The sequence below is a fragment of the Canis aureus genome, chromosome 19, assembly GCF_053574225.1.
Source record: "Canis aureus isolate CA01 chromosome 19, VMU_Caureus_v.1.0, whole genome shotgun sequence".
NCBI lineage: Eukaryota > Metazoa > Chordata > Mammalia > Carnivora > Canidae > Canis > Canis aureus.
In genome coordinates, this window is record NC_135629.1 from 3,593,396 (window position 1) to 3,715,291 (window position 121,896).

General features: G+C 45.3%; 1 protein-coding gene, 3 long non-coding RNA genes and 2 pseudogenes across 4 annotated transcripts; 5 read left to right on the top strand and 1 right to left on the bottom strand.

Annotated features, from left to right (window-relative positions):
- The first annotated feature begins 49,552 nt into the window (after positions 1-49,552).
- LOC144289465 (uncharacterized) lies at positions 49,553-51,577 on the top strand. The gene is made up of 2 exons (XR_013357348.1): positions 49,553-50,738; positions 51,180-51,577. It is a non-coding gene; the product is annotated as an uncharacterized LOC144289465 (long non-coding RNA).
- On the bottom strand, positions 49,802-78,656 carry RPN1 (ribophorin I). Its single transcript, XM_077857615.1, has 10 exons — positions 78,336-78,656; positions 74,752-74,816; positions 69,832-70,138; positions 62,744-62,953; positions 61,192-61,384; positions 56,712-56,811; positions 55,261-55,399; positions 54,899-55,018; positions 51,332-51,577; positions 49,802-50,221 (listed from the first exon to the last, which is right to left on the bottom strand). Exons 1-10 carry the CDS (start codon positions 78,594-78,596, stop codon positions 50,039-50,041), a joined length of 1,824 nt encoding a protein of 607 aa, XP_077713741.1. The 5' UTR covers positions 78,597-78,656; the 3' UTR covers positions 49,802-50,038.
- On the top strand, positions 78,271-79,239 carry LOC144289463 (uncharacterized). The gene is made up of 2 exons (XR_013357347.1): positions 78,271-78,876; positions 79,103-79,239. It is a non-coding gene; the product is annotated as an uncharacterized LOC144289463 (long non-coding RNA).
- A 12,594-nt stretch (positions 79,240-91,833) lies between these two features.
- Positions 91,834-113,956, top strand: LOC144289462 (uncharacterized). Its single transcript, XR_013357346.1, has 3 exons — positions 91,834-91,991; positions 96,191-96,337; positions 111,131-113,956. It is a non-coding gene; the product is annotated as an uncharacterized LOC144289462 (long non-coding RNA).
- LOC144289397 (26S proteasome regulatory subunit 4 pseudogene) lies at positions 98,867-102,334 on the top strand (annotated as a pseudogene).
- A 644-nt stretch (positions 113,957-114,600) lies between the features above and the next one.
- Positions 114,601-120,065, top strand: LOC144289459 (small nuclear ribonucleoprotein G pseudogene; annotated as a pseudogene).
- Positions 120,066-121,896: the final 1,831 nt, after the last annotated feature.

The window sequence follows — 121,896 nt, forward strand, 5'->3', positions numbered from 1 at the left end:
AGTTTTTATTTAATGTCTTTTTTCTGTCCCAGGACCCCATCCAGGGTGCCATGTGGCATTTAATCATCTCCTTAGGCTCCTTTTCCTGTGACCGTTTCTCACTTTCCTTGCTAATAATAAAGGAAACTGGGGAGAGGCTTAATTTTCCATCAATCTAAAACTGTCTTAAAATATAAAGTCTATTAATTTTTTAAATATTTTCTTAATTTATTCATGAGAGACACACAGAGAGAGGCAGAGACACAAGCAGAGGGAAAAGCAGGCTCCCTGTGGGAAACTCAATGCAGGACTCGATCCCAGGACCCCAGAATCTCAACCTGAGCCGAAGACGATGCTCAACCATTGAGCCACCCAGGTGCCACTGAAATCTATTAATTTTTTTAAAAGACTAGTAGCACAAGGCTTATAATGAAAATCAATGATCCCTGATTGACCTTGGACTCCCCTGAGCAAACAGTGGTAATTCATTAATTTTAGTTTCTTATTATGCTCGACCCCATACGCCTAAATCCTAAGTCTGGAACTGCCATCCCTTCATTTGTCAGCTTGGAGCGTCATTGCCTGGCTTCCTGGGACAGCAAGGTTTCAGCTGGCTTCCACCATCCCACCTCCTCCCTATTTTGATATGTTTGAGTTCTCAGACCCTCTGTTCTCACACCACCTTCATAATTGTTGCTTTATTTGTCTAACACCTGTATTATCATTTACTTACTATTAATCCTTTTGATGGGCTTGCTTTTTAAAATGAAAGTATTTTAGTATTTCAATCTGTTTTACTCATTTCCCTATACCTAGTCCTTGAATAGCACCTGGCATATGGTATGTGTTCAGCCAACACTTACTGAAAAAAAGAATACACTACGTAATATGTACCTGGGTACTTACATGGTGGTGGTCAAGGATGTCTTACCGGGAGGTGGCAACAATAGGTGCTAACTCTTTGGTGCTTCAAATGTCTCCTTGCCCTGTATACCTTCCAGCCTTAAATATACTTAATCTCTGGGGCACCTGGGTGGCTCAGTCAGTTAAGCATCTGCCTTTAGCTCAAGTCATGATCCGGAGGTCCTGGGATCAAGACCCTCATTTGGCAACCTGTTCAGCTGGGAGCCTGCTTCTGCCTCTGCCTCTGCACCTCCCCCTGCTCCTGCTCTCTCTCTCTCTCTCTCTCTCTCTGTCTCTCAAATAAATGAATAAAATCTTTTTTAAAACTATGCTTAATCCCTCTACACAAAAAAAATAAGTAAAAATAAAACAATAAAACGAAAATATTTTAAAAGAAAGCTTTTATGTCACTATCACTTACACTAAGATACATTTAAATAAATATCCATGCCCATTGGCACATTACCTAAAACCCTCTACTATACCCCCAGAGGAACTCTTCCCAGGTGTTCAACTTTACTTAATAATGTCCTTAAATCTCAACTCTCCCTCGGTGTATTTTAAGAGCTCTGGGTGGCAGCCACTTCTCTTCCCTACCTTACCATGCCGCCTCTCCCTCAGATTTCCTAGCCCAAATGACCATCCATCTTTACAATTGTTCAGGGAATCCATTACTCAGGGGAGTCGCACCACATCCCCCTGGATAGCTAATGGGCACTGCAAATCTAAACCACCCAAAAGTGCAGAGTCAGCAGGAGATTTAATGTGTGTGGAGTCAGGGGGTGGTCAGAGCCCCTGGAGACCAATTCAGAGCAGCCAGTAAACTCTGTTCCAGAGCTTGTAAACCTGCTTGCTGAAAACAGGTACACAACTGTATAGATGATAGATAGATAGATGATAGATAGATAGATAGATAGATAGATAGATAGATAGATAATAGATGCACTGATTTGTAGTGCTTTCTAATTTCCATGGTGTAAACACTCCCACCAGGGCCCGTTTCAAGCTACCAATGAGATGTGACTGAACAGGTCGTTGGCACACAATCAACTCTTGCAAGCTGATAGGACCTGCCCTAGCACCAAGTGAAGAAAGAGCTCCAAGAAAGAATTACAAGAATGAAAGAATGATCAACCATATTAAATGCTGATGACATGTCAAATTAGATGAGGCTTCTGCAGTGATGTGTATAATACTATTTTCTTTTTTTAGTGATCTCTACCCTCAATGTGGAGCTAGAACTCACAACCCTGAGATCAAGAGTCACACGCTCCACCAGCTGTCAGCCAGGCGCCCCTGATATGTAGAATATTTTGCCACACAAAAATGTTAAACTTCATTCAGGCAAGATGCGAAAATAACATGATTCACATGCCCTGTTTGTGAAGTCAAGTTCTCCCAGTGCAACTTAAAAACTAGAGAGCCGGGGATCCCTGGGCGGCCAGCGGTTTGGCGCCTGCCTTTGGCCCAGGGCGCGATCCTGGAGACCCAGGATCGAGTCCCATGTCGGGCTCCCGGTGCATGGAGCCTCCTTCTCCCTCTGCCTGTGTCTCTGCCTCTCTCTCTCCCATTTTGTGACTATCATAAAAAAAAAAAAAAAAACTATAGAGCCAAATACAATCAACTCTCTAGCTCATTTATTTTCAACCTTTACTCTTTTTTTTTATTTTTATTTATTTATGATAGAGAGAGAGAGAGAGAGAGGCAGAGACATAGGCAGAAGGAGAAGCAGGCTCCATGCACCAGGAGCCCAATGTGGGATTTGATCCCGGGTCTCCAGGATGGCGCCCTGGGCCAAAGGCAGGCGCTAAACCACTGAGCCACCCAGGGATCCCCCTTTACTCTTTTCTAATATATGCATTCAGGCTGATTTTCCCTCCAAGCATGACTTTTAACTGCATTCCACATATTTTAACATGTGATATTTTAATCACCATTCATTCAAAACATATTTTTAATTCCCATCGTGTTTTTTCTTTTGGCCTTCAGAGTTTTTGTATTTTTTAAGTACTGCTTAATTTCCAAATGTGAGAATTTTTTTAGATATCTTTTTAAGATTTTTTTTAGATATCTTTATTTTTAACTAATCATCTTGTGGTCAGAAAACATATTCTGTATTATTTCAATTCTTTGAAGCTTCCCAAGATTTGCCTTCCAGTACAAGTACACTTTTGGTAAATTTCCAATGTGTGCTTGAAAAGAATGTGTATTCTAAAGTAGCTGTGTTCCATGTTCTACATGTGCCCAGTAGGTCAAATTTGCTGATCGCGTTATTTGAATCTTCTATATCCTTACTGATTTTCTTTCTTCTTGTTCTATAAGTTACTGAGAGAGGGTAAGGGGCATATTAACATCTCCCACTAAAATTGTGGATTTGTCCATTTCTCCTTATCTGTTTTCCACTGACTGTTGTTTCTTCTGGTTTTCATTCCTGTGGTCTTATCCGTGCCTGTGCCTAACTACTTTTATTGTTACTTGATATTAAAAGTTTTTAAGATCTTTTTTAAGATTTTTATTTATTCATTCATGAGAGACACAGAAAGAGAGAGGCAGAGACACAGGCAGAGGGAGAAGCAGGCTCCACGTAAGAAGCCTGATGCAGGACTCAATCCTGGGTCCCTGGGATCACACCTTGAGCCAAAGGCAAATGCTCAACCGCTGAGCTGCCCAGGTGTCCCAAGATTTATTTATCTTGGGATAAATAGAGAGAGAGTGTGTAGGGGAGAGGGGCAGAAAGAAAGAGTGTCTCGAGCAGACTCTGCAATAAGCGTAGAGCTCCACACGGGGCTTGATCTCAAGACCCTGGGATCACGATCTGAGCCAAAATCAAGAGTTGGACATTTAACCTACTGTACCACCCAGGACCCCCTTGATATTAAAATTTTAAACATTGTTTGTAGAAATAATTTAGGTGTAGAATGCTATTATGTTCCTCTGGAAAGATATTAATTTTTTTCTCCCAAAAAGCATGTAAAGGTATTAAACATTTCCGGAAAGGCACTACTAGTTCTTTAGGCACTAAATCCTGAGTCTAGTTTTAGAGTTTGAGATTCTTTGACACTGAGCAGCAGCTTCCACCAGGAACAGTCTAGGTCCACCTCCATTTCACCCTTACTCCCAGGGCATAGTGCTTCAGGATCTGGACTTAGAGCACAAGCAGTACATCAGCTCTCACAACTTTTCTCTTCCTAGCCCCACCAACTGTCAAGAGCAGTGGCTCAGGTCTCAATCACCTCTTCTGAAATTGGCAAACACTCTCATGGAAAAAGTAGTCCCAAATGCTGAACTCATCTTTCTGATTTTTTTTTTGCTGTATTTTGGGTGCTGGCCCAGTAATGCTTCACAGTGTTGTTAGCTCTCCAATGCTTTCAAGCAGGCATTTTGTTCTGTTTTGGTTGGTCCAGTTTTTCTAATTGTCCCCTGTGGAAAGGTTGGGACAAATTGCTTACTCATCTTTATAAAAGTCAAAAAAACTCTTACCTCATTTTTCAAAGGAAAGAAGACTGACTTTCTATTCCACAGATGTACCCTATCCTAATTCCTAAAGAATTCTCTTACATGATGTAATATCTTCATTGATGAGAATTTGAGAGAAAGGCTTTGCTATTAAGGACTCTTAATAGGGGATCCCTGGGTGGCGCAGCGGTTTGGCGCCTGCCTTTGGCCCAGGGCACGATCCTGGAGACCCGGGATCGAATCCCACGTCGGGCTCCCGGTGCATGGAGCCTGCTTCTCCCTCTGCCTATGTCTCTGCCTCTCTCTCTGTGTGTGACTATCATAAATAAATAAATTAAAAAAAAAAAGAAATTATAAAAAAGGACTCTTAATGGTATCTAGAACAGAGTTGGTAACTACCAAAATGCTGATGCATAATTCTGTTTACACACACACATACAAACACACACACACTTTAAACCAGTATAATCTTCAATTCTGACAAACCACAGCCACCATTAAACCTCCCAAGCATGTAGGCAAGATGGAAACAGCCTTGCCACTTGGTGACAGCATGTCTTATTTGTAGCAAAGTAGCTAAATTGGAAACAAAAGTTCCAAAAGCAGGTCACTGGGAAGGACAGTGTCCCCATAGGTTTGAGAGCCACACCTCTGCCTCAAAATACGATAGGGAAAGAATGATATAGAAGATGGATTCTGGAAATCTGCTGATGAAGAAAGACTCAGCACTGCACCCACCCCCGCCAGCAACTCTTCTTTACACCCTAAGCCCCAGCTCAGTCCATTTGGCCACTATCTCCACCCTATAGGGAGGAAACAGTTTGTAACAGAAACTCTAGGATCTCAGGAGAAATCCTGGTCAATATTTTAGCGACTTCCTTACATTCAGGCTCATTCAAGGTCCCTCTTCTGGACTGTATTGTCCTAACTCACTTTCCCACTGATGTAAATCCTATTCCTAGTTCTCGTCCTAACAATCAGAGAAATTTTGTGTTGGAATTGCTATTGGGAAATCTCTAGTGACCCTTCATGTTAAAAAAGGAGGAAGGGAAAATTCAGAGAGTTTGACCGGCTTGCCCAAAGTCCCAGCCATTGACTTGGTCAGAGCCAGGGTTGAGCTGCCGCCTCTCGACTTCCTGCCACTCTCTACGTTACCTCTTGCTCACACCCCTTTGTACAGTCTGGGGCTCTGGGACCCTGAGCTGTGGGGGCTGAGGCTGGGAACTGACTTCCCAGAGGCTGTTAAGAAGAATCTGCAGAGGTTCAGAGCACCGGGCTGGTGAAAACAGAAGGGACGTTTCAGACTCTTCCGGAGCCGATGCATGCCTTGCCCTTGCAGCCAGCCCACGGTCCGGCATCCTGGTGCCGCCTGCCAACGCTGCAAAGGGGATGCAGCTGGACATCGGGCGCCTGGCCAGCCAAGCAACCTGCAGGCCTACAGATGGATTCCCTCTTGAGCAAGACCTTTGCAGACAGACAGACCCAGATCCAAACACTGGCTCTGCCATTTAACTAGGTGTGTGACTCTGGGAAAGCTATTTCACTCCTCCGCCTCTCCTCTTCTGTGGAGACCATATACTGCCCATCCACAGGGCCATGGTGAGAATAACGAGGTATTCTATGGAACTCATCTAGAACTATGCCTGGCATGTAGTCGTAAGTGCTCAGTAAATGTTAGCTGTGGTAGCATAAAAGGAAAATTGAGAAAGGTTTAATGGCAATGGCACAGGGGAAGGATTTGGCTAAGCCTGAAATAACCATTTCTCAAGGGCCTAGCCCATGCCAGGTTATTTTGCAGTGACTGTCAATGTCACTAGGACCATGACCTTGTGCTAAGGCAGGGGTCATGGCCCCATCACGGAGTTGAAGATACTGACATGCAGAGAGACTCTGTGACTTTCCCAGCTGGCAAGGGAGGCAACCGGAGTCTTATTCCAGATGACACATTACATATTTTCTCTCCTTTAATCCTCTCAACAGCCTCGGCTGCTTTATACTGTTAGTTCCACTGACAGGCACAGAAAACCCAAGTGCTTTGCCTAGGGTCAAACTCCTGAGCAGTGGCTGAGTCAGGATTCAAACTCAGAATCCGCTGGTTCCAAAGTCCTTGCTCCACTGCCTGGACAAGTCCTCCGAAGGTGCCACGAGGCATTCCACAGGACACAACAGAGATATATGCTGGTGTGCTGGAGACTCGGCCTGACTCAAGCCAAGGGTTGGCCAAGGGAGGGAGAGAAGCTAGAACCTGACATTAGATAGATCCTCAAAGGCTCTTTGGCCCCAGCCTCCCTCCACCACACATGTTCCCCATCTCAACGGCTCCTCTCTGCTCCGTAATGGGGGACTCACTGCCAGCCCATTCCATTTTTGGACAGCCTTAATGGGTCAGGAAACCTTTACTTGAAGACAAATAAATATACCAGTCACAGCTCATTGGTCCCAATCAGCCACCCTGAGCCATGCAGATTTTGCTTTTATGTGAAATAATGATAACAATAATAAAAATATGATGGCAACTAGTTATTTGAGTAGGTACAATGCACCATGCTGTGGGTGGGTTTTTTTTTTTTAAGGATTTTTTTTTTAATTTTTATTTATTTATGATAGTCACACAGAGAGAGCGAGAGAGGCAGAGACACAGGCAGAGGGAAAAACAGGCTCCATGCACCGGGAGCCCGATGTGGGATTCGATCCTGGGTCTCCAGGATCGCGCCCTGGGCCAAAGGCAGGCGCTAAACCGCTGCGCCACCCAGGGATCCCTTTTTTAAGGATTTTATTTACTTATTTGAGAGAGAGATCATGAGCAGGGTCGGGGAGAGGGAAGAGCAGCAGAGGGAGAAGCAGACTCCCCGCTGAGCAGGGAGCCCAACGTGGGGCTCGATCCCAGGACCCTGAGATCATGTCCTGAACCAAAGTCAGATGCATGGGCAGCCTGGATGGCTCAGCAGTTTAGCGTCGCCTTCAGCCCAGGGCCTGATCCTGGAGACCGGGGATCAAGTCCCACATTGGGCTCCCTGCATGGAGCCTGCTTCTCCCTCTGCCTGTGTCTCTGCCTCTCTCTCTCTCTCTCTCTCTCTCTCTCTGTGTCATGAATAAATGAATAAAATCTTTTTAAAAAAAATTCAGGGATCCCTGGGTGGCGCAGCGGTTTGGCGCCTGCCTTTGGCCCAGGGCGCGATCCTGGAGACCCAGGATCGAATCCCACGTCGGGCTCCCGGTGCATGGAGCCTGCTTCTCCCTCTGCCTGTGTCTCTGCCTCTCTCTCTCTCTCTCTCTGTGACTATCATAAATAAATTTAAAAAAAAATTAAAAAAAAAATAATAAAAATAAAAAAAAAATTCAAAGTCAGATGCATAAGGGGCTGAGCCACCCAGGCGCCCCCATGCTGTGGGGTTTTTGATGTATTATCTCATTTAGTGTTCAAAACTTCCTACTGTGCCCATCCCCCCTCCCCCCCCCCCCCCCCCCCCCCCCCCGCTCCAACAAAGACAGGAAGTTCCCAATTTATGAACTAATTGTGTTCCTAAGACTCTTTTGTGAGGCTGTTGTTTGGATGATGGAACAGCTTTCCCACGTAAACAATGTTGGAGACAGCAGTGGGCACCCCAAGGAGCCCCAAGGAGCCTGGCTTGCCCATCGCACCCCAATGGACCATCAGGCATCTGCAGTGAAAGAGAACTGAGTAAGTTCAGTGACTGTGGCAGTCATTATTTAACACAGGGAAAAACTGATGTTGGAGAAAAAGATGTTTGTTCATCTTCCATGCCAGCTGCTTGAGGAAGCGCCGGCCTGGAAGCCGACAGCCAACTTTCCATGCTGGGCGGGCCTGGCCTGGGAACTGGCTTCAGAGCCAGTTCACCTCCTACGAATGGTGCCAGACATCGATGGCCCAAGAATTGCCCCTGGTGGTAGAAAAGGTGTGGAGCCCCGAGGAGTCAGCCAGGCTTGGCTTTGCCACTTCCTGCATGTGTGTTCCTGGACAAACTACCTGACATCTCTGAGGGTCCCAGGTGGAAAGTGGGGACACCACAGACCTTCCTGACAGGAAGTGATGCTTCGAAAAAATAATGTGTGGCATGTAGTAGGTGCTCAATAAATGCTCACTTGGACTGTTAAAAATCATCAAAGTTCTCCAAGATACCATGCCAGGAGGAGAAAAGAAGAAAGAAATCAGGCAAAGAGAAGGCCCACATATCCTGGGCCCTGGGCAGAGCCCATAATCTGAGGAGGCGGGTTTCTCTGATCTCAGAGCTTGCCCAGCAATGAGGTGAAAACGAGACGAGACGTGGGTAAACCAGAACTGAAACAGAAGTCTCAGAGGGACTTGGGATTTTGGAGTAGGACAAGAGGTGCTCTTTGGTCAGCCAGGATGGTCTGAAAGCCTGCTGGTAGCCTGAGAGACTAGCTGGTAACTTCAGACAGCCGCTGACATCACAGGCAGGCAGAAGCCTAACAGGAGCTTAGCCCAGTGTGTCTCAAACTGGGGCCAGCGGGCACAGGGTTCAGACTCTGCTAGTGCACCAAGAGCTTTTAGCTTCGGAAAGTCATTTCCATAATCATTTGCATGGCTGCCTTCTAATAAAGGGCAGCCACGTACCAGCGATGGGGTTTGTCATCTGCTGATAGTCATTGAGTACAACTTTATGGCCGTAGGATGCTAAGAACCAAGGCAGGCATGGGATGTAAAGGACTCATCTATGACAAGAGAAGGGCAAGCAGCATTTATGCGTGTCATAAAAAAACTAAGGCTTTGCAATAGTACAAGTGAGAAAAGTGTAGGAAAATTGAGTCATCACAAGTGGCTAACGAACGTGCCAGATTTCACAGTCTGCACCGAGGGAGCCGACACCCTTTTCCTGTTCCAGCCAGGTTGCCCTGAGACAACATCATCCACAGCTGGAAGGTAACGTTGTCCATTTGAATTTCATCAGTCTTGTCATGTTGACTGTATTTAATGTATTTAAATACATACATTTATTTTGGTTTTATTGTTGTAGCGGTACACAGTACAGATGTTTAGTTTCAGGTGTGCACAATTTGATAATGCTAAAGTAAAGCTGAAGTCACAATGGCCAAAGGTGGAAGGAACCCAATGGACCAACGCACTGGTCCATTATTCTGTCAGTGACTGAATGGATGAAGTGTGGTCTATCCATACAATGGAATACTATTTGACCTTTAAAAAAAGAAGGAGGGACACCTGGGTGCTCAGCGGTTTAGCGCCTGCCTTTGGCACCAGGACGTGGTCCTGGTATCCCAGGATCGAGTCCCACATCAGGCTCCCTGCATGGAGCCTGCTTCTCTCTCTGCCTATGTCTCTGCCTCTCTCTCTCTCTCTCTCTGTGTCTCATGAATAAATACATAAAATCTTTTAAATAAATAAATAAATAAATAAATAAATAAATAAATAAATAAATAAAATAAAATAAAATAAAATAAAAAAGGAAGGAAATTCTGACGCATGTTACGACATGGTGGAACCGTGAAGGCATTACGCCTAGTGAAAGAAGCCAGACGCAAAAGGACAAATCTTGCAGGATTCACTTACATGAGGTCCCTAGAGGAGTCAAATACACACATATAGAAAGTAGGGTGGTAGGTGCCAGGGCCTGGGGGAGGGGGTGGGGAGTTTGTGTTTAATGGGGACAGAATCTCAGTTTGGGGAGATAAAAAGGTTCTGGAGATGGATGGTGGGGGTGGCTGCACAAAAATGTAAATGTACTTAATGGCACTGAGCTTCACTCTTAAATATGGTTAAGACAGCAAATTCTCCATTGGGTGTATTTCAGCACGTTAAGGATACATAAATAAAATAAAGCTAAAGTCAGCACTGGGAAAGGGTGAGATTTTCTTCTATGGCTGTTAAAAGATGGCCTCATACATAAGATTTCTGGGGTTATCTCAGGGTAAGATAACCTGGGGCCCAGGGCTCATCCTTCCAGGGAGGATTTTGGGGACTAAAAAATAGATAAGTCTCCTACCACCATCTCTATCTCAGCCAGACCACACAAGAAAAGCAACTCTCCATGCCTATACCAGGGGAGCTAGTGGGGCAATGAATCACCCACCAGCAATTTACAGACCTGCATGAAGATTCTTGGACCCTGCCTGGGGGCCTGCTGAATCTGACTCTCCATAAGGCCTGGAATCTGTGTTTTCCACTAGCTCCCCAATGCCCCGTGAACACTCAGCCTGCTGGGGTGTCAGGTGGGGGCACAGAGAGGCCTAGAAGAATCCAGGTCTGAAGTCACCAAATCCGTGTGAGTTTGAGCAGGCCATCTAGCCTTCTGGGTCTCAGTGTCCCCCTCTGAGCTAGGCACAGCAATGCTTGTTGTGGAGGGCTCAGTCGGAGGGTTGGTGATAACATCGACAAGGTACCTGGCACATAAGGGAAGTTCAACAAATGGTAGCTACAGTTAGAACTCAAGAGCCAGGAGACGCCGACCCAGTTGGCACCAGCAGAGAGGTGAGAGCTGAGAATAGCCGAGCGGTTCAGCATTTTCCTCCAGGGCAGCTCCCTCACAGATGGCTCCATCCAAAACGCACATGTGTTTCCTGGAGAGGAGGGAGCACCTTTAACCGGGGATGTGGACATGGGTTGTCACTTTAGCTCTGAAAAAGGGACAGAAGTTGTCAAGGGGAAATTCCCTGTTAGAAATCAGAATAGTGCTGTGGGAAACCCCTCCACTCTTTCTCTCCCACCACCCTCATCCCCGTTCCCAGAACTGGCTTGGCCTGAGCCTTACCTCCCAACTGCAGCCTCTCTCAGGAAAAGAAGAGCCACTCATCTGGCGTGCAAATCCTGCTGTGTGTTTTGAGAAAATCACTTGCCCTCTCTGAGCCTGAGATCCTCATCTCTAACTATAGGGGGAGGAGGGTGACAACCATTCATCCATTCTGGAGATTTTTATTGAGCACCTACTAGGTTGGGCTTTTGACCAGGGGCAAGGAGACCACACTGAACATGAGACATGGCCCTGATCCTCACAGCTGAGAGTCCAGTGGGAGAGCCAGACTTTACTCAAACCACCCACAAATATCTAATTGCAAAATAAAATCTCTGCCCTAGAAAGCCATGGTTAGGCAACCTTTCTTCAGGTAACTTTTTAGTGGCGGCACCTTTTGTTTAAATAAAGGCTCACACAAAAAGCAAGCAGGGAAAGTAGATCAAAGGGAAGCTTTCAGAGGTCTCTGAGAGTATCCCCAGGACCCTGGGGCATCAAGGAGCACAGCTAGAAAGCAGCATTTGGGAGGGATAGGGGAGGAAATGTCTGCAGGTGGCCGAGCAGAGTCCCAGCCCACCGCGGGCACCGGAGAAATGGCAATTCCCATCCCTGATATTGTCATCACCCTCTCTCTCTCTCTCTCTCTCTCTCTCTCTAGGAGACAAGAAGGCACCAATTCACATGGTGGTAGGGGTGGAGGCAGTTGGGGCTGGGGCCAGGCTCCCGTGTCCTGTAGCCGCAGAGCCCCTGGCTTCACGGATCTCCTGTCTGTCCTGACTGAGGGTGCCCCAGGGCCTGTGAGTCCGGGGGTCACTGGGAGGTGGGGACACAGTGATGCTGGGAGCGCTGACTCTGGAAACCAGCTCGCGGCAACGGCCGATTATCTGATGGAACGCTTCCTTCATCAGTGCTAATATCCATGTACTGAAACAATGAAAGGGTTTCCTATCAGTTCCAAATAGGACGTGAAAAACTCTCAGTGCTAAGAGTAGAGGATGCTAGAATAGGGCAATGGGAAACGCCTGAGTCACCGGAGGGCCGCTTTGATTCCAACGGCCCAATCGTTGAAAAGGAAAAGAGAGAGAGAGAGAGTGGTTCATTAATGGTCAGAAGGAGGGGACAGGAAGGACCGGCCCTTCACACGGGACCTCCCCAGAGGGCTCTTGGCCTGGAGCAAGCTGGCTGTGAGGAGGACACCCAGAGAAAGAAATGAGCTCACGGCTTCATCCACCCCTATCCAGCCTCAGAGAACCTTCAGAAGCCTCACTCCATGGGCAGGTCTGATTTCCACAAATAGAAGCTTTTAAGGAAGAATTTTCGGGACGTATTTTTCTCCAAGTACCTGCTTACCGAGGAGCTGGACGGCCACAGAGCTGGCCCAGGACAAGGAAGCCTTCACCCCCTGCCTTGTCCTGGAGCTCCCAACAGATGTCCCACTCTCCCCTGAGACTCAGATTTTCTACAGGGAAAAACAGGAGAGACACATTGAGAGAGCTCCTCGCCTGACCTCTGCCCAAAGGCTTTGGGACTGGCTCTCCAGCTCCCCTCAGGTTGGACGTGAGACCTTCCCTTTTCCCCTAAGAACGCACTGGTCCATTATTCTGTAAAAGAATCTGCACACACCCCGGGCAAAGCAGAATGGCCACTAACTTCACGGTAGCTGTGTGCGCTCATGCCCAGACTCCGAAAGTAAACTGTCCCTTACGGTCAAACCACAGCCCTGGCTACAGGCTTAGTAGGTAAGAAGGAGCCTTCTGTCCCTGGGCCTAGGGGAATCTCCCGGCCTTGCCCTTCACTCCAAGGACCCTACCTCCCCCGGAGCCTCTGTCAGCCCAGGGAATAATTCAGACCGAGTCTCACTGACATGATGATTATCTTTGGGGTCAGAAATTATTGTAATTAATCACTTTCCTCATTGTCTTCACTCGCTGGCGATATTACACTGTGCCCATCTTTTTTTTTTTCAAAGATTTTATTTGTATTCATGAGAAACACAGAGAGAGAGAGGCAGAGACACAGGCAGAGGGAGAAGCAGGCTACATGCAGGGAGCCCGATGTGAGACTCGATCTCAGGACTCCGGAGTCACGCCCTGAGCCGATGGCAGACGCTCAACCGCTGAGCCACCCAGGCGTCCCCATTGTGCCCACCTTTAAGCTTCCCAAGCGACACCGGATGTTCGAACCTCTGTGTGAGTATCACTCGGGTGCCTTTCCAGGCTCACAACCTGGAGCCACACGGGGAGGAGCACGATCGTGCTGTACTTTTGCTTAGTGTTAGACAACAGCTTTTAGGAAAAACCTTTTGATGATGTGCTGGTAATCGTATGGGTCTCTTGCATAGTAGGGGCTTTATAAATATGCATCAGATGAAACTGAACCTCAGGAAGCTTATTCAGCATGTGTCATCTGGGGGTCTCCTTCCCCAGGAAATGCATGTCTTGGGGATGGTTCCTGGGGCTCAGTTCCAGAAAGAGCTGGAGGCTCCTGAGAGAAAGGGGCCCAGCTCAGCCCCAAGCTTAGAACAGTGCCAAGAGCTCAACACATCGCAGGTGTGTGTGTGCTGGGAACTTCTTCCTGGAGCCTCTGAGGTCAGGGGCTGGGGCCCAGAGGGCTAGCTGCATTTATTGTCCATTGTCCCGGGCTGGGACAGGAAGCACTTTCTGTTCCCAATTGCTTGGGTGGATTAATTTACAGTGGGGAGCTCAGGGTTGGCGTGCCAGCACCTGTTTTCCCCTCCAAGAGGCCAGCTTCCGGCCGCAGAGGGTTTTCAGGAGGGGTCCCCTCTGCACAGACACAGCCTCCTCCAGAGGCCCTCGGGCTGCTGCTCCTGCCACGTTCCCCCATTGCCTTGTGGGGCACCAAACAGGGGCTGGGCTGCAGCTGAGGCCCTGGGAACCCAGAGGCCTGCCTGACTGGTGCCCTGCCCGCTGAGCCGCCACCCACTCTCAGGGGATGGGGAGATGTTTAGTCCCAGGGGGAACACACCACACTGGTCTGATAAGGAACAATGACAACCAAACCTCAGCAACAGTGTCTTCCCTTTTATTGAGGATCCGCTCTCTCCCCCCAGTTCAGTTAGGTGACGTACGCAATGCTCCTCTCATTTTCATTTTGCTGGGGCTTGTGAGTCCCATTTACAGATAAAGAGACTGAGACTCAGAGAGGCTAGCTATATAGATCACAAACAGCAGGGAGGGGTTCAAACTCAAGTGTGTTCCAGGTCCCAGAGGTGTCTCTCAAACACCAATGCCTGCAGGAGCCAGGCAAAGCACACAACTGGGAGATGCTGCTCTGCTCCAGCCTGCTCCAGCCTGCTCCAGCCTGCTCCAGCCTTGAAGGAAGGTGGGCTCTGTGAGGCCAGGTTTCTACGTGGAATCTCCACATTTTTCCACATTAGAATTTGTACAAATTTATAAACACTGGATAAGTGAGTGGAAGCCTGTCAGCAGGTAACACATCCCTGCAGGCCCTACTTGGCACTTCTGCTCTGTGTCATGATAGCAATAACAACAGGGAGCACCTTCTGCATACAGGCACTGCCAGGCCCTTCCCCCACAGTGGTCCATTCATTCTCTCTGTGTCCTCCCTCTGCAGCAGACACGACAAGGAGACTGGGGCCTTAAAGGGAAACCAGTAGGACAGCAGCACCCAGCCACTCCCGGTTTGCTCACTGCATTCCTGCCTCTCCTTACATCAGATTCTTTTATTCTTTTTTTTTTTATGATTTTATTTATTTATTCATGAGAGACACACAGAGAGGGAGGCAGAGACACAGGCAGAGGGAGAAGCAGGCTCCCTGCGGGGAGCCCGACGTGAGACTCGATCCCGGGTCTCCAGGATCAGGCCCTGGGCCCAAGGTGGTGCTAAACCGCTGAGTCCCCCGGGCTGCCCTACATCAGATTCTCATCACTGTCCAACTAGGAGGCAGAGAAAGAGTTTTGGAGTCTGGTGGAGCATGGGGATGCTGGCTGGATTTCTGTAGGTCATTTTCATTCTCCTACGATGGCCCTGAAAGCATCACCCAGACACACACACACACACACCCCCGCCCCGTCCCATGCACACCAACTGCTAGCTAGCACTGCTTGGATTGCCCAGCTTGCTCCATTTCGCTCTGAGCATGATGCCATCACATTTTCCCAACGTAAACTTGGCTCCCTGACCCTGGTGGCCCCAAATGGTTCCACATCCCCTCTCTCTGCCCCTCTGCCCTGCTGCCATTTGGAGGGCTGCAGCCACTCCACTTGGCCTGCTTCCTCCTACCCCAGGCGGGGTGGACACATTACTGCATGGCCCCAGATCCAGGTTTGCCTGCCGTCTCCCTGAGTGACAGGGCTGCCCTTTGTGGAGGGGGAGATTAGAGGCAGGCTGGGGGCCGCGCAGCCCTCGCCAGGATGACAGGAGACGTCAGCCCCGCACGCATGCAGCACAGCGCAGAGCGAGGAAAGCCTTGACAGGCCTGGAGGGGATCCAAGGGGGAGCGTGAAGGAGGGGGACACACTCCTCACACACAAAGGCCGGGCCTGTCTTCACACCTGCGGGATGAACAGAACCCAGGAGCTGAGGGAGAGGTGGGGGCCACAGGGGCATGAATAATTCGCTCTGAAAGAAGCATGTCACAGGGAGATAGCTCAGCCAGACACTTCAAATAAAGGCAAGCAGCCGCTGTGACAGGGGACATTCTTTGCCACCAATGCGCTGCTGGGACCTAAGTGCTGAGATGTCGTGAAAGAAAAGCGCCTTGAACCCTTCATAGTTATTTTTATTAAAAAAGAGAAGGGGGGGAGTACCACCACCGAAGCAGGGATGAGCCTGTGAGCCCTGAGAAAGTCCAGATAATGAATTCTGGCACCTTAATTTTACCTTTGTTAGGAAGACCAGTGCTTGCTGGACACCCTGAGGAGCGCCCAGGAACCAGGTCGGCCCGTTTTTCCTGCCTCTGCACCTTCAGCCACCTGGCTCCCCTGGCCTGGGTGCAAACCTCCAGAACCAGCTCTGATGACTTCCTCAGGTGCGGACCACCCCGGCCAGCACCCCAAGTTCTAGCCCCCTCGTCCCCAAATTCCTGATTTGGTACTCAGCGAGTGACCTTACCTTTTGACATATTGACCCCATCCACCCAGCCAAACCTGCAGAGCAAGGGCCCTGTCCAGGTCTGGTCTATGTCCCCCAGTGGAGCACAGCGTCCTACATACAGTGGCAACGCGCTCAATGTCAATGATGAGGACAATGACAGTAGGGTTTCCTCTTGGGAAGATGAAGCAATGAGGCTGCAAAAATATTCTAGTGAAAAACTCACACACATACACACCCCCAACAGCCATCCATTCAAAAAGGAATAACTAAATAAGCTAGGATAGAGGCCAATCTGGGACTCCTCTGGGGCCACTGGAAAGAGTGTGGCTGACCCTGAGTGCTCAGGCAAATGCAGAGCCCAGAATTAGGAGGGAGAAGCTCCAGGATGGCAGAGAGAGCTCAGGAAAATGTGCAGAGCTTCTCCCCAACTGTGACCTGGGCCTACCTCCTCAGACTCTGGATAGAGATGGAAGAAGGAGGGCGGAAGGACTTTCACTTTTTTCAGTGTATATACTTGGGTTTATCTTCATTTTCTACATTGATTACGTCTTACTTTTGTGACTTAAGAGAATTCTCAATCCACAGGGTTTAGCCAGCGCTGAACCTCTCCCGGCGGGACTCCAGGGCGGGTCTTTGCTCAGGGAAGAGAGCAGAGGGGTCGGAGAGGCCACCGGGGCTCCAGGACTCCGGGAGGACCGGAGGACAGCAGGGTGGGCCAGAACCCTGGGGAAGCGGGCTCCCTGCTCCATCGTCAGAACAGGTGACGTGGTCCTGCGAGCTGCAGGGCAGGCTGGGAAGCTCATTTTGTAGCACAACAGTGTAGCTCTATTTATTTTCTCATCTCCTTCCAAACTACAAGTCTTGCCCTCCCAGCACAGAGGTATTTTCCTGAATAAAGACAGTCCCCCCCCCTAATAGGAGCTCTGGTGCTGGCTATCTATATTTACTATCTGTCTCCAGGCCCTTATTTTTCTCTCATAAGTACTGTAGTGCACTACATGGTTAGGGATCGAACATAAGAACACAGTTCCTGAAACAGGAAATAAACCAATTTGATTGTGCAGGACAAATAAAAGCCCAAATAAATAAATAAATAAATAAATAAATAAATAAATAAAATGCCTAATCTGAACGAATAGATAGATTCACATACCAAAGCAGATCTCTGGGCAAAATGTCACCAGTTTTATTCTCTTGGGCTTTCTCCGGCCAGCAGGCGACACAGAAATGACCTGGCCCCTGAACTTCTCACCTTCCTCTTAGTAAGCATTGAGACATTGAGACATTCAGACCAACTTACAAATCCTGTCCCTCCACTAAGGAAATCATGAATGGTGGTAATTAAAGGTAAGCCTCCAAACCTTGGAGAAATAAGGTTGAGAGCAAGAGTCATCTTAGTGAAAGATGGTGGAACTTCCTTGCCAGCCTCCTCCTCAGTTGACCTATGACGGCATTATGGACAGATGAAATCTGCAGGTCTGAGGCTGGAAACATCTGTAGAGCATTGAGGAACTCTGAGGACATCCCAGGTGCCTTCTTGGGGATCTCCCCACCCACACTCCCCACCCTAGCACCCCATCCAGCCCCTGCTCCACAGTGCACTCCTGTAATTTCTCAATAAGACAATAGCTTAATTTGGTTTTTCTGACTCCAGCTTCTCCTCTGCCCTCCCCCTCCATATAGCAGTAATGTTTCTAAAGCACAAATTTGATTCTGTTTAAAATACACAAATGAGGGGGGCCTGGGTGGCTCAGTCGGTTGAGCATCTGACTCTTGATTTTACCTCAGGTCATGATCTCAGGGTCCTGGGATCGAGCCCCACATCAAGCTCTGTGCTCGGTAGAGAGTCTGCTTGAAATTCTCTCTCTCTCTAAAATAAATTAAATCTTTTTAAAAATTTAAAAAAAAAAATTCCCCAAAGAAACAAAGCCCCAGGACAAGTCACCTTCCTGACCTGCCTCCACCAACTCCCCAAGTCTCTTTGGTCTCAAAGTGCCCACCCTACAGTAGTCCCTGAATCCCTGCAGTCTTCCCACCTGGGCCACCCCAGATGCCAAAGTCAGTGCTAAAGCACAGTGTTCTTCAAGAGGTTCCTGCAGGGTCTTTCCTAAATCTTTTCATTTAAATGCTGCACCCATGCTTCATTCTCCCCTGATCTTGGATGCTTGTGTCCAACTCTAGCCATGTCATCTTATCATTCAACACAATCCACGGGCAGCTTGCCTTTTCACTTGCTCCAGGGGGCTTTCTGATGCCTTGTCTCATGCACAACAGAGACCCCTGACTCCCTGATAATACATTGCAATCATCCTGGGAGCTTTTAAAGCTATCCTGGCTGAATTCCTCTGGGGTGCGGGTATTTTAGGAAACTCTCCAAGGTGATTCCACTGTGGGTACAGGGTGGAAGCCCCTGATGGAAGAGCAGGGTGTGCTCAGAGTGGCCCTCCAACCAGATCTACTGAACAGAACCTCTATTTTCACAAGATCCGCAGGTGACTGAAACACATTAAAGTCTGAGCATCCCTGCTCTGAACTTATAAATGCTGAAGATGAGCACGTGTCTATTCCTTATTCTGGGTCAATACCGACGGGAGCAGGCAGGAGGGAGGTGGCTTGTGAGAGGCACTAAGGAGAGCTGGGGACTGTGGCTAATGAAAGGCACCACAGCTGTGCCCCCCACCCATTCTTGCCCATCAGGATCCAAACCCTGGGGACCACCAGAGAGTCCTCTACCGCCAGAGAGTCCTCTTCATCTGGAAAATCCTGAACTCCAGGTGAAACCCACTCCCCTTTCAATGTTTCCCTAGCACACATCCCTAACACAATTTCCTTACTTGCTGCATTTATTGTTTCTTATCTACTCCCCTTCTAGAATGCAAGGATTGTCTCTTGTGCTTACTGTTGTGTCCCAGGGACTTAGAACTATCTCTGGCAGGGAGTAGGTGCCAACAAACAGATGTGGAAAGAATTTACTGCACAGGTCAAGCCAGAGCACATCTGTGGCTGACATGTAGCTGGTCATTCCACAGCTTTGTGCAAAGGAAGCTAAGCCCTGGTCCTCTAGCAATGGCACCTGGGCTGGGAGGCCCTGAGGCCAAGAAGCTCATCCTCAGGAGGATCTAAAAAGCCAAGCTTCTCTCTTCTCCGTGGGATCATAGTCATGGAAAAGGCTCTGGGAAGGAGGCCTATGAGAAGTCCCCCTATGAGCCTCTGAAGAGTGCTCTTGTGAGAAACCAGCCAGATGAGGTCTGTGAGATGACCCAGAAGTGGTCATTTTATCTGACTTTCACTGTCACCAAACAAAAACCTTACATTTAGACTTTTTGATATTATCTCCAAGTAAGGTCACACTTACAAAAGCCTTTTTTCTTAAAGGTATTAGTCTATGCAATGCAAACACTTATAAGATCTCCCAGTTGGCCACAATGCTGTTCTGTCTTGCCTTCATTGCTTAATATTCTAGAAGGTTCTCTCACTTCTGGAGGGAGGAACCCTGGATAGAGATCATAGGGCCCTTAGGGGACACTCTCTTCCTTGTAGCTCTATTCCCCCTGCTGAACAGTGTATCCCTGTCAGGGAACTCTTGGGCCTTCATGTTGTGCCCCTGGGGCCGGGCCTGGAGCCCCTCAGAGAGCCTTGAGAGAACTGAATGCAAGCAAAGTCTCCTGTTGGAGGGAAGCCCATCCCCAAGCCACTCTTCCTTCAGAAGCCATCAGGCCTGCCCTGGACATACAGGATGGGGCCCAGCAGTATCCTCCAGGGCCTGAGCTCCTGGCCTGCAGCTGCACTGGAGCTGGGGCATCTCTTCCCTGAGCAGTGGCTGCCCCCATGAGGGCAAAGACAGCAACCAGGCCTAGTCTTGTGCAGGGGAAGCTGGCCAAGGTGGGGGTGCCCGTAGAAGAGGAGAGGAGGAAGTCTGGTGTGGGGAGCTGTGTGCAGCCCACCAGGATGTGTGGGCCTCAGAGGTTCCTGCAGGATTTATGAAGGAAGACCCAGCCAGACTGCCTGTATGAAGGGAGGCCTGTAGTGGGAGAACGTGAGCCTTGGGGGCTCTACATGGGAGCATGGGGAAGGGGCCAAGTCAGCTATGTGAGAAGTTTTACATCTTTGGTATTTGTTGCTCGTCTTTTTGTCTTTTACCTTTATTATAAAAAACCTCAAGCCTTTACAATAGTAAACAGTAAATAGTAAATAGTAAACCTCAAGCCTTTATAATAGTAAATAGTAAACTCCTTGCAGACCCATCAACCCAGGCCCAGTAATTATCAACTCAGGGCCAATGTTTTCTACCGCTTGTTGATCTGCACTTACCCGCCCCCCTTCAATATCACTGCACAGCAAATCATATACACCATAACATTTCATTTTTAAGTATTTTAGTGTCTTTCTCTGAAGGAAAATGAAACTTTTAGAACATAACCATAATACCATCCTCATACCTTAAAAAAAAAAAAAGAACACTATCTCCTTGATATTATCAAATATCAAGTGTTGTGTGTTAAATCCTATCCCCACCACCACCAAAAAATAAAAAGATATGCTGAAATCCTAGCTCAGAATGCCTCAGAATGTGACCTGACTTGGAGACAGGGTCTTCATAGAGATGATCAAGTTAAAATGAGGTCATTAAGGTGGGTCTTAATCCAATCTGACTGGTGTCCTTATGAGAAGAAGGAAGTCTGGTCACAGAGACAGACCAGCGGGGAGAAAACATCATGGGAGGAGATACAGAGAGAATGTCCTGTGAAAATTGGAGTTCTGTTGTCACAAGCCAAGGGCTGTCAGGTCAGGGGCTAAGGGAGCTATAAGAAGCAAGGAAGAACCTTGCCCTGTTGCCTTCGGAGGGAGCGTGGCCCTGTCACCACCTTCATCTTGGGCTTCTAGCCTCCACAAGTGTGAGACAATGAATTTCTGTTATTCTAAGCCACCCAGTTTGCAGTACTTTGTTAAGGCAGCCCTAGAAAATTAATCTTGTCAATGTTTAAATTTCCAATTATCTCACAAATTTCACCATTTTTTTTAGTTTGTCTGTTGAAATCAAGATCCAAACAAGGATCACCAGCTGTGACCAGCTGATATGTCTCTTAAGACTTATCTCATAAGACGAGTTGACAATTTATTTGTTAAAGAAATTCATGTTGTTTGTCCCATGGAGTTCATGACATTGTGGCTTTTGCTGTTTGCATCTCAATGGTGTCACCTAGACCTCACTACTCGTGGGGAGCATGTCTACAGGCCAGCAGGGTCTGCATCATCTGGGAGCTTGTTGGAAACGAGGAGGATCCCAGGCCCACCCCAGACCTGCTGGATCAGAACTTCATTTTCACAAGCTCACCAGTGATTTGTGCACACACTAGAGCCCAAGAAACAAACAATTCACATTCTTTTCTCTGCCCCATTTCCTAAAATTGTTGGTTAGAGTTGGATGCTTGATCAGATTCAGGCTCAATTTTTTTTTCACCAAGACTATGTCATAGGTAGTGATTATTCTTCCATCAAGAGATATATCATGCCTGGTTGTCTCTCAATTATACTGTTAACAGAAGTTGACCATCAATGCCTAAATCCATTCATTCATTAGGGTTACAAAATGGTGGCATTTTATTTCGATTATTCCTCTTCATTCATTAGTAGGAATACACCCATAAAAGGAAAGCTTGATTACTTCTACTATTTGATTACCCCGTGGTGCCATGATGTAGGAAAGGAAGGATAAATGATAAATTCTTTCTCTCTTGTGTACCATTTTCAAAATGTTGAGTAGATTCCCATTGGGGATAGTGAGTTTTGTTATTTTGATTCTGCTTTTAGTATCAAACCCGTGGATTTAAGCCTAAGTGTTTACAATCCATTACCATTCTTATTCTTTTTTTTTTTCTTTTTTACCATTCTTATTCTTATTGATACTCAGGTGATTGTCTAATCTTTGGCAAGTGGGCATCATTAGAACTGGCCTCTGAGTATTTTTAACAGAACCCTAGCATAACCCTAGATAACATAGCAATCCTGTGCAACTGGATGTTCCAAACTCATCTTGTGCGTCTCCTGTCCTAGAACCAGAATCAGTCATTTCTCCATAGACCTCTAATATCATTCAGTGGAGAGAGGTGTTTAGAGACCACAATTTGAGCATAGGGGTGTTCACTGCTATTATCCAACAACCAAGGTTGGCCTTGACTGGGGCCTTTTTTTTTTTTTTTTTTTTTTTAATGATAGTCGCACAGAGAGAGAGAGAGAGAGAGGCAGGGACACAGGCAGAGGGAGAAGCAGGCTCCATGCACCAGGAGCCCGATGTGGGATTCGATCCCGGGTCTCCAGGATCGCGCCCTGGGCCAAAGGCAGGCGCTTAACCACTGCGCCACCCAGGGATCCCTGACTGGGGCCTTTTGTTGAATAAAATACATTTAACATTTTAACATAAAATACATGAATTCGTGCTTCCAACCAAATCCAATATAAAGGATTTTTAACTTAAGCTTTTTAGTTTGGATAAGGATCTCCTTGCTCCCAAGCAACAAATCCAAGTTCACAGCGACATCAAGTATGATAGAATTAAGATACCCCGTATTTGCTCATTTGCCTTGCCCCGCATGGCATGATCAGATGTGAAAGGATCTCCAGTCAGGGTGACACCTCAAGTGCTCCAGGAAGAAAGCTCTGCAGACTGGCTGGGAAGGGAGGCCTGCAGGATGCAGAATTGGCTGAGTTGGAACAAAATTACATGACGCCTTGAGGATCACAAAGGGAACAACAGAAGATGAAGTCCATCTCAGGACAGCACAAAATGAGAGGCTTAGGTAGGAGATGACAGGAAAGAGAAGAAGGCTTAAGGGGTGAAACACCAATGGCCTATGAAAGGGACTGAGGGTGGGGCCCTTCATACTTGAGTACCACCAGCACATAAAAAATTAAATGCCAAAACATGGTACCTAAATTAGAAGATATTTTAAGTGTTTCCATTTAACAAACTAAAGCTCTTATGAGAAAAGCTAGCCACAGTGTAATTATACTCACACAATATAATTAGGAGATTTATACAAATATGTATATATTAATCTGGAGCCTCTATAAAGAGTGAGAACAATTATGAAACACAAATTTAAAGTCAAATGAGGAATACCATCTTCTTTCTTTCAGCCATGTCAGTAAAGTTCTATGATTTTATGTTCAAACTTCCTAAAAAAACAAAAACAAAAACAAAAACCTTTCTTTTTAAGGGCAGTTTTAGGTTCATAGCAAAATTGAGTGGAAAGCTTGGAAAGTTCCCTTATACTCCTTACCTCCACACATGCATAGCCTCTGCCACTGTCAGCATACCTTACCATAGTAGTGCATTCATTACAGTCAATGAACCTACACTGACACATCGTTATCACCCAAAGTCCACAGTTTACACGAGGGCTCATTCTACTGGTGTTGACAAATGTATAAGGATATGCATCCACCATGATAGTATCTTACAGAGTAGTTTCATTGTCCTGAAAATCCCCTATGCTCCACCTATTCATCTGTCCCTCCCCACAACCCCTGGCAACCACTGATCTTTTTATTTCTCCATAGTTTTGACTTTTCCAGAGTGTCATGTTGTTGGAATTATACACTACATAGTCTTTTCTGATTGGCTTCATTCATTTAGTAATATGCACTTAAGCTTCCTCCATGTCTTTTCATGCCTTGGTAGCTCGTTTCTTTTCAGCACTGAATAATATCCCATGGTCTGGATGTGCTGCAATTTATCCATTCACCTACTAGGGGACATCTGGTTGCTTCCAAGTTCTGGCAGCTATGAATAAAGCTGTTATAAACATCCATGTGTAGGTTTTCTGTGCTCATAAGTTTTCAACTCCTTTGGGAGAAGTATGATTGCTGGGCTGTATGGTAGGAGTATGTTTAGTTTGTAAAAAACCACCAAACTAGGGCATGTGGGTGGCTCAGTCAGTTGAGCATCTGACTCTTGCTTTCAGCTCAGGTCATGATCTCAGGATTACAATATCAAGCCCTGTGTTGGGCTCTGTGCTGGGTGTGGAGCCTGCTTTGGATTCTCTCTCTCCATCTGTCCCTTGCCCCTCTTCCTTTCTCTATCCCTCTCAATAAAATGAGACAAAATAAATCTCCTCAAGATAACTTGCACTTAAAAAAAAAAAAACCACTAAACTGTCTTCAAAAGTGGCTGTACTATTTTGCCTTCCCATTAAGAATGAATGAAAGTTCATATTGCTCTACATCCTTGCCAACATTTGGTGTTGTCAGTATTCCAGATTTTGGTCATTCTAATAGGCATGAAATAGTATCTCATTTTAATTTCCATTTCTCTGATGACATATTATGTGGAGCATCTTTCCACATGCTAATTTGCCATCTGCATACCTTCTTTTTTTTAAGATTTTATTTATTGATGAGAGACACAGAGAAGCAGAGACATAGGCAGAAGGAGAAGCAGGCTCCCTGCAGCAAGCCCGATGTGGAACTCCATCCTAGGACCCCCGGATCATGCTCTGAGTCAAAGGCAGATGCTCAACCATGGAGCCACCCATCTGCATACCTTCTTTGGTGAGGTGTCTGTTCAGGTTCTTTTGCCCATTTTTTAGTTGGGTGGTTTGTTTTCTTACTGTTGAGTCTTAAGAATTCTTTGTATATTTCAGATAACAAGCCTTTATCAGATGTGTCTTTTGCAAAGATTTTATCTGTTTGTAGCTTGTGTTTTCATCCTCTTGCTGTTGACTTGCTTTAGGGAGAATGTTGAAGCTCTGAGTTTGAGACCTGCCCATGTGCAACATCAGGGTGACCTCCACCTCCACCTTCTCATGCCCCCTGGCCCCTTGGGGTGAGGAAAGGCCCATGAAGGAAAGAACTAGACCTCACAGGGAGCAGGTAAGGGGAGGCCTGCAGTTGGCAGAGTCTGTGGCAGGCTTGAAAGAGACATGGACGTGAGTGAAGCATGGATGAGAGCTGCATGTGAGGAGAGCCAGGGGCTCCCCTGAGAAAAACCTAAGTCCAAGGAGGAGGACGTTCAGAGGGTGGGGGAGGCCTCTTGGAGGCAGCCCAGGCACAGGCAGGGAGACCTGGTGCGAAACGGAGTTCAAGAAAAGTTGTTGTCCCAAGGCTGACACCACAGGGCATCCTGAAGGCAACTCCCCATGGACTTTCCTGTGACCAGGCAGGTGGACCCCAGAGCCAGCTAGCCAGCAGGACCCGGGGCAGAGGCGGCACCGCTCCCACGCTGTCACCAGGGGTCCTTCTTGAGCCATTCGGAGAGCTCCTACCAGTGCGCTCTCAGCCCATTCCTCTCCTCCTCCACACCCCTCCCCCCATCCCCAGGCACTTTCAACAATCAGATCCTAAAAGGGCCAAATGCCAACATCAAATTTTTCTATGTTCACCTACACTGCACATCCTGGAAAAACCCAGAGTCCAAATCCAAACCATTCCTAGGGCCTCACGTGGGGGAGTTGCATTCCAGGGAGAACCTTCGTTTAAATATTCCCTGACTCGACAAAACGGGCCACTTTAAGGGCATGTCCATGAAACTGTTGGCATTAGATTTCCTTTTTCAAAACCCACACCACCAAAAATAATCAAAGAGGTAAGCATGACACTAGGCTGCAGCCCAGCTGGTCTCTTCAGGCCTGAGCTGTTGCCAAGTTCACACAAATTCATCAACTGTCAAAGCAGAACTAGAGCTCTATCTCCACCGCCCCAGGAAGAGCAGAGGCTGTCACCATGCCCCTGATCATAAGATCACAAATAAGAAACCTTAGCCACATTTTCTCAGCTCCCATCTATCTGGAAATAATCCAAAAAAAAAAAAAAAAAAAAAAAAAAAAACTAAATTCTAACAGTCCCAGTTCAGGATGACCTTTTCGACTCGTTAATGCCAGGAGATTTCCACAAGATCTCAGACTTGGTACGCCTTTTTGGGGTAGGAGGGCATGAGGCAGGGAGGCTAGAAAAAGTGAAAGGCAGAAAGGAAGTAAGATTAACATTGAAGAGCATTCTGAGTCACCAACCTACAAATGTCACTGGTAGGAAATGTGCTGACACACACATCCCCGTGACAACTGGGCACAGAGACTCCCTGGGCCTCAAGGACACCCAAACTTTGGTGGGCACTTATGCTCCAAGGAGCGCCCAGGAGCCCCTGCCCCCAAATGCTTTCTCTGCACCTGTCACTGTGCCTGGCATTGCACCATGAAACTTCTCACCCCCTACAGTATACACAGAGGACAACTGGAATCAGCCTAAGAAATAAGAGACTTTTCATAAGTTACAGCATATACATTGCAGTGGAATACTATGCAGCTGTAAAAAGAGGAAAGATAATCTATTCCAGAGAGACACTGTTCAGGGAGACAGATCAAGGTGCAGAACCCATTGATATTCAGCTGTAGAAGAAGAGGAAGAAGAAGAAAGAAAGAAAGAAAGAAAGAAAGAAAGAAAGAAAGAAAGAAAGAAAGAAAGAAAGAAAGAAAGAGAAATAAAGAAGAAAGAAAGAAAGAAAGAAAGAAAGAAAGAAAGAAAGAAAGAAAGAAAGAAAGAAAGAAAGAAAGAAAGAGAGAGAGAGAGAAAAGGAAAAGGAGGAGGAGGAAGAGAAGGAAATCTTGCCATTTGTGACAATGTGGTTGGACCTTGAGGGCATTATGCTAAATGAGATAAGTCAGAGAGAGAAAGACAAATGCTGTATGATCTACTTAAATGTGGAATCTAAAAGCAGAGAGAAACAAAAAACAAAAACCAAGCTCATAGATACAGAGAACAGGTTGATGGTTGCCAGGGGTGAGGGGCAGGGGGGTGGGCAAAATAAGGTGAAGGGTGTCAATAGGTACAGACTTCCAGTTATAAAATAAACAAGTCCTGTGTGGCAAAATACAGCTAATAACACAGTATTGTATATTTGAAAGTTACTAAGAGCATAGATCTTAAAAGGTCTCATCACAGAAAACAAATTCTGTGACTATGTGTGGGTGTGGTGGTGGATCAGTTTGTGATCTACACAAATTTTTTTTTTTTTTTGATCTACACAAATATTAAGCCACTATGTTGTTCACCTGCAACTAACATAATATGGCGGTTATGCCTCAATAAAAAGGTATTAAATAGAAGGCAGGGGAGAATTTATATGCCAAATGCTTGTACGGGAAGGCCGTCTCTAGAAGGACTCCCAGGGAACAAAGAACACTGGCTGTGTCTACAGAGCGTATCTGGGTTAAGGACAGTGGAAGCAAAGGGCTTTCACTGTGTGCTCTTCCATACCTTTCAGATCTTGAATCACAGGAATGTATTATCTTTTAAGATACATTTAGATTTAGGGGCGCAGAATGGCTCAGTTGGTTAAGCATCTGCCTTCAGCTCAGGTCATGATCCCAGGTCCTGGGATCAAGCCCCACATGGGCCTCCCTGCTCATCAGGGAGTCTGCTTCTCCTTCTCCCTCTGCCCCTCCTCTTGTTTGTGCTCTTTCACTCTCTCTCACTCTCTTTTAAATAAATAAATAAATAAAATCTTTTTTTAAAAGATGCATTTAGATTTAAAAGAAGGGAATGAAAATGATCTATACGTAGATACCCAGAGAGATACACAAGATCATGATTAAATGAAGAACAGTTGCTAACAGGGGGTGTAGTATGAGTCAATCTGTGTGCTTTGGGGTTTTTTTTAATAAAAAGGAATATCACATATCGACTTGTAAATACATAGAAAAAGATATATACACCAGAAAACAGAGGTTCCCTTAGGGAGTCTGGAAAACCAGAGGGGTCTTACACTTTTCATTGTGTCCCCTTCTGTCCTGTTTGACCTTTTTGACCAAACATGGATGGCTGTTTTAATGATAATAATAGTAGGGGTGCCTGGGTGGCTCCATCAGTTAAGCAACTACCTTCAGCTCAGGTCATGATCTCAGGGTCCTGGGATTGAGCCCCTCGTCTGCTTCTCCTTCTTCCTCTGCCTCTCCACCCTGCTCTGCTCGCTTTCTCTCTCTCTCTTGCTCTCTCTCAAATAAATAAATAAAATCTTTTTTAAAATACTAGTAATAGCAATAATGTGATGGTTGAGGCAAAAGGAAAGGTATGTGGATGTAACACGGTCCTGAGCCGGTCCTGGTCCCACTGTCTCAGCAGTGGGATCAGGGCAAAGTCACTCCTTGGCGGGCCACCCGTACAGATCTCCAGGGCTGCCGAGAGGCTCAAATAAGGAGCCCAGTGCTGGGAAGGTCTCTATCTTCAGGAGCCCATCATGAAAATCTGTGCATGCAAGGCCAGCAGGTGGAAGAACTGTGATCCACATCGGCTGAATACAGATTTCCAGTTTTAAAAGTGCACGTGCATCTTGCAGCTTCATAAGCTTAGGCTTGATTAGAAGAGAGTTTTTGAGTATTGAGGACAGAGCTGAGATGGGATTAAGGAGACGAGCGCCTGAAAGACGGGAGAGGACCATCAAGGTTTCACCACCCCTACGACATGCGCAGTGCCCTCCAAGGGGACCACGGAGGAGCCGTGGCGGTCTGCGCAGTGGGACAGTCGGCCTTCCCTGCCGCTGCACAGGGAGCCAGGACTGAGAAGCAGGCCTAGTCGGGGAGGCAGACTTCAGCAGAACGGACCGCAGAAGGAGCTCTTTGCGACTTGGACTGGGGTGGACGTTTTGGGGTCTCTCACCTGAGAGGCAGGCCCAGCTGGAGCCGCAGCCAGTGCCTCCAGATAAGGGGCTTCTGCTCTCAGAGCTGGGGCCTCTGCCTGTCTGATGGGGTGTGCGCGGGGACTGTGGCAGCGTGCTGGGGGGCTAGCAACACGCGGGGCTGACTACTCTAACAGTGTCCGGCGGGCAGTGGGTGCTCAGGAAATGTGGTTTCCTTCCCCTCGGAAAACCAAAGTGATGGAGCAGAGTTCTGTGGTCTTCTCAAGAACATCCCTCTCCTTTTCCTGGAGCCCCTTCCCTTCTGGCAGGAATCACTTGCAGAAAGCAAAACCGTGTTCACTGAAAAACACCACCAGCACGTCCCTTCACGAGATGCTTCATCAGAGCAGCAACCCTTCCTCCTCGAGAGAACTTGCCAGTTCCTGGGCCCGAGCACAGGGCTGGGAAACCACGATGTGTCCGGCCTCTGCCTCCTTCAGGCTGTGTGACCCTGCACGAGGCCCTTAACCTGCCCGTGCCTCAGTTTCCTCATTTGTAAACTGATTAAACGGAGCTGATACGGATGAAGGGATTTGCATCTGCTATCATCAGTCCCTTTGGCTAAAGAGTCTTATCTCTGTTTCACTCACTGCCACCTGCAGACATGGACGAGGCCCCTATGGACTAGAGACGAAGGGGCGGACATGGGTGGGCAGGGGCCCCTGTGAGAGCCTGCCTCTTGCCACATGGAGGGGAGACAGGTGCCGTTTTCAGCCCTGGGGAGCCAGGAAGGCCACTCCGGCCCTCATCCAACCCACCGTGTGCTGTGTCAGGCCTCAGCAACATTTCCAACACACCCGAGTCAGCCGGTCAAGACTGAAGGGTTGCACATTTGTTAAAAATCCAAATTTTGGATTTCTCTAGGGAAAATATGGACCATCTGCCAGCACTAGGCCCACACCCTCACATAGCACCCCTCAGCCAGAGCCAAGTAGCAGGCACTTCCACACATGCTATGTGTGCTCCCCAGTTTGCTACAACCATCACCACCGCCCCCCCCCCAACTCCTATTGCCACCAGGACACAGAAGCTGAGCTACTGTTTTCATTTGCCAAGGCCACATATAAACCGTGGCTCTTCCTAGGGTGGAGACACGGCTCTTCAGATTCAGGTTTCTATCAAAAATTGGACAATGGAGGGACACCTGGGTGGCTCAGCGGTTAAGCATCTGCCTTCAGCCCAGAGCATGATCCCAGGGTCCTGGGATTGAGTCACACATCAGGCTCCCCGCAGGGAGCCTGCTTCTCCCTCTGCCTGTGTCTCTGCCTCTCTCTCTCTCTGTGTCTCTCATGAATAAATAAAATATTTTTAAAAAATAAATAAAATTTTTAAATGGAAAGTAAATCAAAGGGCCATGAGTTTTATTTTAAGGGAGTGAAGAATATTCATATGGAGTCAGACTGCAGACACATGTCCTGGTCACCCATGAGCAGCTAGGCCATAGCTGCTTCATCAAGTTGTCAAGGCTGTGCACTGCTCATCTCCAGAGGGCGGGAGATGCCCATCGGGTCATGATCCGTGTGAATTGTACCTCCTATAGTCACGACCTGACCCAGCAGGTTTGGCGTTTGCCAACTCAGGTGGCACATTCACGGTCAGGGTCCCATGTGTTCCGTACTCCCCCTCTGTGGTGTGCCTCTGTCTCTCATGAGAAAGCCCCAGGGCAGGGCCGAGGCTGGAAGCTGGGTCATTCTCTCCCAGGCCCTCACACTTCCTGAAAGTGCCTCAGATAATGCTGTGAAGATGACCATCAGTGGTAATGACGTGGGACCTCCTGGGTGCTTCCCATAAGCCTCTGAAAAGTGATCTAAGATACATCTTCTGATCTGTGAAACCCCCATATTCAGCCTCCACAAACAGGAATTCCGTTGTTTAAGACTGGGTCTCACACCATCGCTGCCACAAACCTTTAAAAAAAAAAAAAAAAAAAAACCTATCCACCTTGCCCCATGCATCTATTTCTGGAAATCTAGCCACAGAAAATTATAAAATGGAAGGAGAGAGAAGGAAGGAAGGAGGGAAAGAGGGGAGAAAAGGCAGGAGGGAGGGAGGGATGGAGGGAGGGAAAGAAGAGGAGAGGAAAAGTTATATCCATGGAAATTTCACTGGGCAAAAACATGCCCAAGCGATCTCAGTGGGGATGCAGTTTAGTGGGAAAAATTTTGTTTGTTTTGTTTTCATTATTTTGAAGACTTTTTGCAATGTTATGTTGGTTTAATAATTCAGGCTACAGGGATCCCTGGGTGGCGCAGCGATTTGGGGCCTGCCTTTGGCCCAGGGCGCGATCCTGGAGACCCGGGATCGAGTCCCACGTCGGGCTCCCGGTGCATGGAGCCTGCTTCTCCCTCTGCCTGTGTCTCTGCCTCTCTCTCTCTCACTGTGTGCCTATCATAAATAAATAAAAATTAAAAAAATAATAATATTTCAGGCTACATCAATGGAGTCTTAAAACCGGAGGAATCTCAAGGCTTCCAGGCTACCCCAGGACCCCCGTCACCGTGAAGCTGGTGCTCAAAAGCAGACCCTGGACGAAAAGTGCCCAGGTTCCCACCCGGCTCCTCCACTACCCTGCTGAGGGTGGCTGGCAAGCTCTCTACCTCTCTTTGGCTCTGTGTCCTTATTTTTAAAATGGGTACAATAGCAATATCTATCTCATAAGGTTGCTGCAAAGACCAAATGAGTTAATTAAATGTAAATGTATTGGGATCCCTGGGTGGCGCAGCAGTTTGGCGCCTGCCTTTGGCCCAGGGCGCAATCCTGGAGACCCGGGATCGAATCCCACGTCAGGCTCCCAGTGCATGGAGCCTGCTTCTCCCTCTGCCTATGTCTCTGCCTTTCTCTCTGTGTGACTATCATAAATAAATAAAAAAAAATTAAAAATAGAACTACTATATGACCCAGAAATCCTACTTCTGGGTATATATCCAAAATAATGGTCTCCACGGGGAGCCTGATGTGGGACTTGATCCCAGGACCCTGGGATCACGACCTGAGTGGAAGGCAGATGCTCAATCACTGAGCCACCCAGGCACCCCAGTAATAAGTCCTTCTAAGTTGCTATTAGAAGTGGTAACAATGGATTGTGCTAAGATTTCTGACTCACCAGCTCACCCCCAAAGCCCCACCACTCTCCAGTATCACCTCGCCCATCTTGCACCCTCAAATTTATCCCCAACCCTGCTCTGCCCTGACCTGCCTGCAGCATTCACCTCCAGCTCCAGGGTACGGGCAGAGGAGGAAAGATGGGGTGCCGCAGGGCCACCCCCATGGCCACTGTGCCCCGCAGCTGCCTCCTGCCAGACCCTCTGGCCCTTTCCTGCTTCTCCAAGCCCAAGTCTCAGCTTCCCGGCGCCTTGCCTATGATGAGCCCTCTGTCCTCAGAGCCACCTCTTCTTCAGCCTGTCCCCAACTTTATGACCACCATCCCGTGCTCGCTTCGGCAGCACATATACTAAAATATGACCACCATCCCTCAAGGGGCAGACATGAAACTCTGAGCTGAAGTCAAACAGCAGAAGGAAACTCTAATTCATTTTATTTTTTATACTGATATATATCAAAGTAAATCACCTAGCTCATGTCGCGCCACCCCTGCAGCTCCAAGACACGTCCTGAAAAAGTACCATCTTTTCATACATAGCTGAAATAAATCATCACTAGCAAAATCATATTTCATTGATGCCATCTAATAGTTCAGAGACAAATTCGGAGGCCTCGTTTTAAACTTGTAATGTTTCTGTTCATCTTTTTTTTTTTTTCAACTCTGTCGAACATCATTGATGGGGACCAGCAGAGGTGATAAAATGTGGGGAGACCCTGGGGGGCGAGTCCGTGGGGGCTCCTGACAGGGGAAGGGGTTAGAAGGTGATATGGCCTGGCCAACGAATATTACAGGCACAGGTCTTCTGATCCAGCAAACCTACTCTTAGGAATTTATTTTATGGGCATTTTTCCTGTTGACCAAAGATGTGTATATAAGGCCATTGGTATCAGTGTCACCAGTGGAGCCAAAGACGGGAACACTGAGGGGAGAGCCCAATGAGCTTGGGGCTCCATCCCGGGAGGACCCAGGGCTCATGACCTAAGCCGAAGGCAGAAGCTCAACCAACTGAGCCACCCAGGTGCTCTAAAGGAAAAGTTTAAACACCAAAACAAGAGAACAAGGCAGATGACTATAACCAATAGTCACAATCTCCAAAACAAAGGGAACAGGTGCCACAGGTTGTGTGACAGGTACCTTCCGCCACTGCTAACACAATAGGAAGGGCCGTGGACCTGAGAAGGCAGGCGTGCAGACCCCCTAAGGAAGTGCTCAGAAGGGCCACAGTGGGGGGATAGGGAGGTCATCTTTGTTTAAAGGGCAAGGAAAAAGAACTGGGTCTGGGGACTCAGCATAGGGGACTGGCCAGAGGGACAGGAGTGCTGGGTTTGCTAGGACCATCCTGACTCCAAATGCTCCCTCCATCACTCTTGTTAATGCCCTCAGACATGGCCAGCTGGGCATCCCAAAGTTGGGCTTGCTAACTAGATAGCCATGGTTTGGGCATGTGGCCCGATGGCCCTGCCAGCCCTGTCTTCCCCTCAGCCCTGAACAGGAAGAAGGGCTGGTCTCCTGAGCTCAGGACCTGAAGCCCATTCTTCACAGGCTGGGATGCCACCGAGCTTGGCTACAAGGCTTTGCAATGACGCCCCCCCACCGCCTCTGCACTCCACACCCCAGGCACTCGGGCCTTGCCTGGACAATGCTGCCTGGGAGCATCTTGCTGAACAGATGGCCCAAATCCCAGGCCCTGTGGGAAGGATATCCTGTGCCAGCCAAGCCCAGGCCCCACTATCATGTCCCACCCCGGGCTGGGGCCTCCTCACTCATGGTCGTGGTTGGTGGGAAGCCTGCAGAGGAGGAGATGTGATTGGCTCCTCCAATCCCTGCCCTGTTCAGGCCCTCCAACGAGGTGGCTTCCTAGAGGAAGGGTCAAGACACTTCAGAGGATTTTAGGGAGTGGGATTCAGAGTGTAGACTTCTTGCCTTGCTAGTTTACACCCCTCCTGTCAGTTGGGGCTGGAATAAGAAAGAAGCTTCTTCTCATGTGCCTCCTCTTGTCAGCTGACGTGCTGCCCGGGTGCTGCGATGGGAATTCAAGGCACAGTCCAAACTTGAAGGAGTGTATTGGTGCCCAATGGGCCATGTCTGCCCGACGTGGAATGGGGGACTGGCAGTGTGCAGACCGCGTATTTGTCACCCTTGAGGTGATGGTCTCTCCTTTCTCCGAGTTGTAAGCATAACCTCCAGCCGAGGGACACCTGGGTGGCTCAGTGGTTGAGCGTCTGCCTTTGGCTCAGAGGGTGATCCTGGGGTCCTGGGATCGAGTTCCACATTGGGCTCCCTGCAAGAAGCCTGCTTCTCCCTCTGCCTGTGTCTCCCATGAATAAATAAATAAAATATTTTAAAAATTATAACTGCCAGTAGAGAGATGAGGAGAGGTTATCAGCAGACTACTACTACTACTACTACTACCTTCCTAGCTAACAGTTCTCAAGCACCTACTCTCCCCAAGGCCCTTTATGGATGCTGTACCCATAACAGTCCTAAAAGTACGGAGAGAATTAGGAAGGGCTGGTGCCTACCTCATCTCTGACTCTCTGGTGAACTGAAGGGTAAGCATCATAACCCCATTTTACAGCTGGATCAACTGAGCCTTACGAAGTACTCATCAAGGTCCCACTGCTAGTAGGTGGTAGAGTTGGGAGTGGACCCCAGCCCTCGGCGCTCTGGACAGCCCCCCCTTTGCTTCTCTCCTGCCATCCCAGGGCCTGGCATCCTGCCACCTTTCCTGAACCTACCCCCCAAGTCCCCTGCAGACATGGGGGGTGGGAGGGGGGCATCTGTCTGCAAAGCTGCGGGTGCTGCTTGGAGGGGCAGCGAGGTGGGCAGGGACTCACCACCCCCACAGTGGACGGGGGCCACCCTGCATCCGTTACTTGCCCCCAGCCCAGGCTCTGCCCACCACACAGCAGTGATAGATAGTTTGTGAAATACCCCGAGCTTGCGGTTGACCAGAATTCTGAAATAATTCCATTGAGACCGGAATTCATGCAATGTTCTGTATCCTGATGTGGTAAAGAAGGCAGCCCGCGGGGGGAGGGAGGGGGCGAGGGGATGTGAAGGCCCAGGGATGGTGAGGCAGCCTCTAGGCCCTGCAGCAGGGGCTCCTGCCGCCCCCCCTCACCCACGGGCTCCGGAAGGCCCATCTGACAAGCGGAACCCTGATAAGCACCACCTGACCAGGAGGCCCCAGGCAGAGAGATTAATGCACAAATTGTCAACAACCTCCCCACGATGCACCCCCACGGGGGGAGCAGGGGCAGATGGGGGGGCACTCTGGGAAAGGAGGGACAGAGAGGCTTCAGGCAGAGAGAGGCAACAGGACAGCTCTGCTCGCCCCAACCCCTCAGCTCGGCCTCCCTCCGCAACCTGCAGCCCCCAGCCGTGGGTGCCCCAAGTGGGAAGAGGCCAATGCACAGGGCCAAGAGAGCGTCATGGTGGCTCCATCAGTCCCAAAGCGGCTGTGGGCCTGAGGAGGGCCTCGCTGTGCAGGGGGACACAGCATTGCCTGTGGAGCTCCCCCTTGGCCTGGAAGCTTCCCCACAGGTGTGGTGACTCTCGGGCCCTCAGGCCCACGACCGACCGCAGCCTCAGGGCCCAGGGGCTCCTCCCAGCCTCGCTGGATGGAGAAGTGGCTTCTCCTTGCCTGACGCCTCCTCACCATGCTACAGGGCATCCCTTTACTCCTGCAGCTGGGCAGTGACTCCAGGCCCAGACTCAGCAGGAGGAAGGCAGGCCCAGGGGTGGCTGTGGGGTCACCACGATTCGGGGTCTCCTTCACATGGGTCAGTAGGTTTAGGCCATTGAAGTCTCCTCTCCTTGCCTGGAAACCCGAATCCTGAGGGCAACCCCAGGGGTCTTCCACAAAGCAAAATGCATCCACTGAAATGGCTGCCCCAGACACGGAGATAATGAGAGCCCCATTTTTTAAGGGGACAAAACAAAACGCAACCTTTTCTCTGAAGAAAAGGATGGTCCTCGCCAATCAGACACGGCAAAGTGAAGGCCCATCAGTGTGTTGCATTTGCTACATGGGTATCCAGGCTTCCATCTTTACATCTTGAAGGCCATTCTTCCAAGTTGTATTTCCAGCTTTGTTTTAGAAGCTTTGAGCCACCTGCGTCCCCATGTGCCACAGGCCCCAGCTCTTCCACTCACTCCCTCCCCTGCTCTTCCCTGCAAGCGAACCTGAGTTATGCTGGTTCTTTTTTTTTAAATTTTTTTATTTATTATTTATGATAGTCACAGAGAGAGAGAGAGAGAGAGAGAGAGAGAGGCAGAGACACAGGCAGAGGGAGAAGCAGGCTCCATGCACCGGGAGCCTGACGTGGGATTCGATCCCGGGTCTCCAGGATCGCGCCCTGGGCCAAAGGCAGGCGCCAAACCGCTGCGCCACCCAGGGATCCCTATGCTGGTTCTTTACAACTGTCACTCAGTGCTCTGTAGAGCTAGCCATGCCACATGGCTGCCCCACACCGTGTCGACCTGTCCCTAGCCTATGTGTTGTTACAAGCCAGTCCAAGCCCCATCCCTCACCCTGGAATGACTCCCTCGTGTGTCTGAATCCCTGCATGGGCAAAGTGCCCCGGGGTCCACCTATCCAGGGACACTGGCATCCACAGCAGGACAGGCTGAGGGGGCTATGCTAGGTTGGACCCTCCATGTGCAGAGATCTCTATCCACAGAACAGCAAGGATCCAGAGCACAAATCCCAATGCCGTCCCAGGTGACACCTACCTGGAAGAGTGGCTCCTGGGGATCCTGCAGAAGCACAGACTCAGGGACCTCGGGCCAGGCAAGGGGTGCTCACAAGTGTGTGGATGGGAGTGGAGGGTGGGAACACAGTCAGTGTGCAGACTGGGCACCAGAGGCAGCTGTCACTCCAGCCCAGAGCCACCAGGTGGGAGCGTAGGCCCCCCATGGCCTGATCATTTCTTCAAGAGATCAAAAATTCCAATTTTTAGGGGCACCTGGGTGGCTCAGGTGGATAAGCATCTGTTTTCAGCTCAGGTCATGATCCCAAGGTCCTGGGATGGTGCCCCCACTGGGCTCCCTGCTCAGTGGGGAGATGGCTTCTCCCTCTCCCTCTGCTGCTTCCCTGCTTGTTCTCTCTCTCTCTCTCTCTCTCTATCTCTTCCCCTGTTAAATAAATAAAAAAAATTTTTTAATTCTGATTTTTAGGGAAGATCGCCTTCCTTTTAAATGTTAAAAATTCATTCAGCATTTCATAATGGTAATAACATTTCACAGGAAAAGAAAATACATCTGCTGGCCAGCTGGGACAAACACCAGCAGCAGCAGGGAGATTCACCAGGTCCCACACACATATGGCCAGTGTCGTGAAGACACAAAAGCAGCCTGGGCAACATCTTCTGGGTGTGTGCTCTGGGCCTAGTGCAAGCTGGTGCCAGGCAGCCACCTAAGTCAGACCCTATCCCAGGCCTCAGGGTGGTAGATGCGGAGCGGTGGAAAGAGAGGTCATGAAGGTGCAGAGAAACAGGACGAGCATTCTCATGCAGGCATGGGGAGTTTTCTGGGACCTCACAAAAAAATATCCAACAAAGTTTTCCTCCGGGAGAGTGGTCAGCAACAGTGGGCAGGTAGGAAGGTAGAGGTGTCTACTTTTCTCTTCTGATCTGCTTGAATGCTCACCCCGAGCGTGTAGTACTATCCCAACTCTTAAGAACCAGGATACATGTTTAATGAATGTTTGCAAACCCATGCAAGGATACTGTTAGGACATTGCATCTCAATTCACTGAATGCCCAGCAAGGCAGCGACCGTCCTCATCTAGGAGAGAGGTCAACGGTGCCATTAAGTCTTCTGAGGGGTAATGCTGGAAGCTGGGTTTTAGAGAATGAAGAGGAGTTTCTCCCAGATAGACAAGGAAGGAAACTTCCTCACAGACCAAGGAAATCGGTCTGTTGGGGTCATTGGGGAAGGTTGCAGTTTGAAGGATAGACAGGATTGGAATGGAAGAAGGGATTAAGATGGTGTGGGTGGCACATGCATGGACCTGCAGCCTGAGAAATGATCCCAACACATGCCAGGGACTGCAGCTTGAGAACATCCTGCGTCCTCACAGAACCTGGCTCAGAGCCACCTCTCAGAGGTCCAGGAGGACCTCGGTCCATCACTAGAGGACCGACATCACAGACAGAACCTGTCTGTGCAGGTTCTCAAGGGAGCCGGGCCCACCCATTGGTAGTCGCAAAGCCCCAGAGCAGCCCAGCATGACTAGGAGCTGGTCACCGGGTCTGAATCTGGCCAGAAACATTCATCACAACAGGGGGACCTTTTGCTGTCTTTCCCTAAGCTCCAGTTTCCTTAATAAAACCTCCAACTGTGGGGTAATTGTGAACGACCAAGGGCACGAGGATGCCAAATACCCACCACACGTCCTGGCTTGGAACGGAACTCTGACGGTGGCTGACATTTACCTGACACCCACTTTTTTAGTGTCCTACCACCATCAATCCGTCAAGTCTGCACAAGCAGAGTCGAGCCCTGTGTGGCAGTTCCAGTGACAACCCACATGACAGATGAGGAAACTGAGGCAGGCAGGGCTACACACAGCCAGGGAGTGTAGAAGCCAGGATCTGAACCCCGACCAGCTGGCTCCAGCGTCCAGGCTGTCACTCACCACACCCTGGTGCCACGTGTCTTCATCATTCCAAAGTAGTATATGGTTACCCTCCATAGAGGTCCTCTGTGCCAGAGCACAGAACACCAACTGGCAACCCACAGTCCACATGAGATGCCCAGATGCCAAGGCCTCCTCTGGGTGGAGAGAGGTGTGAATTTCCTGGGCGGGGGTGCCCTCTGGTGGCGATAAGGGCTCAGAGTCCCCGGCGGCCTTGGAGGGTCTCCGGAGCAAGAGGAGGCAGGTCCAACTCTTACCTGAACCTGGCTCACACTTGGGGGCTAGGGCCCAGTGGCCCCACTTTGCAAAGGGGAAACCGAGGCCCTGAAAATGGAGTGGTAACTTTGTCCAGGGCCACAGAACAGTCCATGGAAGAACTGCAGGAAGAAGCCAGACTTATGTCTAGCAGCTGGCCTGTGGAATGAAGTGGGACACCAGCACTTACTGAGCACCCACTATGTTCTCTGTGCACACAGTCTCCCATGACCCCTGCTACAGAAAAAATTATCCACGGCACTCACTAAAGACAGGAAGAAAGATTTTAGGCAAGGGTGCCACTGCAGGGAGGTCTTGTAGTGGGGGAGTGATGGGGCTCGACCCTGAATACAACAAAGAAAGGGGAATTTATGGGGCAGGGGGTGTCAGTGGATGGAAATGAGTCAAAGGAACTATCAGGCGAAGGGGGATTTTTGCTGAAGGCAGGCCAGGGGATCCAATATCACCTGGGGCATGCTGGGGGTGGGGAGACTGATCAGAAGATTCTAGCTAAAACTGGATGTTGCAGGGGCACCTGGCTGGCTCAGTCAGTGGAGTGTGCAACTCTTGATCTCAGAGTTGTGAGTTCCAGTTCCACGGTGGGTGTAGAGATTGCTTAAAAATAAAAAATCTGGGGATCCCTGGGTGACTCAGCGGTTTAGCACCGCCTTCAGCCCAGGGTGTGATCCTGGAGACCCAGGATCGAGTCCCACATCGGGCTCCCTGCATGGAGCCTGCTTCTCCCTCTGCCTGTGTCTCTGCCTCTCTCTCTCTCTCTCTCTCTCTGTCTCTCATGAATAAATAAATAAAATCTTAATAAATAAATAAATAAATAAATAAATAAATAAATAAATAAATCTTTTAAAAATAAATAAAATAGGGTGTTGCAGAGGAATACAGAAGCCACAAAGTCAGGGCCTCACTGAAAGGAGACTTCATCAAAGAGAGTCTTCGTTGCCGCTGTGGCAATCCTGGGGTGATCCCATCCTATGGATGAGACCCAAGGCTCAATGCCAGGCTGATTCCAAAGCCAAGCTGTGGACCAGCTTCCCAGGGAACTGCATCGGAATGGCCCCTGTGTTCCATAGGGTCCAGGGGAGAGTGGCATAAGGCAAAAGTCTCCTCTGACATAGGAGCAGAATTAGATGGGTGCCTGCTAGCATTCAAGCCTCACCTTCACACCTTGTGCCAAATGCTCTGGTCTCCCCCTGCTCATGCTCGTGGTGGGTCGGCACCTGGCCCCTGCCAGTTCACTTGAGCCTAGCAACAACAACGGCCCTCAGATTTAGGAATATTACTGCCCCATTTTATGAGTGGGGAAACTGAGGCCAGGGCACTTGAGTACCTTGCCCAGTCACACCACCAAGTGTGGCAAAGCTAGCAGTCCACCCCAGGGGCCTGCCAGGAGGTCGCCTGTGCCCCTGAGGTCAGTCTCATAGTCTCACTTAGTTTTAATAAAACTTTGTAACCTACCACTTCGCTGGCCTAAATAAAAGTTACTGTGAAAAACAAGCAGAATGTAAATCAAATAAAGGCATTCCATTTGGCTACAGAGTGGTGAGGGGGAAGCCTGGCGTTTGGAAGCAGCTCCGTCTTTGCGAGGAGATTACGTATTTTGGGGTCTCAGAAGACCCACAGCTGCTCCACTAGGTCTTTCTGCGAGCCCCACCTCCTGAGTCAGCTTGTCCGACCTTGCCTGGGGAACTGCATGTCCCTATGACCACTGTGGTCGCTCCAACAGTGAGCATGGCTGCTCTCTGGGAACGCTGATGCCTCAGAGCATACTGGAGCTTAAGACCAGGGCTCCCTCCTTGACCAGACCAGGTGCAGCACCAGCACTGTGTGGGCAGCACCACATAACCCCTGCTCTGCAACCAGACCTGCCCAATGGCTGTGTGGCCCCAGAAGACACACTTGTCTCTGGCTTCCAGTCCTCACTGCAAATGGGAATGAATTACACCTGCCAGGTTTGTTGTAGGGACCAAACAGAACCCTGGACAAAGTATCAGAATAGGGGGATATCCATGCACCCCAATGTTTATAGCAGCAATGTCCACATCAGCCAAACTATAGAAAGAGCCCAGTGGTCCATCAACAGATGAATGGATAAATAAGATGTGGTGTGTATGTACACACACACACACACACACACACACACACACACACACTGGAACACTACTCAGCCATCAAAAAGAATGAAATCGGGATCCCTGGGTGGCACAGCGGTTTGGCGCCTGCCTTTGGCCCAGGGCGCGATCCTGGAGACCCGGGATCGAATCCCACATCGGGCTCCCGGTGCATGGAGCCTGCTTCTCCCTCTGCCTGTGTCTCTGCCCCTCTCTCTCTCTCTGTGACTATCATAAATAAAAATAAAAATAAAAATAATTAAAAAAAAAAGAATGAAATCTTGCCATTTGCAACAATGTGGATAGAAATAGAAGGTACTATACTAAATGAAAGAAGTCAGGGAAAGATAAATACCCTATGATTTCACTCATATGTAGAATTTAAGAAACAAGAGATGAACATAGAGGAAGGGAAGGAAAAATAAAATAAGACAAACAGGAAGACAAACCATGAGATTCATAACTATAGGAAATAAACTGCTGGAGAGGAGACAGGTGGGAGGGGTAACTGGGTGATGGGCATTGAGGAGGGCGTTGGATGGAATGAGCACTGGGTATTACATGCAACTGATGAATCACTAAATTCTACCTCTGAAACTAATTTGAAAACAACAGAGTGCCACCACTGGTGGGCGGAGGGGGGCAGCAAACTGGTGGCGATCCTTGCATAGCCTGTGACTCACCAGTCCTCCCTCCCAGCTTCTTTGGCCAGTCCTACTCCCTGAAGCCTCCTTTGGGATAGAGGGAAGATGAGATGTGTGGGTGTCCATCACTGGGAATGGCGGTTAGGACACAAGAGAAAATGGGCATTATGGACATCCAACATGGCAGTGGGAGGTGTGACATGAGGGAAGATGAGGGCTGTATGTGGGCATCCACTACTGGGAGTGGGGAACGGGATATGAGGGAAGATGAGAGTATGAGTGTCCACCACTGGGGGTGGGGGTGGAACATGAGGGAAGATGGGGTATGGGCATGCATCAGAGGGTTAGGGGGTGGGGTATGAGGGAAGATGAATGGTGTGGGCACCACCACTGGAGAGTGGGACGTGAGGGCGGATGGGTGTCCACCACCGGGGGTTAGGGGGTGGAACATAAAGGAAAGTGGAGGTATGGGCATCCATCACTGGGCGTTGGGGGGTGGGACATGATGGGATATAGAGGGTGTGGGCATTCACCTCTGAGGGTAGAGGGTGGAGAGGTGGAGGACACACAGTGAAATAATCTGGTATAGAACATTGTGGAAATACACACAGCAACACGGGTAGACCCCCAAAATTGAGCCAAGTGAGATCAACAAAAATCAGATTATGATCTAGAACCAAGTGGACACACCTGCATGAAAACACAGCACACGCTTTACCAGGACACATACACATCTTAGGACATACACTCTACACAGCGGGGGTGTCCATGGGGACAGGGGATGGCAAGGGGGTCAGGGTGAAGATACTGTGAGGACAGAGGCAGTGGGTCCCAATTTGAGAAAAAGATAAAAGTAGAAAAGATTAATAACAGAATGCCCAGCACAGAAGCTAGCCTATCAGACCCTGGTTAAGGCCTAAGTGCCCGTGCCCATGTCTGTCATGTGGGAGCCTCGGCAGCCAGGACAGCCATCTGTGCTGAGCCCATACTGGGGTACTGTGGGTCCTGAGTAACAGGTGCCAGCGCCCCAGAATCACAGGACACCCAGGCTAGGAAGGACCTTTAAGACCAGCTCTGCCAGGACCTGCAGGTCACAAGCCCTAAATGGGCCCTAAAATCCTCCTCTGACACACACATAAGTGAATCACAGCGACTATGCATTAAGTACACACACTGTGCAGGGATATTTACTTTCATATTTTTCATGCTCATAACAGGTATCATTTGGCCCTCTGGGTGGACTTGAGTGACTTGAAGAACCAAGAATCGATTCCGCATAGGTCTGATTCCGTCCTCTTCCAGCTGCCCTAGGGCTGCCTTCTACCACCACCACCACCACCACACACACCCAGGAATTCGCACATGTGCACATGCACACACACAGGTCATAGCCTAACAGAACACCTTTCGGAAGCTGCCTCTTCCCCTCCCATGCCTGAGTGCACAGGTAGCCCATCCCAGGCCTCACGCCCCAAGTCGCCCTCTCTAGCTCTGCCAAGTTCAAACGGGTCTCCTCCTCAGGACCCAGTCTCCACCCCTGACAACACTCTCACCCCACCCCCATGCTCCCAGAGTCCTCACCTGGGTCTCTAGGGACTCTCCTGGCTCTGAGCACCCTGCTCCAGAGATCGGGCCTCACAAGCAGGAAAACCTGGTTTTTCTGGAAGAGCTCTGGGAGCCAGTGGGTGAGAGGCTGTGCCTTCGTAGTGCTCCTGCAAGTCTCCCTCACTATGTCCACAGACCTACCTCTACTGCAGGCCTCATGCCATGCACATAACCCAGGCCCTGCTAATTGGGATGGCCAGGCCTGAGCGCTTCTGTGCCAGGCCTTAAGGGGGATGAGTCAGAGCCACAGGAGCAGGGGCTGTGACGGGGTAAACAGACAGACAGGTGCCCTCCATTGAGAAGCCCATGTGAGCCAGGAAAGAGGAAAGGATGGAATAGTTGTGTGATGGGAATGGTGCACGTGAGAGCCCCACGCAGAGGGCCTGAGGGTGCAAAGAAGTGTTTCTGTTCATGAGGGTGCCCCTGGAGCAGCCTGTTAACCCCAAAGGAGAGAAAACAAGGTGAGAAAACAAGGGCCAGAAAGCAAGAGCGACAGGGGGGCCAGAATGCCAGGCCGACCTGCTGTGCCAGCCCTCCGGGCTGCAAAGTAAGGTAATAGCACCTACTGACAGAGGCTGAGGGTGAACAGGGGTGGACGCGAAAAGCAACTAGAGCAGCGGCAGTACAAGCTGCATGCCCTGAGCGCTGGCTGTCATTATGACGGAGTCTGTGGCCTTTGAGGGTCCGACAGGGCAGGGACTTTGCCCACTCCTCACCTAGCATCTGGCATCTATGACTCAGCCCAGTGGGTGCGCATGTCCCTATGACCACTGAGTGCGTGTGCCCAATTGCTGGATGGCTGCACGCCTGTGGCTGTGGCCTTCTCTGCCCCCCATGGGGGTACACAGGAGACAGACACAGAGAGAAAGTGTAGGTCATGCAGGCTTAGGAAGGATCTGCTCTGCTCAGAGCCCCTAGGGCTGGATGACATGGCAACAAGGAACCAAGCCCAGCTCTGGGAAGAAGCCAGAATGGGGGGGCGGGGGAAGGAGAGAGGGTAGCCCTGTGCCTCCCTCCTCGACTGAGGCTCCTCCCTGCCTGACAGGCCCCAGCATCCTCCAGTGCCCTTGCTAGGAGGGCCCTCGGACATCTGTCATTGTGCAAGAAGACTTGAGTCCTAGAGTGGAAAGCAACTTGCCCAAGGTGGCCCAGGAGCTGGCTGCAGATCTGGGACCCAGCCTCCATGCCCAGGACCTCAAGTGGGGCACTGTGGGAGCCCCGGGAGCACCTGAACCAATGAGTAACAGACGCTTATAAAGGCACTTTGCAAACAGCTGAGCTCTTCCGACAACAGGGTTACATGCTGATCATTCTAATACCTGTTGAGGAAAGAAACTCCATTCCGTGGGCCGCCGCTGTGGAAGGCTGTCACTTGGTCCTTCCAGACCTCCCAGTATGGTCCCCAACCTCCAGGTGAGCAAGGTGAGGCCAGAGAACAAGCCGAGTCTCGAGTGGGTCACTCAGGCAGTCAGGAGCCTGGGTCACGACCACACCCCGACACACAGGGCTGGGGAACGCCACGAGGACCTACAGCCTCAGGAGGCAGGCCTCAAGCCAGAGCGGAGGCTGAGGGTCTGGGCTGCCCTGGAGGGATGGGCGCCATGACCGGAGCTTCTGTAGCCAGGGTGCTGAGGCGGGGCAGGGCGGGAGGGGAGAGGCCGCAGGGCCTCGGGCATTCCCTCCAGAGGTCCTGGCTTCCTCTGCTCCCATTTCAGCTGCCCCCTCCCCCGGATCCCTGACAGCCCTTCAGACCAAACCGGTTTACTACAGCCCCCTATCTTGTCCTCGCTAGCATCCGTCACTACCTGCAAACATCTGCTTTCGAGTTTCTTTCTAAGGTCACACGCAATTGTGCCCTTTTAGGCACAAGGTCCGACACGTCGTAAATGTATCTGTTAAGTGAATCACAGGTGTTGCTGTGACGGCTTTTGGACTCTGCTCAGAGTGAGCCCCAGCCCAGGGAGGCGAGCGGTCCACTGCACCTCAGAGAGCGCCGCCAGATGCCCAGGGGGAAGGAAGGCCGCGGCAAGGTGAAGCCTCACCAGGCCTCTGCGGCTCCTCGGAGGCGGCGCTGGGCAGCCGACCCAGTGGCTCAGACCTCCCTGGTGTCCCCCTTCAGCCCTCAGCCCGTCCAGTCCTGCTCTGGGGGCTCCCTCTCTCCTGGATCCACACCCTTTCCCTCCCACAGCATTTAAATGCACTCCTTTCTCAGCTTCAGATGAATCTTTCTGGATTTCATCTCCTGAATGGAAGTCAAAACTGGGGGCTGGAGTCCAGGCTTCTCCTCACCATCCCCCCCACATGCAAATCCTTCAGGCCGCGGTACTACTCCTCTCAACTATGCCCCTGTCCTGTCTGCTTCGTCCGGGTGCCAGCACTACTACTGTTTTGTTCACTTCTGTGTCCCGTGCATTTCCTTCTGGGCCTGCCACAGAAAACACAGAGCCCATGACCTGAGGGAGCCTGAGAATGCAGAGGGCTGGGTGGGAGGCTGGAGGCCCCGGGAAGGACTGGCCCCAGGAGGGGAGAGGATCTGGGTCAGGTCTAGCCCAGTCTCTCTTCCCTCCATCATCTCCCAAGGCTGTCCAGGCAGGTGACAGAGAAGTCCCCAGATCCCCGGCCAGAGTCCTGGAGTCCAGCCCAGCTTCAAAATGGCGCCAGGGCCTGGTCCAAGGCAGCAGGCCTGTGCGGAGGCCATGGGCCCTGGGGTACGCTTGGGGGCGTTTCCTGTCTGGGCCTGCGGCCCCCAACCGCTGGCAGCGCGGTTTCCGGCAGGGCTGCGGCCGGGCCCTGCACTATCAGCTCGGCACCAGACGCCCGGTCAGGATACTTGTGGTGAAACTGTGAGGGTGCACTCAGTCCTTTGGGGTTTTCTCCCATGTCAGCCTCCAAGACAAATGAAGGAGAGAAAGTGACATCCAGCCCTTCTTCAGCCATGTTTTCCCCCTTCTGAGCCGGGGGCCAGGCTGTGGGCAGCGGCTGCAGGGGCAGCTCAAAGCTGCGGCAGTAGAGGAAGCCAGGGCTGGCCACTGGGGTCAGGAGTCTCGGCCAGGACTGGACAAATGGGATCGGCCTGGGGGTCTGAACGATGCTGGGGAAGCCCCAGGTGAGCACTCCCCTCCCCCTGCCATGAGGGCCACAGAGCGGGCAGGCTGGGTCTGAGGCCGAAGGAGAGCTACCAGGTGTCTGAGGGACCCCACCCTATACCGGGGTGGGGGGAGGAGTGGGGGCTAGGCCTGGGCCAAGACTGCACACTCGGGACCCCAGCTCACACCTCGGGACTTACAAAGGAGAACACTGGGGCCCTGTCTGCCACGGAGATCAAGAACCAGTGAGGCAGAGGGCTGTCCGCGGGCGAAGATGAGTTAGGGATGCGAGGAGCAGGGGCAAGGAGAGTGGGGATGCCTCACCTGTGGTCCCCAGCCCTGATGCTGGCCCCCAACCCCTACAGGACATCTGGAAACCCAAGTCCTCCTTGCCCTTCGGCAGCGCCACGGCCTGCCTTGCGCTCGGACCCCAGACCCAGCTGTAGCCCGGGCCCGGCCTGTGGTTCCCGACCCACACCCCTAGATGGCGCCACAGCCAGGGCATTGGCGTCGAGGCCACTCCGAGCTGCCCTGCCTTAAAGTGGCGGCAGCCCCGCACATGCGCGGCTTCCCTAGCCCAGCGGGCCCTCTGCGCCTGCGCACGGGCCTCCCTTCCTGGCGCCCCCACCGACGCGCCCGCGGGTTCCACGTCGTCACAAGGGCGCAGGCGCAGCTCCCTCCCCAGGCCTGCGGGCGGCCCACCGGCCCAGCAGAGGGCGCCCGTCGACGCAAGCCCTTGCTTCCTGCCCAGCTGTCCTTCCTGCTCCGAAAGTGAGAAAAGATTGAAGGAAATGCAGAAGGGAGTGGGGGCTGCCGCCCAGCAGTCGGGCGATTCCGAGCCGCCACGGGAGGCGCAGCTCCGTCCCACCTAGGGGCGCCAGAGCGCGGGCGCCTGTGGGGCCGGGCCCGCGAGAACACCACGGTCAACACCCCTCAGCGCCGCCTCCACAGCTTCCAACCCGGGGGGCCCGGACACCCAAGGCCGCACCCGCGCTGCCGCCGGAAGCCCTGACTGGCGGACGGAAGGAGGTTCCCTGGCGGCAGGGAGCCAACAGCTAATGCCTAGCAAGCAGTTGCCCTAGGACACTGCACGGCTGTTACCTCGTGTGACCCCGCCTATGAAGCCGATCACCGAGCACCGCTCCATTCAAGGAGGAAATGGACACCCCAAACTCCCCGAAGTTTCTAGAGAGGCCGTGTGGATGCATGCCCAAGCCTTGAGCCAACGTTCTCCTCCATATCCACGACCTCTCCTTTCTTTCGACCCCGTAGCTTCCCACTGCCTGAGAAACCTCAGACAGCCCACCTGTATCTCCGTGTTTGGCCTCTCCTTTTCCAGCAGGCCCCTCCACAGGCCCTGAGCACACCTGCATCTCCCCTCTGATAGCTTCCAGCTGCACATGCCCCGTGGCCCCGTCCTCGCCCCTCCGTCTTGCACCCTATCTCTGGTGCACACCATCCACCCTTGAAGGAAGCCCCAGGTAGCTCCCACTCCCTCCTTCCCACTGTTCCACCCGCACAGTGAAGGACCCCTTCAGTGACCTGCTCCCAGCACGGGCTGACCCCTCCCGGCCTTCCTCCTGCACAGCCACTCAGCAGCACTTGCTGCTCCTCCCAAGATCACGTCTCCTCCTGGTTTCCATGACACCACATGCTCCTTACTCCCCAACCTGTGTAGAGTGGGGTGCTCCAAGCGGCCACTCTACTTTGAAGCCATACATTCAGTTCTGGGTGTCTTCTCAACACCCTTCCTAGACACCCTCACCCACCACCACCTCTACCTCACCATTTCCACATCCCTTCCACAGCGTGTTGAGCAACATCCACATTTATCATTTCCACACCAAGCCCTTTCTTTGAACTCCAAGCCTGAATGTCCAACTGCCCCCAACATTCCCACTTGGAAGTCACAGGCACACCCACCTCACCCTGTCTGAAACAGAACCCATCATCATCATCCTCAAAACTGGTCTTTACTAAACTTCTCCATGTGAAACGGTGGGCACAAGGCTGTCACTTGTGTGTGACACCCTCAACCCTCAACCCACCCCAATATGTCACACACCATGAGTCACATGCTAATCCGAAAAACCAGCTGGTAACATAAGGCGACCTTATCAGACGACACCCCTGCCCCATTGGAACTAGTTCCAGCAATTAAACACCTCCCAGCTGTGGTATGATGTGGAGACAGAGTGGAACAAGAGGACCTGACTAGGTCTGGGACATCGTGGAAGGCCTCCCTGAGCCAATAACCTTAAGCTGTTGCCTGAAGGGTGAGCAGCAAATCTAAGTAAAGACCAGGCACAGACCTCAGGCAGAGAGAAAGCCTGCACCCACCTACATCTCTCAGCTGCGCCCATGTGGGCACATGGCCCTCCCTGCCCAAGGTTTTTTCCCACACCTATTTATGGCCTTTAGCAGTGTGTTCTCAGCCAAAATACAAATCTAAGTACGTCTCACACTGGTCGGTCTCCCCTTGATTTCAGGATAAAACCAGAAGCCTTGTCAGACCTACAAAGCCCAAGCTCATCTGGGCTCTCCCCCACCTCTGCAGCCTATGCCATACCCCCTCCACGTCTCTGGATTCCCTTCAGGTCCACAAGCCCCAGCCTGTCCCAGGGCCTTTGCACATGCTATGGCTATCTATATAACTCCTATAGAGCCCAATTCCAAAGTCACTTCCCTAGGGAAACTGCCCAATTCCCCTATCCATCCAGAGTACACCCAGTATTCTCCAGTAAATACTGTCGGGAGAACCCTGTCCCTTTCCTTCATGGGGTTGTCACAGTTTGTGATTATGAATTTGTCTGATCATCTATCTGTCCTCAATAAGAACTCCTGTTCTCTGGGACGCCGGGGTGGCTCAGTGGTTGAGTGTCTGCCTTTGGCTCAGGGTGTGATCCTGGGATCTGGAAGGGAGTCTCACATTGGGCTCCCTGCAAGGAGTCTGCTTCTCCCTCTGCATATGTTTCTGCCTATTTCTCTCATGAATAAATAAATAAAATCTTTTTAAAAATTATTTTTAAAAAGAACCCCTATTCTCTATTTCATCCATCACTGTGTCCTTAGTGCCTAGTACAGCATGTGATGCAGAACAGACAAAAAGTGTAAGAACAGAGCCCTCACTCCCAGACTCTGTCCGGTAACCTTACGTAGCCCACATTATCTTTGTGGCCTCACTGTTCTAACATGTAAAATAGAAGTGATGCTTGCCATGCAAACGTGCTCTAAGTAAATCCACTATTTAATAAAAAGCACTTGATAAAAGTACTATCCTCAAGGTAAGTTATGAGATTGTCGCCAGAACAAATGTTCACAGTCCCTGCTTTATTTTCATTTGGCCACGCATACTTTAAAAAAAAAAAAACAAACAAACACACTCACACACACAAAACACACACTCATAAAATACCCAAACATCAGGTATTAAAAGGGCAAAACACAAGGGGCTTACGGGATAAAAGAATATCCTAGGCTTCAGAACAAAACCATCAACTACTAAAAATTTCTTTGTTCAAAACACAAAGATATTTTGTTTTTAACGGGATTTAATTTTTTTTTTTTTTAAAAAAAAGAATACTTTTAAGACAAAAACTAAGCTGCTTATGTTGCCTATGGCAGGGCCTGGCCTCACTTCCTTGAAGGCCTTTTATAAAATACAGATGCCAGCATTCAATGGCCTTGCTGGTGGCCTTCCCTCCTTCACCCCCAAACTGCCATCGGAAAGTGCAGCGCCCTGGGCCCATGCTGATGATAACGGTCAGAGGCTACAGAGCATCTAGAATGTGGTCGATCTTGGTGACCAACTCCTGCCGCTTTCCAGAGATGAGCTTCTCATTCTCAATGTACGTGTCTTTCTTGAGCTTGCCGGCCACCAGCCGCTCAGCTTCCACTGCAGACTTCAGCACCAGCTCCTTGACCTGTGCATCCAGCTTCTGCATCTCGCTCACCTGGCCGAGGCAAGAGCAGGGCAGAGCTTGAGAATGGTCCTCCCACCCACACTCAGCAGGGCCCACCACCTCCCATGCCTACAGACCCTGGAGCTCCCAGGGTAGAGGGGCTGGCTGTGGCAGGAGACAGGCCTGGCTTCAAATGCCAGCTCCACTTTCTATACCTTCAAGCTCTGACCTTGGACCTTAGCTATAAAGGATTGTGAGGATCAAGTGGAAACATTACGGGCAATGTCCTGGTGCGGTGCCAGGTACACCTCTTCCCTTTGGCTAGCCAAATTAGGTCCAAGGACTCAGGCAAGACTAATGGCAGGGGTGTGCCAAAGAGACTGAATGATCACCAGCTGGCTGTGAGGCTGAGGACTTCATAATCACAATCACTCAACATTCAGCAATTACTTAGTGAGCCACAGTGCTAGGCACTGGAAAACTGCAATCAAGAGAGATGAGCCATTTTGCCTTCATGAAGCCACCAGGAAACACTCGAGCACATAAAGAAAAGAGCTGCAGATAAAAGGTAGGTGCAATGAAGAGCACAAGGTAAGGGGAGGGAGTTCTGGGAGCAGCATGTGGAGAAGGGCTTGATCAGGGACTCTGAAGGGCACCTCTTCTTGTACAGGTAACAAGAACCACAAAGCACATCCCAGGTAGGGTGCCCAGCACTTTATATGCACTAACTCATTGTGCACTCACAACACTGTGAGGTACTAAGACACAAAGAAACAGAAGTTTGGTTACTTGGCCAGATTTACAAAGTCTGAGTCAAACACCTGAATCTAAGTGTAGCTTCTTCTCAGCACACAAGAGCAGTCTGGAGCTGTGCCCAGTCCACCCTCTGGGAGAGGAAGCCGCTGCTCTCAGTAGCAGCCAGGTGGAGAACGGACAGTGACACGGAGGCTAGCAGAGCCTTCTGAATCAGCCAGTAACCGAGATCCCAACCTTCTTATTCCACCATAAGGGTCGGCACCACAGGACAAGGCAAAGCAAGAGCTGCCCGGCATGTGACCCACACACAGCAGCCCCATGGTGCTCTAGAATGTGGAGGACAATCCCTAGAGGTGTGACAAGAAGGGCAGAGAGCTGAGTGACTCTGGGATGGCACACACTTACTTTGTCACACAGGTCGGAGCCCTCTGTCTTCAGCCTGGACTGCAGCGACGCAATCTCACTGGTCAAGGCCTTGTGTTCTGTCTCCAGGCTCTTCTTGCCACTGTTGAGGGTGGACACATCCCGCGACTGCTTGTACCTATTGATGGTCTCATCAAAGTGACGGTAGAGACCTATTCTCTTGTTGACCAGGGTCAAGACCTGCTCTGTGATGCAAGCCACCTTCATCCTGGCCTCTGCAGCCGGATCCTGTGGGGGAGACATCATGGGTGACAACATCTAGGCCTGAGCCGGCTCCAACCTTGACCTCCCTAAAAGTACCCACCACTGGCTGTGCAAACAAGAAAAGCCATCTTCTTGGAAAGTCAGAGAATCAAACCTTTGTGGATGTTAAATCTTGACCAGTTCAGCATAGGGGAGGACAGGGGACACAAAGATAAAGAAGACATTCACTTCAAAGTCCCACAGCGCAGAGAGAGGATGGGAGAAAGGCTACTAATGCTAGAACACACCACAAAAGGGACAAGAAAGGGAAGAAAGAGCTCCGTGCACGTCAGGGAAGGCTTCCAAGACTTTTATTAAGTCTCTCTCCTTAAAACCTTCAAGAGTTTCCTAGGGCCTGAAGGATAAAGCCCAAGCCATTCACGACCTGTCATTCACAACCCTTTAGATGAGGCCCTACATACTTTCCGGAATTCTCTCTCATCCCATGTCTACTCAAAAATTCTGACTTGGCAGCTCAAAGGCTGAATCTGGTCTGCAAATGGCTGATTTGGCCCACAATTGGTTTTTTCTCAATAAATTATCAAAGGTTTAAGATAGGGAGATGTATACATAAGGAACTGATTAAATAAACTGACCCATTCATTCAATGCAGTTCTCTGTAGCTATACAAAAAATTAAAAAAAGGTAAGATCTCTACAAACTAACATGGGTAATTCTCACAATCTGTTTAGTGGGGAAAAAAATGACAAAACATATATGGTGCTTTCTTCATTTTGTACAAGAAAGAGGAGAAAATAAAGTATCTGCTCATTTTTGCAAAATAAATCATGAAGGATATCCAGAGACTGCTCAAATTGCTTATCTAAAAGGCAGGGTTTTACAATTTTACAATCAAAATTAAATATTTAGAGTGCCAGAGGGAGAAACTACAATAAATTCAAACAGAAATAAATGAATCTAGCTATATTTCCTATGAGTTAACATAGAAAAACTAAGCTAACTACCTTAGAACACAGTACTCGACAAGATATTCTCAGTCTAAAGACAAAAAGAACTGCTAGCAAATCTTGGGACTCTACAGATAGGCCTGGTGTTTGTGGTGGCATGAGTGCAGCAATTCTGAAACTATTTTGTATGTTTATGGAATTCAACGAATATATAAATATATTGACGTAGGGTCCAGGAGAGAAGGAAAAACAGTAGAATGAGGAAGGATGGCAAGAACCCTGTGGCATCAGACTGGAGTGAGATATCAGTGTTAACTGCTATTGTAAATACCATACATTTCTCCCCTAGCTCTGTCTGCTGGAAGGCCCAGACACAGCAACACCCCAAAAGCAATGATCACACCTAGCCCCCAGATCCTGCTCTCTAGGTACCATTCTCCTCTAAAAGGAACCAGGGCTGACTGGAGAAAGTACAGGAGGCTATGCCTTAAACACACTGTTGTGACCAACAAAAAGGAAGTACTCTAAAAAATGACAAGACATGAAAAAACCAGACAAATCTAGAACAATTTGAGCATCAAAATAAGTAGCACCAGGGGACACTGGCCCATAGAGTAAAGAAGCCAGGAGTCCTAACAAGTAACCAGCCAACCAGGAAGAAAAGCTTCCCCTTACAGAACAGTGCCAACAAAAGGAATCAGTTTTTCAACCACCACACTAATAACAGATTCAGGTAAGAATCAATACTAAATGCTATGACTAATAAGTAAATGTACATGAGAGTATTTATATAGCCTCAAACAGATCATACCTTAATTGCAAAGAGAAAAACAATGAACTTTGGGGCTGTGATAGATCTCTGGGACCTGGGATAGAGCCTGAAGTCAGGCTCCCTGGTCAGTGGGGAGTCTGCTTCTCTCTCCCTCCTGCTCCTCCCTACCCCTCATGCTCTCTCTCACTCACTCTCTCTGAAATGAGTAAGTTTTTAAAAAATCTTAAAGATAAAAAAAAGTAACCTTAACATGAAGAAATTAGGTAGACATCCGCTTAGCCAAGTAAGGAGAGTTAACATCCCCAGCACTGAGACCAGCTGACATCAGGTACCCCCGATGTGATGCGCTGCAAATGCAGCATCACTTTATAGCATTCTTGCCACAAATGCATAATCTGAATTTAATCAGAGAGAAACAGATGATACACCTAAGTTGAGGGACATTCTACAGAACCGATGTATACACGCCAAATATGTCAAGGTCATTAAAGACAGAGAAATGCTCCAGAGCTGTTCCAGATGAAAGGAGACTAAGGAAGTGTGGCAACTAAATGCAATGCATGATCCTCAGCTGGATCCTGGAGGAAGAAAAACAACTGCTGAAAATGTTATGGTCCCTAGGACAGTCTGCCAAATCTGAACACAGTTTGCAGGTTGGTTAACAGTGTTACAGTGACATCAAGTTTCCTGAATTCGATCATTCTACTGTAGTTAAGAGAATACTCTTGTCCCTGGGCTACACACACGCTTTATTACTCAAGAGAATAAAGGATATAAATGTCTACAATCTACTCTCAAATGTCCAGGAAAAATAACTGTATATAATGGGAAGGCCGAATGTTAACTGTTACGCCTAGGTGAAGAGTATACAATCATTATTTCTGCTATTCTTGCAAAGTTTCCATAAATGTAGAATTATTTTAAATAAAAGTTTTAAAAAACCAAAGCAGGGGTACCTGGCTGGCTCAGTCAGTGAAGCACGCGACTCTTAATCTCAGGTTCATGAGTTTAAACCCACATTGGGGGTGGAGCCTACTTAAAAAAATTTTTTTTAATAAATTTAAAAATGAAAGCACTTATAGCTTAAAAAGTGGGGCCATTTCATAATAAAATCTACACTCAGCCCTTCTGTATGACAAGGCTTCCTAGCAGATGACTCAGTGGGTAGCCTCACTGTTCTACGGAACCAGGTTGGATCAACATCTTTGCTACATGTACCCTACTGCTCCCCTTTGGATTCCACCAAAGTTGTCCCTGCTGTTGCACAAACTGTTCCTGCCAGCTGAATGCTCTTCCCCAATTTCTCTGCCAGTCACATCCTCAGGGAAGCCCCAACATGAAACACACACTGCTGGCTGTCCTATTTCTGCAGTGCTTGCCTACCAGCAGCACCCTGTCTCACAGAACACTGCATGCTCTGTGATCATAGCAACAAGAACAAGGTAAGGTCTCTCTCTTTACAATAAGGGTCAGCAGAGGCCACAGGCAGGAAGGGGCTTCTGGGCAAGAGGGTTCTGTCTCGGATTTGCTGTGAAGACCAATGCTCAGTAAAAAGCTAATGAAACAAATTATCAAGGTCCAAAATGACTAACCAAAAACGTGAGCAAAAGGCCAAGGGGTGGGTACCTTTGTAATGGAAAAGTCCAGCCTGACGTAGATGATGACAGTGAAGAACAAGATGTAGAAAGCTGCCACCACCAGCAGTGGCTCCTGCAGCATGAGCACCTTGTTGAATGTGTAGTGCACCTGTAGGGGCAGAGAACGGGGAATGGGCAGGGATGAGGGGGACTGGCTTCCACAGGTCTGCCTAGGGGCAAGAGGGGCCCTAGCAGGCCCACCATCATCCAGGCCGCCCACTCACCCCCAGACTGTGCTCAAAACCCAACAGCCCCAGGAGGGAAAAGATAAAGACAGGCAAGTGCCTGGCCCCCAGGACCCCATACTCGGGGAGGAAGACACAGAAGGCAGAGAACAGTGGAGTCACTTACCACGATGTCCTGAATGTGCTGCTCCACCAGATTTTTCTTATAGGCAACAATCACAGGGCGGCCAAACGTGTCTAGGTAAGTGTAGTGCAGCTCATCTGGGGCCCGACTGATTTCATAGGGACTGTCAACTTGGATGTTCCTAGATGCAGGTAGGAAGAAATACAGCCTAAGACAAACCGCATTGACCAACAAGTTCTTTAGGATTGGAAAATTTTAATGCCCACGGGGGCCTTTCAAGGTCACTAAGTCCACACTCCACTCTGCTCCCCTCCTGGCACCACAGACCACCAGACCTCCTGAAACAGCTGACCCACTGTCAGAATACCCTATTAGACCATTCTCCTGCTGAGGTAATGACCAGCTCCCTGCATCTTGCTCTTGCTAGTGCTCACCAATACTGGCCCACTCCTGGAGGCACACCACCCACACAGCCCGCCAGCCTGCTGTGCACTCCACCCAACAAGAACTTCTTGGGAACTTAATAAGGCCTCTGAAAAGTCACTCCATAAGGTACAATGGAGACATGTCCTGTTTTTGTCTGCCTAGATCCACTCTCCCTCCTCTGGGTTCTCACTATAGTTTTTGCTAGAACTTCCCATCCCCAAGAGAGGGCAAACAGAAGCTCCCCTTGAAGTAGAGTGAAGTGCACAAAGACACACATAGTTGTTTATCACTCATGCCAAGGGTAGGTCCTCTCTGAACAACTGTCTGTTTCCACCACCTGGATTTCCAAAGATGTTCTGGCTCTGCAACTTCTGCTGCCATTTTATAAGACATGCCTTACCCTTCCAAATGCACTCCTGTCTGCTTAAACTGGCCAAAGACAGCACCTACTGTTTGCAAGCACAGAACCCTAACACAAGGGATCCCTGGGTGGCGCAGTGGTTTGGCGCCTGCCTTTGGCCCAGGGCGCGATCCTGGATATCCGGGATCGAATCCCACGTTGGGCTCCCGGTGCATGGAGCCTGCTTTTCCCTCTGCCTCTCTCTCTCTCTGTGTGTGTGTGACTATCATAAATAAATAAAAATTTAAAAAAAAAAAAAAAGAACCCTAACACAAGATCAGGACCTCACTTTCGGAACCTAGTTTGACTAGTCCAGGATAAAACAATGCCATTGCTGCACCGCTCTTCTTTTTTGTATTAACGCAGCACAAGAGCTACCTGGCTGTCCGGACTCTGCATTCTGTCTGCTGCAGACCATCCCATCCCCTTTGGATGCTACACCTGTCATGAAGAGGGACTCTGTTCAGGGAATATATTTCATAAATCAAGCTTGTGCCTCATTTGAGTCTAACTTTTCTGTTGAAAGTCCAGTCAGAAAGTCCCTATAGAGCTCTCAACTATGTGCTGAGCACCTACTCAGCGCCCCCAGAACACAGCTTCCTCTTGAGGTACCACAAGGCCACTGCCAGAGAAATGGGAAGCAGAGGAAAGGAACAGTCACACCCACTTGGCCCCTTCAGGCAAGATGATCTTCACTGTCAGAGAATCTATCACTTGCTCATCAAACACATGGTCCACGAACCTCATCTTCAGTGCATACTGGTCACCTGAAGAAAGACAAAGATGTGCAGGCATGTGAAAAACAGAGGAAGTGACACAGGAGCTAGGGGGCAACAGAGGGTAGGAACACTTGCTCTTTACACAGAGAAGAATAAAGAGATACTATCTAAAGTTAACAGACTACGAGATTCTGGGAGACCAAGGTGGTGGTGGCAGTATACTTACGGGTCTTTCCCAATTTTTACATAAAGACAGAGCAACTACACAGCAAAACTAAAAACCCACAGAACGTATTTATAACAAAACTAGGTAAAACACAGATCTCCAAGGGGGCGGGGGGGTGTTATAAAACAAAATGTGCATACAACCTGCACATTACTAGTGTACATAAAGGAGAAAGTGGAGGAGACAACAGGGCAAGTGACAGACCTGAGAAGAGCAGAGCCCCAATCAGGCCACGCTGTTCACCAGAGAATGAGGCAGGCCAACTGTAGAAGAGCGGCTGGAGTTCCAAGGAGTCCTCCCCTGACCCCACATGGTGGGTGAGCAAACCAGGCCCAAGGAACTGCCAGTCTAGAGCAGTCTAGTCCCTGAGAACTTGGAATAGCCATCAGAGCTCCACTCCCAGGACAGCACCCTACTCAGAGGAAAAACTGCCAGAGGAAAAATCAAAATGAAGCCTAACATGGACAGCAGAGCTACAGGAAACTGAGCCAGGGAAGGCTCCAAAAGGAAGCCGCCACATTCAAATCAACAGGGAACTGGGCAATTACAATACCTCCTCCTAAAAGCTCACATTAAAAATGAACAGAAGGGCACCTGGCTGGCTCAGCTGGGAGAGCACACAACTCTTGACCTCAGGACTATGAGTTTGAACCCTACACTGGGTGTGGAGCCAACTTAAAAATTTTTTTCTTGGGCAGCCCCAATGGCTCAAGGGTTTAGCGCCGCATTCAGTCCAGGGTGGGATCCTGGAGACCAGGGATCGAGTCCCACGTCGGGCTTCCTGCATGGAGCCTGCTTCTCCCTCTGCCTGTGTCTCTGCCTCTCTCTCTCTGTATATCTCTCAGGAATAAATAAAATATTTTTTTTTTAAAGTTTTTTTTCTTTATTAAAAAAAAATGAGCAACAGAAAAAGGGGGCCCCCTCACTGTTTTTAAAAGTTACAAAAAGAGAGAATATCCCAAGTAAAATGAAAAACATGCCAGAAATTCATGCCACAGAACTGATTAAAACTGTTCCCATGGGGCACCTGGGTTTCCAACTCTTGGTTTCAGCTCAGGTCATGATCTCAGGGTCGCAAGATGGAGCCCCGCATTGGGGTCCATGCTGAGTATGGAGCCTGCTTAAGATTCTCCTGCTCCCACTCTCTCTTAAAAACAAACAAAAAAACTGTTGTATTGGGATCCCTGGGTGGCGCAGCGGTTTGGCGCCTGCCTTTGGCCCAGGGCGCGATCCTGGAGACCCGGGATCGAATCCCACGTCGGGCTCCCGGTGCATGGAGCCTGCTTCTCCCTCTGCCTGTGTCTCTGCCTCTCTCTCTCTCTCTCTGTGACTATCATGAATAAATAAATAAAATCTTTAAAAAAAAAAAAAAAAAAAAAAAAAAAAAAAAAAAACTGTTGTATTTCAAAACAAGCTAAAGCCATTTAAAAAATGACACAAGTCGGGATCCCTGGGTGGCTCAGCGGTTTGGCACCTGCCTTTGGCCCAGGGCATGATCCTGGAAGTCCCAGGATCTAGTCCTACATTAGGCTTCCTGCATGGAGCCTGCTTCTCCTCTGTATCTCTGCCCCTCTCTCTCTCTCTCATGAATAAATAAAATCTTTAAAACAAATGACACAAGTCATAAAAGAGCAATATAAACCAGAATTATAGAAATTCAGAAAACTGACAGAAAGTAAGAAAAAACTCAGAAAAGAAATTTTAGAAATAAAATTGTTTTAGAAATAAAGGCTATGGGGCAGCCCCGGTGGCTCAGCGGTTTAGTGTCGCCTTCAGCCCAGGGCCTAATCCTGAAGACCCAGGATCGAGTCCCACATCGGGCTCCCTGCATGGAGCCTGCACTCCCTCCCTCTACCTGTGTCTCTGCCTCTCTCTCTTCTCTCTGTGTGTCTCTCATAAATAAATAAATAAAATCAAGAAGAAAGAAAGAAGGGAGGGAAGGGAAGGGAAGGGAAGGGAAGGGAAGGGAAGGGAAGGGAAGGGAAGGGAAGGGAAGGGAAGGGAAGGGAAGGGAAGGGAAGGGAAGGGAAGGGAAGGGAGGCTATGCTAAAAGGAATACAAGTGAAAAAACACAACAGGTAATGTCTTGTAATAAATAAAAAGTAAAAAGAAGCAAAGTTTTCAATGAAGGAAAGACTCAAGAGAAACTGCCAAATATTGAAAACAGGCAAAGACTCAATATAGAATAGGAGCCCCAACAGAGAAAACTTACGAAAAGGTTTCAGACTGTAAGGTAAAACCATAATGCTAACCCAAGAATAGCAGCACAGCAACCACATGTAGCCAAAACATGTTCTATAAAAGTATTAAATTTTAAAGAAAGAATCCTTTTCAGTATTTATATAAAAAGACTTAGAAGGGGAGGTGACTTAGAAAGGGGAAAAATTAGATCATCAGACTCTGACAGCGACACTTCATACCAAAAAAAGTAACCTATTTAAGATATTCAAGGAAAGATGTGTGAGCCAGTGATTTTATGTTCATCAAAATAGCTTATATGCACAAAAGGCACAACCTGTTATCGACTATCAACATGTAAGAACTCATTCCCACAAGCCTTCCCCAAGGAATCTACCAGAGAATGAGCTTCAGAACATGAAAATGACGAAAGTCATTGGTCACTGTAAACACTGATGGGGTGAGCATTAATTAGAGTTACTGCAGAGCTAAGTCTAGAGTTCAAATGGGAGAGGTACACTATCAGTTCTGACAAGAGAGATATTCAGTATACATACAGCACACCAAAACACTAGGGTAGGATCAGGAGAGATCATGCCAAAAATAAATAAACTTTTTTCAGTAATCCTATTGGAAATGGTAGCATGACCACTTTTATTCTGAGACTGTCGTAAGTGTGGGATCAAACAATTGTGAAAGGCTCTCTAATTATTACGTCACTTCTCCTCCTTCAGAACAAGGACTCTCAATATAGAATCAGATACAGACAAAACCTATGAGCAAAATCCCTATAGTCCACACTAACTATATAACTTCACAATTTTCTTCCACATAGGTATAATACACACCTAGCTCTGTCAGCTGAACAGGCCTAGATATTGACCAAACTCAGAACAATATGCATTTCTAGTTCTCCAACTATGGTCTTTTTTTTTAAAAAAAGATTTTATTTACTCATTAATGAGAGATACAGAGAGAGAGGCAGAGAGAGAGAAGCAGGCTCCATGCAGGGAGCCCAACACGGGACTCGATCCCGGGTCTCCAGGATCACGCCCTGGGCCAAAGGCGGGCACCAAACTGCTGAGCCACCCAGGTGTCCCTCCGACTGTGGTCTTAAAATACATTTTTCCACAAAGAGAAACTGGGGTTTGAGGAGAAACAGGTGATTCCAAGTCTCGGTCAGAAAATACCCAAGCGGACCAAGAATTATCTTTTGTACAGCACCAAGGGAGGTGAAAGCTTTCAGCTTGTAAGAAATACACAAAGGCAGGATGCCTGGGTGGCTCAGTAGTTGAGTATCTGCCTTTGGCTCAGGTCATGATCCCAGGGCCCTGGGATCAAGTCCCGATCAGGCTCCCCACAGGAATGCATGGAATTGCATTCTGAGTAAGGAGTCAGCAAAACCTCTCGACTATAGGTTACAACTGACTCAAGGTCTGCAATAGATAAGCAGAAACAAATAAATCAGGTGGAGGAGGGAACTATGGATTAAGAGAAACCAACAAAACCTCAAATTTTTCAAAAAGGGCAAAACTAAAGTAGAGATTCAAGAGACATACAGTTGGGTGATAAAACTGAAGAAAGTCGAGAAAGTGGAGACTAAAAACCAGGGCAGTAAATACTATTGTGGGGAAGGAAAGCTGGCTGGCTCAATTCAATGTCTTGGCCTGAGTGAGTGGTGGTTATAAGGTGTTCTTAGAATCAGTTACTGAGGGCAGCCCTGGTGGCGCAGCGGTTTGGCGCCGCCTGCAGCCCAGGGTGTGATCCTGGAGACCGAGGATCGAGTCCCATATCGGGCTCCTTGCATGGAGCCTGCTTCTCCCTCTGCCTGTGTCTCTGCCTCTCTCTCTCTCTCTCTGTCTCTGTCTCTCTCTCTGTGTGTGTGTCTCTCACAAATAAATTAATAAAATCTTAAAAAAAAAAAAAAAGACTGGCAATTGTTAAAACAAAACCACCACTAGAAATAAAAATGCAGGAAATGAAAGAAAATGAGTGTCTCCCCTTTCTATTCCCTAAATACTGACCCAAATTATAGAGGTACTCATAGCTTGGGAGGTTGTAGCCAACGATGTAATGGGTCTTCCACCCGCCAAACAGAGGGAAGCGAGGCCGGATTTCCATCTCTACCGAGTCATCCAAAATAAGGAGGTGGCTGGTGGAAACATTGCCAATCTCATCCCGGTAGTAAACATCCTGGGCAGCGGCAGGGAGGATGGTCTGCAAGAGAGAGGACAACGCCTTCTAAAGCCTCCAGAAACTTACTCACAGGAGATGATCCTAAAAACAGAAGACTTTCTGTGCCAAGAGCCTTCCCCATAGCATAGTCCCCAAACTGGGAATAACATAAGCCTCCCAATCAAGGTTCCAAAATTTCTAAATAGTGCAACTATTTCTCAATCATGGCAGGTAAATAGCTAATTCTCCTAAACAATAAATAATGGAGACAATTGTAAATACTTTAGCAAATACTGAAGGACTAATACAAAGATAAAGGTAATTGCTAAGTTACTCTGCAGGGAGAGAAACTAAAAATGAAAGAAACTATATCCAATCACTAGGTGATAGGGTCATGGAGGGGGTTTCCCCACCTCACATTCTTTACTGTACCTTCCAAATCTATAAGCATATTTCCATAATGAGGAAGAAATAATTCTAATACTTCATTCCCATAATGAATCCTTCTGTAATACTTAAGTACAGTTAACTCTTGAATAACATGGGTTTGAACTGCACAGGTCCACTTTTATGTGGATCTTCTTCAGTAAATACAGTAAGTACTATAAATGTATTTTCTCTTATGATTTTCTTAATAACATTTTTTTCTCTAATTTAATTATAAGAATACAGTATATAATACATACAACATACCAAATATGTGGTAATGGTCTACTCACGTTAGTAGTTAAGCTTCCAGAAAACAAGAGGATGCTAGTTAAATTTTCAGGAAGTCAAAAGTTACACGCAGATTTTCAAATGTGTAGGGGACAGGTGCCCCTAACTATGTCTTACAAGGGGGTTTTCAACTGCATATGTTTTCAGTTTTCAACTGTACATGAAAATACAAGATTTCATTTATAAGACTAAAGATATATACAATTTCATGTGCAATATGATAAAATCTTTTTAAGAGTATTATAAAAGTAAGAAGAAATATTAAAATATGAGCAATACTAATTCTGGGTGGTGGTATGGTTTTCCCTTTTTCTATTATTCAAATTTTCTTTTAAAAACATGGCCTACTTTGGTGTGCCTGGCCAGCTCAGTTGGTGTAGCACATGACTTTTGATCTCAGGGTTGTGATTTCAACCCCATGGTGGGTATAGAGATTTAAAAATAAAATCTCTTTTTTAAAAAATGGCCTATATATAAATGGGAACTATCTTTTTTAAGATTCTTTTAGTTAAAAAAAAAAAAAAAAAAAGACTCTTTTTGTTAGTCCCAACTGTGATCTACTTGAACACCTTGAACACCAATCGAACCCAAACAATGCTCCATATTTAGACACTTTCAAAAAGCCAAAGCACAGATATGATAAAATGATACTTTCTCCCAATGTCTGAGTTGCATACCCCATACCTTAAATGAGCGGATGGACGCTATTCCACTATCTGGCTGTCTCTGGTAATCATAGCGTGAAAAAGGTCCCTTCAGCACAGCCCCTGTGTGCTTCAAGTCCACATTTTCTTCCACAGCAATGTTACCCCAGTGAGACACCTCGATGACTCGGGTCATGCTGGTGATGGTCAGGAAAGGGCTGTTGTTCTCATAATGTACTTTAAAAGTATCCTGGAGAGGAAGGAAACAATTCCAATTTTGGGTGACGGATAAATCAACACTAGTTTCAAATTCTACTGGAGTCAATACATATATAAGCAAAAGAACGGCTCAATTATGGGATAATGTGTGCTATATTCTAAAGTGATGCTTACTAGGACTTTTTAATGGCGTATGGAAATAAATACTCATGATGTTATTACTAAATAGAAAAATAGGGGCAGCCCCGGTGGCTCAGCGGTTTAGCGCTACCTTTGGTCCGGGGCGTGATCCTGGAGACCTGGGATCGAGTCCCATGTCAGGCTTCCTGCATGGAGCCTGCTTCTCCCTCTGCCTGTGTCTCTGCCTCTCTCTCTCTCCCTGTGTCTCTCATGAATAAATGAATAAAATCTTTTAAAAATAAACAAACAAATAAATAAATAAATAAAATAGAAAAATAGGCTACACAGAATTGTTTTAGGTTCTAATATAAATACCATTTGTATTTTAGAAACAAAAACTTCTACATGCCACTTATCTTAAAGCCACCATAGGAGTAAAAGAACAAAAAGAACCTGAAATGAAATACAGAAGAATCCCAACACAGGCAGAAATCAGAGTTCTTAGATTGTTTCTACCTTCTCCTTGTGGTTTTATTTTCAAAATTTCTATAATGAGCTTTTTTAAATTGCCTTTTAACTAATTTCTGCAGTTTTTTTTTTAAAGATTTTATTCATTTACTCATGAGAGACACTGAGAGGGAGAGAGGCAGAGACACAGGCAGAGAGAGAAACAGGCTCCATGCAGGGAGCCCAATGCGGGATCTGATCCCAGGACCCCAGGATCACGCTCTGGGCCAAAGGCAAGCACTCAACCGCTGAGCCACCCAGGCGTCCCTAATTCTTGCAGTTTTAAAAGAAAATGAAATCTTAAATTGTAATAAAGAAAAATTCTGATGAGGTGATATATATGATCTCATAAAGACATAATGTCTACCCAATAAGCTAGCAAATAACCTCAAAACTGAAGATGATTCATAGCACTGCTGGGTTTTTCTAACGTGGAGAAAACTTACCTGGAATAGTCCCTGGAAGAGAGACTTGTTTAGCTAACTTGTTGAGCTAACACAAATATACGTGTCAGGGCAGCCCAGGTGGCTCAGCGGTTTAGCGCCACCTTCAGCCCAGGGTGTCATCCTGCAGACCCGGGATCGAGTCCCGCGTCGGGCTCCCTGCATGGAGCCTGCTTCTCCCTCTGCCTGTGTCTCTGCCTCTCTCTCTCTCTCTCTGTGTATTCTCATGAATAAATAAATAAAATCTTTCAAACAAAACAAAACAAATATACGTGTCAGTTACTCTTTCACGAGCGTTAAACAAACGCGTGATCATTTAATCCTCAACACAATGAGCTAAGTACTACTCTTTGCGTTTTACAAACTAAAAACACCAAGGTCCAGCAGTTTCAGCATATTCAAGGTCATAAATAAATCTAAATGGCAATAGTAGGTCTTAGGGTCTTCAACATTTTAGCTCTGGCTGTGCACTCCTCTGCAGTAAATACTGCCTTCCCAGACAGTTCTCAGAGAATTAAAGGATACACCTTTAGAAATTCCTCCACTTTGCCAATTTTACCACTGAAATTACTATTAAATCTTTCTGGTCACTGAGTAGTATGAGTGCCCTTCTATGAATACATACTTGGAACCTTAGAAACAGAATCTGAAAGGACAAGAAGTAATAGAAAAACACCCTTCTTCCCCCAAAAGTCCATGAAAAAGGACAGTTTATTAATTCTCATAGCTCCTGCTACTTTATTCACTCATTCTATGAGTAAATTCTTAAAGGTTTAACTTCATAGTATTTAATGCCAATATTGACAAGGGTACAGGAAACTGACAGTTTCTGACTGCTGGTGCCATAATAAATTCGCTAAATCTTTTGAAAAACCACTTGGCAATATACCTCAAAAGATTTTTAATTTTGGGCAGCCCGGGTGGTGCAGCGATTTAGTGCCGCCTTCGGCCAAGGGTGTGATCCTGAAGACCCAGGATCGAGTCCCTGCATGGAGCCTGCCTCTCCCTCTGCCTGTGTCTCTGCCTTTCTCTCTCTGTGTCTCTCATGAATAAATAAAATCTTTTTAAATTTTTTTTTTTAATTTTTGAAAAAGATTTGAGAGAGTGACAGCTCATGTGTGGGGGGTTGGGGGGGTGGCATAAGGTGCAGCAAAGGGAGAGAGAGAATTCCAAGCAGACTTCCTGCTGAGCACAGAGCCCAAGGCAGGGCTCAAGGCTGGGCTCAATCTCACGACCCAGAGAACATGGCCTGAACTGAAATCAAGAGACTGTTCAACCAACTAAGCTACCCAGGTGCCCCACATTAAGAGATTTTTAAATGTTCATATGCCTTGATTTGAAAACTTTTACTTCAGAAAATCTACCCTATGACCAAAAGACACATGAAAAGATGTTCATCATCACTTATCATAAGGGAAATACAAATTAAAACCACAATGAGGGAAGCCTGGGTGGCTCAGCAGTTGAGTGTCTGCCTTTGGCTCAGGGCGATTCCGGAGTCCAGATATCAAGCCTGCTTGTCCATCTGCCTATGTCTCCGCCTCTCTGTGTCTCTCATGAATAAATAAATCAAATATTTAAAAACACACACACACAATGAGATATCACCTTAGAACTGTCAGAATGGCTAAAATCAATAACATAAGAAATAACAGGTGTTGGGGAGGATATGGAGAAAAAGGAACCCTCAATGCACTGCTGGTGGGAATGCAAACTAGTGCAGCCACTGTGGAAAAAGCATTAAGGTTCCTTAAAATGTTAAATACAACTACCTTATGATCCACCAATGGCTCTTTTTGGGTATTTACCCAAAAAATACCAAAACACTAATTCTAAGGGACACATGCACCCCTATTATTTATAGTAGCATTACTTACATTAGCCAAGAAATGGAAGCAGCCCAAGCGTACATTGGCTGATGAATAAAAATGTGGTACATATATATTCACACAATGGAATATTATTCGGCCATTAAAAAAGAATGAAAGCTTACCACTTCCAACACAGCATGGATGAAGCTAGAGCATAATGCTAAGCGAAATCAGAGAAAAACAAATACCATGTGATTTCACTCATATGTGGAACTTCAAAATAAAGCAGCAAATGGAATATGTAGATAGAAGTCAAGAAACAGACTCTTAACTATAGAGAACAAACAACAAAATGATGGTTACCAGAAGGGAGGTGGGTGGGGGGATGAGTTAAATAGGTGATGGGGATTAAGGAGGGCACTATTGTGATGAGCACTGAGTGTTGTATGGAAGTGGTGAATACTATGTTGTACACGTGAAACTATTACACCATATGCTAACCAACTGAAATTAAAGTCAAAACTCAACTTAAAAAAAAATTTATCCTGAGATTATATAAAAAGTTGTATGTAAAGAGATGACTACTGTAGTGTTAGAGAAAAAAAGCTAACTGTCCAACATAGGAAACTTGGCAAAAAAGCTTTAAGGCATCAAATTATAGGATCTTATATGGCTATTAAAGATGCTTTACAGGGGTGCCTGGACGGCACAGTTGGTTAAGTGTTTGCCTTTGGCTCAAGTCATAATCCCGGATCCTGGCTTCCTGCTCAGTCGGGAATCTGCTACTCCTTCTCCCTCTCCCTGTCTGGCACTCCCCTACTTGTGCTCTGTCTCCCTCTCCCTCTCTGTCAAATACATAAAGAAAAAAGAAAAAAAAATATTTTACAAAGGTAATGTAAAATGTTTAGAGAATATTCTAAGTTGTAAAAGTATCATGCAATACTTTAAACACGATAGGATTTCCATATCAAAAAGCACCCATGCTTAGAAAGAAATGACTCAGGTACTATTATGTCAAAAGTAGAGGTCAACTGGTGTCAAATTTTCCTCTGTATATGCCAGTCTCTCATGAGTATTTTATTAATTTAAAATGGAGGAAGAAAGTCCAAAATCCAAAAGATGTAAAATTTAAAAGCCAAAACATTAGAAAGATAAACCAAAAGCTAATATGAATGCTCTCCAAGAAGAACAGAGAGAAGGGAGAAGTGGAAGCAAGAGTTCTCTGAGCCTACCTTGTTACAGAATTTTGGCTGTTTTCATTTCAAAAAATTGAATCAATTAAAAAAAATTCTTAATAGTGGAATGACCCAAAATGAACAGCCCTATGTCAAACTAACATCTGAGACACCAAGAAAACAATTATTTCAAATGACATTAGAACAAATTATTTTGACTGTACATCCTCAGTGATATATGTTCTAAACAAGAGATTGCAAAAGAAGTCTTAAATATCTTTGTGTTTTAGAGATGATAATTAAGTACGTAGGCTGAAATGACACGCTTCCTAAGATTTACTTTAAAATATTACAGCAGAAAAAAAATAATAAAATAAAATAAAATAAATAAATAAAATAATAAAATAAAATAAAATAAATTAAAATAAAATAAATAAAATAAATAAAATAAAATAAAATGAAATAAAATATAAAATAAAATAAAATAAAATAAAATAAAATAAAATAAAATAAAATAAAATAAAATAAAATAAAACAGGGATCCCTGGGTGGCGCAGCGGTTTGGCGCCTGCCTTTGGCCCAGGGCGCGATCCTGGAGACCTGGGATCGAATCCCACATCGGGCTCCCGGTGCATGGAGCCTGCTTCTCCCTCTGCCTGTGTCTCTGCGCCTCTCTCTCTCTCTGACTATCATAAATAAATAAAAATTAAAAAAATAAAAAATAAAAAAAATAAAAATAAATAAAATTAAATTAAATTAAATAAATAAAATAAAAATTACAGCAGAGGGACAGCCAGGTGGCTCAGCAGTTGAGCGTCTGCCTTCGGCTCAGGGCATGATTCTGGAGTCCTGGGATCGAGTCCCACATCGGGCTCCTTGCATGGAGCCTGCTTCTCCCTCTGCCTAGGTCTCTGCCCCTCTGTGTCTCTCATGAATAAATAAAATCTTTAAAAAATAATAATAATAAAATATTACAGCAGAACCTGGGTGGTTCAATCAGTTAAGAGGCTGCCTTCAGCTCAGTTCATGGTCCCAAGGTCCTGGAATAGAGCTCTACATCAGGCTCCCTGCTCAGCAGGGAGTCTGCTTCTCCCTCTTCCTCTGCCCTGCTTCCTTGTTCATGTGCGCGCGCTCTAATTAATACATGAAAATCTTTAAAAATAAATAAATAAATATTACAGCAGAGAAAAAAGAAAGTGTCGATAAGTGTGGTAATATTCTGATACCCACAGAGTTAAAGTGATAGGCTATGGGAGTTTATTACACTATTCTCTACACTTCTGCGTTTGTTTGAACTTTTCCATAACAACAGTCTGTTTTAAGCCTTGACCGCTCCCTCTATGTTTAAGTCCCAACGCCTAGGCTCAGCGAGGCAGCCAGCTTTACTACCCCAGCCACCCCAGTCAGTATAGTGCCTGGTCTCCCATCTCCAGGTCTCTACATACAATGCCTTGTTCCCTTCTCCCCCAGCCCCCACTCCAACTCTCTATATGCTACCTCCTTATTCTTTATTATTATACTTTTTTAATGTGAGTATATTTGCTGGAATTGTGCTACATACAACTTGGCCATCCACCCTAGAAGCCAATTTATTTGTAATCTAATCTTAGAGGAATCATTTAGTTTCACCAATTGCTTCATCTATAGCCAAAGACTTTTAAATTTTTAACTATTTTTTTAACTATGATTCAAAGAAATGCTCATATTTATTATTTAATACACTATCTACAAAGGCTAGGAAATAAGATGGTCGGTCAGCAAGCTATTCTTCCCTTCCCTAATCCCCTCCTCCTCCACTTTGTTTGCATTTAAAAAGTTAAAAAGAAGAAAAAAAAAAAAAAGTTAATGTCTCTAAGCTCACATTTTATTTCATGTGATGGGAGTACTTTTAGTTTAAAACTGAGCCTTTTCATCCAGAGGACTGGTATACCTTAAATAAATGGTAAAGTGGAGAAAAATGGACAGGGCATGCACTCCCCAGCTCCTCTCCTTCGTCTGGCATACCTGCCCATGGGCAGTTTGAGATCTCACTTCATTTGCTGGCAAGACCTGCACGTGGAGAAACTTGCCCTAGCCCATCTTATTTGTATGGACACTTCTGTTTCAATTTGGAGCTCAATATTAGGAAACACCCAGCAGTACCTACAGATAAACTATCTTCTTCAACCTAGTCTTTAACTGTAATAAAGCTACATTATTTTTTCACTTCCAACCTATCTCAATACTCTTGTTTCTCAGTATGTACAGAACTCAGGAAGGGGGAAGAGGACTACTGTTTGTAGGGTTCCCTCAGAGACCTTAGCAATCTCCATTTAGCACTGTCACTAGCTAATAGTTGGCTTTGACAGATCCTAAATGCTGATGCAATAATTAAACTAAGTTCATGTGTCATTGCTTCAAAAATCCAAGTCATGAAGTTTGAGATTCATCTGTCATGTTTTTCCTCTTTAAAAATCTTCCTAAACCTCCCAGCCTCCATCTGTACTCCCAAAATGAGAAAGGGAACCCCCATGGAGAGGCATTTCACAGTTGGTGAAGATATTTGGGGATGATCTTAAAAATGACTTCAGGGACACCTGGGTGGCTCAGCGGTTGACCATTTGCCTTTGGCTCAGGGCGTGATCCCAGGTCTGGGGATCAAGTCCCGCATTGGGCTCCCTGAGAGGAGGCTGCTTCTCCCTCTATGTCCCTGCCTCTCTCTGTCTCTCATAAATAAATAAAATCTTAAAAAAAAAAAAAAAAATGACTTCAGATTTACGCCCATCTCACATCACCGTGCCTATCAACTAGTAGTCACTCCAGAAGACATTCACTGAAATAGACAGGGACAGACTGGACCCCACATGAGCCTACCTGACTATAAGCAGGGATGTCTCTGAAAGGTCCATAATCCAGGAGGTCCTCAGAGCGCGTAGGGTTTCCCAACTTGGTGTAGCTCTCTACATTTCGGGAGGCAAGCTTCACACGCATCGTCTGTGTCTTCGTTGGATAGGGAGAGTAGAAATAATGGTTCCCCTCAAACACTACAAACTGTTTCTCTGACTGTGTGATCTGGGTTGGATATGGCTGAAGCACATGGGTATAGACTGTTTCCACAACGACTGAGACCTTGGCCCCAGGATCAAGAGCAACTGGGAGCTTGACTGTGAAGAATCTCCCACTGGAGGAAGAACAAGGCAAGAGAATTAAGAGATGAAGGGAACTGAAAAGAGAGGCAGCAACTCACCATCACAGCAGTATTTTGTACCCAAAACGAAAGCAATTACCTTTAGGAGATCACCTCTAACCTATTAATTTAAGCCTTTTTAGATTAATGTCTGGGTTATCATTTCACATTTGTTTATAATAACAAAAGTATAGGAGCACCTGAGTGGCTCAGTTAAACATCCAACTCGTGGTTTCGACTCAAGTCATGATCTCAGGGTTGTGAGATTGAGCTCCCCAAGTCAGGCTCCACGCTCAAAGGAGAATCTGCTTGAGATTCTCCCTCCTTCCTTTGCCCCATCCCCACTCTCTTCTCTCTAAAATAAATAAATCTTAAAAAAAAAAAAAAAAAAGATGGGACACCTAGGTGGCTCAGCGGTTGGGCATTTGCCTTTGGCCCAGGGCGTGATCCCAGGATCCAGGATTGAGTCCCACATCAGGTTCCTTGTGGGGAACCAGCTTCTCCCTCAGCCTGTGTCTCTGTCTCTGTCTCTCTCTCTGTCATGAAAAAATAAAAAATCTTTAAAAAGAAAAAGTATAAAACAACAGGATAATGGTTGAAGCATTCCAGCAGAGCCACACAGTAGAATATTGGCAGCCACTAAAAAAGATGTTTGGATCTGTGTAGATATTAATCATTTCCATGTACCATGTAAAAAAACAGAAATAGTTTACAAATGACACAGTATGACTCCACCCTAAAGTATAAACATACACAAATGTGAAGAAAAGTATTCCAATGAAATGTTTCCAAACTGTTAATGCTGTGTTGGGGAGGAGAATAAGCTTCATTTTATTTTTATTTTTCAATTTGTTTAATGAGCTTATATCACTCTCTAAACTAAAAAATAAAGCTACCAGCATTTTTTTTTTAAGATTTTATTTATTTATTCATGAGAGACACAGAGAGAGGCAGAGACACAGGCAGAGGGAGAAGCAGGCTACTCACAGGGAGTCCGATGTGGGACTCGATCCTGAGACCCCAAGATCTCACCCTGGGCTGAAGGCAGCACTAAACCGCTGGGCCACCAGGGCTGCCCAAGCTACCAGCATTTTTAAGAAAAAGAGATGGCTGGAAACTACTGAGATCCATAGGATATTAACTCAAAAATGAATCTGAGTTTTCTAAACCAGGAGATAACTTTTGGTAGACCCAGAAACTGTTAGTGGAAAATTAAAGGCATTTAACATACTTCCTTGGAATTTGTCCTCCAACGTCAGAGTATGGATCACTTTTCCTGATATGGCCTTACAAAATTGTAATCTTGCATGTCTTTATCATCAGTCACACCATCACACACCCTGTTACTACTCTGAAGTACCTACTCTAAATATAAGCCCTATACCTTCTCCCAGGGCAGTCTTAACCAATTCTTGGCTTCAAGTTCCAGATCTGCTTCTTGTCCCATGCTCTGTCCAGAGCACTAAACTCTCCTATTTTCAAATCTTCAGCAGACAGCTCCAACAACCAAACCAAAATACCTAGTAACAAAAAAAAAAAAAAAAAAAAAAAAAGAAACCTAATAACATACATGATCCCAATTCCTTACTCTGTTAATACTACTACCATCTGACCACTTTTTTGTCAGATTTTATTTATTTATTTGAAAGACACAGATCACAGAGATAGAGGGAGAAGCAGACTTGCCACTGAGCAGGAAGCCTGACGCAGGGCTTAATCCCAGGACTCTAAAATCATGACCTGCCAAGGGCAGATGCTTAACCCACTTAGCCACCCAGGTGCCCCAATCTGACCGTGTCTTTTTTTTTTAATACTTTATTTATTTATTCATGAGAGACAGAGAGAGAGAGAGAGAGAGAGAGAGAGAGGCAGAGACACAGGCAGAGAGAAAAGGCACACCCTGAGCCAAAGGCAGACGCTCAACCGGTGAGCCACCCAGGTGTCCCTCTGACCACTTCTAAACCAAAACCCTCTTGCATGTTCTATGCCTCACTTTACTCTATCCCCAAGGGTCTGGATAATCCTGCCTTAGAATGTCTATCATATTCATCCCTTCCTGGCTTCCCATTGCAAACAATTCCCCACAGTTCAAACAATTCCTCCTTGCCAAGATTATTACCTGTCTCACTACCTGACCCAATCTCTTTGTCCCTCTAGCCCATCAGCACAATATCTGATACAGCACCACTTTAATTTTCACATGAAATGTCCCAGCATAACTGAATCTCACTTTAACAACATTTCAGTGCTCCAAGATATCAATTTTCAGAGGGGCCTGGGTGGCTCAGTAAGTTAACTGACTGACTCAGTTTTGACTGACCTATCAGGGATTGAGCCCCTCTCAGGCTCCGCGCTCAGTGGGAAAGCCTGCTTGGGATTCTCTCTCCTCTCCCCCTCTCCCCTTCTCCCCCTCTCCCCCCCTATTCCTGCAGGCACTCTCTCTAGAATAAATAATACATTGAAAAGAAAAGAAAAGAGAAATATCAATTCTCAGGGTACCTGGGTGACACAGTCAGTTAAGCATCCAACTCTCAGTTTTGGCTCAGGTTGTGATCTGAGGGTCCTGAGATGGAGCCCCGAGCCCTACATTCTGCACGGAATCTACTTGAGATTCTCTCTTCCTCTTCCTTTCCCTCTGCCCCTCCGTCTCATGCTCACTTGTGCACACACACTCTCACTCACTCTCTAAAATAAATAAATAAATCTTTTTTAAAAAGGAAAAGAAAAAAGATCAACTCTCATTGCAGCTCGGGAGCATCAGCTAATGAAGGTTTCTGATTAATAAAAGACTAGGTGGACAACACAGATCTGACGACACTGGGGTCCAAGATTCTTTCATGGATCAGAACAATGACATGTAAGTTGTCATGTTAGGGTTGCAGGATACATAACTTGTTTAATGTTGCCATTAAGCTTTATGTAGACAAATTAATAAACTTAAAATTATCCCATTTATATGCTTACGTAAAATTATGTATAAATGGGCACATGCATAAAGAAAAGTTATTACTGTCATATTCTCATTTTTTAAAAATTCAAAACGAGGGATCCCTGGGTGGCGCAGCGGTTTGGCGCCTGCCTTTGGCCCAGGGCGCGATCCTGGAGACCCGGGATCGAGTCCCACGTCGGGCTCCCGGTGCATGGAGCCTGCTTCTCCCTCTGCCTGTGTCTCTGCCTCTCTCTCTCTCTCTCTGTGTGACTATCATAAATAAATAAAAATTAAAAAAATAAAAAATAAAAAATAAATAAAAAAATAAAAAAATAAAAATTCAAAACGAATGAGAAAATAACTTTAAAACTGTCAAGCAAGGAGACCAAACTGACACTTTCTGAATCACATAAGGACCAACAGCTCTAAGGTTCAAAGGTTTGCTGGTCAAGAATCAAGTATTTTATTTCTGCTTATGATTACAGCATAAGCTTAGTCCATTTGCCTTCAGTTACGAATCACTGAGCTAGGGGTACCTGGATGGCTCAGTCAGTTAAGCACCCAACTCTTGATTCTGACTCAGGTCATGATCTCAGGGTTGTGAAATCGAGCCCTGCATGGGGCTCTGTGCTGGGCATGGAGTCTACTTATAAGATTCTTTCCTTCCCTCTCCATCTGCCCCTCCCCTCCTCAAATAAATTTAAAAAAAAATAAATAATAATCACTGAGCTAAAAACATTTCTTCCTCCCACATCACTCATTCAACAAATATTTCAATGCCTACTAAATACCATGCAAAATCCTGATAACTGTTGAGGCTGAGTGATGAGATATATGGGGATTCTTTATTCAATTCTTCCTGCTTTTTATACATTTTGGAAAATATCCTTAACAAAATGTTTTACAATAACTACTAAGTGCCAGGCCCCTTGCTAGGTGCTGAGGTTAAAGCAGAGAACAAGGCAAGTCCAACCTCAGCCTTCAGAGAAGCTTGGTCTATCTCCTTCAAAGAAGTATCATGTTCAATGCTCTGAAGGCTCAAGAGGTGGTAAGGGGGGTACATTTGTCTGCCTTTTAGAAAGAGTATGGTAGCCAACAAGAGATGGTAGGCTATCTACTGAGACAAAGAGCTTGGAGTTCTCACATACTGGATCTCCATCCATTGTTTGGGGATCTCTATCCCCACATACATTAGCAGACCTAATCTGGTGTGGAAAGTAGCTACCTTCTGGGGATCCCTGAGTGGCTCAGCGGTTTAGCGCCTGCCTTTGGCCCAGGGCACGATCCTGGAGTCCCGGGATCGAGTTCCGCGTCAGGCTCCCGGCATGGAACCTGCTTCTCCCTCCTCCTGTGTCTCTGCCTCTCTCTCTCTCTCTATCATGAATAAATAAATAAATAAACCTTTAAAAAAAAAAAAGAAAGAAAAGAAAGTAGATACCTTCTTGTAAAACAAACTGCCACTGTTGGGGGCAATTTTAGCATTAGTGATCAAAAAAGACATAAATGGGTCAGAATATATTACAGCCTGTTGCTCACCTACCACACACTGTATTAATTGAAACAGTGTCTAAAACACCAGGTACTTCCTCAGCAACTCTCTTACCTTATGATTCCAACTGATATGATAACCTGTGACAAGAAGAGGCAAGATATATAGATATTCTGTTTGGGAGCTTACCTTTTACCCTTAATTTTGGTTTCTCTTACTTCCAAGTTGTTCTCTTCCTCATCTTCTCCCTTCACCTGTAACAGGACAAAAGAGACTATTCTTTTTATTATGTCTTTCAGTCTCTACGTTTGAGTCACCAAGTAACCAACTGCCTCAGAATGTCCACAGTAAAGTATTCAAACTACAAAAACTTTTTAAAGATAATTTTTTTTTAATTTTTATTTATTTATGATAGTCACAGAGAGAGAGAGAGGCAGAGACACAGGCAGAGGGAGAAGCAGGCTCCATGCACCGGGAGCCCGACGTGGGACTCGATCCCGGGTCTCCAGGATCGCGCCCTGGGCCAAAGGCAGGCGCTAAACCGCTGTGCCACCCAGGGATCCCAAGATAATTCTTTTGTAACAATTTTTTTCATATGAAATACGAGAACATGGTCAAATACTTTTGCGCTGAATAAGCTATATAAAAAGCTCTATACATACATAACATTTTTCCTGAATGACCAAATTCACATATGTAAATAAAAATTATACTTACACTTTACATTTCCAAATATAAAGGTGACATTTTCTTCTCCATTTACATTCAAACACATATTTGCATAGAAAATAAGTATTACGATTTATTGTTATAGTAGAAAAGTCTCACACATGGCCAAAACTGGTTCTACCTGCATAAAAGTTAACAGTGGCATAAATCCAACAGCCACTGCTTGTCACATTCCCTATTCTCACCCTTCACTTCAACAGGATGTGTAGAACCAGGAAAAGAATGTTAACTCCAGTAGGCTGCATAGTTTATGTGAGAAAGAACAGACACCCTGAATCATGAGACTGTGGAGCAGACTATAAGGTAAAACTTATACCCACCGCTGATCACTTTGCCAACCCAATCTCTGAAGAAAGAAAAGAAAAAACAGAAGAAAGGGTAAAATTACTCTTTGGGCTGAAGCATTTGTTCACAATAGGATACACATAACTGTAATGAGGAATAAGCTATTTTTAGTATTTTAAAATGTCTAAAGTGGACACCTGGCTGGTAGAGCATGGCATTCTTAATCTCGTTTTAATTTAGAGCCTCCCACTGGGCCTAGAGACTACTTGAAAAATAAAATCTTTTAAAAAATTGTTTTTAATTTAAATAAAATGCCCAAAAGTAATCATACAATCATCCTCTCAATAAAGTTCTACAGGCTAATAAAAACAAGTTTCATCACTCTGACTGCAATCTTATCACAATGGTAACATTCTAGTATATTCCTACTTATCATTATTCGTCTTAATAAAAGACATTAATGAAAGATCAGAGGGACGCCTGGGTGGCTCAGCGGTTAAATAAGCATCTGCCTTCGGCCAAGGCGTGATCCTGGAGACCCAGGATTGAGTCCCCACATCGGGCTTCCTGCATGAAGCCTGCTTCTCCCTCTGCCTCTCTCTCTGTGTGACTCTCATGAATAAACAAATAAAATATTAAAAAAAATAATAATAATAAAATAAAATAAAATAAAATAAAATAAAATAAAATAAAATATCAGAGAGACAAAGATTTCAAATATAGGGTCCATATGAGAGGAAAAATACTAAGATGGATCCTTGGTAGTAAGAAGATGAGGAACCACTAGATTCTTATCATTAAACATCACTCTCATGATTAAAAAGATAAATTTCTAACCAGTTCCTAAAATTCTACATGGAGGGCTGAAGAAAATCCACTGAAAAACTTCTAACAACCTTACCAAGGCCTCCAAATCAACTGTGGAAAAATATACACCGGGAACCCTGGGTGGCACAGCGGTTTAGCGCCTGCCTTTGGCCCAGGGCACCATCCTGGAGACCCGGGATCGAATCCCACGTCGGGCTCCCGGTGCATGGAGCCTGCTTCTCCCTCTGCCTGTGTCTCTGCCTCTGTGTGTGTGTGTGTGTGTGACTATCATGAATAAATAAAAATTAAAAAAAAAAAAAAAGAAAGAAAAATATACACCCTTTTTGCTAAGTGTAACACCCAGTTCTGTTTCCCATTGGGACAGGGCTGTAAAGGAGCACATATATTCATTTAACCTGTTTCATGAGACTATAAAATTAACAAATGATTTTGAATAAATCTGGCAATGCGACTGCAGGTCTTATAACCCAACACAATCCTACCTCAGAGCCGTCTAGGCCAAAAGAGGCATTGGGGTACAGTGAAGAGCACAGAAAGTTTGAAGCTAACCTAAGCCCTGATTCTCTCATGGCTCTGAGAGCTGACCCAGCAGGTTTAAACAACTTACTCCTAGACAGGCACTCCTCACCTCAAAGGGCCGTTATGAGGGCTAGGAAGAATGTACTCAAAACACCTACCACAACACCCATAGAGCAGACTGCCAAGAAGACAAGCCTGCAGCATTCTCCAGCATGATGGCAGATACCTCCTGCAGCTGTCTTGTTATACAATGGCAACTTCAAGACATCAGGACTAGATTTTACAAAAGAATAGGATCTAACACTCAAAACACTAAAAGTGGCAGCACACATTTATATGAAGTTTTGATGCATCTTTACATAAACCCGAGTAAAAGTGTGCATTCCATCATGGACAAGGAATGAAAAGGAAGAAGAGTCCTTTCAGAAGTATAATCTCTGTAAACCCAGCTTTATAGAGCTCCATGTTCAGTTGGAGAGTAAAACCTACTTAGAAGAAATGTGACATTGTAATGACTATTCTCTTCTCAATAACCAAGGTAACCACTTACTGGGTGTTGATTAATGAAAATAGTAATAAAAAGCAAACCTAAGACTACGTAAGCTAACATTTTCCTTCCTTGGGAGTCGTGGAAGTGTGCACTGAAATGCCGGGAAGTACATAAAGCAAACTTCCACGCCAGATTCTGCGGAAGTGCAAGAACAGGAACTGGGAGGGGAAAGGGAGCTATCCGGACTTGGCCTTTCTGTACAGTTCAAAAGACGTTTTATGACCTATATGACTTTTTTTGTTTTTTAAGATTTTATTTCTTTATCCATGAGAGACACAGAGAGAGAGGCAGAGACATAGGCAGAGGGAGAACAGGCTCCATGCAGGGAGCCTGATGTGGGGCTCGATCCCGGGTCTCCACGATCACAACCCGAGCCGCAGGCCTGCGCTCAACCCCTGGGCCACCAAGTGTCCCAACTTATAGGACTAAAATTTTTAAAAGGAGAGGGACAAAATTTTAAAAGCGGTCATGAGCAACCTTACGAATATGACACCAACAATGGGTTCGAGTTACAAACGGGAACATGCACAGCGTTCGGCCTCTGACCGCACCTACTAAGGGCCAGACGCGGAGCCAAGGGCTCACTTCGTCCCCCAGCGGAGCTCCTGAGCCAGGTCGCGCGCGGGGAATCCAAGTCTGGAGCACACCCGAACCGCCCGGCTCTGCGCGGAGGCGGCCGCTGCCCGGGCCTCCCGGGAGGGGGCGGCAGGGGGCTCGCGAGGCCCGACCGCCCGGGGCCCCGCCGAGCAGTGCGGCCCCGCCAGCGGCTGCCCACGTGGGCGGCGGCCCGCTCCTACGCTGACGTGTCCACCGCCTGGGCGCGCCGGCCGCGCGCGGAGCCCCGCCGCTGCCCCGCACTCACCTGCACGCCGAGGTGCGCCAGCCGGGCCTCGAGCTCGGGCTCCAGAGCCAGGAGGAAGGAGGCTGCGCGGGCCGTGGAGCCGCCGCCCGGGTGCGCCAGGACCACCTCAGCCGTCACCTTGGCCAGGTGGCTGCTGAGATCCACCGTGCGCTTCACGTCCTCGTTGACCAGCAGCGGCGCCTCCGGGGAGGCGCTCTCCGGCGCGGGGGCCCAGGCCCCGAGCAGCAGGAGCAGGAGCAGGCGGGCGGTGGGCACCTCCATGGCCGGGACGAGCTGAGCTGCAGGTCGTGCGGAGCGCCGCCGCCGCCCCGCCTCCGGCCACCGTGCTGCCGCTCATTGGGCCCGGCCTGGCGCCACAAGATGGCGGCGCCCACGGAGGAAGGATCCCGTCTCCAGGGCGACGGGCAGCCCGCGGGGCGCCGGAGTGCACGCGCCTGCGCCCTGGCCAATGGCCCGCCTACGCTAAGGTCGCTTCCGCTCGTTGGGGCAGTTCAAGGAGTTTCTTCGTTCAAACGGGGAAAGTAAAAGCCTAAGCAAAAGTGTAAGCAAAAATAGGCTATTTGCACAGTCTCAAAGTATATCCCCTAAAATATTTAGTTATTAGAAACAGGAAAGTATTAAGTTTACCGTGGAGGATCCTACCAACCACCAACCATATTAACCAAATGATTAAGGTTAATATAACCAATTATAAGATAGAGTGACGTCATGTACCCACTGATAAGATATACCCAGAACGGCACCCCACTTGTGTCCTATTGTCATAGAATTGCTGAAAATGCACAGTATAACCTCCAGGCAACCGTAAGAAACGTCAGACAAACCAAAAGCATCTTGACTTCAACCGGACGACACCCAATTTGACAGAACTGTAGAGATAATAAATTTGTATCGTCTTAAGCAACTAAGTTTGTGGTAATTTGTTATAGCAGCAATAGGAAACTATTACAGAAGGTAATATCTCTAAGAGCAGAAAGTTATCACTCCAGGATCCCAGTGTGTGAATAAATATTTAATGAATAAATGAGCTTTTCATTATAAATATTATTATCCTTACTTTATAGATGATCAAAGTCAAATATCAAAGTTAGAGGGGATCCCTGGGTGGCTCAGTGGTTCAGCACCTGCCTTCAGTCCAGGGCGTGATCCTGGAGTCCCAGGATCCAGTCCCACATCGGGCTCCCTGCATAGAGCCTGCTTCTCCCTCTGCCTGTGTCTCTGCCTCTCTGTGTGTGTGTGTGTGTGTGTGTGTGTGTGTGTGTGTGTGTGATGAATAAATAAATCATATATTTAATCAAAATAAATACCAGTTTGGAAACCTGGACTCTAAACTAGAGCTCTTTCCACTACCTCCACACCCTTAAATAAAACCCCAGATTCGTATAGACAAAAAGAAACATTAGGGATTCCGATCTAATCTTTATTTAACAGATATGAAATACAGGCCCAGAGAGGGTACCTTATCCAAAATCACAGCTCTCCATGAGCAGAACTTGGACAAGGAAGCCAATCTCATAACTCTCCATCAAAAATGCCAGAATAGGGACACCTTGGTGGCTCAGCCAGTTAAGCCTCTGCCTTTAGCTCAGGTCATGATTCTGCCTTCTGGGATTGAGCCCCCTATGGGGCTCCCTGCTCAGCGGGGAGTCTGCTTCTCCCTCCCCTGCTCTTGTGCTCTCATTCTCTCCCTCTCAAATAAATAAAATCTTTTATTAAAAATGCCAGAATGGAGGGCAGCCTGGGTGGCTCAGCGGTTTAAGCGCCTGCCATTGGCCCAGGACGTGACCCCGGGGTCCCAGGATTGAGTCCCACATCAGGCTCCCTGCATGGAGTCTGCCTCTCTCTCTCTCTCTCTCTCTCTCTCTCAGTCTATCATGAATAAATAAATAAAATCTTTTTTAAAAAAATGCCAGAATGGATAATGTTAAACATTTTAACACAATCATTATTAAAATACAATATAGGGAAGTTGCTTTGGGAGCAGTCGGCTGCAAATCTAGGGAGATCCACCAAGTTCCAAATGAATGAACCAATTTGATTTTTTCCACCAAGTAACAATTACAGCAAAGATATCCCTGAATCATCCTGGAGTTTCAGACCTTTGTTTTTCCTGGGTAACTTCTGGCGCCGTCAGTCTCTTTCTCCCTCCCTCTTTCTTATTCCTCTTGCCAAAAACCACTCAAGTGAGCTTAGAGAAGATCCTCTAGCCCCAGTCAAGGCTTCAGAGGCTGCAGCCCAGCTGACAGATCACTCATGTGGCTACTGGCAGGAGGTGTCAGAAAGAGACAGCAACCAAGACAGAAGCCAGAGTGCCTCCCGCAATGTGTTGATGCGCAACGAGCAAACCTTTTAGAATCTCTAAAAGAGAGTTAATTTGAGCCCAAGTTGGGACAGCTGCCAGGAAACATGTTCTTCACAGGGAAGAAAATGTTCCAGAGAATGAATAGTTTTCACAGGGTTATATACTTTTTTGATCTTGTAAAAGATCAAAAGATTATAGATTAACATATAGGCGAGAATCACAAGTTTTAACATCAAGGAATGCTCAGAGTAGGAGCATTGATCAATATCTTAAGGACAAAGCGGTTTTCTTTAGACTACTCATTTACAAAGTAGGTGCACAATGTGTGCTTGGTGGGCCATAAATCAGGCTTTGGTTCAAACAAAGTTTATGTACAGTAATGGTGACTTAGAAATTTAAAATGACTTCCCTTATATGTCAAGCCTTTAGAGAGTTTTTTTCTTTAGAGTGTTTTTTTCTCTCATCAAATATGTCAGAAATGACATATCATTATTTCTGCCATATTCTACTTGTCGCAGACCAACCCCAGTACAATGTAGAAAGGAATTATGCAAGGCCATGGTGAAGACCAAGAGGCAGAGGACCATTTTGGAGGCAGGTGACCGCAAAGGATATGCAGCGGCAAGTCAGTCCTCATCTTCTGTTCTCCAGGAACCTAGTCATACTCCTAGAAGGCAACTGCTGCTCCCATTTCTTTAGTCTCTTATAAGGATAGTTACAAAGGGGGAATACAAATTGCATCTGTCTCTCAAAAATGTCAATACTGAGTGAACAGTATTTTTTTTTAATTTTAGAAAATACTGCCCAAAAACGTTCTGTAAACATTGAGGCCATTGACATTCTCTTCATTCATTCATTCACTTATTCACTCCTTCAAGAATCTTTAAAAAAAAAAAATAAGAACAGTTCATGAATCTTACCTACACACACAATTAATCCCTCATACTTCTGTGTCCCCTAGTAGGTGCTCTGTATACCTGGCTTTCTTTAAAGGAAACAGGAACACCAAGCTGTAATTCATCCTTCCCCATGAAGACTCCCAGAGTGCATGTATGCCAGTAGAAGGTATAGAAAAGTGTTTCCATTCAGTCAAGTGAGTTTGAGAAATACCACTCTGCACATTATCAGAACAGTGAACCCTCCTTATTAGTCCCCTATTTTAGAAAGACAGAACTGTCCCGATATCACAGAAAACAAAGTCAAACACTGAGCCTATCAATTACTCACAGAAGAATATTCAGAACATTTCTTTCCTTTAGATCCCAAATTCCTGTTGTCATTTGTGTTAGCCAAAACTCTTTCAGTGGCAAGAGACAGAAACCTCACTCAAACTGGTCATAGCATAGTAGTATGCAGTATGAACTGCTGTTAGAAAATTCCCAAACAAAAAAAAAAAAAAAAAAAAAAAGAAAAAGAAAAAGAAAATTCCCAAACAACAATGGATTAAACAAGAAGAATGTTTATTTCTCATGTAATAATCCTGTGGAACCCAGAACACAGCTTCCTTCAATAAGATTACTCACCCAGCCTTACCACATGTCTTCCATTTCATAAGCCAGGAGAGCTGCCCCTACTTCCTCATAAGGTCTACATTCTACCTAAGGGGAAGAGAGGAGAGGGAGGGCAAGAGCATGCTCCTTTCCTATAGAACTAGAGTCTGAAAACTATGGCCTGCAGGCCAACCACCTGTTTCTATAAATGAGGTTTTACTGGAACACAGTCACACCCATTCATTTACATATGATTTATAATCACTTTCATACTACAAAGCAGAGTTGTATAGTTGCAGCAGAGACCTTATGATCCACAAATTCTAAATCACTTACTATGGGGATCTCACAAAAAAAATCACTTACTATGGGGATCTCACAAAAAATGATGCCCATTCTATTCTATTATTATGCAAGAGGATCACATAAGGAAAAGCTGGGTGAGAGAGTGAGGGAGCAAACTAGCAGCTCTGCAGAAAGTCTGAGATCGGACAGGGACACTCTCTACTATTTTTCCCAATTGTTCTACAAATCCAAAACTCAAATCAAAAACAAAAGATTTTTCGGGACACCTGGCTAGCCCAATTGGAAGAACATGTGACTCCTGATCTGAGGGTCATGAGTTTGAGCCTCATACTGGGTAAACAGATTACTTAAAAATAAAATCTTAAAAAATAAATAAATGTGTAAACAGAAGATTTTTCACAAGATGCCATTAAGTGAAACACAGAGTGGAGAAGGTCACTGGAACACATCTAACAGAGAACCTACACCCAAAATATATACAAAAATACAAATCAATGAGAAAAAGACAGCACAATAGAAAAACAAGCAGAAGAATTTGACCAGGCACCTTTGAAACAAGAATTATTCAAATGGCCAATAAGGATGATAGGCATAAAATATCACTAATAATTTGGGAAATGCATATTATAACCACAAGAAGATGCCACTACACACTCACCAATTGGCAAAACTCTTAGTCTCATAATACCAACTGTTGGTGGGTATGTGGATCAAGGGGAATGCTCATATTCTGCTATAATTTGGTATAACCACTTAAGAAAAGTTTGGCAGCATCTACCAAAGACACGTGTACCCGATGGTATAGCAATTCCACTTCCAGATATATATGCTAGAGAATGTGAGCACGTGTCCCAGACACATGGACAAAAATGTTCATACAGCTTTGTTTGTAGTGACAAAAAAACTGAAAACATCCTATGTGGTCATCTATCAAGAGGTGAAAAGTAAAGACTTCTAAATACTACATGGATAAGACAACATCAGCAGGAATGACAAAGTAAGAACCTCTTAAACTCCTCTCCTTCATAAACACAACGAGAACACTGGGGAAAATGGTCAAAATCAATGTTTTGAAACTGAGGAATGAAATGTTCCATCTTCTTGTGGTCTAAAGGCCACATAAACATGTAGGGCTGCACACATGCTCAAAAAATACCTTAGGAGACTCTAAGCTCTCACTTGTGGCTGCTCATGAAGCTGTGTGGGAACAATAAGCGAAATATAAGGTGGAGTTGCAAACTGCCTTCATGAGCATTGAAGGTTTGCCTGACAAGTACACAGAGCTCCTCAGCAAAGGTTGGAAGATTTAATGGTTCCAGGCATTTAATAAAATATCTGTGTAATCATTAGCTGACCACTAAGCTAACTGATCAGAGACTTCACTGACCACACATGACAAAGAACACAGACCTCACAGATTTTGTTCATGAAAGTCACTAAACAAACTGCAACAACAACAAACAGCAGAAACAAGTTCTGGGGAAGAGAGGAATCTGAATTACAGAGTTGCCACATTAGATTACTTTAAATGCCCAGTTTTCCACAAACATTATGAGGTATGCAAAGAAATAAGAAAGTATGGCCCATACATGGCAGAGGGGAGGGGGTAAAGGGAAACTGTACCTAAGGAAATCAAACATTGGACTTTCTAGACCAAGACTGTGAATCAGTTATTTTAAATATGTTGAAGGATTCCTGGGTGGCGCAGCGGTTTAGCGCCTGCCTTTGGCCCAGGGCACGATCCTGGAGACCCGGGATCGAATCCCACATCGGGCTCCCTGCATGGAGCCTGCTTCTCCCTCTGCCTATGTCTCTGCCTCTCTCTCTCTCTCTCTCTGTGTGACTATCATAAATAAATAAAAATTTAAAATAAATAAATAAATAAATAAATAAATAAATAAATAAATAAGTTGAAAGAGGGGGATCCCTGGGTGGCTCAGCGGTTTCGCGCCTGCCTTTGGTCCAGGGCACGATCCTGGAGTCCCGGGATCGAGTCCCGGGATCGAGTCCCGCATCGGGCTCCAGCATGGAGCCTGCTTCTCCCTCCTCCTGTGTCTCTGCCTCTCTCTCTCTCTGTGTCTACGATAAATAAATAAAAATAAATATTTTTTAAATAAATAAATAAATAAATAAATAAATAAATATGTTGAAAGAACTAATGCCAAGTATAAGAACAGGATTCAAAGCAATCCATACCTAGACACATCATAATCAAGTGAACAAAAGGCAAACACAAAAAGAGCATCTTGAGAGGAGCAAAAGAGAGATGATCTACCATGCACAAAGAATCCTTGATAAGCTGAACAGGAGACTTCTCAACAGAAATCAAGGAGGCCAGAAAGCTGTGAGATGCCCTCAAAAGGACAGAAAGAAAAACACTCAACCAGGAAATCTATATGAACAAAATATCCTTCAAAAATGAAAACCATGGGTAAAGGACTGACTTCCAGTATGACATGAGGAGTTCCACTGACCTCTGTGGTAAAACTGGTGTAAACTATAAAAACAGAACTATTTAAAGCCTCTGGAAATGACCATGCAGGCCAAGAACGAATGAAGAAACACCTATTCAACAAAATCTATAAAAATTGAGTAAGAAAAGCAAGAGTCTGAGGTATTCGAACCAAGACTGCTACCTCCCACCACCATCCTAGCTCAGCAGGGCAGAGACTCTACTAGGCCACTGCAGCCAAGAATACAGGGCTCCCTCTTCCTCAACCTCCCAGTCAGAGGGTTTGTTTTCTTTCCAGGAGGGACAGGGTAGCATGTCTCATCTTGCACCTACTTACCTAGTGTTCAGTCTAAGAACTGCAGGGGACACTACTGTTGACGTTACAGAAATAAGAAAGGATTATAAAAAAAAAAAAAAAAAAGAAAAGAAAGGATTATAAAAGGGGGATCCCTGGGTGGCTCAGCGGTTTAGCGCCTGCCTTTGGCCCAGGGCGCAATCCTGGAGTCCCGGGATCGAGTCCCGCATTGGGCTCCCAGCATGGAGCCTGCTTCTCCCTCCTCCTGTGTGTTTGTGTGTGTGTGTGTGTGTGTGTGTGTGTGTGTCTCTCTCTCTCTCTCTCTATCATAAATAAATAAATCTTTTTTAAAAAAAAAGAAAGGATTATAAAGGAATAATATGACTATTTGTACACTAACAAAATATATAACCTGGATTAAATGAATAGATTTCTGGAAAGACACAAATTACCAAAACTGACTCAACATGAAATAGACAATCCAGGGGTGCCTGGGTGGTTCAGTCAATCAACCATTCAACTCTTGGTTTGGGTTCAAGTTATGATATCAGGGTTGTGAGATGGGGCCCCACATCAGGCTTTGTGCTAGGCATGGAGCCTGCTTAAAATTCTCTCTCACCTTCTCCCTCCACTCTTTCCTGCACTCACACTATCTCTAAAATAAATAAATAAAATCTTTTTTAAAAATACACAATCTGAATAGAACTATAAAATTTTAAATTAGTAACTTTAAAAACTACCCATAATGAAAAGCCCAGGGGATATAGCTTCACTGGTGAATTCTACCAAACACCAAAAGAATTAATACCGATTTTTCACAAACTCTTCTCAAAAACAGAAGAGGAAGGAACACTTTCCAACCCATTTTATGAGGCCAATATTACCCTAACAACAAAACCAGAAAAAGATATCACAAGAGAAGAAAGGTAGACCAATATGTTTTGAATATGAATGCAAATGTTCTCAGCAACATTAGCAAACAAAAGCAAGCGACATATAAAAAGATTTATACACCATGATGAAATGGGCTTTTTCCCAAAAATGAAAGGTTAGTTTAATATACAAAAATCAATGAATGCAATAAAAGAGAAATTAAAACTTTCCTAGATAAACAAAATCTATTTAGTATTTGTCACTAGCAGATCTGCACTGTAAGAAATGCTAAAGAGAATCTTTTGAGCTAAAACTAGTAATTGTATTCCAAATGAAAAAACAAAGAACAAATAAAAATAACTACTTGGGTAAATAAAAAAAGACAACATAAATGTCTTTTTGTTTGTCGCTCTTTTTTCCCTCTAATCTAAACGACTATTGCATAAAGCAATAATTGTACATATTAGTTGGATAAAAGTGCAAAGGTCTGATATTTCTGTTTGTTTTGGTTTGTGTTGTCCTGCATGAATGATATTTCTATATTCAAGGATGACATTGTAGAGGTGCATGAGTGGCTCAGTCAGTTAAGCAACCAACTCGATTTTTAGCTGAGGTCTTGATCTCAGAGTCAAGAATTAGCCCTGCATTGGGCTCCACACTGGGCATAGAGCCTACTTAAAAAAATAAAAGAAAGAAAAAGACAATATTGTAGAATTTCAATCAGTTAGATAGTCCTAGAAAAATAAGAAGAGGCTTCCTTATTACATTTCTTCCACAAGACAATAACATTTGTGCACTTGCACACCTTGGTGAACAAACTTCATATATTTCTCTAGGACAGAAACAGTACCTTCTCTAAGTATTGGATTCTCACCCAGGAGGAAGAGGAGGATATGATGATGAAGATGAAAAGTATGATTTGCCCTTAACTAAGTGATAAATACATCTCTATTGAGTTGCTAACTAATAACCAATGTAGGGAATGATAACAGATATGAAGGTATTTTTGTATTTTCTTTATTTTTTTAATAAAAATTTTAAAGATTTTATTTATTTATTCGTGAGAGACACAGAGAGAGGCAGAGGGAGAAGCAGGCTCCATGCAGGGAGCCAGATGTGGGACTCGATCCCCAGTCTCCAGGACTGGGCTGAAGGGGGTGCTAAACCCCTGAGCCACCCGGACTGTCTGTATTTTTGCATTTTAAAGCGAGGTCTCCTGAAGACCTGGAATGCATCCAATTTCCAGAAACAGGAAACTATCCTAATGGAATTGAAGGTGGTTTGATTGATGGTTTGAAGCAGATAGAGCAGGGAATGTTATCTAAAGATTCCAGAAATCACTGTTTATTTGCAACATCCTACTTAGTAAATAGGTGCTATGGATCTTGGAGGTGTGAATACCAAAGAGATCTAGTTTTCCTTCTTCTAATGAAGCCCCTGACAAGTGGGATCCTCCAGGAGAAGCCAGGCTGCCAGACTCCTGAGACAGAGCCAGGACTGCTTCCTAGGGCCTGCCCAACTTCAGTCAAGTTTCTGCCTGAAAGAGCTGGTAGTTGGGTGGTACAAGAACACCATCAACCATGAGAACGCATCACCAGCCACAGGTAAGGAACAAGGCTGTGTGGGCTGGTTTCTTCATGTTGGGCCTATATGGATTATGCTTGCCTAGAATTCTTCATAACCACCTCTGTCTGCTTCACAAACCATCAATCAATCCTTAACATGTCACTGACCTTGTTTAGCTTAGCAGGTATGTTCATTCCTCATCTACCCCATGGTTGGCCCCTCTGACGAAAAGTTTCCTTCGTTCTCATCAGCGATGTCCTGACCCCCATGCACCACAATGCTCCTACTGTCCTTCACTATTTCAATTTCTCCCTGCTCAGAAAGATCCTTCAGTCTGTGTGGATCCTGGGCAGCCAGGTCGCCATCCTGTTGCTTAGTGTTCACTGCCATCCTGGTGATGGAGCACCTGGGGACCATGCCGTTCTCCATCATCACCACCACCAAAGTCATGCCCTCGAACTCATTCAGTGCCACTTTATAGGACAGCCCATTTTCTTTGGTTGGCACCCTGACTGCCAACTACGTGTTTCCTATAAGCAATCAGTGCCTGAGGATCGCCTCCTCCCTGCACGTGACCAGTGCGTCCTCTCCCTGCCCCATAGCACGGCAGCATCAGACAGTGTCTTCAGCTGCTTCTTCATGGCATATGTGGTCATCCTGCAGATCACTATTTCCTGGCCCTGTCTAGGCTACAGTTCTGCCACTACCACAAACAGGTGGACCAGAATAGCATGGTGGACCACACACAGGCAGAGAGGATGAGCTATTCAGCCCTCAGCCCACAGCCTTCCTCCAATAACCCTCAGGTGGTTCTCAGAAGCATTGCAGTCCTGGCTCCTATCCCTGGCACAGATGAGGTGTCCCCACCAGGTCTGCCAAAGTTTAGCCCAGTGAGGGCACCAGCACTAAGCAAGCGACATATAAAAATCGCTTGCTGATATTTCTGTTTGTTTTGGTTTGTGTTGTCCTGCATGAATGATATTTCTATATTCAAGGATGACATTGTAGAGGTGCATTTAGTTGAGGGCACCAGCGCTAGCGGAAACTACTTTATTCCCGCATCCTATTCCTTGACTTTTAACATCTCTGACTGGTTGGGACACAATCCCATGGCTGTGTGCAACTGGCCATGGGGGGCCAGCTCAGGGCTGGCTTGAGAGGTGTTCCTGCCATGGATCTTGTCATGTATGCTGTGACTGCGAAACGCACCTACCTGGGATCTTCCAGCACATGGGGTAAAGGAACACAAGGAGAAATTTCTGGGATGCTGGCAACATTCTCTTTCTTGTTTTTTAAAGTTTATTTTTTTAAAGATTTTTTATTTATTAATTCATAGAGACACAGAGAGAGAGAGAGAGAGGCAGAGACACAGGCAGAGGGAGAAGCAGGCACCATGCAGAGAGCCTGACGTGGGACTTGATCCAGGGTCTCCAGGATCATGCCCTGGGCTGCAGGCGGCACTAAACCGCTGCGCCACTGGGGCTGCCCACATTCTCTTTCTTAATTAAGTAGTGGTTACATAGATATTCGTGTTACAATAATTTACTAAATTGGACATTTACGTTTTACATATTTTTTATGTATGATTCATAGTAAGAAGACTTTTCTGCACTTAAAAATAGAAGTCTGCATCCCTGATGGCACACTACACCCATACAAACTTCAGATCTATCTACGCGTGGACCACTTACTGTATTCAATAGATTAACACTGGTCTGTTAAAGCTGCAATAGAGTATTCTATTATCTGCAGCCACATGCATCATAATTATATGTGATAAATATAATCTTGGAGCTCATTCCATACAGCACTGCTTTGTTCTTTTTAAGAGCTGCATAGGGGCGCCTGCGTGGCTCAGTTGGTTCAGCGTCAGACTCTTGATTTTGGCTCAGGTCATGACCTCAGGGTCATGAGAGGTCAGGTCACCCTGTGTTCATGAGATTGAGCCCTGTGTCAGGCTTCCTGCACTCAGCAGGGAGTCTGCTTGAGATTCCCTCTCTCCCTCTGCCCCTCTCCACCTCGTACTCTCTATCTCTCCCTAACAGTAAAAAAGAAAAAAAAAAAAAGAGCTATTAGTCCTCTGTCACACAAATGTGTGATTTTTTTTTTTATAAAGATTTTATTTATTTGAAAGAGACAGAGACAGAGAGAGAAAGCATGAGCAGGAAGAGGGGTAGAGAGGAAGAAACATACTTCCTGCTGAGAAGGGAGCAGGACTTGGGGCTTGGTTCCAGGACCCTGAGATCTTGACCTGAGCCAAAGGCAAACACTTAACACATGAAGCCCCCTGGGCACCCTGATGTGTCATATTTTTTAAACCAAATCAGTCCCCTATTGATGAATGAACCATTAGGTTGTTTCCAGGTTTCACGATTCAAACGATGCTGGATTGTTATCTCTTTGTACAGGTGTCTGTGCACATAGGGAATACACTGGTAAAACAATTTCCTGAGCCTTTAAGTGGTTGATCAAGTGATTTATGGACACGATTAATTCTATGTTAAAGGGCATTGACAGCCTGGCTTTTTTTTTTTTTTTTTCTTTAATGATAGTCACAGAGAGAGAAAGAGAGAGAGGCAGAGACACAGGCAGAGGGAGAAGCAGGCTCCATGCACCAGGAGCCCGACGTGGGATTCGATCCCGGGTCTCCAGGATCGCGCCCTGGGCCGAAGGCAGGCGCCAAACCGCTTCGCCACCCAGGGATCCCGACAGCCTGGCTTCTAATGAGGCTGTAAAAATGTACATTCCCTTCAACAGTAGATACCACAGTGCCCACTTGCCCCAGCCTTGCCAACACAGGGTCCCATTAAAAATCATACCAAATGATAGTGTAGGACACCAAACTCTCTCTCAAAACAGTCTGGCGAGGTGGCTGGGACAGAGGTTACCCTGTTTATTACCGCAGTTTTATATTTTATAGGTAAGCAAACCCTGCCGAGGATAAGGGACCTACTTTTCCAACTTCACCCTCTGGGTTAACACCTCCTGAGAGTCGACGCGGTAACTTCTAAGCGATCATAGCAATTATTGTTACTCTCATCCTGACTCCCCATTCACAAGCTGGAAGCCATTTCTTACACACCTGGTGCAAAGACAAAGATGTTGTTCTGTCCTCTCTCCCGCATTCCCTCTGGCTTAGTCCTTCTCTGGCCCCCACCCTCTTCTCATTCCTCCCAGATAAAGCCCATCCTTAGAAGCCCCGCTGCCCTGTCACAACAAGGCTACAAGAACTACGAAAATTGGTCCCTGTTCTTTACTGCCTTTTTAGCACATTCTCCAACCAGGTCCTGTTTCCCGAGCAGCGGTTAGGCTCAGTGTCCTACCCCAATCTGCCTGCGCAGGGCTACCAGCTATTTCTCAAACTGGGTCCAATTACTCTTGCATTCCTCGCTGTCCTCATTTGCAAAATGGCAATGCTGACCCTACTTACTTCTTAGACTTGCCGTGTGGTTAAGATGCCGTGCGCGCGGCACGGGCTGGTGGGGGACTACGTTACTACTACTGTCAATGGAGAGGAAACTGTTACTAACCAGGCATTGAATCTCGATCCTCGGTCCTCACGACAACCCCATTACTTATCCCATTTTGCAGAAACGGTGAGGGGAATGAGTAACCCAGAATGGGCAAGGGGAGGAGTGTGTTTCCTCAACTGGAAATGTAAGTCTCTCACACGGTCGTGGTGGATTCACACGACACACAAGACCCGAAACAAGCGCGGGTTTCTCCATGTCGCACGCCACGGCCGCTCAACGCGCGAACTCAGACTCGCCCCTAAGCCTCGCGCCCGCTCGGCGAGCACCCTGGGGCCCGGCGTCGCCAAAGCCCCGCCCGAGCCGACCCGGAAGCAGACTCCCCAACAGGTCAAAGCTGGAGCCGCTGCTAGGGCGCCAGCGCCAGGGGGCGAGAGAGTTGCCTGTGTGGGCCCGTGCCCCCGTCACGTCAGCGGGCCGCTCCGGAAATGGAGGGGTTTGCGGTGCAAGATGGCTGCTTCCTTTGTGGTTGTACGGAACGTTGAGCGTTTTCCCGTTTCCGAGAAACGCGATGATCTGAGCGCAGGGATTGCCGAAAAGGCTTCTCGTAAAAGATGGCTGCCGCGGAGTTTCCAGGTGTCTCTCTTGACGGAGCAGGGGACCCAAAGTCCAAGATGGCGGCTCCCACTGCTGCGGAGACAGCCGGAAAAATGGGAGCGTGGGTGCGTGCGTGGGGCGGGGCGGGGGACTGGCCCCGCCCCCTGCCCACGCCGCAGGTGGGACGGGCTTTGCATGCCGGGGCTTTGTGTGCAGGTGGAATGATGGGGGCTTCCCTTCTGGGCTCCTCGCCCACGCTCTTCCTGGGCCTCAGCTTGAGCTTAATGATACCCAGATGTGGCGCGGTAAGGAATTTTTCCCTTCCAACAACTAAGAAAAGTGGGCGGAACGGGGATTCCTAATAACCTCACACTGACTCATGTAGACATAAAGACGTTTTCGTCCCTTAAACCATAAAACCAGAGAGTGACCAGGTGAGATTAAATTAGACCCCATTTTCCCCCCCGCAGGAATAACTTGAAATTGCTAAAAAGAGCAAAGCAACAGTTTACATATTAATATGGAATGAATTCCAAGATACATTACGTGAAAAAAAGCAAAGCACAGATAATTGTGTTATGGTTATAACATTGCCTGCATTTTGTTTTGTGACCCATACGGGTAGCCCTGGGGCGCCAGGCCGGCTCTGTAGGTGGAGCATAAGACTCTTGATCTCCTGGTTGAATTCAAGCCCTACCTTTGGGTGTAGATATTACTTAAAAATAAAATCTTCAAAAAAATTTTTAAAAGACCCACGTGGGTAAAGATACAAAGGAGCTTGTGAGGGGAAGCAGAATATGCCACCCCAAAGTGTGCCTGCCACTTTGGCATGTGGATTATTTTAAAGGTATGTCAATACAGACCCAGCAGACCCAAGAAAAACTGTATTACCTCTTCCTTAACTTCCTGAAAGGATTTAAATAAGGGGACCTGGCCCAGAAAGAGAGTTATTACCAGGGTTACCTTTTTATCTCAAGGACTTACCCTCACTGCAGGGCAAACATCTGCTTTTATCTTTCTGTGAATTGCCCTCCTCCTCTTTGAAGTCCCAAGCCCTTAACCCATTCCTTAGCTCAGAAATGGCATATAAGTTTCAATTGCCTGGGTGTCTTTGGGTTTCACATTTTTATGGGGCTTTTGTATATACAAAATTAACTCCCCCCCCCAATTAATCTGTTTCATGTCAATTTAATTATTAGACAAAGAACCTAGGAGAGTGGAAGGAAAATTTTTCTGCCCTGACACTTGCATGGGCATAAAATATCTCCGCAGAGGAACTGGTAACAGTAATCGCCTCATCTAACAAAAGGAATAGATATGAAAAGGTGAGGAACAGGAATAGAAGGAAAGATAAGTTCTATGAATATTTAAATATGTGATTTAATCATACAAAGATTCTTTATAAGGTTATCATATCATTAAAGGACAATGGCAAAAGAAAGTGACATTTTTCAGCTTTAACCATGAATTTAATAAAGATCCATAGGATTCAATTTGTAAGGATAAGATTTTCAAGGTCAATGCTATAGCACTTAGTGCAAAGGATCTATTCTATATCCATGTGACAACCATAGCCCTTTTGAAGGCTAGATATGTGGGATGGGGGTGGTTTGTTGCTTTTTTGTTTTGGGGTGGTTTTGTCTGTTTTGGTTTTTTTTTTGTTTGTTTGTTTTTTAAGATTTTATTTATTCATGAGAGACACAGAAAGGCAGAGACTAGGCAGAGGGAGAAGCAGGCTCCCCATGAGGAGCCTGATGCAGGACCCAATCCCAGGACCTCGGGATCATGCCCTGAGCCAAAAGCAGACATTCAACCACTGAATCACCCGTGCACACATCTGTTTGCTTTTTGAGGGGAGGTGGGGGAACAAGAGGTTTGGCCTGGCAAACAGAAGACACTCAAACTTATTTGTTGAATGAATGAGTGCCTTTTTACTATAAAGCCACATGTCCTTATCGGCATCTTCTGGTATATCTTCCTGGTTTTAGGGTTAGTATCATGGAAAACAGTGGCAACATTGAGCTAGCATTCAAAGCAAGTTCTGCCTTAAAATCATCCAGAAATGTGTTTCCAATGCTCAAAAAATAAAGTATTAGTAACATGGGAAACAAAGGGAGAAGAAAAATTATTAAATTTCCTTACTACTTCTAGCCCATTGACAAGTCCTTGAAACAGGGTGAGCTTCCTCTGGGAGCTCGGCTGCCTCAGTGTTGACACTGCTGTGACCAAAAGGCAACCTTAACCTGACCCTCCAGGATCCTGTGAGTCTACTCTAAACATATAGAAATTCCTTTGGAAGCTCCCTTTCTCTTTACCCCCCTCCCCTAGGTACACATTAAGAATCATCCTCCAGGCATATGGCCCACTGATAGACATCTGAAGTGTCTCATGACTGAAGGCTTACTAAACAATAATGATCCTTCCAAAAAATAGCTAGCCCCCTCAAGGTCCTGGAAACCTTGTTTCCAAAATACACGGGAAGCTTAGGCTATCTCAAACCCCCTCCCAAGTTGAAGACATATTATCACTGCCCCTCACAACCCCATTGCAGCTCTTTCTGCCCATGGGTCCTGTCCCCATGCTTTAATAAAACCATCTTTTTGCATCAAAAACATCTCAAGAATTCTTTCTTGGTCATCAGCTTCAAACCCTAATGTCTTTCCTACATCAGTCACAGTTCCAGAATTGGCATTGATCTTGGGAATCATATATTTCAATGTGAAAGAAGTATTTATCCTCTGTCCTGTGGGCACCTCAGTGGCTTAGTCAGGTGGGCATGAATCCCAAGATGGAGCCTCACATCGGGTACTCCACTGGGCAGGGAGTCTCCTCCCTCTACCCACCCCCCCTTGCTCTCTTTCTCTCTCTCTCTCAAATAAATAAAATCTTAAGAAATCCTCTGTCCTGAAATAACTGACCATTGCTGAGACTTAGCCAATGTGCAAAGCACTGGACAAATGGGCACTCTTAGACATACCACCCTGGGTTATTGGATATATTAAATGTGGTAATGTGATGAGGGTTTCACCAAGTTCCTAACCTGTACTAAATGCTCTTTTATAGAGCAATTACTACTAGATTACTAGATTACTACTAGATTACTACTAGATTACTAGAGTATTAGCAATTACTACTTTGTGGCAACTCTGAGTTACTTACAGTATATTTTTCCCTCTGAGACCTTATGGAGGCTTTAAAAATATCCCAGGTACTGTAGACGTTTTATTATTATTATTATCATAGGAGCCACATGATATAATGGAAAGAATTTAGCGTCTTATTGTGCATCTTTGAGTAAGTTACTTAACCTTCAGGACTTTGGTCTCTCATGAATAAGACAAGAATCACAAGACCTCTTTCATAAAGTCACTGTGAAAATAATAGAAACAATATGTAAAGAACTTTGTGCAGGACATATAGTAGAACTCAATAAGTGGTCTCTAATTCTGCAATATTTCAACCTCAGAGTTAAGGAACTAATAGTGCACTCAGAGGCAGGAGAACTCTGGTCAAAGGACAGGAGCAGGTGGCCACAGGGTGACAGTTACCACAGGAAGCTACAAGGAGAAGTTGGAGGGATGGCAGGTCCACTGGCTTCCGTCCCTCAGGCTTCTTGCCTCCATTGGGAAAATTGCAAGGCCTCCACCCCAAGCAGATATGGTCTGCAGACCGTTTGCAGAGACACCCCCTTGCCAACAGCCACTTGCACTATTCTAACTCACAATCACCTCTTTGGAGCATTTACGATGCCTCTAAGAGGCACCAGCTACTATTTCCAAGGCTTATTCCTCATACTTCAGAGTTTAATATAAAGTGCCTACTACATATGTTTAAGAATTTTTAATTGTGGAAAAGTAAAATTAACTTTTTTAAAGTGTACAGTTCAGAGCAAGAATAGGTACAACAACAGTGAAGGATCATGGGCTCATGGTTGGTTGAATCCTTTTCACAAGGTTGATGACATCACACTTCAGAACCAAATTAAGGGGATCCCTGGGTGGCGCAGAGGTTTGGCGCCTGCCTTTGGCCCAGGGCGCGATCCTGGAGACCCGGGATCGAATCCCACATCGGGCTCCCGGTGCATGGAGCCTGTTTCTCCCTCTGCCTATGTCTCTGCCTCTCTCTCTCTCTCTCTGTGACTATCATAAATAAATAAAAATTAAAAAAAAAAAAAGAACCAAATTAAATGCTTAGAGTATTAGCTGTTCAAGGTTTGAAAGATATTTAAGAGTCATCAACTCCAATTACCTAATGCTCTGGACATCTTGCCTACCACTTGAGTACCCAGTTTCTACCTGTGTTGCTCAAGGAAAAGGACGCAAACTCAGCCTGTTCCATTTTTAGAGAGCTCTGGCTATGGGAAAGTATTCACTCACTTGGAGCCAAATCTGATCCCTTGCTCTGTTCCTTACAGATGCGCAGAGTGTGTAGTGCCTAATCCAAGACAGATAACGAGGGACTTTAAAGTATCCACCTTGAACTCTTGTGACTTGTTTTTTTCTAGCCCAATCTTTTTTCCAAGTTCCTGACCTACATATCCTGCTGTCTCCTGGTCCTCCACAAGTGGCTGGCTATCCCACAAGGATCTCAGACTCAACATTTCCAAAGCATGACTGTTCTCTTCTCCTTCCTTATCCAGAACCCAAGCACAGTGAGTGCCCTTTGCTATTTGTATCTGGTACAAGTAACAAACAAATTAGGACTTTTCTTTTTCCCTTTTCTTACTTAAAAAGTTCGGATTTAGGCAAATGTAACTACCCTGTAGTGCCAACAAAGACCCAGGTTCCTGTGTTTTGACGGGAAACCCATAGTACCTTAGCCAAACAGAGATTTCCTTTTTCTCATGGTTTGAGAAGTTCTGAGAAGTGCAGTCAACCCATGAAGCCATCAGAGGCCGAAGCTACTTTTATACTTTCTGTCAATTATTCTTATCCTGTGTCTTTCATCTTCAGGCTTGTCTCTTCTGTCACATGCATGTTTCAGCCAAGGTAAACACGAAGGGAAAATAGCAACCATACTTGACAGCTTGGTTGGTCTTTTATGAACTACTCAGGAAGCTCCATTCAGCAACTGCCACTTCCACCTCTTTGCCTAGAACCATGTCACCCAGCCTCTAACTACAATAAACGCTGAAAAATGTGGGACTTTAGCCGGGCACATTGTTGAACAAATCAGGGTTGTAAGAACAAAGAGGAGAGTATATATGTGAACAGTAATGTCTGTCACAGTAATGCTTCATTGAGCAATATAAATCAGGTTTCCTAGTTGCAGGATTTCTCAGAGCCTTTAAAATTCCAGGGAGAGGAATGCCTGGGTGGCTCAGCAGTTTAGCGCCTGCCTTTGGTGAAGGGCGTGATCCCGGAGTCCCGGGATCAAGTCCCACATCGGGTTCCCCACAGGGAGCCTGCTCTCCCTCTGCCTGTGTCTCTGCCTCTCTCTGTGTCGCTCATTAATAAATAAATAAAATCTTAAAAAAAAAAAAAAGAAAAATTCCAGGGAAAGATACTGTATGTATCCATGGAAAAAATACTTTTTGCAGTGGTAGTGTCTCAGGAATACCGTTTCATGCTACATGTTTAAGGAAGCACAGAACAAATACAGTATCTCTATAATTCTTTCAAAGAAAAATTTTATCTGAATCCAGGGTGGATTTGTTAAGGTATTTTTGGTACTATTATCTAAGAAGAATGACAGATTTAATATTTTCATAATAATTATATCATTATTCTTTCCATTTCCTTTTTTTTTTCATTTCCTTTTTTTTTTAAGATTTTATTTATTTATTCATGAGAGACACACAGAGAGACATAGGCAGGGAGAGAAGCAAGCTCCCTACAGGAAGCCCAATGCAGGACTCAATCCGAGGACCCCAGGGTCACGACTTGAGCCAAAGGCAGACGCTCAACCACTGAGCCACCCAGGCGTCCCATTTTCTTTCCATTTCCTAATCCAAAAAGCTTCTGGTCATTTTCAGTATTTTTTCCCTTTCACAGGGAAATGGATTTTTTCCATTTTTTTTTCCTTGGACTTTTTTTTTTTTTTTTTTTTTTTTATGATTGTCACACACAGAGAAAGAGAGGCAGAGACATAGGCAGAGGGAGAAGCAGGCTCCATGCACCGGGAGCCCGATGTGGAATTTGATCCCGGGTCTCCAGGATCGCGCCCTGGGCCAAAGGCAGGCACCAAACTGCTGCTCCACCCAGGGATCCCTTCCTTGGACTCTTGAAACAAGTCTTCACCCTTAACATTTTTATGTATTTCCTCCTTGTCTTTTTTTTTTCCCTAGTCTTTTTTTATATGCATGGGTATATGTATTTTTATAAATAGTTGAGATCATATGCATATATGCAGCAGCAAGAATGATGTTTTGGGTTTTTTTTTTTCTTTCCATTGCCTGTTTTTTTTTCCCCTCCATTGCCTGTTCTAAGACCAGGTATACACAGAGATTAATACAAGAAGAAAGTTTTTGGTCACTAGGGTAAGCTCTGTTGATTGATATTCCTCCTTTCTCTTTGGAGGCACACTGGTTAGAAAGCTCAGAGTTAAGAAATAGATACAGCTACTATGACAGAGATGCAAAATAATAGTTATTTTATTAAGATGAAAATATGTCTCCACATAAAAGTCCAATCTTGGTGGCTCCAATGGCTGAAGCAAGAAGGGTCAAAGTCAGAGTAGTAGTAGTCATGGTCTTGGAGGTAGTAAGAAGGATGACAAGGACAAGAAAAAGAAATATGAACCTTGTGTACCAACTAGAGTGGAGAAAAGAAGGAAACCAAGGGATCAGATACTGGCAACAAACTGCCCCTGGTGATCCTCCCATTCAGTGCCAGATAAAATTATTGAAGTTAGAGGAGGAGGAATTCATTAGAAATGAGGAATAAGGGATCCCTGGGTGGTTCAGCGGGTTAGTGCCACTCTCAGCCCAGGGGCCTGATCCTGGAGACCCAGAATCGAGTCCCACATCAGGCTCCCTGCATGGAGCCTGCTTCTCCCTCTGCCTATGTCTCTGCCCCTCGATCCTTCTGTGTCTGTCATGAATAAATAAAATCTTTTTTTAAAAAATCAGGAATAATTGAAGACTTTAGGAGAAAAGCAAGGGGAGGAAATATCGAAGGTGAATTATCTGGGGATCACAGTTCCTACCAAAAGTTGGTAGGAACCTTAGAAGAGGTCATTGATGATCGAAGCCATTTTGTCTACATCTGTGGGCTCAGAATACCACATCAGGATTCTTTCATTTGTTGACAGCAATCTGCTGGAACCCAACTGCTCAGCCCTGCTCAACCACAAGCTGCATGCTGTGATGGGGTGTTAATAGATGACATGGATCCCCTGGTCACAGTGAAGAAGGTAGAAAAGTCCCTCCAGGAGACCTATGCTGTTATTAGGGTGTTAGACAACCAGATCAGGGACTTAAGGAATCTGTGAGTTTCCTCTTGCTCATCCTGAATATTATGGGGAAAAAAATGGATATAAAGCACCCAAGGGAGTCATTCTCTATGGGCCACCTGGCACAGGTAAAACCTTACTGGCCAAAGCAATAGCAAACCAAACCTCAGCCACTTTCTTGAGAGTAGCTGGCTCTGAATTATTCAGAAGTACCGAGGTGATTGGCCCAAACTTGTACAGGAATTGTTTCAAGTTGCTGAAGAACATGTACCATCCAGCATTTTTTATTGATGAAATTGGTGCTATTGGGACAAAAAATATTATTCAAATTCTGGTGGTGAGAGAGATACTCAGCAAACAATAATAGAACTGAGGAAGAATGGGATCCCTGGGTGGCGCAGCGGTTTAGCGCCTGCCTTTGGCCCAGGGCGCGATCCTGGAGACCCGGGATCGAATCCCACATCAGGCTACCGGTGCATGGAGCCTGCTTCTCCCTCTGCCTGTGTCTCTGCCTCTCTCTCTCTCTCTCTCTGTGACTATCATAAAAACATAAAAAAAAAAAAAATTAAAAAAAAAATAGAACTGAGGAAGCAATTGAATGGATTTAATTCAAGGGGAGATATGCCCTTGTATCATGTATCATGATACATGATACACAAACCATGTTTGTATCATGGCCACAAACCAAGTAGGAAATGTGGATCCACGAGCACCTGGGTGGCTCAGTGGTTGAGCATCTACCTTTGGCTCAGGTTGTGATCCCCAGGTCCTGGGATGAAGTCCCACATCAGGCTCCCACAGGGAGCCTGCTTCTCCCTCTGCGTATCTCTCTGCCTCTTCCTTTGTGTCTCTCATGAATAAATAAATAAAATATTTTTTAAAAAAAGAAATGTGGATCCAGCACTTATCAGATCAGGCCTCATTGACGGGGAGAGCAACGTCCCCATGCCCAGTGAAAGGACTAAGAAATATGATTCATGCAAGCAGGATGAGGCTGGCTGCTGCTGATATAACCCTAGATGGCTTTGATCATGATCAAAGATGACCTCCCTGGTGTTGACATCAAGGTAATCTATATCTATGTCTAGTCTGATGACCTTGAGAGAACATAAAATAAAAGTAACAAATGAAAAAAAAAAAGTAACAAATGAAGACTTCAAAATCTAAAAATGTTTTTATGAAAAACAAGAAGTCACCCTTGAGTGGCTTTATCTTTAGCAAACCACAATCTCTTTCAGAGAAATGGTTAAGAGTACACCAGCCCTCAGAGAGATATGATTGGGGAGGGATCCCAAAGGAATATGTATTCCAGTTGATCTTTCTTAGCAAAACATCCTGTGTATCTTTAAAACTTTTTTATTCAAGTATTATTTATACAATGTTATATTAGTTTCAGGAGTATGATATAGTGATTCAATAATTCTATACATTACTCAGTGCTCATCATATTAAGTGTACTTTTAATTTTCTTCATCTATCATCCTTTGTATCCCTTAGAACGTGATGTGTAGGATGCCCTCTGAGCTGCCTACACCTTTTGGTCATGTGCAATGCTCTCTTTCAAATAAAGTGTGCTCTTTCTCAAAAAAAGAAAAGTCCAAGCTTTTTCAACAGCTTTGATTCAAGAAATCAATAGGTAGCTAGGTTCCATCAGTCATGTTTCTTTGTCATCTCTAAGGAGTTGTCATTATCTAAAGAGTCTAAAACTGGTTACCACCACATCCAATTCTAGCCAGTGGAAAGTGGGGAAAGAGTAAAGGAGGTACACTCCTTGTTTTCAAGGATATGACCTAGGAGTTTTTCGCCCATTGGCCATCACTAAGTGCTTTTATTCTGAGCATCTATATATTCAGATAAAAATGTGAGGATCCTATTACAGTAAGAGGGAGGCCAAGATCTTTGCCTTCTTGAAGTTTATATTCTCTTTGAGGAACAGAAGGTAAAAACAGATGACGTGTCAGGCAATGACAAATACTAATAAAACAAAAGCAAGGTAATGGAATAGAGATGAAGATGGCACTTTAGATAAGGTGCTGAGGAAAGACCTCAGTGAGAAGAGGATGAATAATCAGAGATAGGAAGGCAGTATGTTCCTGAAAGAAGGAACAGCAAATATAAATGTTTGAGGTGGGAATGTACTTGGTGTGTTTGAGAAAGAGCATGGTGTGGGCAGTGTTCCTAGAATTTGTTGAAATCAGAAAAATGTAAACTGGATCATGTAAAGGCCTGCAGGCTAGAATAAGAATGATTTTTAATTTGATTGAGGTAAAAACCTCAGGAAATTTCTGATCGTATTGACATGATTGTTTTTTTTAATATTTTGAAAATTAAAAAAAAAAAAAATATATTTTGAAAATTTATGTACTTGAGAGGGAGAACAAGAGAGTGAGAGAGCACAAGCAGGGGGAGTAGCAGAGGGAGACAGAGAAGCAGACTCCCCGCTAGTAGGAAGCCCCAATGTGGGACTGGATCCCAGGACCCATGGATCATGACCCAAGCTGAAGGCAGATGCTTAGGCAACTGAGCCACCCAGGTGCCCCTGTATTTATATTTTTTTAAAGATCACTAATTTAACAAGTTATAAAACCTAAAAACTGTGGATCAAAGACCTTAATGTAAGAGGTAAAACTATAAAACTCTTAGGAGAAAACAGTACAAAACATTCTTAACAATGGATTCAACAATGATTTTGTGGATCTGAAACAAAAGGCATAGGCAAAAAATTGGACTTCATCAAAATTTAAACAGAATTACCATATGATTCAGTAATTCCATTTATGGGTATATTCCCAAAGAATTGAAAGCAGGTATTCAAATGCATATTTGTATACCAGTGTTCATAACAATATATTCACAAGAGCCAAAAGGTGGCCCAAATGATGGACCCAAATGTCCATCAGTGAATGAATAAACAAAATTTAGTGTATGCATATAATATCATAGAATATTACTCATCCTTAAAAAGGAAGGAAATCTAACATGTGCTACAATATTGACTTTTAAGGAAAGTACATTAAGCAAAATAAGCCAAAAGGATGAAAGAACAAATACTGCATGTGTTGGGAGGAAGAATTTCTTTTCTACCCTTCTAGGTTCTTTGGCTGGTAATTTGATATAAAAAATATTAACAGGAGAAAAACATTTAATTACATACAGAAGTCCCATCAGAATAGGAGACCCAGGGGATCCCTGGGTGGCTTAGCGGTTTGGCGCCTGCCTTTGGCCCGGGGCGCAATCCTGAGGTCCCGGGATCGAGTCCCGCATTGGGGTCCCAGCATAGAGCCTGCTTCTCCCTCTGCCTGTGTCTCTGCCTCTCTCTCTCTCTCTCTCTCTCTGTGTGTCTATAATAAATGAATGAATGAATCTAAAAAAAAAAAAAAAAAGAATAGGAGACCCAAAGACAAGCCCATCTGTTGAGGCTTATGTGGCATCCTGAACTAAGGAATGAGATAGGGGCCTGGGGCTCCAAAGGGAAGGATGGTGACAGGACAATAAGAGGAATAAGTGTTTGGTAATTAGATGTTTGCTCTACTATATAGATAAGTCTTTCAAATAAAAATTTATCTCTGATAATCGCTCTCTTTCTGGGCCAGGTTCCTTATCTAAATTCTTTTATGTGATTTTGGAGAAATAAAAGTTTTTCTTGAATCTGCCTTCAACTCAAAATAACCCATAAGCCAAAATGGCATATTTTGGAGTCACAAAATTTGCCCATCCCCTCCATCCCACCTTGGAAATGTCCCCAAGATGTTTCACAATTCTGAAATTAAGTTGGTAGATTGCTCCATCTCACTGAACCACTCTCTTAATACGGAGACTAGTCAGTTCAATTAAACAGTTGTATCTCATTTCAGAAGGTGATGATTCAGGTGCACTCACAAAGTTAGGGCTATGGTACAAGAAGCATTTCTATGGAAACAAAAGAAAAACAAATATTAATGATTGGAGCAGTGGACTCCTGTTGCTGAGTTCTGAAGTCAGTGATACAGGAAGATTTCTAGATATCTGGCTCAAAATACCTTCAGACAGAGGCAATCTGACAGATTTTTCTGGTTTGTAGTTTGAATATCACTGATCTTTTTGAGGGGACACACTACAACAGGCATCAAGATTTTCTGTACATGAACTTTTGTGGTGATTTCTCTGAAGTTTTTGTTTGTTTGTTTGTTTTTTGAAGATTTTATTTATTCATGAGAGACACACGGAGAGAGGCAGAGATACAGTGGGAGAAGCAGGCTCCGTGCATGGAGCCTGACATGGGACTTGATCCCAGGTCTCCAGGATCACACCCTGGGCTGAAGGCGGCGCTAAACCACTGAGCCACCAGGGCTGCCCGATTTCTCTGAAGTTTATATTAAGTTGTCCAACTTGCATAGCTTATGCAACTTGCATAGTGAACTTGCATAGCTTCAGCAAAATAGCAGTTTTAGTTCTCAAGGATTCCATGTCAGAAGTGTGGGAGGAACGCTAGAAACCTTCATTTGGACATTTGTAGCCAAATATTAGAGAAAACTAGAAAAATTCAGGATCTGGTCCAGTTTACAGGTAGAAAACAAAATCCCAAAGACAATTAACAACACTAGAATTTGATATCCACAAAGATATATTACTAAAACATAATTTTTCTCTCTTCGATCGCCCCCATTTTCACCAAAGATAACCACAGCAAGACTAATTCATCTGAAAACCAAGCCTAGCTTAAATCAACTTGGCCTGATTGTTTACAGAGATGCAGCAAGAGTAGTGATTGACTGTATAGGGTCTTTTAAATCTACTTTGCTGGAACTTTTTTTTTTTTTTTTTTTTTAATTTATGGTAGTCACACAGAGAGAGAGAGAGAGAGAGGCAGAGACACAGGCAGAGGGAGAAGCAGGCTCCATGCACCGGGAGCCCGACGTGGGATTCGATCCCGGGTCTCCAGGATCGCGCCCTGGGCCAAAGGCAGGCGCTAAACCGCTGCGCCACCCAGGGATCCCTGCTGGAACTTTTAATAAGGAATCTCAGATTGAACTTTTAAAAGCTTCTTGAGGTTAGCAAGCCATGCCAAGAAGCAGCATCAGATTGAGCCTGTGATACCTATAGATTTGGGTAAATTCTTTTTTTTTTTCTTTTTTTTTTGAGGTCTTCAAAATATCCTAAGGTCCTACACCTGCCAGGATGTGCCCTTCTTTATTCACCTGGTGAGGCTGGTAGGAACCCTGTAGGCAAGGTACCAGGCCAATTTTTCCATGAGACTTTATTGGCTCCATAAAGTTACTCTTAATTCCTTAAAGCTGTCTGGTCATGGGAGTCATGGGACACCTAGCTGGCTCATTCAGAAGAGCATCTGACTCTTGATCTCAGGGTCGTGAGTTCAAGCCCCACATTTGACATAGAGATCACTTAAATAAATTTTTTAAAAAACTTTTAAAAAATCTGTCTGGTCATATATGAGTCTATATACATATCTCTCAAATGTGACATTCCAGTCAAAGCCTTGGTAATATAACCTGTCTTTTCTTTTCTTTTCTTTTCTTTTCTTTTCTTTTCTTTTCTTTTCTCTTATGTATTTATTATTATTATTTTTTATAACCTGTGTTTTCAATTGTGTCCTATTACAAGGAGAATGGGTTCTTACTGATTTTGCAAATAATTATATTGCTGTGAATATAAGAATACTCATTCACCAAATTCTAGAGGGGTCAGGTAGGGAGAAAAATTGTTAATCTTTGTTCACAAAGATATATCTTACCAAATTGTTAATAACAAAAGGTTTCCTTAAATCTGGAGAAACAGTCATAAAATGTTTCCCAAAAGTCATAAAAATTATAATCATTCCCCTTGGTTCATTCATTTCCAAATAATTAAGACTTGTTCCACCTAATCCAGTTTTTCCGTTGGTTCTGGAAATTCTTCCTTAGCACAATTTTTTTGGTGAGGGTTTTATTTTATTTTATTTTATTTTATTTATTTTATTTTATTTTATTTTTTTTATTTTATTTATTATTATTTTTTTATTATGTAGGTTCCATGCCAAATATGGACATTGAACTCACAACCCTGAGATTAAGAGTTACATGCTCTACTGACTGAGACAAACAGGTGCCACCATTACCCAGCCAGTTTCATAATCTCAAGTTATCAGAAACCTGTACTTGTCAATAGTTACTCTCTTGAATCTCCTTGAAAAAGGAGTACTTTTGCAAGAACACTTTGCAGAGCATCAGAGTAGAACAACTATCTGTAAATGGCAAAAAATTTTAAATGCCCCTTGTTGAAATACAAATCAAAACCACAATGAGATACCACCTCACACCAGTGAGAATGGGGAAAATTAACAAGGCAGGAAATCACAAATGTTGGAGAGGATGCGAAGAAAAGGGAACCCTCTTACACTGTTGGTGGGAATGTGAAATGGTGCAGCCACTCTGGAAAATTGCACTGTTGGGGATTTACTCCAAAGATTCAGATGCAATGAAACGCCGGACACCTGCACCCCGATGTTTATAGCAGCATTGTCCAAAATAGCCAAACTGTGGAAGGAGCCTTGGTGTCCATCGAAAGATGAATGGATAAAGAAGATGTGGTTTATATATACAATGGAATATTACTCAGCCATTAGATTTTTTTTTTAATTTTTTATTTATTTATGATAGTCACAGAGAGAGGGGGGGGGGCAGAGACACAGGCAGAGGGAGAAGCAGGCTCCATGCACCGGGAGCCCGACGTGGGATTCGATCCTGGGTCTCCAGGATCGCGCCCTGGGCCAAAGGCAGGCGCCAAACCGCTGGGCCACCCAGGGATCCCTACTCAGCCATTAGAAACGACAAATACCCACCATTTGCTTCAACATGGATGGGACTGAAGGGTATTATGCTGAGTGAAGTAAGTCAATCAGAGAAGGACAAACAGTGTATGTTCTCATTCATTTGGGGAATATAAATAATAGTGAAAGGGAATAGAAGGGAAGGGAGAAGAAATGTGTGGGAATATCAGAAAGGGAGACAGAACATAAAGACTCCTAACTCTGGGAAACGAACTAGGGGTAGTGGAAGGGGAGGAGGGCGGGGGGTGGGGGTGAATGGGTGATGGGCACTGAGGGGGGCACTTGATGGGATGAGCACTGGGTGTTATTCTGTATGTTGGTAAATTGAACACCAATAAAAAATAAATTTATTAAAAAAAATTAAATGCTCCTTGTTAAAGATCTGTTGAGAGTTTATTATAGTGGAATTTACACATAAACACATAAATGTGGTTATATATGACATACAATATTTTAAGGTAGTAACTAGAATTATGACTGATAACGTTATAACAGTACATATTAGAATTTTAGGAATTTCATACAACTTCTGTAATATTTATATTAATATCAATAACATACAACATAATCTAAGAAGGTTTATCATCACTTATTTTTTTTTAAGACCTCTAAGATTTTTTATTCATTTATTAGAGACATAGAGAGAGAGAGAGAGAAAGGCAGAGGAGAAGCAGTCTCCACGCAGGGAGCCTGACATGGGACTCAATCCGGGGTCTCCAGGATCATGCCCTGGGCCAAAGGCGGCACTAAACCACTAAGCCACCAGGGCTGCCTTTTATCATCGCTTATTTGACAATACTTCCACTGTAGTTTAACATACCAAATAAGCCCAATTGATTTTAATAGCTCTCCTTTTATAAAAGAAAACAAATCTTTTGAGATATTACAGGGACCCTCTGAAATTCTCAAAACTTAGTTTGAGGTCAAAAAAGATTGTTTTTAAAAGATTTTGTTTATTTATTTGACAGCACTACCAGGTGAACAGCACAGGAAGAGGGAGAAGCAGGCTCTCTACTGAGCAGGGAGCCTAATTCGGGGCTTGATCCCAGGACCCTGGGATCATGACCTGAGCCAAAGGCAGACACTCAACCGACTGAGCCACCCAGGTGCCCCCCCAAAAAAAGATTTTTAGAAAGATTTATTTATTTAAGAGAGAAAGAGGGAGCAAGCACAAGTGGGAGGGGCAGAGGAAGAGGGAGAAAGAATCTCTAGCAGACAGCACATTGAGCAGGGAGCCCAATGCTGGGCTCGATCCCATGACCCTGAGACCACTACCTGAGCTGAAACCCAGAGTCAGATGCTCAACTAGCTGTGCTGTCCAGGTGTCCCTGAGGTCAAAAAAGATTTTACTGAGAATTTTATTGTAGAAACTTTTTCAAAAATATAAAATGGAAAAAAATATATAAAATGGTTTGGACACTTAACCAAATAGGATCACAGATCACTATGAAATAATTCTTAATTATCTATTGAACCAATGACAAAAGATTTTATTTTTTTTAATTATTTTTTTTAAAGATTTATTTATTCATGATAGACATAGAGAGAGAGGCAGAGACATAGGAGGAGGGAGAAGCAGGCTCTATGCCAGGAACCCGATGTGGGACTCGATCCCGGGGCTCCAGGATCGCACCCTGGGCCAAAGGCAGGCGCTAAAGGGCTGAGCCACCCAGGGATCCCGACAAAAGATTTTAAAGGCAAATGCAAAATGTTATGTAGTTGTGAGCAAAACCAACAAAAGACCTAGTAAAGCACAGAAAATTATTTTGATAAAACACAGAATCTCTGCTTTCTAGGCAGATTATTTAAAAGGTGAATTTCTGGGATCTCTGGGTGGCGCAGCGGTTTAGCGCCTGCCTTTGGCCTAGGGCGCGATTCTGGAGACCGGGGATCAAATCCCACGTCGGGCTCCCGGTGCATGGAGCCTGCTTCTCCCTCTGCCTGTGTCTCTGCCTCTCTGTCTCTCTCTGTGTGACTATCATAAATAAATAAAAAATAAAAAAAAGAACCAGTCCTAACTTTAAAATAAAAGGCAAACTTCTTTTGCGATCTGTTACAAACAGCAGACCAAAAGTCCAAGAAAACTTTGTCCTTTTTTTTTTTAAATTTTTATTTATTTATGATAGTCACAGAGAGAGAGAGAGAGAGAGGCAGAGACACAGGCAGAGGGAGAAGCAGGCTCCATGCACCGGGAGCCCGATGTGGGATTCGATCTCGGGTCTCCAGGATCGCGCCCTGGGCCAAAGGCAGGCGCCAAACCGCTGCACCACCCAGGGATCCCACTTTGTCCTTTTAAGAGAGAGAAAATCAATTCTAATTTTTCACTAGCTTATTTTTGATATTAAAATTCACTTACCTGGGCTGCCTGGGTGCCTCAGTCAGTTAAGTCATGGGTTCTTGGTTTCGGCTCAGGTCATGACCTCATGGTCATGAAATTGAACCTCTGTTGGGCTCTGCACTCAGTAGGGAGTCTGCTTGGAGTTCTATCTCTCTGCCCCTCCCATGTTGCTCATACATGCATTCTCTTTCCCTCTCTCTCTCAAATAAATAAATATTTTAAAAAATAAAATAACTCACTTAAAGTTACTCTAACATTAGCAAGTTTGACCGCATATTAAAATTTCTTTCCAAAGATTATTTTTCCACAAACCTTCTACACCTTCTTTTCCTTCAACAAAAATTCATTTTCTTTCTTCATATCTTTTTTACCAGAAACACACATCCTACTTTCCTTGCATATGGAGATATTTCCCTTATTATTTCTAGTAACTTTAATTACATATATTAATTAGAATTCTTAACCCTTAGAAATCTTAATTTCTAATGAAAAATAAGAATAAGCAACTGTGAATTGTATTATACCAGTGTTCTTTAAAGTGGCAAATTTATGAATACATTTTATAATTTCTAGAAACACATGCTTCTTCACAGAGTAATCTTTCAACATGACACAAGATGTGTTTACAAAAAGACCCAAATATCTTTAATTCCTATGTGATACACTTAAAAAATTCAGCTGAGTTAAATTTAAATGTCTAATTGGCAAGATTCAGGAATAGAACAACATCCAAGGAGCTATACAAAATGGAAGGCTTGGAGGGCACCCAGGTAGCTCAATCTGTTGGGTGTCCAACTCTTGATTTCTCCTTGGGCCATGATCTCAGGGTTGTGGGATGGATGGAGCCCCATGTCAGGCTCCATGCTCCCTGGGGAGTCTGCTTGGAATTCTCTTTCTGCCCCTCCCTTCTGCATTCTCTCTCTCTCCAAAATAAGTAAATCTCTTTTTTTTAAAGGAAGGCTTTTACAGGCAGAAAAGACAATAATTACTATTCAGTATTTATGTTATTTGAAAATGATCTCAGGGCACCTAAGTAGCTCAGCAGTTGAATGTCTGTCTGCCTTTGGCCCAGGTCGTGATCCTGGGTCCCGAGATCAAGTCCTACATCAGGCTCCCTGCAGGGAGCCTGCTTCTCCTTCTGCCTATGTCTCCGCCTCTCTCTCTGTGTCTCTCATGAATAAAGAAATATGATCTTGGGGCAGCCCAGGTGGCTCAGCGGTTTAGTGCCGCCTTCAGCCCAGGGCCTGATCCTGGAGACCCTGGATCAAGTTCCATGTCGGGCTCCCTGCATGGAGCCTTCTTCTCCCTCTGCCTGTGTCTCTGCCCCTCTCTCTCTCTCTGTCTCTCATGAATAAATAAATAAAATCTTAAAAAAAAGAAATAAGATCTTTAAAAAAAAGAATAGATATTTGGTGACTATACATCCTTTGATTTAACTTAGCAAAACTCTCAAGTTGTAAGTTACTGAAAAGATTTGGGGAAGCTAAGTAGACATATCCTAAAAAAAAAACCATAAATATTGCTCAAAAGTTGATTTATTTTTTTTATTTATCTTTTAATTTTTATTTATGATGGTCACAGAGAGAGAGAGAGAGAGAGAGAGAGAGAGATGCAGGCAGAGGGAGAAGCAGGCTCCATGCACCAGGAGTCCGATGTGGGATTCGATCCCGGGTCTCCAGGATCGCGCCCCGGGCCAAAGGCAGGCGCCAAACCGCTGCACCACCCAGGGATCCCCAAAAGTTGATTTATAAACTGTTACCTTACATTTAATTCACTTGTTCTTAACAATTATGTTTAGATTATTTAGGAAAATTTCATGAGACATTAAAAAGCTAACCATCTTAAGGTGTCTTTCTTGCTGACAAATTCTATAACAGAGATGGCATGAACTTATTTGACTTTTGGTAAACTTAGGTAGAATAAAAGTATATTTTATGCTGATAATTCTGAAGATATGCCTATTTTAAAAACACCAACAAACTTAAACTAGCTTTAATACTAAATGTTTCTCCAGACCACTTGAACTGGAAAAATATTTGGGTTACATATTTCTGAGAACTTGATTATGTAAGCACTTCATTTTCTTAATTTTGGCAATACCATCCACAGGGATAAGGTGGTACACATCTACAATATCCATATATGGACACACATAGAACTACAGACAGACACAGAAAGCTTATAGTTTCATTTTAAAATTTCAGCCATGAAATAGGTATAATAATGTAAAATTCATGTTACAAAAGAACAGTTGAAATAAGTTTGCTCAGATGGCTAAAGCCTTTTAGAAGATACTTAAGATTTGTATTTGTTCTTGACAAGTAATCTTAATGCAAGTTCTTTCAAGACCTTTGGTTTCTTAAGAGTTTTTTTAGTACTTAGGTTTCAGGATTGGTAAAAAGGAATAGGTGGAGTTTGAAATGCCTCTAGAGCTGTATTTCTAGTTTTGCAAAGATTTGTAAGACAAGAACAGTCGTCCAAAATTCCTCAAAGAATTGGTTTGTAGCCTGGATAATAAGGAACCAACACACCCATACACTTACATTAGAATGTTTTCCTTCCCTCTGGGTACATTATTGTGCTGCACTTTATTATGTTTTGCAGATACTGTGGTTTTTATGAATTGAAGGTTCCTGGTCACCTTGGCATTGAGCAAGTCTATTGGCGCCATGCCCACTTCATGTCTTTGTGTCACATTTTGGTAATTCTTAAAATATGTCAAACTGTCTCATTATTATATTTGTTATGGTGATCTGTGAATGGTGTTCTATTATGTTACTATTGTAATTGTTTTGGAGCACCAAAAAATGAGACCACATAAGGTAGCAAATTTAATTGATAAGTATTATATGTGTTCTTGACTATTCCACCAACCAGCCATTTCCCCCTCTCTTTATCCCTCTCCTCAGGTCACCCTATTCCTTGAGGTACAACAAAACTGAAATTTGGTCAATTAATAAACCTACAATGGCTTCTAAGTGTTCAAGTGAAAAAGAGTCACACATCTCTCATTTTAAATCAAAAGCTAGAAATGATTAAATGTAATGATTAAGGCATGTCGAAAGCTCAGATAGAGGCTGGAAGCTAGGCCTCTTACGTATGCTAAACAGCCAGAGTTGTGAATGCAAAAGAAAAGTTCTTGAAGGAAATTAAAAGTGCTACTCCAACAAATCTGTGAATGATAAGAAAGCAAAACAGCCTTCTTTCGATATAGAGAAAGTTTTAGTGTTCTGGATAAAACCACCACCACATTCTCTTAAGTCAAAACCTAATTGAAAGCAAGGCCCTAACTGTAATTATGTGAAGACTGAGACAGGTGAGCAAGCTACGTGAGAGAAGTCTGAAGCTAGCCGGAGGTGGTTCCTAAGGGTTAAGGAAGAAGCCGTCTCCATAACATAAAAGTGTAAAGTGAAGCAGCAAGTGCTGATGTAGAAGCTGCAACAAGTCATTCAGAAGATCTAGCTGAGATCATTAATGAAGGTGGCTTCACTAAACAGATTACCAATGTATATGAACAGCTTTCCGTTGAAAGAAGATAGCATCAAGGAGTTTCATAGCGAGACAGAAGTCAGTGCCTGGCTTCAAAGCTTCAAAGCCAGGCTGACTCTCTTGTTAGGGGCTAATGCAGCTGGTGACATTAAGTTGAAGCCATGCTCATTTACCATGCAGAAAATCCTAGGGCCCTTAAGAATTATGCTAAGTCAACTCTACCTGTGCTTTATAAATGGATAACAAAGCCTGGATGACAGCACATCTGTTTACAACATGGTTTACTGAATATTTTAACCCCACTGTTGAGACCTGCTGCTCAGAAAAAAAGATTCCTTTCAAAATACTACTGCTCATTGACAATGTACCTGGTCACCCAAGAGCTCTGATGAAATTGTGTGAGGTTAATGTTGTTTTCATGTCTGCGACCATAACATCCATTCTGCAGCTCAGGGATCAGGGAGTGATTTCAACTTTCAAGTCTTATTATTTAATAAATACTGTGTAAATCTATAGCTGCCACAAACAGTGATTCCTCTGATAGATCTGGGCAAAGTCAATTGAAAATCTTCTGGAAAAGATTCACCATTCTAGATGCCATTAAAAACATTCATGATTCATAGGAGGCAGTCAAAATACCAATTTGAACAGGTGTTTGGAAGAAGTTGACGGCAGTCCTCAAGGAAAGATCCTCATGAGGATTGCAATCCTCATGCAATCCTTGAAGGTTTAAGACTTTAAGGGAGGAAGTAACTGCAGAAGTGGTGGAAGTAGCAAGAAAACTAGAAGTGAGCCTGAAGACGTGACTGAATTGCTGCCATCTCATGATCAAACTTGAATGGATAAGTTGCTTCTAATGGATGACAAAGAAAGTGGTCTCCTGAGATGGAATCTATTCCTCACGGAGATGCTGTGAAGGTTGTTGAAATAACAGGAGATTTAGATAACATAAACTTAGTTGATAAAGCAGTATCAGGGTTTGAGATGATTATAGTTTTGAAAGAATTTCTACTGTGGATAAAATGTTACCAAAGAGCATCCCATACTACAGAAAAATGGTTTGTGAGAAGGAGAGTCAATGCAGCAAACTTCATTGTTGTCTTATTTTAAGAAGTTGCTACAGCCACCTTAGCCTTGGACAGCCACCACCACCAACAGCCATCAACATCAAGTTAAGACCCTCTACCAACGATGAGATTATGAATCCCTGAAAGCTCAGGTGATGGTTAACATTTTTCTAGCAATAAAGTATTTTTAGGGCAGCCAGGGTGGCTCAGCGGTTTAGTGCTGCCCTCAGCCCAGGGCGTGATCCTGGAGACACAGGATCGAGTCCCACATCGGGCTCCCTGCATGGAGCCTGCTTCTCCTTCTGCCTGTGTCTCTCATGAATAAATAAATAAAATCTTTGAAATATATATTTTTTGATACAATAGGAATTTCTTTTTTTTTTTTTTACGATTTTATTTATTTATTCATGAGAGACACAAAGAGAGAGAGACAGAGACAGAGACACAGGCAGAGGGAGAAGCAGGCTCCATGCAGGGAACCTGACATGGGACTTGATCCCGGGTCTCCAGGATCTCGCCCTGGGCTGAAGGCAGGCGCTAAACCGCTGAGCCACCCGGGCTGTCCCAAAATAAAGTATTTTTAAATTAGGTGTGTACATTGGGTTTTTTTTAGACATAATGTGCATTTAATAGGCTGAAGTATAGTATAAACATAACTTTTATATTCACTGGGAAACTAAAGAATTCATTTGGCTGACTGTATTATGATACTCGTTTTATTGTGGCGGTCTGGAACCAAACCTGCAATATCTCCAAGGTATGCCTGTATCATGTTAGTTTTCAGCCAGAACAAACAGCAAATATTTCCATCAGTATTAAACAAATTCTCACCTTGGATGTAAGAGGAGTCCCCAAAGAGGGTGCCAAAAATATTACCTTCCCAAGATCCAGAGTCACTCCCAAAGGTAGCCAAAAGAAAAAACCAACAAGGAATCCTTGGGTGGCGCAGCAGTTTAGCGCCTGTCTTTGGCCCAGGGCACGATCCTGGAGACCTGGGATCGAGTCCCACGTCGGGCTCCCGGTACATGGAGCCTGCTTCTCCCTCTGCCTGTGTCTCTGCTTCTCTCTCTCTCTCTCTCTCTCTCTCTCTGTTTATCATGAATAAATAAATAAAATCTTAAAAAAAAAAAAAAAAAAACCAACAAGCTGTATGTCCCAGGCAAACAGAAGCCAAACCAAGTTCTTAGGACACAAAACTAGGCAAGCAAGAGTAAACAGTTATCCCTGGGAGTAAAAGGATAAAAACCAACAGTTCTGGATTTGCAAAGGAAGAAATAACGTGAAATTTTATTTTCTGCCATCTTGAGAACATGAATTATTTGGATGGGAGTCTACAATATACCTGCAAAGGACATTAGTAGGAAAGCCTGACATTGGCAGAGCCTGATTGTAGAGCCCAGCAAACCAAGCCCTATTCCCTGTCCTGGATGCTTCTGTTAAATTCACTTCCTGACTTTTAGCACTTACATGAGTAACTTACATAATCATGGGCCTGGAGATCAGGCCACAGTGCTCTCTGTAAATCTTACGGGGAAAAGAAAGTTAAAATAGGCAGATGGGGCCAGATTTTAAGAAGAGGAATTCGGGAAAAAAAAAAAAGAAGAGGAATTCGCATCAAATTTAATTTTTTTTTTTAATTTTTTTTTTTTTTTTTTTTTTATGATAGGCACACAGTGAGAGAGAGAGGCAGAGACACAGGCAGAGGGAGAAGCAGGCTCCATGCACCGGGAGCCTGACGTGGGATTCGATCCCGGATCTCCAGGATCGCGCCCTGGGCCAAAGGCAGGCGCTAAACTGCTGCGCCACCCAGAGATCCCTCAAATTTAATTTTTAAGTCAAATTTGTGTTCTTTCATCTTGTTAAGAGAGTCCCTGAGGCTAACCATTATAATTTTGTGTGTCCTTTTTTAAGTTTGGTCTTTGTATAGGTACCAATAAAATAATTGGTAGGATGAGAGCTCTCTAAAACAATTTTTTTCTTTTAAATATAGCCAATTCAGAGGCTCCATCATCTGGTCATTGACAAGTAGGATTTTACACTAATTTCAATAACAACTCAAACCAATAAGCCTTTTTGTGATAACCATAAACTCAAGAGGTTTGTACTCAAGGAGAGTACAAAAATGCGGCCCTAACAAGGTCCAAAAAGTTCACTCCCGAAGTTAGCCTGAAAAAGATCTAGCTGCAAATGGAGTACATCCACATTTCTGTCCAGCCAAATTAGTGACAACAAAGGTTGAGACAACAAAGGCCCCTCATGGACCAGGACCCCTTATGATAAATTCCCTTGAAAGCTGGTACAGTTGGACAAGGAGAATTCTGCTTATCAAATCCACAGGCAGTGGTTATCCCCTGAATGCACACCTGTACATGCGTCCTCCAGTTGGCAGAGACCTGAGAGAATATTCTCACTATTCATAAAGCCAAGCCCTCAAAACACAGAACAGGGCAAAAGAGAAACCATATTCGGGTTTTCTTATACGTATATCAACAGCTTTAGCTAAGCTAAAAGTGTCTCTCAGCCAAACTAACAAGTAGGAGGGATATGTGCCCCAGGGGTGGGGATTGTGTGGTGGTTTACAGTGTGCCTCATTACACAGAAATGTTTTTTGCGGTTGGCAGCTAACCTATGGTCAGTCCAATCTGTTCTGTGACTAACTTATCCTAACACAAGAGTCTTTGAGTTAGGTAGCATTTGCTCTAATAGCCATAATGTGCTAGACCATGCCCACAGCAGAGTTTGTCTAAGCGAACATTGGTCTGGTGAAAACCATGGACTCACTGTGCTGTGAGGCCAGGTCAAACAGCAGGCTCACAAGCCTTACACCTGCATCCTTCCCAATGGTTTTCTTCCTCATGACAAATGACACAATAGAGACAAAGGAAAACAGTGACCATCTCTAGGAGGAAAATGATCAACAAAAATCAAGAGTACTCCTAACAATTCTTTAGCCGAGTCAATAAATCCAAGGAACTAGTTGCACAAATATTTTCTCCCACTTACCTAAATTTTAAAAAAGAAAAAAGAGGGGAGAAAAAGAGTCACCACTCATACTTCTACCAGTAGCTGTGGGCAGAGATGTGGGAGACTGAAGTAACAATTCTTGCCTTCTGCTAGTGCTTATCAGAGATCCCAGGAGCTCTCTGCTGCAGCAGCTTCAAAGCAAGCAGTGTCCAGTCAATGGTTCATCCTGCCACCTGTGCTGACTATTGGGAAGGAAAAATCTTTCCTCTACCCTTGGCTGCTAAATTGACATAAGACAGATTAATAGAAGAAAAACATTTAATTTCATACATATGCGGACTCCACAAAGACCATTAGAGTCCAAAGACTAGTCAGTCAGTTGAGGCTTAAATGCCATCCTAAGCTAAGAAATGGGATGGGAGCCTGGGGCTCAGGGGGGGAGGGGGGAGGAGTATAATTCACAGGACCATAAGAAGAGCAGGTATTAGGGAATTAGGTGATTGCCCTGCTGTACAGATTAATCTTTCAATTAAAAAAGTTACCTTTGGTAAGAGCTCTCTTTCTAGGCCAAGACTGTTACTAAATTAATTTAAGTAGTTTAAGTACTTAAGAGAGAGAAATTTTTCTTGAGTATGCAGGTGATTGCCTTCAGTTCAAAATAATCCACATGCCAAATTGACATATTTTGGGATCATGTATTTTGCTCCCTTTCATATGATTCCATTTATGTGAGGTTCTTGAAATAGTCAAATTCATAGAGACGGAGTAGAACAGTAGTTACCAAGGGCTGGGGAGAGGCAAATGGGGAGTTGTTAGTAGGTACAGAGGTTTAGTACAGAATGATGGGAAAGTTCTGTAGATGGTTGGTGACGGTTGCAGAACAGTATGAATGTACTTAATGCCACTGAATTAAACACTTGGAAATGGACAAGATGGCAAATGTTATGTTACATGTGCTTTACCACAATAAAAATTTTAATTTAATTTTAAAAATGTAAATCAAATTCCATTTGGAGGCATATTTAAGCTTACTCAGTAGACACCATGAGCAAAGCTCACCCTCCCAAGTTGAAAAACTTATGGGCAAGAAATTATCATTGAAGTTAAGTGGTGGCCAACATGTCCAAGGAATATTACAGGGGTTTAATCTGTTTTTGAATCTTGTGATAGATGAATGTGTGGAGATGGCAACTAGTGGGAAAAAGAACCATATTGAAATAGTGGTAATATGAGGAAATAGTATCATCATGTTAGGAGCCTTGGAATGAGTATAAACAATGGGTGTGTTCATTAGAAGAAATCAACTGCTTCCACATGTCCTCTCTCCATATAGTACCTGTTTTTACTGCAATATAAAAATAAAGTCATGTGTGTTTTCATGTTAAACTTTTTTTGTTAAACTTTTATAATAGTCAAAAAATCAAAAATTTAAATCTACAGACTTGAATTACCATAGAGTCATTGTAAAAAATGGAAGACTTTTCAGACATCATTAAGTAGAAACAGTTGATTTTTATTTGCTTTTTATTTTATTTATTTATTTTTATGATAGTCACAGAGAGAGAGAGAGAGAGAGAGAGAGGCAGAGACACAGGCAGAGGGAGAAGCAGGCTCCATGCACCGGGAGCCTGATGTGGGATTCGATCCTGGGTCTCCAGGATCGCGCCGGGTCTCCAGGATCACGCCCTGGGCCAAAGGCAGGCGCCAAACTGCTGCGCCACCCAGGGATCCCTTATTTGCTTTTTAAAATATTTTATTTTTATTTTTTTAAAGATTTATTTTTATTTATTTATTTATGATAGACATAGAGAAAGAGAGAGGCAGAGACACAGGCAGAGAGAGAAGCAGGCTCCATGCCGGGAGCCTGACGCGGGACTCGATTCCGGGACTCCAGGATCGCACCCTGGGCCAAAGGCAGGTGCGAAACCGCTGAGCTACCCAGGGATCCCCCAAAATATTTTATTTTAAAAAAGATTTAATTTATTTATTTGAGAGAGGGAGTGCAAGCAGGGTTGGGAGTGGAGGAAGAGGGAGAGAGAGAATCTCAGGCAGACTCCATGCTGAGCTCAGAGCCCAAGATCCTGACCCTGAGCTGAAATCAAGAGTCAGATGCTTAACCAACTGAGCCACCCTGGTGCCCCTATTTTATTTTATTTTATTTTATTTTATTTTATTTTATTCTTGTAAGTAAACTACACCCACCATGGGGCTTGAACTCATGACCTCAAGACTGAGCTAGTCGGGTGCCTCTAAAAATAATTGAATACAAGAGAAGTCAAAGGATCCCAAGAAAGAAAATGTAACCATTGTACACTGCTTGGTTGTGCAGGTAATAAAGTTTATATAGTCTTAATCATATGAGCAATATTTATTGACTTTTCAACTTTTTAAAAATTTATTTGTTCATAAGAGACACACAGAGAGAGGCAAAGACACAGGCAGAGGGAGAAGCAGGCTTCTCACAGGGAGCCCGATGTGGGACCATATCCCAGGATCATGACCTGAGCCAAAGGCAGACGCTCAACCACTGAACCACCCAGGCATCTGACTTTTCGAATCTGAAAGCCAATCTGTAGACTCAGCAAAGAAGACAGTTGTGGTTACAGAACAAAGACATAAACACTATCCAATTTGACAGTATAAAATTAAAATCACAGATCATGGAAGTAGGGAGGCAAGAGAATGAGGCAATGGGAAGAGTAGGTGCCAGAACAGCCATATCTGATAAACTTGGACCTTAGATACTGTCTTGATTTGATAGAAAAACAGAAAACCTAAAGTTACAAGGATGAAAAATAGTGATAAAAACTCTATTGGAAAGAGTGGGAGATGGCAAGGTATAAGTGACTTAAATCCCCACACAGAGCAGGATGTTGATAACATCATTCATATATCCATGAGTAGATTTAAGAGCATAGGCCAATTATTCTGTAGATTGTCCCTCAGTTTGAGCCTTCCTGATATTTCCTTCTTGTTAGGTAGATCCAGGCTTTACATTTTTGGCAGAAATACTGTATGTGAACTGTCTAGGTTCATCTTATCAGGAGGTCCCTGATGTTACTTTATTTCAATATTGCTGACATTAAGTATGATCATTTGGTTAAGGTAGATGTCCACCAGTTTTTAGTACGTCAGTGTTTTGTAATTAGTAAGTTATAGGGAGATACTTGGAGACAAATGTGTCCTTTTTTTCCTAAGCTAGTTAGGGGAATGACAGGAGGCACTTGAGAAGAGGGTTTGGTAAAGGCTAGTTTCTGGGACCCAGTATCCTTTCTGTTCACCTGGTTCTCCCAGCCTGGAGAGCTCTACCATGACTTGCCATTGGTCTCCTCTAAGTCATCCATTTCTGCCTTGGGTATCTTCAGAGCCAGTGGCTAAATGAGGCCCTGTGATCATTTCTTTGAACCCGAGGCCTAGAAGATCCTAGGGCAATGGTTCTCAAACTGTTTTTGAATCTAAGACATAAAACAGAAGTTGTTTGGGTTCGAACAAGGGCAGTGCCCTAAAAGACCTTCTCTTTCCCTGCTGTTTGGGTTGAGGGCTCCCCAACCTGAAGCCTATGACAGTGTCGAAACTTCTGGCCTGGAAGCCTGGATAGCTCAGTGTTTGAGTGTCTCTGCCTTTGGCTCAGGTCATGATCCCGAGGTCCTGGGATGGCGTCCCATGTCGGGCTCCCCATGGGAAGCCTGCTTCTCCCTCTGCCTGTGTCTCTGCCTCTCTCTCTCTCTGTCTCTCATGAATAAATAAATAATATCTTAAAAAAGAAAGAAAGAAAGAAACTTCTGGCCCAAGAGACATACCAATGGCCACTGGATCCTTGGGAAAGCTGGCTTGGATCTTATCCGCCCCTCTTCCATTTCCTCAGACAGCTCTGACTTTGAATCCTGGGGCCACATGGGTCACTGACTTTGGAGAAGGAATTCTCAGCCTGTGCTCAAGCAGCATCTCAACCCCCTTATGCCATCCCCACTGCACTTTCTCTTTTATTTTCCTAAAATATAGACCATAGTCCAGAGACAAGGGCAAGGAGAAGGAACAGGGACAGGCTCCCCCCATCTCTCTGGCCTTGAACCTTCCAGCCTGGGATGCTGGAGGAGGCAGCCAGGTTGGATGTCCATACCCCAAACCTGGCAGATTTCCTGAGTGTTCTGTGCAACAGACCAGCCCCAACAGAGGGGAACCGGGATCAGGTGGATGACCTCAGCCACCAGGAGGAAGTGAGCTGGAGGAATTTTCACTTCTCCAAAGTCGTCTGTCCTGGTGCCTTGCAGAGCCTACATGACAAATAAGATGGGGGAAAGAGGGGGTAAAAAACGTTGGCCAGGAATGAATCTCAACTTTGTCACTAAACATAGCAGCCATGTGACCCTGACAGGTCATTTGTGTTTCTGGACCCTCAGTTGCCATTCAAAAACAGGGGCAGGTGGGACGCCTGGGTGGCTCAGCGGTTGAGCGTCCTCCTTTGGCTCGGGTCGTGACACCGGGGTCCTGGGATGGAGTCCCACATCGGGCTCCCTGCATGGAGCCTGCTTCTCCCTCTGCCTGGGTCTCTGCCTCTCTCTCTCTGTGACTCTCATGAATAAATAAATAAAATCTTTAAAAAAATAAAATAAAATAAATAGACAACTCCAACAGTTGTCTTGGAGAAATAACTGATCCTGCAGTGGGCTTTCCAAATTTTAGGAAATGCCATGCCACCCACATGGTTTGGGCCATGTCTTCATGCCAGCTCTACTACTACTTACCTGATAACTCCCCGTAATTGGTTTGCCTTTTAAACATGTCCTGAAGGGATGCCTGGGTGGCTTCAGCGGTTGAGCATCTGCTTTGGCTCAGGGTGTGATCTGGGGTCCCCAGATTGAGTCCCGCGTCAGGTTCTCTGCGTGGAACCTGCTTATCCTCCCTCTTCCTGTGTCTGCTTCTCTCTCTGTCTCTCATAAATAAATAAATAAAATATTTTTAAAAATAAAAATAAAATAAACATGTCCTGAAGAAATACTGCTCATGGGACACCTGGGTGGCTCAGTGGTTGAGCGGCTGCCTTAGGCCCAGGGCATGATCCTGGAGTCCCAGAATCGAGTCCCAATCAGGCTCCCTGTGTGGAGCCTCCTTCTCCCTCTGCCTGTGTTTCTGCCTCTCTCTCTCTGCCTCTCATGAATAAATAAATAAAATCTTAAAAAAAAAATACTGCTCATGAAATTGGCTTTATTTCATGTGTTATATTTTTCTACTCTACCTTAAAAGAAATAAACAATGATTTTTTTAAAAGATTTTATATCTCTCCCCTCCCCTCCCCCTACAGTCTCTGATTTAATGTCCATAGCTTTGTTTGTATGGAAAAGAAAGAGGCCCCAAATCTCTGTAATGATAGGTATTTTAACCCATTCAATATATTTTTGCAGAAACTCAAGTGGCCTGAGTCATGGCCAAGATTGTACAACCCCTACCTTTGGGTGTGGAAGGGAGGACCATGAGAGAGAGCAGACTATGTCACCCCAAAATATGCCACTTTGGCATATGGATTATTTTCAATTGAAGGCAGTCAAGACCCAGTAGACTCAAGAAAATGTTTACTTCTCCCTTAACTACCTAAAATAATTTAAGATAGGGAGAGCCTGGATGAGAAAGAGGGCTCTTACTAGAGGTAACTTTTTAGCTGAAAGATCTATCTGTATGGCAGGACAAACACCTAATTACCAAACATCTGCTCTTCTGATTGTCCTTTGAATTATCCTTCTCCTCTTTGAAGCCCCAGACCTCCATCCCATTCCTTAGCTCAGGATGGCATATAAGCCTCAATTGCCTGACTTGCCTTTGAGTCTCATATATTTTGGGCTCCCTTAGGTATGAAAGTAAATTTGTTTTTCTCCTGTTAATCTGTCTTATGTCAGTTTATTAGATCAGCCAAAAAACCTAGAAGGGAACAAGGGAAAAATTTCCCACCCCTACAATTGATATATCAGAAGCAGGATCTCTGCAGAGCAGGCTGTGTTTACACTTACCCTAACTAACTCTCAGAAGTGGCCTATTCTCCACTTATAGCAGGCCAGGCCAGGAGGCTTTCTGGTGGGGGGTGATCACATTGCCTCTTAGGCATAACAGTAACAGGCTCTCCAGACGTAAGCCAGAGCCTGATTTGAGTCTACATTTCAGGT

Bases quoted from the DNA above. Each gene is read 5' to 3' on its own strand.
- RPN1 (XM_077857615.1), bottom strand. From the start codon at position 78,596: ATGGAGGTGCCCACCGCCCGCCTGCTCCTGCTCCTGCTGCTCGGGGCC. The intron at 74,817-78,335 runs GTGAGTGCGGGG...GTCCTGTTACAG, and splicing joins TGGCGCACCTCGGCGTGCAG to GTGAAGGGAGAAGATGAGGA. The intron at 55,400-56,711 runs GTGGGTGTGACT...ACCTGCATCTAG, and splicing joins ATCTTGCCTGAAGGGGCCAA to GAACATCCAAGTTGACAGTC.